Below are 144,179 nucleotides of genomic sequence, written 5' to 3'. Positions count from 1 at the left end.
TGCCATCAAGCACCCATTATGAAGGGTGCCTGCCTGAACATTATGAGGGTATTAGCCCTGGTACAAACTGATTTACACCCTTAAGTGTGTAAAAACTTTTACTGTCTACTGAAGGCTTCGCTTTCCCATTAGTCCCAGTAAGCTTGTGTAAAGTGAAACATATTGTAACTAAATATCGTTGCACTGTCCCTTCACCTAAAGTTACTTCTTTTCTTTTTTTTTTACTGCTGCATTACTGGGGGATCATAATGGTTGGACCACGGACGACGGAAATGGTGGTCGCAACCAGTGTCGTAAGACGTAGTACTCAAAACGTCCAATAAATATTGAGTAACCTTGCAGGAGCTTCGCTTATCATTAATATGTAAAAGTTTTTGGGGTTGAGTTCTCAAACTTGAGCGCCCGAAATTGTTGACAATCGTCTTAGGAACACCAAACTTTTCTGGCAGTCTGCGATAAATTATATATGAAGTGTATAACTACAGCCACTTTCTGCCAGTGACTGGCCGAAAGTCAATGGCCAGTCGCTGGCCAAACGTGAATGGCCAGGGGCTGGTCAAACGTGAATGGCCACTGGCTGGCCAAAAATGACTGGCCAGTGGCTGGCCGAAATCGAATGGCCAGTGGCTGGTCAAAAGTAACTGGCCAGAGGTGAATGGCCAGTGACTGGCCAAACGGGAATGGCCAGGGGCTGGTCAAACGTGAATGGCCACTGGCTGGCCAAAAATGACTGGCCAGTGGCTGGCCGAAATCGAATGGCCAGTGGCTGGTCAAAAGTAACTGGCCAGAGGTGAATGGCCAGCGACTGGCATAAAGTGGATGGCAAGTCACCAGACGAGGACAAAAACACTTCTATTGCCGACCACTTTGGCCAAGCTTGGGCCATCGAAAATCTGGTTGGCCATAGTACACTTGCCAGCGATGGCCCATCCACAACGTGCTGCTTGGGAAGGTTTCTTGATATCTTCACGTTTAAAATGAAAGACCTTTACAGTCCCTGTAACGCCGAATTAGAGCGCAGCTCTTGAGGGAGGGGAAGAAACGGAGAGGAGGGTATGCCCCTCCTCTTTATCCGCACCTTCCTCTCCCGCTCCTCGCCCATTTAGCGGGAAAAGTTTCGCTAAATTTCCTGCTAATGTTAGCGGAAAAATGTTCCCGCTTAATTTAGAGGAAACATTTTTCCGCTAAATTTAGCGGGGAAATTTTTCTGGCAAAATTAGCGGGGAAATTTTCCGGCTAAATTTAGCGGGGAATTTTTTTCGCTAAATTTAGTGGGGAATTTTTTTCTCTCAATTTAGCAGGGACATTTTTCTGCTATATGCTGCGAGGAATTTTTGTTTTTATGCCCCAGCTAGAACAGGACGCGTGCGACTGCCTGGAGGTGCCTATCACCGTGCCGGAAATCAAAGCGGCCATCGATGAGCTCAGAAATGGAAAGATCCCAGGGCCGGATGGCCTTGGTGCCGATTTTTATAAATCTTTTAAGAATACGGTGGCGCCTGCGCTGTATGAGGTTCTGACCGAAGCCTATCAGAAGCTGATGTTGCCCCTATCTCTTCTTAGGACGCACACTCTGCTTATCCCTAAGTACAGTGATCCGGTGAACCTCTTGTCTGTGGAATCGTAAGGGCCGATTACTTTAACAAACGTTGATTATAAAATTTACATGAAGATTTCAGCTGAAAGATTACAAAGGGTTATTAAAGTACACGTAGGGCCGCATCACACGTGCGGCATTAAGGGCCGTACGACTTGCACGAATATACATGTAGCTACAAGCGTTTTAGAATGCTGCGACGCCTTTCAAAGCTGAGTTGCAAAGTTGCAACTCGACTTTGAGCAGGCGTTGGATCGTGTTTCTGACCGAATACTTTTTCGTACTTTGGAACACGCCAATGTACGGTACAATCTGTTAGAAGGTTTGAAAATGGCTTATAAAAATTGCATTACAAGTTTAGTTGTAAATAAGAGAGTTACAGAAAGCATTGAGATACGTTATTCAGTTAGGCAAGGTTGCCCACTTTCGCCTTTCCTTTTTGCTATATTTTTAGAATCGTTTTGTTTGAGACTTCTTCGGAACGATAACGTACGTGGTTTTAAACTAAACACGAATGAAGTAAAAGTCCTGTTATATGCGGATGATCTTGCGGTTCTTTGCGTGGATCAAGAAAGTATTCGCGAAATCGTCTAGGTTGCCTTTTTTTGTGCGAAAACCGGGAGTGTCATTAATTGGGACAAAGCGGTAGGGCTTTGGCACGGTGAGTGGGATAATAAACCAAATGTTTTTGTTTTTAAATGTTAGGTGGGAGAGTTTACCCACCAAGTATCTAGGTGTGCCGTTAGTGCATTATCGTGACAGTACTTCATACTGGAATGAAGAAACTGAGAACGTTAGACCAAAGGCGGAAGGGTGGAGGGGGAAGGATTTCTCTATTTTCAGGCGTTCCACTGTGTGTAATGTCTTTTTTATTGCGAAGATCTGGTATCTCTCACAGGTACTCTGTATGTCTCGGGCCAATGTGCAGAAGTTCCATAAAGTTCTTGCTGTTTCCATATGGAACTCGAATTGGGAGCGCCGTACACGCACACATCTCTTTTGTTCACTGCGAAGTGGCGGACTAGGGCTAGCTCATTTATTTATGAGGCAAATTGTTTTGAGATTTATGTTTCTTAGGCATCAAAACGACCCCTTCTTACGTACTGTAATTCAAGTTCGCCTGCAAAGTCTTCTGTCTGAATTTGTTGTGTCATCCGGCGTTGTAATAGGCGCAGGTGTTCGTGGGTACATGAGAGAAGTTTTATTGTCTTTCCGCATGTCGAAGGTTCGTTTTTCTATGGAATATTTGGCTACAGTTTCGAAAAATATATTTTTTCTAGGTTTTAGTCGACGTTTTGTTTCGAATACCATTGTATCGATCATTATACTGTAGCGGCAGTGGTTTAGACGTACTAAAAGTAGTGAAAAGAATGCCGGACAGGCCAAGTGTTAAAACATTTTTCTTTCAATTACTTTGTGGCGTTCTTTCGGTGAAAACTTGGCTGTAGGAAAAAGGTTTATTCGTCCCTTGGTCCACCAATTGCTTATTGTGTAAAAAAACCGAAACCGCAGAAGACGTGTTTATCGAATGTTGGGACGCTGTGTTCCACTGGGACATCCTCCAGCGCACCCTCGAAGAAGATTTACTTGTCAACCCACGCGGTATTCGTTATCTGGCTGTGAAAATGTAGATGAAATTCCGTATGATATGATTATACTATTGGGTCTCCACAGTTTGTGGCAGACGAGAATGAGTTTACGACACGCAGACGTGAATGTTCGCACTGTGCGTGAAAACTTTATTGAAAATATTGAAGTTGCCACGGTCTTCGTATGGTTGAAGTGTTTTATCTTTTCCTTTTTTTTCTATTGTAAAAAATCTGTCTAAGCAGGCAATAAAAAAAAAAAAGCCTCGGTGGGTTCGAGGTGAGAGCGCCGGCCTACGGATCTCCGTGTGGCGGGTTCGAATCCCAGCCGACGTGCCCGCAATTTGACGGAGGCTAGATGCGGAGAAGGCACCGTGTAACCGAGCTTTCGATTGCACGTCAAAAGATCCCCAGGTGGTCAAAATTAATCCTCAGTCCTCCGCTGGGGCGTGCCAGATGCCCGTCGTTGGTTTGGCCCGTAAAACTCCCGAATTTGACTTTGCTGATATTCAATAATTTGAGCCGTGGAATAAAAAAAAAAAAAAAATGAAAGCCGTTTACAATAAAGTCCCTCTATACTGGAAAAGTAGCGACAACCTTTGATCACGCCGCCGAGCTCAGCGGTAGGCCGGTGTGTGGCACGTGACCTTCTCCTAGCGCTCCGCCCCTTTGGCAGCCATGAAGGATCCAGCCAGCAAATTCTCCCGTGTCTCGTGTGTCCCGTCGCCAGCCGCGCCGCAAGCTACGCCGGACTCCGTTGCGTCGGACAGATCCGGACTTGCTTAGACGTTCGGGCCAGTTTTGCTGTTGCCGTTGGTCGTGTAGCTTTTCGTTTCTTTTTGTAGCTGGACGTCCGTTTCGCGTTTCGCCACGGATTGCGTTGTAGGACGGCCGGGGAAGGACGGGAGGCACTCACTTGATCGAATGACGTTTTAGCGAACGTCCACGTTTAGTCGAATAGTCGGACGCCGCGAAACGGCGTTTTCGGGTGGGCCAAATGGGTTCACATTTTTGGAATGAGTTGCCGTATTGGGGAGGAGGACAGACCGTTACGCGCCAAGCGGTTAACTTATCAACTACACGGATGGGGACAACAAATACAATGACGCAGCGCTCGGCCGACATAACCGAACGCGGCGTCAGCGTTCGGCTGGAGTTCGTGTTCTCCGGCGAGGGGGAGGAGGGGCTCTTTTGTTTCCACGACGGCCTGCATGAACAATGCAGCATGCACGATCCCAGCTTAGCACAAAAGCCGAAGTGGGTCAAGCTCGCATTCTCAGAAGATAGATCCGGCACTTAACGTCGCTTCGTCGATTGTTAGTATTTTTTACATTAAACTGTGCCCCGCGCTCTATTGTAGAAGATGACATGGCCATGCCCATAAGGCCTGTCGGCATGTGTACAGGCCTTGTGTTGAGTAAACACCGAGCGTGGGGAAAACAAACGGGTCAGAGCGCCCCCTATAGTTCGATCTCCTGCCGAATACATTAGTGTTGTATAGATAAATTTCAGATGAGGCTTTTTTGTAATATTACTTCTGTGTACTGTCTTTGTTGTTAAAACTGGCTAGTGTGAGACCTTTTTTATAATTTTATGTTTTGCCTGATAGATTTGTGTAGTGACTCCTTTTAATAATGTTTCATCTATTGTCTTTGTTGTAAAAAGTATATCTGAGCATGTGTATAACTGCTTCCATTCACTGCTGTCTTGGCTATGGTAGTCTGTGGTAATTTGAAAATAAATATATGCCACATATTTTAATCTCGAGTCAGTTGCCTTTTCTCTGCAATTTTTTTTCCTCATTCTGGTAATGACCAAAACCAAAGTTGGATATTTTTACTTTTAGTAAATATAAAGGAGGCAAAACTTGTAAACTGTGATGCTATGTAATACATCATATGAATATCCTTGTCACGATCTTTTTTTTTTACGTAGCTTGTGCAGATTATGTTTATTTCTGGCAAATAACTGTGAAATTCATTAAACTTAAAAAAGTGCTTGAAGTTACGGTACAATCGAAGGAACACTAGTTTCCAACGGTATTGCAGTAGTATGGCCAGCCGACACCGCCGATTCGTAAGTACGGAAGGGCTTTACAGATCGGAATACAGTAGCACTGCATCAACGTCAACCGTACCCCCTCCCTTCCCCCAACCCCCCTCAAAAAAAAAAAAAGGTAAACGAATATGAGGAGCGACGAGTGACAAACTAGCCCTGCTATACATGCAGTCACCCGAATTTCGTAAGGCCCCGGTCGAAACCAGATCGACAGTAATGATCGCAATAGTCCGGCGTCCTTGGTAGCTCATGCATGTTTATCTATGGTATGATTGCCATAGCGTTTCAAGCTCTTTTTAGCGCGGAGGCAGCAGCAATCGCAATTCGCGCTTGTAGTCGTTAAGCTCGTGGAAGACTGCAGGATCTAGAAATTTTCGCGATTATGTGGGGCCGAATATTATGAAGGCATTCTTACGGATTTAATCACTGACAATGACAGTGCTTACAACAATCGTGAGAACCATATGGTTGCATTGTTACTCGTGGAAATAAAGCTGTGTTCTATTTTCTATGTACTCAGTTCTGTGAGCTTTATCCGAAGGTTGAAAACGTTGCCGTCACGTTTAACTCATTCTTTCTTGGTGTTTAACACTTGCTTGGCACTATGCAATGTAAGAATGAATCAGAAACCTGCACTTTCAAATACGCAACGCGAAAGATTGTGCGCTCTGAATGCGCAGAGGGGACACGGCCGTCGTCTGCTAGTTCTCCTTCTTGGTACCCCCTAGGCGGCGCGCGCAGCGCCAAAAGGAGAGAAAGAGAGAAACGTAAAGGGTGAGGAGGAGAGATGGCGCTACCTTTCCAGTATAGAGGGACCTTAGTTTACAACTCCCTGTAACGCCGAATTAGAGCGCAGCTCTTGAGGAGAAGGAGGGAAGGGTACTGGTGGGGGGGGGGGGGGTCAAGTGACCTCGGGGGGCGGGAAGTCACGTGACCTTGGGGGTCACGTGACCTTGTGGGAGTGACGTGACCGTGGGGCGTCACGTGACGTCGGGGGGTCAAGTGACCTGGGGCCACGTGACGATGCCGATGACGTGATCAGTGACGTCACTGATGACGCCATCACTGATGATGACGATGCGGATGCCGGTGACGTCATCAGTGACGTCACTGATGACGTCATCAGTGATGATGACGATGACGATGCGGATGCCGGTGACGTCATCAGTGACGTCACTGATGACGTCATCAGTGGCTATGACGTCAACGGGGGGTCACGTGACCTCGGGGGGCATCCCCAGGTCACGTGACCCCCCCTCGGGGTCACGTGACCTGGGTAACCATCGTGACTCTCGTGAGGGTAACCCTTGTGAGGGCAACTCTCGTGACCCTCGTGAGGGTAACCCTCGTGACCCTCGTGAGGGTAACTCTCGTGACCCTCGTGAGGGTAACTCTCGTGACCCTCGTGAGGGTAACTCTCATAACCCTCGTGACCCTCGTGAGGGTAACCCTCGTGAAGGTAACACTTTTGAGGGTAACTAACCCTCGTAACCCTCGTGAGGGATACGAGGGTAAGTAACCCTCGTGGAGGGTAACCCTCGTGAAGGTAACCCTTTTGAGGGTAACTAACCCTCGTAACCCTCGTGAGGGTTACGAGGGTAAGTAACCCTCGTGAAGGTAACCCTTTTGAGGGTAACTAACCCTCGTAAACCTCGTGAGGGTTACGAGGGTAAGTAACCCTCGTGGCCCTCGTGATCCTCGTGAAGGTAACCCTCATGAGATTAACCCTCGTAACCCTCGTAACCCTCACGAGGGTTACGAGAGTTGCGGTTACGCCAACGCCGACGCCGACGCCGCTCAAGCCGGGAACGGGCCCCTAAGAGCTGCGCTCTAAAATTGAACACGTGCTCAGCACACGAGGCAAGTCAAGGTTGAGGAACATGCAACCAGTCTAAATTAGGGGCCCACATGGCCTAGTACAGCTGATCACATCACGACCGGTTGTTATCGGGCTAACTTTATTGGCGCTGCCTAGAACTTTTCCTTTTCTATGAGTGGAGATATTGGCCCCTATAAAATGCAGCCAGTTGCTAATGATAATGAAGCTTATCATCATCATTCCTTAATCAGAAGGATTACTCCTCTGATAAACGAACATTCTTTCTTTTTGCCAGTGCCGTCAGCTCCGGCCTCAAGCAGGCTGCCTCCCTGTCCGATAAGGAGAGAGATGGCGACGATATGTTCTGGTTCATATGGTGGAAGTTTGGCCGAGTTGGTTGTGCATGTTAACGAAAAATTAAAACAGCGGGGAAAAAAACGGACAAGAAGACAAAGTGTATAAAAAAAAAACACTGACCCTCAACTAATTCATTGGAAGAAAACAGAAATCGGCAAGCATCACGGATCCTCAAAAATCATCAAGTCAAAGCTCCCCGCCCGTGTGAAACCTGATCAAGAAGGGCATCTGTGCCAAATAATGCGATAGGAGGCGACGTGACAAACAATGTGATAGGTGCGCTAGCAAACCCGTTCTTGATAAAAAAAAAATGGAAGGATGGATGGATGGTAATGGCTATACCCTTTGTAACGGGCGGCCGCTTGCGCCACCTAGCCGAACGTTTCGTCATCCCTTCCTTTTTTAAATTTGTATAAATTTTGTTCTAAGACAACCATTTCACCCTTCTAAAGTGGTTCCATTGCTTTTTTTTATCTGTATTTTTACCCCTCCCTAGCTCTTTTCCACGAATCTTTCAATCTCCTCTTAATTACCGCAATACGTTTCCTACCCATTCGTCCATTCATGTCTGCGAATTCCTGTGCCCCCTCCAAATCCATAGACATTAGCCCAAGAGGGTGGGACGAAGCCCCGTGCAACCTAAAATTGCATGTTGTGTAGTTTCCATTTTGCGGTTGCGTATGTCGCATGGAGTGTCTATTTCCTGGAATTTACCGCTGTTTGTTTTCGTTTCTAGCAACCCCCTTCTAACTTGCAACAGTAATGAGCTATCATACAACTGTTCCTTCTTATTTCTTTTTTTTTGTGCCCTATATTGTTAAAGCTGATCTGCCCTGAAGGCTTAACACGAGTGGGGGCGGTGACTTGATGAATTTTTGATGATACCTGATGCTTGTCATTTTGTGGTTTCTTCCAATCAATCAGTTGAGTGTCAGCGCTCTGTTAGTACACTTCGTCGTCTTGTCATCCATCACCTTTAACGCTGTTTTACTTTTCCGTTAAACATGTTCTGAGTCAGTGACGTCACTAGGTTCATCAACCCCCACCCGTGGCGGTGGCAAGCGGTGATGCCCGCCCCCTTGCCCCCCCCCCCCCCCCCCCCCCGCTTTTGTTACGCCACTGTTCTGAGTCGCCTGTTCTGTGGCGTAGGCCCCCATTACCTCGCGCCCGTCCCGTTCTTTGTTGTCTCCCAGAAGGCGGGATGAAGAAAAGTCGGGGGCGCAGGGCGAACACGCTCTTAAATGTACTTTCATCGGGCGCTGTGACGTTGCGTCTCCCTTTGCGACTTCCCTCTCGTGATCGCGCAAACGATCGTTGATGCAGCGCTTTGTTTGGCCGATATAACTGCTCCGCACGAGAGGGACACATGCTGGACCCGTCCTGTCGCGCAGGGGACAAAGGCTCCGAGTGCTTCGTTGCAGACTAGTCTTGGTTTGCATAGGTGTGTTCCCTTGACGACACATCGCGCTCAACTTGAGCGGGCACGAGGACACCACGTTTTGGTACATTACAATCTCTCGAGCTCCCTGCTCTTTCGTTTCCCCTCAGCCGTGACCTGTACCTCGCGCTCCTCAAATGACGAGCAAGCTCACGGCACACTTCCCACGGAACGATAAGCATACCCCCAAGTGCGAGCGTCTTACGTATCTTAATCGATATTCTGCTTTTTCGCCGGAACGTCGACACCTCGGCATTGTGTCGTATCACATCGCATCGCCGACAATCGAACAGCTCGTAAATATAGGTTTGTCACAGAATCGCATCCCTCTAATATTCTCAACTTTCTACCGTACAATCATACTTATCAAGTCCTGCTGGCGCAATCGTTTTCGTGACTGTGACAATAACGCTAACGCAAACATTGAAATTGAAGTGTTGCGAGTGACCACGGAGCAAACTTCTTCAGGGCACTCAGCGCATAACACTTCTCCGGATCAGATGCACCCCGTCACTTTCACACGGAGCCAACGAACGGGTTCGCTCGGCGAACACTCCACCGGCTCCAGGAGCCAAATCAACAAGCCCCACAGAGAGAGATCGCTAGCATTTTCCGAGAGCTACAGTGACTGTGAGTAGGCGATGTAGTTAAGGAAGCAGAGGCAATCCTGGGTGTAGGCTCATAGGCCAGTTTGTCGGGCATCTGCTGGCAGAGCGCGCGCCGAACGCTCGATATCTGCCAAGAGGGGCGGTTCGTTGATAATTCGTATAGTTTCGGAATCGCGCCGAGGAGCCCGCAATGACATCAAGTTAGTTGGCATGCATGCCCAAGAAGCAGTTAGTAAAATGTGAAGGGCCATAAATGCCTGTGAAGCACGTATGAAACCGGTTCAGTGCTCAAAATGTAAACGCCTTACCTTTGGCGCGAAGACGGCCGTCGTTTTTGAACTACGATCCAGCACACGTGGAGTCACCCTTTCGAATGTGCATTGGGATAGGGAGGCGGAACCGCGGAGCCACCAGCTGGCGCTGGCGCCGGGAAGTGAGTGGTGAGCCCCCGAGCCGTTAGCTGCTGTGCATCTGGGAGTACGTCGCCGCGGGTGGTTCGTGAGAGCGTGGCTTTATTTTCGTTTCGTCGAAACTCGTTCTTGTCTTTATTTACGGCTTCACCACACAAGCTGCTGTGCAAAGTAGCAGAACAATTGCTGCCGAAAGCCGGGACTCAAATGGTTTCGAGGTTTCGAGTTATAGACGAGAGGTACGCTGTTTTTTTGTTCTCAACTGGCTTTAGTTTCCGATCAAATGTTTGTGACTACAAAACCTAACTGTTGCAGTGGTAGTGAATAATAATAGTTTTTATTTTTCTGGCAATAGCTGCGATGGTTTAAAGTTCGAAACCAAATGCTATCATTTTCAAATGTTCAAATCACTCGCCGCAAGAAATACCGGTCATTGTCAAATAATTGAGACTTCTATATAATATCGATATTGAGCAGATGTTTACTTCAAAGGATGGTGAACTTGTTGCAGTGAATTACGGCTGTTTATTTCGGATTGGTGTCAGCGATTTACGGGACTGGTAGTGAGAAGTGAAAATGAGCTTATATTTTATTTTCCGGTGAACTGAAGATGGGCGAGGAGCTATCCGTACTGTTTTCCCATTTCGTTTAGCATTCACGCACTCTTACTTCTAGGTCATAAGATTAAACACTAATACAGGTTCATAATGAACCAATGCCATTGAGTTGAGCTTAGGTCTTCTGAGCTTACTGTTTAGTTTCCTCCAATTGCAAGACACCATCGTGGGTCTTTACTTATTCTTACATACTATAAAATCGCATACAAAATTACTGTTAATTTAGCGCCCACGTTTCATCATATTGCATATCATCACCTCCGGGCACCCACTCAAGAGGAGAAAAAAGCAGAGACACACGAGGTTTTAATGTCGCAGTGTTGAACTTGAGGTAACGTTCTTTGAAAGGATCGATACAGCATTATATGCTAGCTATTTTCATACTATCATTTCACGCATATAGAAGGCAGAGCCGTATATTGGGACAGTCTGGCCCACTGGGTGTGGTGACGAATGTTAAAATGTTACAATGTTAAAATATCCTGCCCACCTTGGGCTGGTGGCGAGGTTAAAATATTTTCAAATTCTATAAAGGTTCAACACGCGGAATCCACTCAGCCACACTTCAACGATGCAAGCTATACACTCGCGAAAATATTCCAGCGCATCCATGTCAGCATGGCGCGTGGCCATCCGTGATCTCCTAATAGTATGCAGGCCCAATAACATCATCATATCCAAAGGTGCGCCGCCGTCATTTTCGACGAGAAGATACCCAATTCCGCGCATGCCTAAAGGCAGGTTCTTTTTGAGGGTGCGTTGGAGTATGTACCAAAATAAAATGCTGTCCCAAGATTCTAGAAATACGTGCTCAATTTTGTCTGGTTTCGGACATAAAAAAAAATTGCTCAACCCACGGAACGAACGTTCCCTCCTTTTCCATCCACGCCTCTACGGTTAAAGTTTCAGTGTGCAATTAAAAATATGCTTAACACCAGGTGCAATTCGAATACTTTTAACTCGTTTTAAAACGTCTTGCCCATGACCTGCGCAATACACTCATCTATACAAAGGAACGAGAAAAACAACATCGCAAAGATTGCTACGGAATATTTTACACCACACCACGGTCAAATATTCTAAACAGAACCGGGCTGTCCAAAATCGACATGACATCACCGCTTCTTTGAGGTGGTGATGAATACCTCCTAGCACACTTGCTGAAGAAACCAGAAACTTAGGCGGGGAGTTACCCAGCCTCACTTGGCACAAAGTACGTACAAACGTGGCACTGACATAACAAAGATAAATAAAACAATTACATTTTGGCGCAAAAATACATGAGACAATCCAAGTCCGCCTTCACGAACGCGCCGGAACACGTTGATACGACTGGTTCTTTCCCGGGACAAGTCTCACCAAACACGGCAAGAATAAAACGATACGTTTCCGTCTGGATCCAGATAGTAACTTGAAGGGCAGTGAGGTGAGTCAGCAAAGGGGGTTTGCTTTTCTTATATCCGGCATGGATTTCACGAGGGGCTCATTTCAAAGAGCAAGCGTCTCGACCGGATGGAGAGCGCCGGCGGTGCCTTGAGTAAAGAATACATCTTTTATCAGATATATTACAATAACTCCAATTGAAGCCTATTGAAAAAGGATGAAGACACTGCAGGAAACAACTTGTATATAACATAAACGATACAAAAGCCAAAATTTAAACTGGAGAATAAAATAATAGAAAGGAATCTTTAAAATGCGGTGCAAGTTTTTTTTTAAGCGATGTCGTAAGTGATGGTATTCAATATTATCATTTAGTTGATATGAATGGTGAGGATATACTTGGTACAGTTATATGAGGAAGACTGGGTTAAATATATTTACCTCCAAAAGAATATCAACTATAGAAAGCCGTTTTAAAGTAGCACCTTAGTATTTGCATACATATTCGTACGAGAGGTACATATTAAGGACAGAACACGGACAGCATATGTTCCGACTTTCAACACATGTATATTTATTTGCAGCAGACCTCCGAATTTGCGGCCAGGATGTGGAAAGGATGTAAACGGGGGAGAGGAATGCAGAAAGTCGAAACCATGATCTTGGCCAAAAAAAAATTGTGTGTGTGTGGGTGGGGGGCCCCCCCCCCCCCCCCCCCCACCCACACAAGGAGACACCTTGCAGCAGCGGAACAGAGCGCGGCAAGTGCCGGGAAACGGAAAAGAGAGGGGGAGGGGGGGGGAGACGGAAGAAGGGGCGAATATAACCCTATCATAAACAAACATTGTTCCTGTTGCCAAGGCCATCAGCTCTGGCCTCAGGAAGGCTGCCTCCCTCTCCGCAAAGGAGAGGTATGGCGAAGATACGTCCTGAGCAGACTTGTACATAATTCAACTACTCTACTCAAGTTACTGTAGTTTAACTACATAGTATTTAGTCATTTTCAATTACATTTTATTCCGGTGATTAGTAGTTTACTTAAATTACTTTTTCCGAGCAACTTTTACTCATTGGCAAAGCACTTTTGAATTTTTAGTGGTAGGTTTGCTGGTCAACAAATATTCCTGCACAAAATAGATAGGGTGTTGGAACATCATCTGATATTTGCAAAGAGGGGAAGCATGTGGTATGGGCAGGGGGGGTGGTTTGGGAGGTCCGACACCCTCTAAATTTTACAAGCCCCCCCCCCCCCCCCCCCCAGCAACAACCCTGCTACGAGGCCCGGGGAACGGACAGACACGCCGCAAGTGAGGCCCAGTAAATGAGGGATTAGCGCCGAAGACTGTCATTATTTGTGTCCCGAAGCCCAAAAAGACGACGTATTTATAGGAAGGGTTTGTCTCGCTTCTCCACAACGAAGGAACTGTCGCCCACTACAGGAGGTGCACACAATGCAGCCTCACTCGTAGGAGTCATCAAAATGCAGCACCCGCTCTGAAGCTCAGCAGGTGCTTCCATAGTCTGTGCTGTACTTCAAAGATCGCGTGCTAAAGAACGAGGCAAATGCCTCTTTGCGTTGCCTTTCCTCACGAAATTCAGCATATACAGGCCTTCCAAGATTCGAAGATCGTTCGATAAGCTTAATAAGACCCCCAATGTTTCTACAAAAAAAAAAGAATCTGAATTGGGAAGTTCTTGAAGACACGGTACCTAAAGTACTATTTTAAGGAGGAATTGAAAAATTATTTTCACTTGAAGGAAAATCTCTGAGCACCTACCTGAATTTTACTAAAGTGTGTTCTGGCATATGGCATATCGTCATGTGAACACGGGCTGTTGTCTTTCGAGACGTCATCTGGTCGTTTCTCTGAGTTAAGTAATGGCGGCAATAAGACTGATACAAAGAAGTGCCTTTTAAGTGTATTGCGATAAATAGTTCATCAGCGAGAGTGCAACAACTACTTTGCGGCGACTTGACTTTATCCAATATTTTCCGCAATTTCCGAAAAAAACTGATGCTCCTCTGAGTACCCCTAGAGCAAACCATACCAGTTAAATGAAAGTAAAAAAGAAGGTATGAAAGGGCCTCATGAAAGTTTGTGTTAAAAGTATTTGTACTTTACTTTAAATTTATGTGGTATTTATAGTACTTTACTTCACGTACGTTGCACCCGGTATACTTACTATACCTGAAGCAGTTCACCTCTAATTGTCTTCGTGCTTTACGTCGAGTAATTTTTAGATGTACTTAGCGCAACACTGTAAACAAGCAAACACTGTCTGAAAAGTCAAGCTCAGGCAGTACTAAACATCAAATTAGAAGTTATACATCCTCAGTGCGTTTATGACCAGAAAACAAGAATTACAAAACAATTAATCGCACAGAAGCAGAACCAGCTAATAAAGCATTAATGTGAAAATACACGCTGCTTTATAATTGGCTGGCTGAATTTCGCTCAGGGATACAAATATTTATGTACTTTCTTGTTACTATAAAAATATAAAAGTAACTTCAAAAGTAATTCGCTACTTTGTTACGGTAGTAAGTAATTTACTCAATTACATTCCATTTGAGTAAATCCTACTCTACTCAAATTACTTTTGACGCCAAAACTGTAACTTAAGTCAATTAGTTTCTTTAAGTATGTCATACATGCCTAGTCCTGAGTCGCCTCTTCTATGGCGTAGGAATCTATAACCTCGCGCCCGTACCGTACCATCCTTTGTTGTCTCCCAAAAGACGGGCTGACGAAAAGGCGGGGCGCAGGGCGAACACGGTCTTATATGTACAGTCATCGGATGCTGCGATGCTGCGTCTCCCTTCGCGACTTCCCTCTCGTGTTCACGCAAACGATCGTTGATGCAGCGCCCTGTTTGGCCGATATACTCCACTCCGCACGAGAGGGACACAGACTGGACCCATCCGGTCGTGCAGGGGACGAAGGCTCCAAGTGCGTCTTTGCATACTACTCTTGGTTTGCGTAGGTGTGTTCCATTGAAGACACATCACGCTCCACTTCAGCGGGCACGAGAACACCACGTCTGTGTAGAAGGGGCAAGCTGCTGCCTTTACACGGTGGGCGGTGTTACGATAGTATAAGATTGTGGCGAAATTCTTTGATGACCTCTCCCCCCTTAATGATGACAAAACTCGTTGTCAGGTGCCCAGTATCACAGACGAGCCTCCATCGTGTACCTTTCGGTATATTGGAATATCTCGAGCTCCCCCCTCTTTTGTCCCCCCTCCCGTTGCCGTCTACTTCGCGCTCCTCTAATGACGAGCAAGCTCACGGCACACTTCCCACGGATTAATAAGCATACCCCCAAGTGAGAGAAACTTCTTACCTATCTCGACTGTTTCGCAGGAACGTCGATACCTCGGCACCGTGTCGTATCGCATCACCGACAATCGAACGGCTCGTAACTATAGGCTTGTCACAGCATCGCATCCCTCTAATATTCTCATAACCCCCTACCCTATCTACCATATTTATCAAGTACTGCTGGCGCAATCGTTTTTGTGACTGCGACAGCGCTTAAGCAACTATTGACATTGGAGTGTTGCGAGTGACTACGGATCAAACTTCTCCAGATCATACGCGTCACGCGTCCCGTCACTTTCACACGGAGCCAATCGACTGGTTCGCTCGGCGAGCGCCCTACTGGCTCCAGGAGCCAGATCAACAAGCCGCACCATAGAGAGATCGCCCGCATTCCCCGAGAAGTACTGTGTTTGTGCGTAGGCAGTGTAGTTACAAAATGAAGCAGAGGCAATCGTGGGTGTCGGCTCATAGGCCAGTCTGTCAGGAATCGGCTCGCCGAGTGCGCGCCGAAAGCTCGATATCTGCCAAGAGGGGCGTTTCGTTGACAATTCGTATAGTTTCTTAATCGCGCCGGGGAGCCCGCCAAGACCGCAAAGACCTCAAGTCAGCTCACGTGCATGCCCATGAAGCACGTAATAAAATGTTAATGCCTATAAAGCACGCATGAAGCCAGTTAAATGGCCAAAATGTGAACGCCTTACTTTTCGCGTAAAGATGGCCGTGAGTTTTGAACGAAGATCCAGCAAGCGTGGAGTAGACCACAGGGAAATCTTATTCACAGCACGACCAACTTTTTACATATATACGACCATGCCACCCGAAGCGCTTTTATGGCGAACGCTGTCCCCAGAGCTGACGATTTAGATTCGCGGCGTCCCATATGATGGCGCTACAACACAGATGTTCAAGGGGTGCTAGAAAGGCTTGAGGTAATGGTCTAGTACTCGCCCGCCGCGGTGGCAAATTGTTTATGAATAGTTCGCTTTCAACCCATTATTTAACACGAATTCACCGTTTGAACGACACTACAATCAAAGCACCTCTTAAGATGAATGGAAATAAGAACAGCACAAACTGAGCTATGTTTCACTCTACATGGTGTCGTAAAAAAATCGCATAAATATGCCAATGAACGGGGTGACATGAAATTTTTCACGAGGGGGCCTCTATGTGGTGCCTTTATGATACTACCATTTTTTGAGTGTTGGTGGTTGGTAAAAAGTTAAAGAAAAACACAGCAGCTCCGACTGTGGGTTGCCAAATTACGGTGAAACAGAGTATAGACCGTTTTATCGTGGGTAGCGCCATTTTGAGAGCGAGAGAGAAAAGGGGAAAGGGCTGCCGGCGCTTCCCCCCTTTTTGATTGTGTAGAAAGAGTGAAAGTCCCGGATGAGAGGCTTGGCCGGTGTTGGGCGTCTGCACTGTGCCCCAACTTCGTTCGCGCTTTCTTCTACGTTTCAAACTCCCAAACTTAATTAAAGTCATGGTCTTCGATGAGGACAGTCCCCCGGTCATCGGGACACCATCGCTGGGTGATAGGGTGCACGAATAACGACAGAAAGCGTCGAATACTGTCCGAGGACCTATGTAGCTTGCATGGAATCCGGCAAGGCAAGTACGACTGGAATGTTTTTAAGCTACATTGCTTTCCGCATGACTGGAAATGATGAACCATTCATACATTTTTGCTTGCAATGGGCCTATTTCAACGTAGTCGCTTTTAGTTGTAATCAACAAGCGATACACGAAACGGGAACCTCAATTAACTTTGTAAACGCCCGGAGCTGCTACATATCGTCTTGCTGTGCTGTTTTTATCTTCGTGTCCCTCTTCTTATATCTCCTTGTAAATGAACGACGAAGACGCTCTAGATGTAGTTTTATCTAACCGCAGAAAGCCTCGAAGCAGCCACGAATTATTTTACTATTTGATGCAATATTTTGAGTATTCACATCCAATTTCTATCGCTGGCACGTTCGCTGCCGCTGCTCCCCCCGTCGCCACACTGGCGGATGCCATGACTGAAACAAAGAAACGTGCACACTGGGCTCGAAAACGCAGATCGCAACACACGAGACATTCCTGCAGCGACCATCAAGCGCCTCAAAGCACCTTAGTCAACGGAAACAACCCACCAGTGGCGCTTCAAGGAGCGCTTTTGCCGGCTTTCTGGTATCGCGCAGGAGTGTGAACGGTAAATCGTCACGCAAACATATTCTCACAAGCTGCAAATATTTATTTGGCTTAGCAAGTAGAATATACTAACGGCATGTGATTATTGTATACAAGATACCATTTCTCGGCTCTTCGAGACCATTTCCTTAGTCTGAACGGTCGCGCTACGGGCCGCGTCTAGCCGTGCCCTCGATAGACTACGGAGCTGCGTTGTGTCGTCTGCTACTGTACCGCCAACAGGAGAGCGATAGCTCTCTGTGCTCCACAGATGCGTGTTGCGGTATAACTCTGTACGTCTGTCCTGGAGGAAGGCAAAAAGATAGACTCTGTGACCGCTTATGGTCAGAACATCGATTGGGTCAGAACATCCATCGAGTCAAAACATCCAAGAGGTCACGTGACACCAGAGTCAGAACATCCAACAGGTCAAGACATCCATCGAGTCAGACATCCATCCGAGCCTAAACATCCATCGAGTCAAAATGTCTATCGAGTCAGAACATCCATCAGAGTCAAAACATCCATCTGAGTCAAAACATCCATTGAGTAAGAACATCCACCCGAGTCAAAGCATCCATCGGATTCAAAACTATTATTTGAATTGAAAAGAAAATAAAACAATACATATGCATTTTTTTCCAGCTCGAGACTGCGAATTTGGCCAAGTGCCAGTTTCGGGCATACATCTGACCATTTACCTTGGTCAGTGCCCTGGATGTAGGGTCCCTCGTGTTCGTGTCTTATTGTGGTCACATCTCCATAACTATCTAGACAGAACTGGAATCCTTGTAGTTCTTCCATAGAATGAACTGAACAGCACGCATGGGCCAGTTTCCCTGAATAAAACTATTTGAATGCCTCACGATGTCTTGGTGTCTTATTCAACCAAATGACTTTTTGCGAACGATATGCACTACGTTGTGTCTGGTAGAAGTAATCGTGACAAAAATTAGTGTAGAGACACTACGTAGGGTACAAATACCTAAAAAGTTGTAATACATGAAAAAACAAGACTGTAAAAATTGTTCCAATAGTGCTTTCATAATTTAAAAACTACTATTTATATACAATTGAGAAAATCCATGTAGAGTGCTTTGTCCGAGAGTGAGACTAACTTTAAAAAAACAGGAACTAAAGCTACGATTCTCTCGGAATAACGTTACTGATCATGGCAAACGTCTGGGACAAGAGCGTCTTGAAACAGTTTAGAGGCTCAACAGAAAAATGGAAGCAATTGATTGTCGTGGTGAAATTAATTTTTCTGAAGGGCTTACGCTGCATAATTCAGCGACAACAGTATTTTGGTCCCTCGAGCAATCGCGCAGACTCGGAGCCAGCCTATCGCGCGCTCTGCTGCTCCACCCAATACGTAAAAAAAAAGTAAAAAAAAAAAAAAGTTGTTTTAGTTAATGCGGCGAAGCAATATACTTTCAAAACAGAGCCATTCTGTTTTCAAAACTGTTTCACTATCACAAGCTTGAGAGTGCTCTAACTTTTCATGCGAATAATAATATCGGTCTTTCCATTTGGATGATTTTTATCACGTAGCTTTTGGATGAATTGCTAAAATTTGTTACCCCACATGCCTGGAAAAAATAGTCTTTTCTTTCCGAACCTCTTAGGAACGCATTGACATACACCAAGCTAAAATTAAAGAATGGCTGTCACACTGGTTTCTTTAAAGGCGATCTAAATACCTATCATATTTATATGGATTCAAAAGGCCTTGTCTATTGTCTGTGGGTCACGTTGCTGCCACGAATCGCAGAGTAGCGTGCTCTCGAGCTGCACGGGTCAAACGACTGCAATTAAAACTCCACCAAAATGGCGAAGCAGCGTATTTTACCGGTAATGCAAGTAAATTACAATCTTAAACCACGTCGCGTGATCACGTGACATTACCGATCGCCGCTTTCGAGAGCCATTGCCACTGCGCCGTCGTGTCCCACCTGATTTTATTAAGGAGTGGACCAACAAATCACTTTCTTATTTTACGCTCCGTTACGCTACAAGAAAGACACAGGGTCACTGACGAGCGTACACCCCCTGATACGTGGTAAAACAAAAGATAAATTATTTAGGTCCCTTTACATGCCCCTAACGATATTAACTTTTATATTTTGTTTATTTATTTAGAAATAAAAACAACAGACCATGAGTGGTTCAAGCAGGGACCAAAAAAACCACAGCAATCATCTTGCAAAAAAAAGTAATTAACACTGGTAGAGGAAAATTGAAGAAATCGAGATCACAAAATACATATACCCAGGTTTATTGAATAGCCTAAATAACTGACAAGGTCTCAATAAGATAATAAAATCGTAAAGGCAGTTCACAGCTCAAATAATAGTAAAGAAATAAGAACATATTCTCTCCACTTCCGTCAAATACCGAACTCAATTTCGTCCTTCATAAATTATTAACTTTAATCTAGGAGCGTATGCAAACGGTCATTGCTTACCATAACGTCAAAAGTCGTTTACACAACAGCTCTCTCCTTTCAGGCAAAAAACGATAGAATATTCAATTCGTCAAAATATTCATGACAGCCATCCGAGTCAAAACATCCATCGACTCAAAACATCCATCGAGTCAAAACATCCATCCCAGTCTAAACATCCCTGGGGTCAACACATCTATCGAGTCAGAACATCCATCCGAGCCTAAACATCCCTGGGATCAAAACAACCATCGAGTCAGAACATCCATCCGAGTCAAAACATCAGTCGAGTCAGAACATCCACCGAGACAAAACATCCACAAATGGATGTTTTCACTCGATGGATGTTCTGACGCGTTGGATGTTCTCACTCGGAATCCTCTGTGACCCCCTGCTAAGCTAGCAAAAACAAACAGAAGTATACACTCGTTTAAACTGAAAGGATTCCAAAATAGTGGCCAGACATTGGAAAAGCATATGTCACAGAACTTGGTTTGTGAAATGCCATTATTTTTTCGAGCAAGAAATCACCTGCTCAACACTGGGACGACGAAATCGTCACGATTTATTGCGTCAGGCGTATTTGCGCTCAAGAAGAAAAATCTGAACACATCCTTCTCCCAAAGTCCTATGTCGAATAACAAACACTTTTTTAAACATGTATGCACAAATAACTGATTTATTGCAACACTTGTATATACACGTGAATTAAACTACGTCAAACCTCATTTGTGATTAAATCTTGATGTCTACACCAACTACATTCATATTTTTAGGGCTTTATTGAACGATAACTTCAACAATAGTTAATGGAACACGATGGCTCGATCTCACCAAAAACCTCAACGTGCGAAGCTTCCACAGACGGTCGCTTGCGAGTATTCTCAATGTGAGACTTCAGAAGCTTTCGCTTGCCATAGGGAGCTTGCCTTCGTCTACAACACTGCACGGGCCCGGGAAGCGCGGAGCGCGCCGCTGTGGGGAGAGGTTGACTTACAAGATGACGTGTTACGTGATCACGTAAGATGACGCGTAGCGCGATCACGTACGATGACGTGATTTCGTGTAACGAGATCATGTAAGATGACGTGTTTGTGTCACGTGATAACGTAAGATGACGTCAGTTCGTATGAAGGGATCGCGTAAGATGATATTTTCGTGTCACGTTATCACGTAGGTTTACATTATTTCGTGTTACGTGACACGAAGGGGGTGAGGAAGAACCAACGCTCACGCATTTCCATCGGATGAATCCCATTGATCGCTCGACACCAATTTTTTTTTCGTTTTTTGTGTGTTTTTGATTTTGATTACGCGGTTGGGAGCGATTGAAGGCTGATGGTTCACACATTTTCGTTTGACTGCGACTGCAACCCCTTACCACTTACGCCGGCTTACAACCTGAGGTTGCTATGGCTACAGTTACGTCGAGCATAGACATGCCTGAGCTTGAAAGGCACGCGTCGTACTCGAGCGGAACCAAACGCAACTGCGTGTACCAGCCTATAGAGTCCGTTTTGCATTATATTGTGAAGCAGCGCTACACGCTGATTCAAGATTTCGGGCAGCGACGTAAACATGTGTTGGTACCCAAACTGTGTCCAAGGGGCACAGTGGCGATTTATTGTGAAATCGTATTGAAGGCGCGCGAACGTTGGCTGGAAGATGCTCGCATTAGACTCACTTTCGATTTTAATCATTTTGGCAATGACTTTCATTTGTTTCAACACATGAAATGGTGGACTCATAAGCTTAGGTGGACTGAAACTACAGAGTGCACGGTCTTTAGATTACATATGCTTTGTGCATGTGTTTAAATAACTGTTGCCTCTTTTTTATTTGACGCCGTAACAACCGTAATGCGAAAATAAACATATGAACGAGGAAACCTTAGGATACGAGGTGGCACGATGTTATGGAAGTAACGAATATACGACGGATGCCATTTTTCACTTGTCGGACGTTTTACAAGTGGAACGTCGTGTTTATATGCGGTTCAATATAATACAACATGGACAAGGCTTCTACATCTATTGAAGGAGCTTTTTCAGAAGAACTGATGCTACCGCAAAAGCACGAAATTTTCCACTTTGTTTGTGGCGTTTGACGAGCTCGGTGGTTTTACAGAGCTAGGCGGGAGACAAAAGTAGGACCTTGCATTGGCGGCTCTTACGAGCATCGCGATGGTCTACATCGAACATAGAGATCATATAATAATATAGAGGGAACGGCCCAGCATTTTCCCATGCTTTGCAGTCGCCTCGAAATGGCAATGCACGGAAGCAGACATCGTCGGTCCCGGTGAGACAAAATAGCAAGTTTTCCCTGTCATAAACGCAAAAGCTGGTCAAACATCATTCGCAATGATAATACTTAGTGTCCTTTTGTTTTATTTCCGCAGAAACAAGCGGCGCAACTCACTGTATCAGAAAGAACTCACCCTGACGAACAGTTGTACAAAGGCAAAACGTAGATGCAAACCGAGCGCGTTTCGCCTCGTTCTGTATCTCGGGGCCGACGATGTCAGCGCCCGCAATTCCCCACTCTCCGCTGCTGTCTTGGCCCCGCTGACCTCGAACTAGACGCGGTAACCGAAGTCACATTTTTCCCTCACTGCAGGGCAGCCTTCCAAATACATCACGGCTGGAGAATTGCGGTGGGTCGCTAACTCCGCAAAACAAATTTATCACTATACAAAAACATAAATCTCGGGACGCATTGCAATATCCTGAGTCATTACCCACCTTACCAAGCGTTCGACGCATGCGCAATGCAGCGATAACTTTAGTTGACAGGAGGTGATCCTCAGTGCACGAGACTGTTCGTACCCTGCACGCGCAGAGCTCTAGCGAGGCTGTCGCACGCGCAAAAAGACTAAAGTTCCCTCGATGCATTGCGGCAGCGGTGGCGTAGTCAAACTGGCTGGTGAGATCGGCCTATTTCTGGGTTTCTGCTCTCAGCTAACGTTCAAAATTGAGAGTGAAGTCGCACCTGTCGCCATAACAACCATAATGCGCAAAAAGAAATATGCACCAGGAAACGATAAAGTACAAGGTACCATGGTGTTGTGAAAGTAACGAACGTAAAAATTATGTTACGGAATATTTTTGTTTTGCCTCAAGAGAGCGATCCCTTGTGCTTCGCTGGTGTTTTTCGATTAGCTCCGCGGTCCTACGAGGCCATATATATATAGACCATTCCATTTAGCGCTCTCAGGGCGGCGCCATTTTGTTAGACAGCAGCGCCCTCTCCACACATCCGGGAAGTTCGGCAGGTTCGGCGGAGTAAAGCGAGAGAGAGGGCACGCGCCAGACTCTGCTAGCAGACGACAAACCTGGAGGTCGCCGTTCTCGACCATTGGGCTGTACCGGCGGGCTGTACCGAACTTCGAACTCTAGCTCGTGGCTACCGTTATGAAGTGGTTTGCGTTCTTAGAATATTTCTGGCTGGGCCCTAAAATCAGCCTTTAGCGCTCTGTTGTTTTATTTCAGTAAATGATCAAATAGCCTATCTTTGTTCCGTTACTTCAATAGCAGTGGAGTCAGCCGGCAACTCAACCACTGCGTCTATGGCGCCAGGGGAGAGCACGTTTTTATTTATTATTCCACTCATTGTCGCTAAAGGCCTACACCAGTACAAACTTCCTATAGTAAAATAGCTATAGCAACCGGATTTACTTTTCACCGGAGCGACCGGCCACTGTTGCATAGTTTTTTCTTTCTTTTTTTTCATTTGCACGCAAGTAACATTACAATTAGACTCGGTTAGTCTTTTTAAAGAGCATAGCAGTACACATTAAACATCAAAGTCCGCGCATTCGCGCTCGAAATTTCCAAAATGACGCGATTTTAAACCGAGTTTAACGCCAGCCGGATGCTAGGTACAGCCCACTTGGCGGAGCAGACGACGTACGGGGTGAGGGGGGGGGAGGGCATTTTTTCTCTCTTCGCTCTTCCTAGTGAAACGAGGTAGAAATCTGTAACGACTCTTGTTATAAAAAGGGTTGGGTGTGTAACTCAAGTATAAGCAAAAATGTTCAGGAGTTTCTTTTTTTTTTCTCGTTTTCAAAACAGGACCAAGACCCCAGGATTAGTAGGCCACTTCACTAAGCGAAGCTATCGAATGTTTAGGGTGCTTCGTTTTCTGTTCGGCACAAAATGACTCCCCACTTTGAACTTCTTTGTGCTAACTTCGGGAAACTTATAATCCGCAGTGCGAACAAAAACGCCTTATCGGGGTTCCCAAGACATCGCTTTTGACCGCGTTGTAGATTATCATTTGCGTATGTCAGGGTTTGAAAGGAACCGCGATCGTCGAGGCATTTGCTATGCGTCACTGCAAACATAACATATGCACCACCTTCATGAGCGTATCTCGAAAGGGGGTTGATTTGCTACGCCCGGAACGTTTGGCCGCCGTTTCCTCTGCGTGACGTTACCAATCAGCTTTGGAGATAGCGTTCAAGTTCATAGTTCAAGGTCTCGTGGCGGATGACGCAGAGCTAAACTGGCGCTTAGCGGGTTGCGGAAACGATCTGCTGAAACTCCCTATTCTCCTCACTCTATTCTTCAGAACTACCTTTCCCTTCCTGTCCTTTCCATTCTCCCTTCTTTCTTGCCCTAGTCCAGTTTCCCTTACAGAAATGCGTTTCGAAGTCGAAGTAAATAAAAATTGTTGCAGTTCAGGGTCGCCTTCTGGCACTTTGGCTTTTTAGCAACTTCATTATCCGGTATTCAGCATTTCGATGTTTCTTATTTTGATAATACGAATTTTTGAACTCAACAAATCACCTCTATTTACCAAGAGAAAAAAACAAAACATAATTTTCAGGACAAACTTTAATATTCCGAGTTGATAAACATCCGCCGGCGACGAAAATACTAAATTGGTTACAACCGAAAAACTCCGGTGGTTGGAAATATTCGGCCTGGGTAAAACCAAAACACTCCAGTCGGTGACTGTTCCCGCCCTAGCGACTGCTAGTTTCTTTGAAACGCCTCCTCTGTAGAAGTTTGTGAAACATTTTATCTCGTCGATCCTCCATCCTTCCAGTGCCTATTCAGAGGTGGGTGTGGTTCTTGGAAGACAACGCCAACAACATTAGTGTCGTCCGGAACCATTGACCTTAGAAACGCGCCTCTTCGCTTGGGGAACTGAGATGCGTTGATTGTTATTTGATTCTTTTGCCTACTACAGACCATTCAAAAAGTCGTCTTCTGGGTGCCACCAACTTCGTCTACTGGTCTGTGAAACGCGTTCGAGCGTGCACAATACCTCTCTAGGCCGAAAGATTGTACACTGCGTATGCGTTCACAGCTCAAAGACTGAGGCATGTTTCGTCGGTATAGATGCTTCCACGAGAAGAGCGTATGAGATTTGTGGATAGAATTGGAAATTTGAAATGTTCTTGCCCAATCGAATTTTTCTTCCTTGGTTATGAACGCTTTTTAGCGTCATCACGAGACGTTCAACCATAATACACTGGTATTTAAAAAATAAGCACCGAAAATCATGCACCGATTTTTGCTCAAAAATAAACGCCGGAAAAAAACGTACCCTAATCATTACCCATGTCACCTTTTTGGGCAATATGTGAATTTCCAGAAGAACAGCGAGTTATCACCCTCCCCTTACAGAGCAGGCGACCCGTTTTTTCCCGCGTTAGATTGCGGTGACCGCGAACCGTACGGAGGTCACAGGATGTCCGTGAAAAATGTAAAGGAGGCAAAGAATGATCTACTCTGTGCACGCTTCATCCCCAATTTCCACGACCCCAAGTCCGAAGGACGTTTGTGTGAAAGATGACGATAAAATAAAACTTTGCGTCAAAAAAAAAAAAAAAGTTTTTAAAAGAAAGAAAAGTAAAAGCATGCACAACGCATTGACGGACCGCGAGGTTGTGGAACATCTCCCGGTCCGCTTGCGACAGGACGGTTGTCTTCGACCCAAAGCTCCAACGTGAATTTGCCACGTGCGAAAACACGGATACCTGCCCACCGAGAACCAGGAAAGAGAGACACGCACACTGACGCCTCGGCGTGCAGAATGAAACAGGGTGGGGGCTCGGAATAGGGCCGCGGAAGAACACCTTGCACAGTGCCGATCCGGCCGATCTCCGAACGGACGATTTCGCATTTCGTGGACAGCGAGCGCCACCTCACGGGAGAGAGAAGTACCTTAAAAACAACGAAAACAAGCACCGACACCTTGGTTCTTTATATGCGCTGTATTTACGGAACAGATCGACTTACATGAATAATTTTGATATTATTTGATTTCGAAAGAAATTTAAGACATTAAGTGAAATACGTTTTCTGTTTGGATTTAGATAATTTTGGGAATTCGCTCCGAACGCAAGAGCGCCGAATTAGCTGATTTTGAACATTTTCATGATTTTTTAAAAAATACAATTAAATTTATAATAAAACATTTGTTCTACTTAATGTCTCGATAAGGACTCAATGTCTTTAAAGCAAAATGTTCAAGAAGATCCGTGAAGCCGTTATTATGTGAGAAGTTTTCTAAGTTGGAGAAAAACCTCATCTATTCTCTATGGGGTTCTGAGGAGCGCCCCCTCTTAAGCGTCCTCGAGGATTATTGTTTGTTAAGGAAAGCGAAGCACTATTTTACAATCTACTCGATATGGCAGCTACGTAATTGGACACTTTCTGACGGTTTGCGTGCGTAATCGTCATAGTTCCGCCGCGTGCCCCTGTTTACTTCGTTTTTGTCCAGCCCACAGGCACATAAAAGGAATGTTCACCACGTAAAAGAGGCAATAACAGATTTCTATATGTTTAAGAAGTTATATGTGTCAGGATCACATAGTTATTTAAATTAGCTTCAAAATTAGAAATATGTGCAAGGCTATCCCGTATCACTTACAACGTGCCTGTCGAGGACAAAAACGCCGCAAAAGATTGCCAGAACACCTTTCAGATATTTTGGGGGGCACTGCTTTAGGGTGGTCGGCGCTTTATTTATGTTGTGAAATATTAAATTAGTATAATCAAATATATTTCTATAATGATCAATAAATTTTACTTTATAAAGTTCACATAACCGCTTGAGACCGACGCGGAAGGACGATACTTGAAACCACACGAGCTGTGGAGTCTGCGTAAAAGGGTTTTTCTGTTTGTCTGATTGGCAGTGTGAAACATCGGGTTGCAGGGTACGCCAAAAAGGACTCTGTGCTTACATGATAGATTGAAAGTCAAATGCAAGAAATGTTCAAAAAGAGAGAGATAATTAATGTTATTTTTCTAAATAATCCTTTACAGAACGCCTTACTGCAAAAAGAGATGCATAAAGATGCACGCAATGAAATTTATAATTTTACATAAATAGCGCGAAGGACAGGCGTAGATTCCTAAAATCTTTGTATAAATCACATTTCGTCAGCTTGCATGAGCTTCAAACTTCGCTAAATACTGCCTCGGGAGGCTAATGTGATATTCGGTTTCACCTACACTTGCTTTGGGCCCTCACTTTACAGCACTATGCTTGAATAGTCATGCGCTCTAACATTTCTCTAGGCTGCCATATATCATCGCGAGACTGCTATAAATACTGCACAACTTTACAATTAGGACATCTATGGCTAGTGTTGCGAACATCACATTTCACCAGAAAGCTGAATTGTTTAACATGGTATGCACTTGACGTCATCACACTATAGGCTGGTGGTCATTGTGATTTCTACTTGCTGAGAAAATGGAATTCGATGGTGCAAAATGCACGCTGCAGGAAGTTCAAGCTCAGTGAAATTCAAGATTTGAAAGGCACGTCATATTATTCTTAGTGCATCGTCGTGAGGAACGGCGCGAGCGTCTGGCACGACAAAAACGTGTTTTTTGGCAAGAGTGTTTTTTCAAAGTAGTTTCCGGGTTAACGCTTTTTGGTCTGCCACAAAGATGCGGGGAAGAGGAACTTTTACATTCCAGTATGTTTTTAAAACTACCCCCCCCCCCCCACACACACACACACAGACACGCGCACACACACTTTTTTTAGAGGGGAGCTGTTAAAGGATAATTTCCACAGTATCGTGTCCGTCAACAAACAAATAATGACACTAAACTCTGGACAGCTACCGCCCTCTATAAGTGACGACAGCAACCAGACAACCGGCTGGCCGGTTGTCTGGTTGCCGCCGTCACTCATAGATGGCGGCAACCTTTCTAGCCTTTCCACTCTGTCTTGCCGACTTACGGCCGGCCATTCCTTCATACCCACCATAGTACAGCTTCGCTAGTCTTCCTTCTTCATCAGAGTGGGAAGGCTGAACGTATTCCTGAAGAATCGCCTCCTCCGTTTGTGTGTGCTAATTCGACAATTTTATTTGTCACTTGTTAACAGCAACCCTTCATTGCTTTTCTTTTGGACCCCGTGAAGTTTAAAGGGGTCCTAAAACGATATCGGGTTGGAATCTTCATGACTTTTCCGAGGCGTACTGATCCTAGTCTGGTCCAAGTATACTCGCACAGGCCGCCACTGATTCAGACGCTTCTTTGTCACGGTGGAATTGCGAGGGTTAAACGAGACTACTTCTTTTAGTCTTGCCTTCGCAAAGATTCATGTCGTCATTGTGGGACCAAACCCGCCCGCCTGACGACAGTTGAGGGCGGCTCATGGATTGGACAGGAGAACTGCGTGAGCACTGTACATCGGCTCGTAACTATCAATACCTCTGCGGATATACTTGGGTAGTGGCTCGTGTCCAACCACTGCGGTGATGAGAATGGCCGAATTCTTTTAACGTTAATTGGCGGCATAAGATGGGCCCCAGGCCACGTGGCCGCTTCTGGCTCTAAATCGAGGGGATGAAGGATGCTCACATTTCTCTATTTTTTTGTCGACTGCCATTGCGTAGAAAAAAGAGCAAAGCCAAGTTCAATCAGTTATTAACATTAGGGAGTGATCCTGAGTAGTATTTAGTGATGCATGGAAATCTTTTTATAGCTCCTCTAAGCAAAATACAGAGGGGGTCGAAACTTGGGCAGTAACTTGAGAAAGGCGCTTGTGTGAGACTTACAGCGACTGCCAACGTTCGGCTGTCCCTTGTGGGCTTTGCGGCCCGTCACCGCGCAAAAGAACTCGCGCTCCGCGCCCGGCCAGCAACGTGCGCGCGAGCCACGGTCGAGTCTCGGGGCTCGGGAGTCGGTTGACTGCCACCAGAAAGTAAAGGTGTGTTTTTTCGGAGATCTGCCTCGTTGGTCCTTCTCGCGGGTGAGCAGTAGCACCGAACCCTACATCATTTGGCACTCCACGCGAGGCCTACTGCTCGCCCGCGGGTTGGACCGCAGGCTTTTAGCCCGTTTTAGGCGTGTTAGCCTGGGTTTTCTTGCTTTTGCCATCCCCGATAGGCCTACGTGGTCGTTCGACTAGGCCTCGGCCACCGGACGCCATCTTTGCCATCGTGGCTTGGACATTGTGAATAGTGTGCATACTGTAGCATATTAAGTGTTTTTTTTCGTTCTTTTGTGTTCTGTTTTGTTCTGTTTTTGTGTTCGCCTGTTTTTCTGCGGTTGCTTCTGCGATGCAGATCCGCCAAGGAGCCGCCGCAGACCAAGGCGAGACCGGAGGGGTGCCGGACCCGACGTCCATGGACCTGATGGCTCGGGTGGCCAACCTGTGCGACACGGTCGCGCAACGCCTGGTCCTGGCTGACCACGGACCCCAAGGGCAAGGGCCACGACCCCAAGTGCCGGTCCCGTTGTACACGGGTTACGACGACCGGAAGTCCGTGGCCGACTTCCTGGCCGAGCTGGCGGCCTATAAGCTCGCCACGGGAGCCTCGGACGAGTACGTCCTTGCACGGGTTCTGCCCGTGGCGTTCCAAACGAGCGCCGCGCGCTGGTGGCGCATCGTGGCCCCTTTCCTCACCTGGGAAGACTTTCGGCGGAAGTTTCAAGAAGAATTTTTTCCACCTGGGTACCAGTCTCGAGTCCAGCGAGAACTGGAGCGCCGGACCCAGCACCCGGACGAGACCCTCGTCGAATATGTACGGGTGATGCAGGAGCTCTATGACAGAGCCTGCCCAACGACGTCGGAGTCGGACAGGGTTGCTCGGGTGATGCAGCAGAGCCACCCATGATTCCGGCCCTACCTGCATGGCCGCACGTATTCCACCCTGGAGCAACTGGCCCGGGACGCTCACGGCATACAAGAGACGCTCCTGGCCGAGCTGCAGTATCGGCCCCCGCCACCGCCTGAAGAAGCTCTTGAGCCGTCCTGTGCCTGGCGAGCTCCCGGGCCCAGAAGAGGTCCGACTCAGCGCCAAACCCTGGATGGCGCGGTCTGTCCCCCCCGTGCGCTGTACTCCTACGCCTTCGGGCAATGGGAGCGCGGGAGACCACTCGATGGTTCGGACCCCCGGCTACGTGCCCGGCCGGCTGGATCGAGACTACGGCAGGGTGAAAGCCGTTTAAGGTCCTTCCCCCGCAATGCCAACCGGGGCGCCGATCGCTGGTCCAACGAGGGACACCAAGAAGGGCCGCAACGACAAGCGCAGGCAAGCCCAACGCACGGCCCTGACCAGCGCAACTCCGTGCGGTGCTTCGGCTGCGGTCGCCATGGCCACTTCCGGCGTGACTGTCCCGACCTACTGCGCAACAGCCCTGCAGCTTCGGGAAACGAGTACGGCCGGTGGTGTTGACCCCTGAACGCCTGCCGGCCGCGATGACCATGGACAACTCGGCAAAACTTCCATCGGTATGTTGAATTCAGCCTGACCTTGAGCTAATTGAGCCTCGTATGACAGTTACAGTGCTCGGAATAGCTGTGGCAGCGCTGATTGATACCGGTGCGAGTCTGTCGCTTATTGGGGACTACCTGATTGAACGCTGCAAAGAGCAGAAAGCTAACCTGCGCGAGACTAACGTGCGCTTACAGCTAGCGTCAGGACCAGAAATGCTCGCGAGTCAAGCCGTGAGGTTACAGATCGGGTTCAACGAGAAAAAACGGCGTCAGCGCTTCGTTTGCTTACCTGGTCTCACGGTACCGATTATTTTGGGGCGAGATTTCATTTTCGGGGAGAACCTGGTTCTGGACTTTCCGAACAAAGGCTACCGGTTGGGTAGTGACGCGCAACTGATCCCATTTACTAGACGAGAGGATTGTGTCGTCAGTGTCGATAACGTTGGCGCTAGAACGCCTGCTCTGCGACTCCCATGTGCGGTAAGCGATTCTTTGCAGAAGTGTCCTGCTACGGACCAGCAAAAGCGGCGTCTCCAAAGACTCCTTGAGGAGTTTTCGCCGATGTTCACGGAGAACCCCGGCAGAACCGGTGTCCTAAAGCATTCAATTGACACCGGGAATACACGGCCTCTACGCTGCAACCCTCGACCTATCAGCGTACACAAGCAAGCCCTGCTGGACAAGGCGCTCCAAGAGATGATCGACACGGGTGCAGTACGTGAGTCACAGAGCCCTTGGGCCTTCCCGATCGTCCTTGCCCCAAAGAAGGATGGAACGGCTCGGCTTTGCGTCGACTACCGGCGCCTGAATGCGGTAACCGTTCGTGACGCCTACCCGTACCCCTCGATTGAGTCGATCATGTACAACTTGGGAAACGCGAGTTTTTTCACGACTCTTGACTGCAGTCGCGGTTTCCTCCAGATAGAGGTCGAGCCCGCTGACATTGAGAAAACAGCATTCACATGCTACAGAGGGTTGTACGAGTTTGTGCGCATTTCGGCTTGAGCAACTCTCCTGCCACATTCCAGCGTCTTATGGACATTGTGCTTGGAGACGCACGGCACAACTACGCCATGGCATATATGGATGACGTAGTAGTCTTTTCACGCACGTTTGAAGAACATCTTGTGCACCTTCGGACTATTCTCGAACGCATGCGGAATGCTGGTTTGACAGTTCACCCGGGAAAAATGCAACTGGCAACATCTAAGATTAACCTGCTCGGTTTTGTAATCGACGATGGATCGCTTCGCCCTAATGAGGACAAGCTGAGGGCCATAACTGAGTTTCCTCCCCCACATGATGCAAAGAGTTTGCAGAGATTTCTCGGCATGGTTGGATTCTACCGCCAGTTTATTCCCCACTGTGCAGAGATAACGCGGCCTCTGAACGAACTGCTGCGCAAAGGCGTCAAATGGCGTTGGACGGAGGCACAGCAAAATGCTTTCCTTCAACTGTCTAGAGCTATTGCCGAGACAGCATCGTTGAAGCTCCCAGACCTCAACCGTCCGTTTGGGCTGCAAACCGATGCGAGCGGCTACGGTTTAGGTGCTGTGCTGCTTCAAGACTTTGATGGTGTCTTACGACCCGTAGCGTCTGCTAGCCATACGTTGACAGCAGCTCAGCGGAATTACAACGTTTGCGAGCTTGAGTGCCTATAGCCATCATATTCGCCCTGCAGAAATTCAACATGTATCTTGATGGCGCGCGCTTTGTGATCCAGTCGGATAATGCCGCCTTGTCTTGGCTTCAGCGGCTGGAAAATCCGGCAGGACGATTAGCACGCTGGGCACTAACGCTTCAGAAATATGACTACACTATTGTGCACAAACCAGGCTCACAAAACAAAGTTGCAGACGCTTTGTCGCGCGCTCCGCTCGGCGAAGAGCGCGTGCACGAGGATGCCAATGTTGTGGCTACGATAGATGCTGGCTCGCGCTGGGGTACTTTGATTAGCCGAGATGAGCTTCGTGCTGCACAGCAGAACGATGGACTTTGTCGCAGGGTCTCTGAGTGGTTATCTTCACGTGACCGACGTGGCAACAGAGACGCTGACATGGGTTTTGACTCGTACTTGCTGGCCGAAGACGGTCTGCTTCTCCGGTACATACCTCAGATCGACGACGAGGAGGGTGGCTCCACAGACACTCCATTTCGAGCCGTGATACCTCGCCGACTTCGCACGTCCTTCATTAGATACTACCATGACTCTGCTTCGGCTGGTCACAGTAGTGGCTGCAAGACTTTCGAAAAGTTAAGCCGTACTGCAACTTGGCCAGGAATTCGTCAGGACGTGCTGAGGTACGCTCGTTCATGCCCGGTTTGTCAGAAAGCCAAACCGCGCGGTGGTAAGCCCCCTGGTCTAATGCAGCCAGTCGTGAGTCGGTCCCCATGGGAATGCGTTGCTGTCGACGTCATGGGCCCTTTCCCACGCAGTCCGCGTGGCAACCAGTACTTGTTGGTTGTCTCGGATCACTTTAACAAGTGGGTGGAGCTATTTGCATTACGGTCGCTGACGTCCAAAAGAATCTGGTCGTGTCTGATGGAGACGTTCACACGCTTCGGATTTCCGGCGAAATTGATTAGCGACAACGCTACTTACTTTGCCAGCGAAGTGTTCCGAGACTCATGTGCCGCATTGGGCATACAACACAAGCGGACGTCTCCCTATCACCCACAGGCAAACATCACAGAGCGGGTGAACCGAAACCTGAAATCAATGTTAATAGCTCACACCGAACGTCACCCTGACTGGGACGCAACGCTCTCAGAGCTCGCGTTCGCAACACGCACAACCGTTAACCGGTCTACAGGTTTTACGCCAGCTTGCCTTAATTTCGGAAGAGAGCTGACTTTCCCGCTGGAAAACACTTGCACGACCAACAACCGTGGCGCTGCTCGCTCATACGGTCAGTTTGCAGGAAGCCTACGACGCAGACTCAGGGACATCGTTCGTGATGCCCGGGAGAGCTTGGACGCCGCACGGCTTCAGCAGGCTGAGCAGTACAATCGTGACCACCGGGACGTGCAATTCGAAGTTGGTGATCTTGTACTCCGGCGGACACACCCACTTAGTGACGCCTCCAGAGGTTTCACAGCTTCCCTGGCAAACAGGTGGGATGTTCCGTATCGAGTGCGAGACAAGGTCTCACGCCTCACGTACACGCTTGTCCATTGTGAGTCTGGACGACTCGCTGGACCCGTTCATGTCACCAACCTCAAACGGTATTATGAATCGGATGACGAACTTCTCTCGCAGGTGGAGAGTGATGCCGATCTGGGTTATAATTAAAAATAAACTTAATTCTGCGAGGACTCTTTTTGATGTTGGTGACGAAGACGAAGACGAAGACTTAGAAAATGCGCGTTGGATTAGGCTTTGACGAGAACTAGTTTCCGCACCATACAGATTGTGCGCGTAGTTCTGTGCGATATACACCGACAGTGCGCTCGCAAATTTAGCCAGTCTATTGCCGCGCCCAACGTACCGACGCTTTCTTGTAGAAGCCTCTCCAGAAGACAACTGTTGATTCTTTTTTTTTCCTTTCGTTTTTTTCGAACCTTCGACATGTCTCGCTACCGCCTCAACCGTTGCCGGAGGTTCTCTCAACCCCTTCGATGAGCCACGTGGGTTCGGGGACTACGGCAACGCAGTGGGCGGCCGAGGACCCTCTACCGGCCCTAGCTACGCCGCAAGATCAGCAGCCCCGGCTGCGGCTACAACGACGGCTACGGGGCGCAGACCAACGGAGACCAGGACAACAACGAAGGTCCTGCTGACCGTTACGTTGCCAGTCACGGCCCCGGGAATACCCACTCGTCCTCAAGCGGCGGGTCCACACCGCGGGTCTCTGCTAATTGTGTGCGGCCTCAACTTTAACAAGGTGAACGCCGAGAAGCTCTTTGACCTGCTCTGCCTGTACGGCAACGTCGTCAAGATCACTAAAGAACATGAACGGCTGTGTCATGATGCAGATCGGGACTTCATTGGCAACTGCAACAACCGCATCACCAATCCGGAGGCGGCCTCCACGAACCGCATCCGGCCGCCTGCACCGTCACAACCCCCTCCCCATCTACCACCAACAACCAGAGAGGACAGCCACGGAGCCAGAGGACAGAGAAGGGGGGAGGGGGGGGGGAGAGTTTGTGGGCTTTGCGGCCCGTCACCGCGCAAAAGAACTCGCGCTCCGCGCCCGGCCAGCAACGTGCGCGCGAGCCACGGTCGAGTCTCGGGGCTCGGCAGTCGGTTGACTGCCACCAGAAAGTAAAGGTGTGTTTTTTCGGAGATCTGCCTCGTTGGTCCTTCTCGCGGGTGAGCAGTAGCACCGAACCCTACACCCTCTAAGGTCACTAAATTATCGTTTTTTCTAGTTATTCCTTCCGTACACACGTGTAGCTCTATGTAACGTCATATTAATAAGTCGCATTTAGTCATTTCAATACTTCTATTCTCGGGGACATCTTTCGGATGCAGTTCAGCAACAACGAAAGAATGTTTCGGTGCCTCATTAATGTAAAATTGGTCTTGCAACATTTTTTTTGTACTTTCAATAGATACTGTTAAGAAGTAACCCCTCACGCTGATAGCTTGCGAAAACATCCATTAGTTTTCCCCTCCGCGCAATAGCAGATGCAGAAAAAAAAAAAAAAAGAGACGGCTGTCGATCCCCTCCTCAACTCGCCATTTGAACAAGCGGCCACGTGATCTGACGCTAATTTTATGCTGTCAGTGTTCATCATAGTTATGCCCTAGGCGGCTAGGGTTTGGAAAGCAAAAGCTTGGGTTGAGCTTCAGATATTGTTAGAGTAGGGCTATTATATTTAATTGACATGAGCCGTTATCCGAATATTTGGCGATGCTGATTGTCATAGACCCGAGCACTCGACTAAAGGTTGTGAAAATCTTTTACTTCATGGTGTCACTTGACTTTCGGTACAAAATCGTGATGTCATGTTACGTCATGCTGTCAACAAGGTTAATACATCTAGTGACTTCCTCAAACTACATCGAGTTGACGCGGTAAGTCACGTGGCGTCACGAGGTCACGTGACATTACTTGACAACATGGATTGACGCCATGCCGTCACGTGAAAACGTGACACATGGTTAATCAAAGTGCCAATACAAAAGCGCCACGAAAACCCCCATTTACCATACATTGCAATGCTGTATATGACGATTTGATCGATACATAGAGGTATAGCCGCCTGTTTTTTATTTCCATATGTTCATTTTGTGATACTAAAAAAAAAAAAGAAATTACTTTGAACCGTTTTGAACTGGATACCGTTGTATTTTTTCAGTTCGGTTCCGGTTCAGTTCAAAGACGGCGGCGAAGATTTCGGTTCAGTTGAGTTCAGGTTCGGCTAAAATAACGGTTGTGTTCCGGTTTTCGGTTCGGTTCGGTTCCGGTTCGACACCCTTACTGAAGCGTTTGCTTTTTGATGTGGAGTGTGAGTTCAGTCTAAATGTTTGCAGATAGCATTCACTAAATGTTTGCAGATAGCATTCTGTATGTCATGGAATGGCATGTGTTGCATTTTTCATTTGTCTCTTACGGTTCAATAAATGTTCAATTTAACACATTCTAATTGATATAATGAGCTTCACTTAATTAAATACTACTGTGGTTCAGTCCCAAGGCTAGACCACCCCCACTACCACGCTTTTAATTAGGAAACAGATGCGCATAAGGGGACAAATGACAAGCGAAGCGTGTTTCCTGCAATCCTCTGAAACAAACAAAACATGTCACGTGTTATCCAACCAGGAAAGCTCCACGTACTTCGTTTGTGGCAGCCCGTGATGCTTACAATGGTTCAGCCGTGAAGTGCGATGTTTGGGACCACTGCTCGCTCTCTTAGAGTTCGAGAAAGGGGGGTTATGATGTGGCTTGCAAGAAGCTCTTTTGTAATACTTCTTCATAAAGTGAGTTCTGTTCAGTGTGACTCATTATTTATTTATCACGTGCCTCTTATGTGGTGAAGTTGCAATCCCCCTAAGTGAAAAAAGTGTAAATGTGTTCAGTAAACATCAGCTGTAAATCGTATAACAATAATATAAGAATATGAATACCTTTTTATGATTTTTGTACAATTTACAAGTTCTGATATATGTATAGGACACATTCTTATTAAATTTTCAACGGGGCTTGTACTTCATTTCACCTTTCGTCCGAGCGCGGTGGAATCTACCAGCCATCCCAGCCAATCCAGCGTCGAGAGAGCATCTTCACTTTATTTCCATAAAGACCCCTTCGGGAGGGGTATTACATAAGGGGTGGGAGAATATAAAAAAACAATAACTTGAACAATAGGTTGTTACGTTGGATTGATGGTTGACACAGCTTCAGCAAACCTTAATGGGCAGGTGATCGTATAAGCAACATCGCCGGGAAGGCCGTTCAAGTCTGTTGCAGTACGGGGGAAGAAGGAATTGAAAAAAGTGGCAGTTCGAGTGCGGTGACGGGTGACCTGCAATGGGTGACCTGTTCGGAGAGAGACGCGGGCGTGGGGTACAATGTAGGGCGCGTGATGGAGCGGAGAATAGAAAAACTTGGGAAATAGACATAAGCTAGCAGTTTGGCGACGAGAAGAGAGGTCTAAAAGGCCCGATTCAGCTTTTAAGGATGAGATACTAACTTTGTACGAGTAAGATGAGTGGATGAATCTGGTGGCGCGGTTCTGAACCTGTTCGAGTGCATAACTGAGATAGGCTTGGTGCGGGCTCCAGATGGGGGATGCGTATTCCAGCTTTGACCTTACGAGTGATTTGTATGCTATCAGTTTTATGCTTTGAGGAGCGGTACGTAGATGGCGTTTTAGAAATCCTAAACTTTTATTTGCTGATGAGATAATGTTAGTGACATGTGCGCGCCATGATAGGTCGCTACCTAAGGTGACACCAAGATATTTATAGGACTGTACTAGTTCGACGGGAGTGTTAGCAATTGAATAGGGGAAAAGGAAAGGGTTGGTTCGGCGATGAAAGGACATGAGTTTGCATTTTCTAGGATTAAGTGACATGAGCCAGTGGTCGCACCATTCCTGGATGCGGTTGAGGTTTTCCTGTAGATTGATTTGGTCAGAAATGTTAGTAACTGGTTGGTAAATAACGCAGTCATCGGCAAACATACGGATTTGGCAAGTAACGTGTAAGGGTAAATCGTTAATATATATGAGGAAGAGCAGTGGGCCCAAGACGGAGCCCTGGGGAACACCTGATGATACTGGTAGGCAGTTGGAGGACTGGTTATTAACGAGGACGGACTGAGAGCGATTAGTCAAAAATTCCTGTATCCATTTCAAGACGTCAGGGTCTAATCCTAGCCGAGAAAGTTTTAGTAGCAAGCGTCTATGAGGTACTTTGTCGAAGGCTTTTGCAAAGTCCAGGAAGATAGCGTCAGTTTGGCAGTTAGAGTCGAGATAGGTATGCAAGTCGTGGAGAAAGAGAGCTAGTTGAGTTTCGCAGGAGAAGTTCCTGCGAAACCCGTGCTGAGAAGAGTGAAAGAATTGGTTAGAGTCCAGGAAATTCATAACGTGGGTATAAATGACGTGTTCCATGATTTTGCAGGGTACGCTTGTTAAGGAAATGGGTCGATAATTTAATGGAGAGTCCTTGTTGCCTGATTTGAAAACGGGAACGACCTTCCCCGCCTTCCAGTCATCTGGAATGCCGCCTGTGAAAAGTGACTGCGAGAACATAAGTGGGAAAAATGATGAACATACACGGTTACAATTCTTCAAAAATTTCGAGGTGATTTCGTCGACGCCCGCTGATGATGACAACTTGATGTTATCAATAATAGACGAAATACCGGCAGTGGAAAATGAGATGGGGTGCATTTCCGATTCAATAGTTACGATTACGGGTGGGAGTGGTGCGTCGGGCTCTTGAGTAAACACTGATGAGAACGCGATATTAAACATGTTAGCGCACTCACTGTCGCTAAGCACATTCCCCGATTCATCGGCAAGAGTTAAACCGGGAGTCTGCTGAGGGTTTATGACCTGCCAGAACTTTCTTGGGTTATTGATTAATATGTTTGGTTAGTCAATAAGGAAAAATGAGCGCTTGGCTTCAATGATCGCGTTTAAATATGTTTCTTCGGCCTCGTAGTACCTTTCCCACGCGCATGGGTTTGGTTTTGACTTCGCAGAGCGAAAAACACGCTTTTTTTATTTTCCAGCCTCTTAAGGGTTTTAGTGAACCATGGCTTCTGTCGGCTAACACAAAAACTGATTTTAGGAATAAATGTATTTATTAATTCGTTAAACTTGTTCTTGAGTAGTACCCAATTTTCATGGATGGATCGACTTTGATAAGCAGCCTCAAAGTCAGTAAAAAAATTGGTTAAATGATTATTTATCGCTTCACAATTTCCTTTGTTGTAGAGGCGAATTATTTTATATTGAGAAGGGGGCAACGTCGGCGAAAACATAATATCAGCGTGAATGACCTTATGGTCACTAATTTCCCGTAGGTAAGTAATTGACGACATATTGTCAGGACGGTTGGTTATTATCAGGTCCAAGAGACTTGCAGTCTCTTGCGTGACACGTGTTGGCTCAGTTAATATTTGGGACAGGTTAAAATTGAGGCAAACATCGATAAATTCTCTCGTTTCTGCGTCGCTCGTTGTTGTAGGCGCCAGGTTAACCCAATCGACATATGGGTAATTAAAATCGCCAAAAAGAAGTATGTGGGCATTGGGATGTTTTGCATTGAGGTGGCACAGCATATCGTTTAGCTGCCCCGGAAAATCGGGACTATTATGCGGCGGCCTGTAACAGACACCCAACAGCACTGTTTCAGGAGCGGCATGACAGATGAGCCAGAGTATTTCCAGATCGGATGAAGTGTTAATAGTAGTGCATGGTATTTTATAGTTTACGGCAATGAGAACACCTCCCCCGCGAGTACCTTTGCGATCATTACGAAAGAGACGGAAATTTGGCAGGTACGCTAAAACTTCGGAGTCAGTAACATCACTGGTTAGCCAAGTTTCAGTGAGCACAAGTACATTGCATTCAGAAGATAATACAACGCCAGATACGAGTTCGCGCTTCGGAAGAAAGCTGCGTATGTTAGTAAAGATCACCGAAAAAGAAAGATTAGTTCGAGGGGCACGTTGGGGGCGTGTTGTAATTTTCTGTTGACGGTGCGATTGCTATGAGATTTCTTTGACTGATTGGCATGATTCATCGAAAACGTAACGTTTTGAGCCGATGAGCAGTGTTTTGTAGCGCAAAGAAAAGGGAGCAGATTTGCTTCCAGCAAAGGCAAGGAGGTGCTTCCGTGCGTTGCGAACTGAGCGGGAAAAATCTTCGCCCATGCTGAAGTTAGTACCTTTTAGTTTACGGCCATTCGAAAGGATGGCTTCTTTAGTTTTGAAAAAGGAGAAGTTCACTATTATTGGTCGTGGACGCTCGACCGAATGACGCCCGAGGCGGTGGGCACGTTCTATTTCTTTCGAGTCTAATGTTACCTCAAAAAGTTCAGAGCAAAGGCGAATGATTCTTTGTTCGGACTGGGCAAAAGTCTCTGTAGGTGAGGGATCGGGCACACCATAAAATATTAGATTCTTTCGTCGGGATCGATTTTCAGTGTCGTCCACACGGGTCCCAAGGTCAGAGACCTGACGAGCCGCGTGGGCGGCCCTGGTCACCGTGGCCTCCACCTCAGCACGTAGCGTGGAAAGGCCTTGGTAATGACCCTCCAGGTCAGTCATCCGCCTGCCTAGGTCCGATATGGTCCTATCGGTTATCTGCAGCTGACTTTTTAGGCCCTTTACCTCCTCGATGAGTTTAGTTTGACCTGCAAACAGCTTCTGCAATTCGCTTAAAATTTCACTTGAGGTAACAGGACCCGGATTAGTCTCTACATCTCCAGACAACATCAGTAAGCGGCGGATGACTTGAGCACATTCTCTAGCAACGGCAATGCAACACTGCAGGCTCGGCAGCTGTACTAAAAGATAGTTGCTCGATTTCTTAGACGAGCTAACGTATGACAGACTAACCTGCATGGTGTAGGACAGCGGGTTAATGGACCGTGTTGTGGCACAGCCACCGAGCCCACATAGTGCAGTCGCCGGATGTTGTTCTTTTATGACTGGCGCGTCTGTTGACGTCGATGACGATGGTGCTTCCCACGATGAACTGGGGATCCACGGATCAGATGACAGCGCCACAAGGTTTAGCGGCGCGTTTGCTGTTGATGACTGCCAATCTCTCGAGCCGTGCGCGTGGCGAAGGGGCGTACTTTCCGTGGTGATAATCCAGGTATCATTCAGGAAGGCTGGAACCATGACGAGGGTGATGAACGAGGTAAGGACCTGCATGGTGTAGGACAGCGGGTTAATGGACCGTGTTGTGGCACAGCCACCGAGCCCACAGAGTGCAGTCGCCGGATGTTGTTCTTTTATGACTGGCGCATCTGTTGACGTCGATGACGATGGTGCTTCCCACGATGAACTGGGGATCCACGGATCAGATGACAGCGCCACAAGGTTTAGCGGCGTGTTTGCTGTTGATGACTGCCAATCTCTCGAGCCGTGCGCGTGGCGAAGGGGCGTACTTTCCGTGGCGATAATCCAAGTATCATTCAGGAAGGCTGGAACCATGACGAGGGTGATGAACGAGGTAAGGACCTGCATGGTGTAGGACAGCGGGTTAATGGACCGTGTTGTGGCACAGCCACCGAGCCCACCATCATGTGACCTTGGACAACCAAAACGTCGCGTGATACTCCCCCGGCGCTGGATTGGCTGGGGTAGCCCAGCATCCACTGGGCCACCACAGCGGGCGCCCTTTCCTTGCCAAGCACCCTTTGCCAATGGTGCTGGGTAAGCACCCACTATTAAGGGTGCTTGTCTGAGCACCCTAAGGGTGTTAGCTCTGGGACAAACTGATTTAAACCTTTAAGGGTGTAAAAACTTTTAATGTGTACATGTCATATCGTGCAATATTATATACATTTCATGTCAATTTGCAAGACCGCACTCGTTCACATAACGCTACACAAGCTATCAATGTACCTAATCAAGAAAAGAACACTTCTTTTACACACTCATAGACAGAAATGAGAAATCTAATATAATTCAAGTAAACATTTCTCGAATAAGGCTAATGGTTCACAATTCACAACACTTTCGGGAAGCTCGTTCAATCTTTCAACTGTTCTAACAAAAATACATACATTTATGTACCATTATTAATTCGCGGAGCTTGCATAGCCCTATTGTGTGCCTTCTTACTGGTGTAGTAACATATGGTTGTAAAAAATGAAATGGGTCCACATTTAGTCAATATTTTGAAAACATATAGAGAAGCTTGTGGGTCGCTACCTGATCGACGCCCGATCGGGACGTGCCTCGCTCGCTCCCCAAGAAGTCACCCACACAGTGCGTGTTCAAAAGAGTTTACTCAAACTCAGGTCGTTGAAGAGCCGCTCGTCGCTGTCGTCCCGATGACCTCCCTGACCGGTCCCTTTCGAAGTCGCCAGCCAAAGACCCGTTCCTTTGTCTCCGTTCCCCTTTTAAGACCTTCCCAAGTCCTTGTCCCGCCGACCGTCCAATCGGGAACCTTGCTGTGAGCCGACCCTCCGACGTCAGCGCTGGGTGAGGGGGCGCTTGCCCCGTTCCTCCCGGAGAGCTCGGACGTTCCGCGACAGGACGGCGACGGAAAACGGGAAGGTCACGGGGAACGAAGGAGCGCCCGACAGTACGGCGGCGGGGACCGGCAAGGTCACGGAGCGCGGAGGAGCCAGGGAGAAGGTCCCCACAAGCTTTAGCCTTGATATCTCCCGGCAGGTGTGAAGAGTTTGGAGACTGAGGTGTTCGAGCATGCTAGTAACGGCGACCCTTCGGCGGTATCTCGAAAGAATGCAGCGAGCAACCTGTCTTTGTATTTTTTTTTTCAATTTTTCGATCCGCTTTTGTCGTTACGGAATCCCCACACCGCGCAGGCATATTCTAGGGTAGGCCGTATAAACGTTGTGTAGGCAGTCATTTTCACCTGACTTGTGGTATGGCCTAGGTTCGCTTTAAAAATCCCAAATTTGTTCGAGCCGTAGTGCACATATTGTCGACGTGGCGATTCCATGTGATAAGGTGGTTAGTTCGGCTAGTTGGTGATGATTATGCAGAGTAAAAATTGCGCACAAATAGAAAAGAACAGTGGAGAGAGAAGAGAGAAGATACAAGCGCCAACTCACAACTCGATGTATTGAAGGAAGAAAAAAGAAAAGCCCGCCGTATAAGCTCGAGCCGAGGCCGCACTGCGGATACCATAGCTCCTAAATACTTAAAGTGATCAACTAGAGCTATGTGATTGTTTCCAACTCGATATGTGTAGAAGAGGATGTTCATTTTGTTGCTAGTGATTCTGGCGGATACACTTTTATCTGGATTAATTTCCATACCCCACTTTTCACACCATTTCTTAAAAGAGTTGACAGACGAGTTTAGGTTTTCTTAATCCGTGGGGTTGCGTACATTAGTATAAAGCAAGAGGTCGTTCGCAAACACTTTACCAGTAAACTGTAAAGTAGTTGCAAACCAGGCCTAAATTCTTCGAAGCTTTTAAGAAAGGCCAAATATAAAATGAAAATAGAAATTATTGAGGCGTTCCACATAAAAAAAAGAAGAGACAAGGCAATGGAGTCAGTGCACCGCCTGTCTGTCTGCTTTAAAGTGAAATGGCGTTTTTGGATTACTGTTTTTAAATGTGCTATCGGCTGGGATGCGGGTTGGGCAATAATGTCTGTTTTTATGCCCCCTGTCGAAAATAGCGGCCAGGCTCTTTAAATTGACCGCAGAAATCGGTTTCTTAACCTATTGCGTTCCGATTTTGTACAGCGTTGGCCACAGATGGTGCATTTTTTGTCTTATTTTTTTAGCGCTCCACCACGCGTTATTGGGTTTTGTATTTGTCGCCCAAAACTAGCCTTTTGTTTACCCGCCAAACATCTATCGCTAGCCTCGCCCAGTGGCGTCACAAGGGGGGTGCGAGGAGGGGGGGGGATCGCCCCGGTTGGAGCGCTCCTGGGGTGTCGCGGCGGGCCACGAGAGGCGGGGCGGGGGGGGGGGGGGGGGCAGAGGGGGGCTTGGGGATTGCGGCGGGCGACGAGCGGGGGAAGGTAGAGGCGGGCATCGAGCGAGGGGGGGGGGGGGGGGTTGGCCACGGGCCACCGCCCCGGGTGCCGCTGACCTTAGAGACGCCACTGGCCTCGTCCCCATTGCGTCGTCATGATAATGTGCCGCCGCACAATGTGGCCGCGAAACGGCGAGAACGAGTGTGGTCGGTTTAGTTAACACGCGTCCCAGTGAGCCTTTTGTTTACCACCAAATATTTACCGTCGGCCGCGTTGCTCGTGTCGCCTTGAAATGAATGTGCCACGCAGGCTGTCGCCACCAAGCGGCGTGAACGAGGGACGTCGGGTGGTGGAACACGCGCCCCAGTGACACAACACCAGGCCGTCCGCCACTGCAGCTCCGAAAAGGGCCGACCCCGCCGCCGTCCTCGGTGAGCGCGGTCGTCTTATCTCGACACCAAACAAAGGCTGGAAAGGGTCACTCTCGGCTTCCGTTTGCGAAAGAGAGGGACGTTCAAATATGCCAATCAGGGACCTGAATGTGCTCCATGGTTTTACTCCGTGAGCAAATAACATTACGCTGTCGCGAGGTTTCAGCGTATCCACTCATACCTCGGCTATGTGGAACTTCGCGGCTTCACACGCAGGAGACGGTCACAATGCCCACTCAAGGGCCAACAAAAGAAATGAGCGGCGGCTATGTTAGCAACGCCATTTTAATACGTTTCACTCTGGTACTAGATTGTTATAGTGGTTATAGTTACCTACAGCTTAAGAGGATGTATCATCAAAACTAAAATAAAATTGGGTGGAATCTTGCCCCACCTATCACGCTTGCTGAAAACTACAAACGAAGGGAAGATTTGCACTCTTGGAAAGTGTAGCACTTTATGGAAGCGCAAAGGGGGACAGCGGGTGTATCTGGGTCGCATGTTAATCCACCCGGCGCCCCCTCTTACGACGCTTCGCGGTGACAGTCTGGATGGCTCACTAAAAATATCAACCGACCTCGCCCACCCGTACACGCCGCTTTACGGCGGTCCGCCGGTATTTTATTTAGAGAAAGCTGAATGCAATGAATAACGTAATTTACCGAGTTTGATTTTCAATTTTATATTACAAGGCTTTATCTTGCTAATAAAATAAAATATTCAGAAAACAACTTTTTAAAGTTTGTTTTAAATGAAAAACTGTAAAAGCAGTCTTCAGTTGCTCTATCTTATAAGTACTTTAGAAAAAAGCAATCTATTGGGAAAGAGGTTTTGTAATCTCAAATTTGCATCCTTTCACTTTTGACAGTTACTTTGTGCTTGTTTGCGAATTGTACCCTGACAAATTAAAACACTATTGTTTAAAAAGTAACGAAAAATCTAATTCATAGCTTAATTAAATTTACATTGGTTTGATAAAGTACAATTTCAAACGTGAAAGTTTGGAATGTCACATTCATAATTACAAGTGAGCAGTAATGCTTCTGAAGGTTTCCAGCTCAACGTAGGCTGTAAAACGAAGGGGAGTAAAAGAGATACACACTAGTGCACTATCAACCATTTACTATAAATCCTTTTCGTCTACACTCATCAATTAAAACGCTGCTTTCACAGGGGTAACTTCTTCGGTGTGATCCCCGAGGGAGAACGTTCACTTGCCCCGCAGGGGGCTCCTGTGAAAGCAGGTGCTTGGTGAGTGATGCCACCACGGACCCCGAGCCCTGCGGGTTCTCCCGCCTACGCCTAGCGCTGAGTGGCTTCCTCGTGTCAGGGAAAAAGGACATCCTGGTGGTTGAGCCGAGCCCGGGGTGGGTTTGGACCCTTCGGGGGCCCCCGGATGAGGCAATAGACCACCTCGGCCCCCGCCTTCTCGTAGACGGGCGCCCTGGCTTGGCCCGAACATAATAATTCAGTCAGTCGCGTTTCCTCTCCTACCCTACCCTTATTCTTCTTTTTCTTATCCTCTTATTTTCTATTTCTCCTTCTTTGGCGGCAAGGGCTAAGCTTGGGTGCCGACATAACTTCCTCTTGATCGACACTTAGTTATAGCATCCTGGCAGCACTGGTAGAGTAACATACTCAGACAAGCTAGACCTAGCTGTTACGACAGGTTACCTATCCCATTGTCGGGTTGCGTGGTGGGTAATGCGCTACGGATGTCGAAGTGTCTGCCCTTCATATGCGTTCAAAGCAAAAGACCTTCCTCGATGAGCCCGTGAAAAGGGTCCGCACCGAAGTACAAGCTACAATGCAGACACCACCTACACGTGTTAGATTTCCAAAGTTTTTGGTTCTTGACTCTGAAATTGATAAAAAGCTCTAGAAATTATCTCCATTCCTTGTCGCAAAAATACTCGAAGGTGTTGTAGGTAAAGGATTTAAACCTAACAAACTGCCATCTGGTGACCTACTTGTAGAAATTGAACTGAGCGAGCTGAGTGCTGGTCTTCTTGCCTTGAATGCTGTAGCTGATCATGAAGTCACGGTCACACCTCACCGCAACCTGAACACAATCCAAGTAGTTATTTCCGAGGATGACCTTATCGATACCTCAGACAGTGAAATAGTTGAAAGCCTTTCTCAGCAAGGAGTCATAGCTGCAAAGTGCATCACCTTGCGTCGTGACGGCCGGGAGAGCAAAACTAACCATGTAGTGTTAAGTTTTCAATCCACCATACTTCTCTAGGCAGTAAAGGCTGGGTACCTGCACTGCAGGGTGCGGCCTTATATACATAACCTTCGGAGGTGCTGCAACTGCAAGAGGTTTCTTCCAGCTCTCGGAGCTGCCGTGGCAAAGTCACGTGTTCCAAGTGTGGTAAGAGTGTCCACTTAACAGACCCTTGCTCTTATGAAGCCCACTGTGTCAAGTGTGATGATCTGCACCCGGCATATACGTCGTGCAAATTCGTCTGCTGCTTGCGCATCTCCTGCGTTTGTTTACCCCTCAAATGCGCCCACGTGCGTTTGCTTCCCCCTACCTCGACCAATAACGGGGTGAGCTTGGCTGCCTCGTCATCGCGCCATGCCTACGCGTTCTCTATGTTGTCCTCTGATTGCGTGCCCCTCTTTGTCGTACGATGCGCAAAAGACGCATTTTAGAACACTTGCTCGCCGTATTGCTGCGTGAATGATTCTACGTTCATCTAGAAAGTTCGCATACACTCTTACCCCGAGCGTAAAAGGCAAGGAGACCAGAATAACCTTGCCTAGTTAGTCTCGCCCTAGCTCTTCCCCGAACATTCTAGGGCGAATATTCGAGATGACGAGAGCATAGTAGGTATTGTCACGAATGAAGGTGACGAGAGGATGCACAGAAAACTAAAAATAAAGGTCTATGCCAAACAAAATAAAGAATAAACGTCGAGGCAGCAGAAAAGCGGGCGGGGATTTGGCGGCGTAACAGCAAGCGAGAGCAAGACTGACACGGCAAGGCCAGGGCCAGATCGCTGCGTAGTCTGCGTCGGCATCGCAAAAATTCGGCCCAGAAAGTTCGAGTATCGAGCGTTCGGGGTGAGAATGAACAGGCACTTTCGAAAATATGAATATAAGACAAAATGGTAAAAGTTACGCCCGAGTAGGAATATACACAAATCTTCTAGAATTTCGCGATCGGGCACTGCTTGCTCGGCTCTGCGCGCGTCATTATCTCCACCCCCTTGAAAAGTCCATTGTCCCGGTTCAACGCGCAAAGAAAAACAAATGGCTAAGCAAATAAGGTGAGACGTAATTAACATGCAGCGTCACAATCCAAACGCTGGTAGGACGGCTTGAGTCAAACTACTTGGACCACTTCGAGTCGTGGCTGGCAGAGTCCTGGCGATCGGAGTCCATAGTAGAGCTCCTCGTAGTTCAAGCCCCCAAAGCGACGAATTACCCTGTAGGGCCCAAAGTAAGGTTTTAAGAATTTCTCTCTGAGGCCGCGGCGGCGAATGGGCGTCCACTCGCATGCCCTGTCTCCGGGCTGATGGCACAGAGACCTGTGGCACAGCAGAATATACATCGAGCGGAATTGAACACTTCCCGCCAATTTACAAATAAAAAAAAATGCACGTGCGCACTTGGATAGGCTTTTATCTGGATGCAAGTTTGTGATCATTACCTGTAGCCTGAAGCTCATGAGTTAACTTACTGTGAAGCACCCTATTGAAGATCTTCGATAAATGAATAAAAACTGCATCTATTTGACCTATATTGTTAATCACTTCCGCGAAATCATGCACTATATCACTCAGCTGTGGGACCGTAAAAACAGAAGCTCTAGACCCATGCTGATGACAAAAAACATAGGTTATTTTCTTCCATGTAAGTTTTTATGTCTTTACTTAAAGGGACGGTGCAACAATTTTATGATTAAAAGAATTTGCATCTCGTCATTTTTACGTTGTTTATCGTTTCCCGGAGAATAGAAAAAACACCTCCTTCATTAAAAATGCCGCGATTTCGCTGCATAATCGCAAAGCAAAAGTCGAGCTTTTTCTCCCAACTGCAGCCCCAAGTGGCAACCGAAGGAACTACGGCGAAAAGATTACGTGACCTCGCTCGGCTCTAAGCTGCAGCCTAACGCCCGCTAATGTCAGCAGACAGAGGGAGAGGAAGCGTCCTCCGGGATAGCACACGGGTACCTACACGGCACTCCGAAAGACGTCACTAGGAGGGGGATCAGGTGTGACCCTGAAGGCTGGGGGTGAGTTGAGGGGTGCCCGAAATGCCAATATTTATCTTTTTTTTACGCAGCAACTAGGCCACGCAGGCGAAATCGGCTTTCTGTTCTTTACTTCAGAAGTGTCAGAGGGCAACTTCCAGGAATCTTTGACCGAAGTCCGGAAATCGTTGCACCCCCCCTTTAATACGTGTTTCAATAGTTTACAGCATGTCGAGGTAAGCGAAATAGGACGACAGTTGTTCAAATGTGGCTTGTTTTCAGCTTTTGGATGTTGGAATAACTTTGGCAACTAGCCAGTCCGTCGGCACTTGACAGTGCAGAAGAGATAGAAATATTTTGTGATCCATTCTGCGAATCTTTTTTGAGAAAACAGTTACTTATCCTAACCGGCCCTGGTGCTTTTTTAGTATAATTTATTAAATGCCCGCTCCAGTTGGAAAGGGTGCACCGACAGAACTGCGACGAGCTGGCGGTTCTGCGCGTCCGTCGCTGCTCGAGAACGCCTTTTGTGTGCTGGAACACTTAGTTGACCTTCATCCCTTCAGGCATGAGTTATGCAATTCATAGTCGCTAACGACCTTCTCCACTATTGCCATCAGCCAATGCACTTTAATGGTCAGATGTGTGGCTTACTTCTGTCGGCATTTTTGACGGTTTTTAATGTGTCTCTGGCTAATGCAGAGAGATACCTGTATTTGAGACACTCAACTGTGGACTGATCCCTGCGTGATGAGAGGTGGGGGCACCGTAAAATTGTTTCCAGAAAGTTTGCTGTAGATTTATAGGCATGTCATATTGTCACGAATGACAAGTGATGAGGCGATAATAACTGACGAAACTAAACGTTTAATGAGGGCGAACTTGTGCCAAAAATGAAAGGGTACAGAAGATAATACCAAAGCGTCGCGGGCGTCGAAGTTGGCGTAACAGCAGAGTCGAACGCTGGGGCGGAGCAGCTTTTGTACACGCGTGGGCTTATGGAGCATCTGGCGTAGAACGTTCGGCGCGTAGAACATTCTAACCTCGAATCAACAAGACGGTTCTCGAATTTACCGGAACATCACATTCTAGTGTCAACAAAAATGTGTAGCCGCGGCCAGGAATCCAACCCTGGCCTTCTGCGTGAAAGGCAAGCGCGATAATCGTTAGGCCACGGGCGCGCTGCCTATTAGATCAGCTGCGCTCGCGGCAATATATTGGTTTTGAAGGTCCATTAAGCAAATAGATATTGCCTTTACTTCCTCAATAGCAGATGACACATAGGTCGACGACCGCAGAAGAGAGCTTCTCTTGGTCACTTCGGGCATCGCAGTTTTCAGAAGAAATATGACACACGGCTTTGATACTTCCCCGAACCGCACATCATGGCATTTCAGCTCATATTGGCCGCAATAATGATGACCAGGAAATGCCCGCGCTGACTAAGCTGAGGTTGTATGTGCCTACGAGCAGACACAGCTTCTAACTTTCCCGTCATACGGTCTCTGCTTGTCCTCTTGTGGCCCAGACGACCTCTTGAGTTTTTTCACTTGATCCCCTGGCTGCTGACCGCCCTTGTCTTGGTTGTGAAGCCCTATAAGCTTGCCTTCACTCATGGGTGGCTCTCAGTTGTCTCTTTACTTCTTTGAGGAACCATCATGCTGGAACAAGGAAGTAATAACATACAGTGAGTGTACAAAGTTGCATGTACCTTTCACTTATAGAATACACAAGTAATAATTGTGTACCTTACTGTGCGCCATGTTTGGCAGAGATAGACGACGTCTAGGGTTGGACCCATATTGAACGGCGGGTTTCGAGACGTTTCCGTGCTCACAAGGAATTCTGACATGACATGAACTGTGTGAATATCAGAAACTGACATATATATACGATACGCTATTTCTAGAGGTGACTCTGCGTTCAATTTCTTCAACGGTACACCGGGCTCTAGATCCATTCAGATATGTGTACCTTGTCAACTTCTTTGCTTGCATGTAAATATAATAACTGATAAATTGACTTTTTAGAGCGGCGCCGACTTAATTTTGTTTTTCTAAGTGTGCAATTTGTTGCTAGCTTTCTTTTATTATTATTTTGCAGAAGTGCAAGACGCAAGTTCGTTCGTGTGCAACCGGATTTGCCACGGAACTTTTTATTTTCCGAGTAAAGCGGTGTGAATCTTTTGTTCCGTGTAAGTTACCCGGATATTATGAAGCGTGAACAAGTAATCACGTTCGAGTCGCGTCTTCCAGTCATGTCGTATAGCGCACGGACGCACGTAACGCGCACTAGCCAATAACGTTAATCTTGCTACGCCTGTGCACTCCATTGGAGAAAAACACATTCGTGTCTGGTGTTGCACGGAGGGTATACCATGAACACAATAAATTATGTATGCGGCTACCTGTAATGAACTTGGAACAGATTCCCAATCAGGTCAAATAAATGGATTGGTCGGTTTCTGCCCAAGGAGGCCCCTCTGGGACAATTTTGCATCGCGATTCGGAAACGCACGTCAAATTAAAACACCAAGCGAGGCTAACTGAAAGGGAAATAAATGCCCCTTAGAAATAGATATTCGCCTAGCGATCACCGACAACGGAACCGCTGAACTCTAAAAACATGGCTTCGGAGAAGCGGGCCGCAGGGCAGTGAACTCTTGAAGGCCAATTGAGCTAATGGGCCTAACGGTGGTTAACGGCCACTGCTATTTTTGTCTTACTATACAAAACCATGATGGTTCCGCGCGGTTACGAATGTTTTCTAAAACTAATAACGTAAGTATAAGGAATTCGTACAATTGGGACATTTTAAATAAATCAAATAACAAAGAAAAAAAAAGGAGCTATAGTTCCCCATACTGCTCTCGGGCGCTGTCAACGCCCGATCACCGGAAGTGGCCTTGAGTGGGACCACCGTATACCATTTTACTGTAAGTGGGACTAGAGTGGTCATGGAGAGCCACCATGAAAGGGTGGGAAGAGACATAAAAGCTACGGAAAGGCCAGAGCCTCGGAAGGCTTATGAAACGATGGGAAGGCTTACATGGCCTGGCACGTGGGACACGAAGCAGGCGGCCCGGGACCGAGCGGGCACACCGAATAGAGGAAGACGCGTCAGACCATCTCGGAGTTGGAATGATACTGGTTCTTTTCACAATATCTACACGCATTCATGGCACACCTGGATAATAATTTAATTACAGTAGCTCAATTACTGTTATTTAATTACTTTATAATTTGTAATGGTAACTTACTACGTTCGGCTAAAAGGAATTGTAATTGTAATTTATTTACCTTCTAGCGTCAGTAATGGAAAAATTTCAAGCGCAATGACAATTACTTTTGCAAGACTGCCGCGCCGACGGAACGTCTCTGAAAGCCTCAGCACTCGCACAAGCGTCCTAGCGCTTGACGACACACTCGCGCACACAGACATGTACTCACACACACGCACAAGAAGAATAGTGTTGCGTTTGTTGTTTTGCTGCTCATACCTGCGGGCTAAGGAACAATCCTCTTTCGAGCCTACCTCATCGGCGCCGCTTGGCGCCGTCTGTAGTGTGAGCAGAAAACAATAGCTTAAACATGCCAAAATATAGAAAGAAACAAAATTGAGCTTCAGCTTTTAGCCGAGGTTGGGGATTTTAGTTGTCTACGAAGTTATTTTTCTTCTTTTAAGTTTTTTACGTCCCTCTTGCATTTCTGTCGCATATCTGTTTTGTTGTATTATTCTAAAGTTTATTTCCTGTTGGTTTTACTTCGGGTATTAGTTGCATAAGTATTTTTGAGATTGACCTCGCATCTGTGAATATACTCACCATTGATTCGGCAGCCCCAATTCAGTTCTTGTATATTTCTGAGCCAATATAATTTCCACTCAATGTAAATAATTTACACTAACACAAAACGTTTACTTGTCAAATGTGGGTCAAGCCAGTTTTATTTTAGCGATCTGGCGTTTTCGAGCATATAAACTAATTCATTATTTATTGAAAATGTAAGAGCCTAGAACTGCATTACCCCATACGGTCAAGTTCTATCAATAATTTAACAAAATTCACAAGAGAAAAGTACAATACGTGAACAGCGATCGTTGAGCCTCCTCAAACATTGGGCAAGGAATGAACAAATGCGCTGCATTCTAAACATCTCGTTTAAATTTATATTTTCCAGGTCGGGTCGCTCCCAGAAATACGTAATTGCACAGTAATTTGTAGTTGAAATAAATTACCTTTCATGTAGTAGTAATTGTAATAAATCACCTTTCATGTATGAGTAATTGTAATAAAACGACATTTGGAGCAAAGGAATTGTAATTCTAATTAAACTGTATTTTGAAAGTAATTTACCCATATATGAGACACGGCGCGTGCCGCAGAAAGGATCATGGCGCCATCTTGTTTTAACAACACACACTATCCATCAAGGCGCCATCTGATGTACAGATAGCGTACTACAACACTACAGGCGCCACTGGGTGTGATATCATTCTGGTTGACTCCACGCTAGCTGGATCTTCGTTCAAAACCCACGGCCGTCTTCGCGTGAAAGGTAAAGCGTTTACATTTTGACCATTCAAGCGGTTTCATACGTGCTTTATAGGCATTATCATTTTATTACGTGCTTTGCGGGCTCCTCGGCGCGATTCCGAAACTATAAGAATTATCAACGAAACGCCCGTCCTCATGGTAGATATCGTGCTTTCGGCGCGCGCTCTGCGATCGGATTCCCGACAGACTGGCCTATGAGCCTACACCCAGGGTTGCCTCCCCTTCCTTTTCCAACTACGTCGTCTGCACACACACACGCCGTAGCTCTCGAGAAATGCGAACGATCTCTCTGCGTGCGGCGTGTTGATCTGAATCCTGAAGCCGGCGAAGCGCTCGCTGAGCGAACCGGTCCGTTGGCTCCGTGTCAAAAAGACGGGGCGGGTGACACGTCTGATCCGGAGAGCTTTTTTTTATGCGTGCTCCGGAGAAGTTTGATCCCCGTAGTCACTCGCAAAACTTCAATTTCAATGTTTGCGTTAGCCTTGTTGTCACAGTCACGAAAACCATTGCGCCAGCAGTACTTCATAGACATAGATACGGTTGAAAGTTATGGTAATATCAGAGGGATGCGATGCTGTGACTATCGGCCTTGAGTGGGCCGATAAGATTGGACAACTCGGTTAAGTAAGAGTATTAAAGAAGGGAAAGCAAAGGAAGTGTTTCGCGGTCAGTGGCATTGTATCGCACCTTTGCTACCTTGGTTCATTTCATGTTGTAATTTATAGCCGAAAGGGGCAAGGGATAGGCACGTGGCAATGACGCGTACATATATGATAGCTTGTCTGCCTTGATCAGATATGACCCGTCTTCCTCAAAGGTTATTCGCCGCCGAGCTCAGTGGCTCGATACGCCTCGCATGTCGCCTCATTCTCGAGTTCTGCGCATGAGAAAGAAGACGCGAAGGCGGGAGAGGAGGTTATGGACGATTCTGACTAAGCGCCGCCCTCGCACATGTCAGGAGGGGGGCTTGGGGTGAACAAACGTCGGCGCCGGTAATGGCGGCCGTTACGTATGGGCGACCCAGGTTTCGCTGACCCCAGTGACGCCGCTGACTCAGAACATGTTTAGCGAAAAAGTAAAACAGCGCCGAATATAACGGAGGACAAGAAGACTAAGTGTATAAACAGCGCTGACTCTCCACTGGTTGATTGAGAGAAAACACAAATCGACGCGCATCACGGATCCTCAAAAATACATCAAATCACTGTACCTGCACGCGTCAAACCTCCTCAAGAATGCCAAACGCTTTTTTTTTTGCTTCGAAATATAAAAAAAGCTTTTAAAATTTCTGTAGTCATTTGCTGACTGTGTTCTCCGAAAATACTCGTTTTTTTTTTTTTATCAAGAAACGTGCTTGCAACCGCACCTATCACAGTGTACATCAGTTCGCCTTCTATAGCATTATGTGACAGAGTTGGCATTCTCTAGCAGCTAGGTTTAACACGTGCGGGGAGCGGTGACTTGATGATTTTTGAGGATCCGTGATGCTTGTCGATTTGTGTTTCATTCAAATAAATCAGTTCAGAGTCAGTGCTTTTTTTATGCACTTCGTCTTCTTGTTTTGTTTTTTTTTGCGCTGTTTTACTTTTTGGTTAAACGTGTACAACCAACACGCCCAAATTTCCACCATATGACTCACAACATATCGCCGCCGTCTCTCTCCTTATCGGAGAGGGAGGCGGAGCTGACGGCCCTGGCAGCAAGAAGGAGTGTTAGTTTATCGGCGGGTAAACCCCTCTGATAAACGAATGGTAATGATAAACTTCGTTATCTGTAGTAACCGGCTGCATTTTAGAGTGGACAATATCTCCATTTATCGAAAAAGAAAAGTTCCAAGCAGCGGCAATATGGTTCGCCTGATAACAACCGGTCGTACTATCGTGGACAATATGAGCTGAAACAGCGCTCCGGCCTGTGCACGGTACTACCTGCGCCGCCTGTCGCATCGCTCCCGAAACACGGCGGACGCTGAGGCCGAGATAAATTATCACTTGCGCTCACTGCGCCACTGCGCTCTTCCGGCCGTTTGCTAGCCCAATGTTCACGTCTTCAGCTACCATGAATTTCAGTTTAATTCAAGAAATCGCCGAAGTGGAAAATGTGCTGTCACGCTCGTATCTCCTCGAGGAGCGCTGCCTGACGAAGCTGCCTTGGCCCCTAAAAGGAGCCGATCTGAATATCATCGAAAACATTTGGAGGCGCATCAAGGTAGCTATGTCACGGTGTCCCCTCCACCGCGCCACTGCCTACAAATTGTGGAAAGCAATGGGAGGTGAGTGGGAGTGGCTTCGGGGCTGAGCCAGACTTCGTGGCCGCGCTCTATGATTTCTTACCAGACAGGATGAGAGCCGTGGTCCGGAGTCAAGGGAGAATGACGCGGTATTAAATTATTTTGCAAGTTTTACTGCACCTCGGGACCCCTGAACTGGACTTCTGCCGATTGGAACAAAGCTTGATCTTACGGTTGTGGCACCCTGTTTGACGCCGTTAACCACGCATACTTTTGAGGGGTGCCTCCTTCATCCCGATCTTCTTGTATAGTGCAGTTGAACTTCCACGTCGACTATTAATCTTTTGTGTCTGACAATGTCCTCTGCAAATATTTTTTCGATTAAGTTTCAATCTCCTTCTCTTGACAAACATATGACTGTTTTTCCCACCTTATTAAGGCTAAAAATTCGTAAACAAAAAACTGGTGTCTCCTTAGCAACTTGTTTTGCTTGAAACAAACATGTGAGCCCAGTAATGAAGAAATAATATTTTTATACCTTTTCATACTAATCAAGGTTACAAAACCTTCTCAGTAACTTGTATGCTTACCGTTTTTTGAACATATGTGATCAGTGAAAGGGAAAAAAAGAATAAATACATTGGAGCCGGACTAAATCCGGCATACAGATTTTGGCCTCTATTTTACGATGTCCCCTTTGAAGCATGCACCTATAATCAAACAAAAACAGCCTGCAGCGTATTTTGATATGACTTTCAAAAACGGTAATCGCAGTTGAAATTTAGTACACTTCAATATTTTTTCTTCACCAGTCAGCGTTTTTTCTACGGGATTTTACGCGATACAGTAAAGTAAATCAATCCCAAAAGGGGAACGACAAGTGTAATCTTTTGTTCCCCCCGCCGCCCTACTCTACATGCCCGCTGTCGCGCCCACCCTCTCGCTTGCAGACAGCCGGAAGAGCGCAGTGGCGCAGCGAGCGCAAGTGAGAAAATATCCCGGATTCAGGGTGCGCCATGTGTGCGCAGCAAGGCGACAGGCGGCGCAGGTAGTACCGTCCGCCGGCCGGAGCGCTGTTTCAGCTCATATTGTGCGCGATAGTACGTGATCAGCTGTTTTAGGCCATGTGGTCCCCAAATTTAGTCTGGCTGCATTCCTTTCAACCCTGACTTGTGTTGTGTGCTGTGCTTGTGTTCAATGTTTTTTTTTTGTGTTTTTTTTTTATCACACGGGTTATTTTGCCGAATATAAGCACCCAAAGGAACTAAATATTTTCTGGAAGACTGTGTGCATGCCTTTATGTAAATGCATTGTCCTGCATGTTCAGGTGCGAAGTTTAACGTTAATGTAGTTTTTAGGACGGACTTCCGTTTAGACAGGCTTACTCCGTTTTCCTTCAGACGTGAGCGATGTTGCGGGAAAAAACACAGAGATCCCTCAGTCTCCTGTGTCACAGAGGTAGTCTACAAGATCCCCTTTGACTGTGGATTGTGTTATGTTGGTCAGACGGGCCGTTGTTTGAATGACCGACTTGGGGAGCATAAAAGGTGTGTAAAAAATTTGGCGCAGAATTCTGAATTGGTTAATCATGTTAGTTCTTGTAATTTTTGTTCCCCTCTTTGGGAAAAGACTTCTGTGTTGTGTAACGAAAAAGAATTGTTTAGAAGGCTAATTAAGGAGACTTTATGCATTCGCGAGCGGGAGAATTGTGTCAGCCAGCCGTCCTTGGTGATCACTGATCGAATGAAAGAGTTTCTGCTTGTTTGACGGAAGCTTTGCAAACCTTGAAAAAGGCGGGGGGGGGGGGGGGGGGGGGGGGACCGGGAAGCGTTTGCTTCGAGTAAGAAATTTGGGGATTAGGCTTTAGCGGTTTGGAGGTCACCATGTGTGGTGACCGTGGGGTTGTTGTTGTTCGAGTGGTCGGCGCCCTTTCCGGGGTTTGTTGGAGCCGGGGAGTGGCTTAGGCCGTCTGGGGTGAACGCGTTGGCCGTCTTGTTTTTGCTTTTGAGTTTTTGTTGCCCTTTCTCTTTTCCTTTTGTGTAAAAGTCTATTTATTGGTATGCTTCTATCAATAAAACTTCAGCTGCGTTTGAGATTTTGTTGTGTTCGTCCGTTTTTTTATCGTTCCCCATCTCAGGGTTTACAAGATGACGGTTAAATTTAGGTGAAGTTTGATCGAATTGCTACTGGTTTGCATATAATTAGAAAGTACCTTGACCTGACCGTTTCAGGGCTTTTCGATGAACCGTTCAACCAGTCCAACGGATGTTTCATAAGTTGCGACAGATAATGAGTAATACAGGTAGTACCGTGAGTACCACAGCACTGAGAAAAGGATATATTCACGGCGTAAAAGAATTGGGCAATGTTTTCAGTAACATTTGCAGCACACTTCGCGAATTTATTTTTAGATAAATTCATGAAAACGTAGTTGGAAACTGAGGAATTTAGTTTTCCATTCATGAGATGCAGACTTCGAACTTTTAATCGAAACTTTCTCATTTTTCGAACTCGAAAAAATTCGAAATATTTGATTTTCCGAACTTGAATTTGGAATGAATTCAGAATGGGAAACGCAAAGTCGAGTGCTGGCGAAAGCGTGCGATACCCTAGTTACACGGGCGCTCTCAACTGCCATTGAGTGAGCGACAGTTGACTCAATCGCGATCAGCCGGAGTTACATGGCGCCGCCATCTGTCATCGAGCCGCTAATGACAGTCGAGTTGAACTGAGCGTGAGTACCTCAGTTGAATACCCCCATCAATTCAACGGAGCTCCTTCAAGATGGCGATCACAAATTCCGGTGCGAGCACGTCAGCAGCGTCCGCGAGAGGAAACGGCGGCCAAAAGTGCTTGATTTGGATGCGCGATACCAACGCTGACCCTCACATTCCTCTGGGAAGATAACCTCGCCTCTCTTTGCGGAGCGAAGCGAAATGCGGCCATCCTTCGCCCGCATCACCCAATTTCTCAACTCGGCAGTCGCGAGCGCCGACGTTGAGCCAGTCGAGCTTTTCATGGTGAGGCAAGTGAAGCTCAAGTTAGAAAATCTTGGCCAGATCTACCGGTATGTAACACTTCTGACGTGAGCAAGTAAACTAGCGAGCATTTCAGTTCCTGGAAGGGTATTATCAATGTGTTGTTTCGCTGTCTGCGTTTGTTTCGACCTCGTTTGTTTTCAGGTCCACTTTAAAACAAGATTGTTTGGTATTGTTTGCTATGCAAGCTCGCAATTACAACGAAAAAACGTGTTGATACTTTTTCACTTTGTAAAATATTCTTATCTTTCAAAATATCTTTTTCGTTAGTGTTGGTCACGTGACGTGTATCCCAACTGGGTTCGGAAAGCCTGTGAAAGTGTACCGTCGAATAACTCACTCGGGATGAATGTCATTTGAAAAGTTCTGTCATTGACTCACTGACAGTTGAGTGCGCCCGTGTAACTAAGGTATGAGCCATTCAAGAAGCTCACGGTCAGGTCCTTATCTACTACACGCAGGGGGGGAACGGCTGCGCCATTTGCGTTATTTTGCGCCAGACGCTTGTGTCTACGCCATCCTGCGCCATGTTGCAGAAACTGCGCCCCAACCAATACCTCGCGCTATTATGCGCCACATCGCAAAACGTGCGCAAAAAAAAAAAAAAATTATTTTGTCTTGGTTTCGGTTTTTATCGACTCGATGGGCAACAATGAGGGCGTTTAGCCTGGTCGGCCTTGCAATGCTTTGTTGTGTTTATTCCCCCTGTCTATCCCGAGTCGGAAGCGCGCGAAAAAACTCGGATTCTAAGCGTTACACCACCTGCGACTGGATTGTTATTCTTCAACCATAAGCGGTAGGGCAAATCGGCCGAGGTGAGGTCGAGTCGTTAAGCGTCAGATTGCATGAGGCTCTGCGGCCCGGGATCCGGACGTCATCCAGTCGAAAGCAAATGAGTAAAATATTCCTTTTAGTACTTCATCGTTAGGAGCTCGAAGCGCATTCTCGCAAGATAGATCGTGATTTGATAGAACTGAAACGCGGTACGATCCGAAACCTTGCAGGCCAGCAGCACTACTTATCTGCTCGGCGTACTTTAACCTTGCTCCTGCTTATCGCTTCAAATACGATAACTTCGTTAATCGTAGTCTGCGGCTTCGATACGAGTTGCACAATAGGATAAACTCGAAATTTGTTGCCCTGTTTCTTCGTGCAACTACACGTCCGTTGTTTACGCACGTCACGTGGTTCGCACATATAATTACTATGTCGAGCACGTGTGGGTTGTGCGATAAGCAGTGCTAGCTGGTTTGCATCTTGATCATCTGAGAGCCACTCAGAAAATATCAAGGACGCTATCTTCAGAAACATACAGTAGTTGCTTTTTGATTCTTATTAAGGCTCACAAAGTTTCAAGTTTTCGCATCTTTTACACTGCTATCCCATTTACATAGGCCCCTAACCACTCATGTTCATCTTCGCTGCTAAGCAGAATTGAAATTGTTCCCGTGCTTGTCTAAGACACAAGCCGAAGGGCAATGCAAACTGATATGAGCTGCTCCTAACCTGCTCCGGAATGTAGTTTTAGCTGCTCCCAACCTCTTCCAAAACAGCTGAACAGCTGTTTTGGAGTGTGAAATATAAAAAGGCTAGAATGGCCTTGCCTAGTTAGTCTTGCCCTAGCCCACTCCTTAACGTCCTAGGTCGTATATTCGAGCTCCCGCCTGTACAGGGGTGAAACTAATGAAATGTACTTGGGAGCAGCCACTGGAGCAGCTGAAACATTTCAGCTGCCCCCGTGGCTTTGCGCTAAACCACCGAAGGCATCCTTCTCGAAGCGCCGACACCGTGTTCATTACGGCTATTACGCGACAGTAGAAGCGACGGCAGCCAGCCGTCTTTCTTCGTCGACGTTCGCGTAGTGGTTCTGCCAACCTACGGAGCCTCAGGGCGGCTGCATTTTCCCCGAGGCAGGATAATTATCCGAGGCGAACCCTTTCGCGACCACCGAAATAAAAGTCTTCTTGCTTTATTGAACTTAGCCTCTGTTTGCCGTTAGAAACGACGAATCTCTCCGACGCCGACCCGGCCGCGTTTAGTTGCTTCCCCACGCGGATTAAAACCATGGGGCGACTCCGGTGCCCGTGATTGGCCTTTTTTGAGGCACGATACGAATGCGCGCACCGCCGGCATGCTAAACGCACGCCCAGTGTTTCACGCGTACATAAATTCATCCTCGGGTATAGAGATGCCGTCTCGAGAGATTTGCTCGCTCGCTCGCTGGCTGCTTGCTTGTTTGGGCTTGCGGCCCTATCGGGAACCGACGGCGCTATCTTCGCATTTTTACTTCTACACGTGGATTAGACCCGAGGGACTTTTATCGCTCCACCACGCGGGCTGGGTTTTGTTTTCGTCGCCCAAACTAGCTTTTTGTTTACCCGCCAAATATCCATCCCCAGCTACGCCCCTATCGAGTCGCCTTGTAATGTGCCACCATACAGTGTCGCCGCGGCGGCAGTGTGCAGCGGCACATTACAAGGCGTCGCCCTTTGCTGCTGCTTTTTTGACAAGTGTGCTCTTTTTTAATTTCCTGCACAGGTTCGCCCTCCTTTAAATTAGTTCATTCCGTTTTCTCCTTTTTCATCGTCTGTCATTCGTGCCATTTTTGGTGGAGGTACGGGGTAACTCAGCCCATGAAGCGTGCCCCTCCCAGGCCTCGCAGCAGCAAGCGACGGAGTGTAGGTGTAACAGCGGGCTATCGTGAGAGAGAATCAGCTAATGAATCGGCAATGCGACGTTCGGCTCCTTCCCTACTATGCTTGTCATCTCAAATATTCGATCTAGTATGTTCGGGAAAGAGCTAGGGCAAGCTGACTATACTTCGTTTTACCCTAAGTCCAGAAGCAGCAGACGCTACGAGCTGAGGCCATCAACCAGAGAGCGTCAAAAGCGCACCATCATGGTGTTCGTCATAATTCTGTGCGTATTCTATCATCGCTGAGCCAATCATAAAAAGAAAAGGCCCAGTAACTAGCGCTTTCGACGCTCCTTGATTGCTTTCATTACCTCGAAGTATCGGCGGCGTCTGGACTTAAGCTGAAATGAAGTATAGGCAAGGTCATTCTGGCCTCCTTTCCTTTTGCACTAGGGGTAAGAGTGTACGTGAATCTCTCAGACGAACGGAGAAACGTATCTTCTGGATCACGCAGGCGGCAATATCTTGAAATATTGGGTTTTATCTAAAAGGAAGCGCAATGAATATAATTCATTATCGCTTGTATTATCAGAGGTATGAATGTACGTCTTTATTCCTTCTTTATAATTGCAAATATGTTGTTTAAATGTCATACTTTAAACCACCTATATATGTTCAAAAGATCTTCATGTTTTTATATTTCTTCATAACGCTTTATTAAAAATCATTCATAAAAAGTTGGATACATCTTGAACCGTCATTATTGTATAATAATAATAATAGCATTAATAATAATAATAATAATAATCTTTATTTTCGGGTGCCCAAAAAATATCCGGAGGTCTTCAATTTGGTACACAAAAACGAGTAAACGCCAAATTAACACAAAACCAATAAAGCACATCACAGAAAGGTAGCGATCCCTTGCAATGGCTTGTGGTCAATAGAAAAGTCACTGGATATTTCAATACCTGGATTGTCAAAGCGATTGAACAACGATTTCATGCGTGGCAAGGGTGACGATCATAGTAGTGCAAAACTATGAATTATACTCTCGATAGTATCGATAGTCGCCAGAAATCTGACTATCGATTGTAAAAAAACTAATGATAGTACTATCGATAGCCGACTATCGAAAGACAATCGATAGTCAACTGTCAAACAACTGTCGATAGTACTCTCGATAGTTTTGCCACACTATCGATAGTTTTCGAAAAACTATTGATAGTATCGATAGTGAGTTTATCGATAGTTTTGCATGACTAGAAGATATGCAGATGGTATTGACATAGAAATTAGAGTGATTCCCAGTCAAACGGAAGGGTGCATGAGTATTAACATTGTATAAATGCGAATCATTACCTGTAATTCCATTTACTATCTTGGGCAAAAATATCAAGTCGCGTTCTGTTTGCTTGTCAACCAATGTCCTCATCAAGAACTTATCTAGAAGAAAGTTGTAATAAAAGTAAAAGCGGCACTGTAGATGGCGGTCGTAACCGATGCTTATTAAAGGTTTTCGCCCACTTTCAATTTTTGTTGAATGCGCTTCTGAAAAACAGTTCCAAGCTACAAAATCAAATTGAAGCGTTGACCTAACAAGAGAGCAAAACAAACGAATAATACAGGCCGGGTTTTTAAATTGCTTCGTGGTGCGGGATATTAGTTCGAGCATCTTTGTCGCACTGCCAACAATAGACGACACATGCAATCTAAACGTCAGTTCATTATCCGTCCTCACGCCAAGGTCTCTTAGAACAGAGGCGCGCTTGATTGAAATTTATTTGAATACATAATCTTTATGTGATGCATTACGACGTCTGCACAAAGACCAGACATTTGTTTTGAGAGGATTCAGTGACAGGCAATTCACTTTACACCACTGAACCATGCGCGACTCATCATTCTGTAAAGTTTCGCAGTCGACACGAGTATGAACATTCATAGAAAGCTTAATGGCCCCTGCAATCGACAGCTCGGCATTTTCAACATATGACGCTAAAGCATTTACGAAGATAAAAACAAGGGGGCCAAGAATAGACGCTTGGGGAGCGCCTGAATAGGGAAAAATGTTCTTGAGCGACCGGTATTCATTCGAACACGGTCAGGACATGATAGGTAACTTGGAAACCATTTGCACAACTCTATACAACGACCATCAAAATAATTTCTGCAAGAGCAACTCATGCTTTACTTTATAAAATGCGTTTCACATATCAAAATATGAACAATTAATTTGACCTCTGTTTATAACAACAGCGGCAGAGAAGTTAAAAAAATGTGCACAAACTAGTTTCAACTGACCGTCCCTTCAGCAAACCGTGTTGGCAAGATGCACATTTTTGGCGGAAGTAAAAGTTAATTTAGTTATGCATAACGCGTTCAACACCGTAGAAATTTCAGGCAATAAAGATGTGAGGCGATAGTTATTAGTAACAGAAGCGTCGCCACCTTTGAAAATAGGTACAATGAGCGCGTTATTCCAAAGCGATGGAAAAACACCAAAACTAAGAGAGCTTAAAGATGTGCTTCAAAATAGGTAAAATCAATTCGCCACAACCCTTAATAATGAAAGATAGATTGGAATCAGCCCCAGTAGATAATTTTGCTTTTAGTTTCTTTATAGCTTCAGCGATTTCTTCGATATGTACTCCAACGCCAGACAAAGAGTTATGGCAGTTGATTTTAATATTCGTAGGCTGAACTGCTTACCGAACGGTGGAGCAACAGTAAACTAAAGTTATCGGCAAACATATCTGCAACCTCTACAGGGGCGGAAACATATATATTGTCATGTGAGCGGTCGCGTAGGCAAACAATTCGGCTAGTATCGCGAGTGTCCTGGTTAGCAAACCTTCAAGAATCTTCTAGGCTTCGGTTAAAGCTACGCTCTATTCGGTCAACGTTTAAGCGCGTATCTTTCAGGTTCAACCTTTTAGGTACAGCACGATACATGCTAGACTGAGTATACCATAAAGCATTGCGAGTTCGTTTACAGTCTGAAAGTGATCTTTACGCAAGCAATTTTATAAATATTTGGAAAACCATCCGGGATAAATTGAAGGCTTGAAAATCTGCTAAGGCACAAAAGTCTCAGTCGCATCAACGAGGCAGAGGGGCTTAGAGCAATAAACTGGCAGCTGAAAGTGACCCCCAACAGGCCGGCGCCATGTTGCATATTTTTCACCACTAGACGCGTGACCTTATAGTTTTACGTCCATGTTTTAACAAAGCACCGCGATCAGATAATTGGTTATTGATATTTATTATCAGTACTTGACGAGGTAAGTTTCGTTTGTTTTAAGTCCAAATTGTGGTCTTACGACAAAAAACTCGGGCAGCTTCGCAATGGCTCCGCTAGTTGCCGTCAGCCGCGGCGCTGTATTTTGGGTTTCTATCGGAGCTAGACGCTGATCTCTGGGGCTAACAGTATTGAAAAGTTGTTTATCATGTTTTTTTGCAGCGATCGCAATACAAATCTAGGCTCAGTTTTGCGTGAAAGCCTGAGATTTTGGTAAGGTCAGGTGTCTAGTGGTCAAAAGTGTACAACATGGTGGCAGTCAAGGGGGGGTCACTTTTGTCTGGTGAGCGAGATACCAGTTTATCGCTCCGAGCCCATCTACCTCCTTGAATTGTGTATTTAACAATCGACGAAGACGTCTTAGTCACCGTTTCCTTGTCGGTTATTGCAAGAAGCCCACTCCCATGAAAGTGTTTTGAAGTATCTCTACATGCTCAGATAATCTCCTAGGGCATAGTTGTAAGTAGAGTAAGCACGGGATATTAGCTTTTTTCGTGGAAGTAGAAGTTAACCTCCAATTTTGAGCGAAACAAATCTATTCACACTAAGGAATCTCTAACAGGGGTCACAAAATCCACTGATATGTTAGATAAAACAAGGTTGAAAACCTTTCTAGCGCTATTCGTAATTGGGTTAAGTTGATCAGGGCCACCGTAGTTCAGGAACGACAGTCACCATGAAGCCTTATTTGGTGTTATAGGGTTTCAGCAATTAAGAAACCTCATCGGCCAGTCTACTTTTGGAAGATTAAAATCTCCATATAGCTGTACTCCGCGCTATGAAAAAAAGTATTTGTTTACTAAGTTTCTCAAAGAGTTCTATACATGTTACTTCATCGGAAAGTTGTGGAAAATAATAGTTTCCAACTAGATAGTTAAAGTCATCGCCTGCCTAAATCTCTACCGAGACACACTCATAATATGATTCCAGGTCAAAACGAGGGTGTGACGAAAGAAATGTCTCGGTAGCAATTAAAACGCCAACTTCCGGCGATACACTCTGTAGTTAGGCGTAAAATAGTTGGAGTCGGGTATCGCATAACAAAACCAAGTTTCTGCGAGGAGAAAACATCAAACTTCGTTGTCACGATGTTTGGCAGGAACTCGTCGGCCTCCGTTTGCAGGCCCCTCACGTTTTGATAGCAGACACTAAGCGTTGCAGCCATTCTCGCGTGTTACTGTTTCATCATTTCGAACACGCGCATTGTCGAGCCGACCGAAAAACTGGTGGAAGATACTGCCCTCTGGCTAAACTTAGGGTTTGTTGAGAGCTGCAACCACTGTCTCATCGCAAACATATCGGTTTGTTGGCAATTTTTTTTTGTGAAAGCTTAGAGAAACTAAAGTCTCACTGAATATATTCCTCGATTTAAAGGTAACTTTCAACACTTGTTTTTCAAGTGTTTTTCATATTTGAAACTAATTTTATAGATGGCAAATTTCTCAAATTTTTCATTATTTTACCGTATACCACATTTTTCTTAGCTTGAAGAAATCTTTTCCAAATGCATTTTTTTCTTCGTAATTTTGTGTTTAGGTATATATAATTTTTGACCTAAGTTTTGTGTCTGAATCTAAAAATTTTCCATCTTGGTAACATTTACCCAGTTCTATGTACAACATATTTCTCTTTATCTTTTAATATTCATATACGTTTTTTTTGTAGAATTTATTGGAGCTAATGGAAGGTCATTTCGACAATTATGTAGTTGTTTTACATATTTAAAATCAACCTCAAGAGTGTATTTATAATCTTATGCTAAAAATGGGTTATCTGATGAGGATGTTGAGATATGTCACAGTCCATGAATTCGATACGATCATATGGCAATCTTTGAGGTAAAGCACATTTATATAAGTTATTCGCATCGAAGTACATTAAGTAGTTTGAGGGCTTAATTTTCAGAGCTCTATTACATCTGTCATTGCTCCTCTAATTCCTTCTTGTATCATAAAAAATCATCAATATTTGAAATCATTTATGTTTAATATTTGTCGGCTTTAACATGGAACCCAAAACTAATCCTGGAGTTGTAAAGCATCAACGTTCACCTGATTCCTGTTTTCAGTTTTCAAATATATCTGCAAGAAAAAAAACATCTTGCTTAAGATATAGGTCAGAGTATTCTACTAAAGGTTTTCAGTACGTTTTATAAAGCGCTAATCCTCTTATATTTTTATCTATTTTATCTACAGTTATCTTGCTTATAAGTGTATTTTCGTGGGAAATTCAGTTTATTTATATATTTCAAATAAATCAATGTATACATATAGGAATATAACTTTTTGTAGCAGTATGCTATCTCTAAGGTCGTTATTGGTCTTTCTTATGTTATTTCTAAACGAGTTTTAAACAAACCCATTTAAGCATGTGTTCATAAACTGTCTAAAAATGTTATTCAAATTCTTCGACTATTCTAGAGAAGGATATGTATTTTTCTTTGTTTGGAACAAGCTAAAAAAATGGTATCATGTTCGAAGCTCTTTTTTTACAAATAGATGTCACAATCCTAACCAGATAAGTTATGAAAATAAACTGGAATAAATATTGAGGAATTATAATCACATCTGTTATATGCTGGACCTTCTCCAGTGCTATGAACCCAGTTATCTTTGACCTGTCCTAAGCATATATAGCACTTATCAGCATGTCTTACTTGGACTGCGTCAATCATGTAATTCTTCCTTCAGTACGCTATGATTTTTTTGGCAATGCTTTTAATCTTGTCGCGAAACCTTTGCTGCATTTTCATCCTAATAAACATACAGCGGGAAATTTACATTATCGCTGAGACTGACAACGTAAAATTCTAAAACTGGATGGAACTTTCTGTTGATAACCTTTGTATTTTCTCCAGCATTCTCTTGTAGTAGTACTAAAACTGACTCAATGTCAAGATATACTGCACTTAAAAGTCTAAGTTTACGAAAATATTATCGAAATTCAATGCTACGATATTCTTAAAATTCAATTCTGTCTAATAACCTTTTGTTACAAATTTCTTTATGATTATCCAAAATCTTTTGCATTGAAGTTTCATAAAGACATCTTTATTCTGTATATAATTCATTATGACCATGTTTGAGTGTTCAACGGAGACTATATCCTTCATTCAAGAGTATTGAGTTTTTTTTAGCTTCTTCGAAAATAGGTTTGCTTTCTCCTTTTAATAATTATATATGTTAATAATATAAAGAACGCACATATCAATTTTACAATGATCCACAGAATTGTGTTATTCAACTTCAAGCCCATTTAACATTTTCTTATTCAGCCTTTCAAACTGGAATTTTTACACGACACAGGAAATGTGATAGCATCAAATTTTAATTCATTATGATATATCTTATATTTGGAAATTATATACACATCATGGCTAGCTGGATGTAATAGAGATGGTACAGTCCAAATGAACAAAAATTGTCTGTATTTTGAACATTTATAACTTCGTGTTTAGTTGGTGCAGTTTGATAGAAATATGTATGATGCACCCCTTATAGCTTGAAATTTAGTGATTGCCATTTCTATTCCAAATACATTTCGAACGTTCCAACCAGTCTTTTGTAATTCACCGGCTTGTCTTCCTGGAATATATTTGTGAATATTTTCATATCACTCAAAATTTCAATATTTAGGATATTGTCACAGTTGAAGGCAACGAGACGATGAATGATGAACTGAAATGAAGAATTCATAGGCGAACTTGTTCCAAAAAAATAAAGAATGAGCTTCGTGACAGCATAAAAGCGGGCGGCGATTTGGCGGTGTAACAGCAAGCGAGAGCGAGAATGAGTCATCGAGGTCACGCGCAGCTCCCTACCTAGTGTGAGTCGGCATCTCGAAAATTCGGCCCAGAAGGTTCAAATGTTGAGCGCTGGGGGTGAGAATGAGTAGGCACTTTCGAGAACAAGAAAGTAGAACGAAATGATAAAAGTTACTTTTGCGAGTAAGAGTGAGCACGAATCTTCTAAAAATCCGTGACCGAGCGTTGATTGCTCAGCCCCCCGCGCGCGGCATTATCCCACCTTTAAAAGTGCATCGTCTAGATGCAACGCGAAAGGGAACAAAAATGGCTCAGAAAAAAAGGAGGCAGCATCTCCATGTGGTGAGTGATGTTGATTGGTGCGAAGCTCTGGTGGTGCTGATGATACTGATTTTATTGTTCATAAGTAGTGCTGATGGAGCTGATTTTTTTATTGCTCATAGGTAGTGCTGAGTTCCGGGTTCCGTTTCGACTTCATTATTACTGCTTTATGATCGGTGAAATGCAGAGCCAGTGATTCTAGTGGATGAGCTTGGATCCGCTAGAAGCCGTGGGAACGCGTCTCCACCGCTTAAGTCAACGGCCCATGTCAGAACGAAAATGTGTAGTATGGATCGTGGTTATATACGCAGTTGAGTACTTGACCGCAGCGCCCTCTCGTCTATAATCCTTGAGCCAACGCATGCAAGGTTTAACGCGATTATATGCGCATTTGACCGCAGCGCCCTGTCGTGTATAGACGTTGAGCATCTACATGCAACGTTGGAGTGTAGCGTAGTGATGAATACGTCTGCCTCGTAAGCATGCGGTCCTGAGTTTTAACCCCCGTGCGGGCGTACGTTTTTTTTTTTGTTTTTTTTTTTTTAAAGTGGGCCGATCCCGGAGGCAGTGCAATCGATGTGAACACGGACGCAAGACGGATGGACAAGGCTAAATCCTAAGGAGCTTCGCACCTAAAAATACGCTGAGACGAAATAAACGTGCCGCGTCACAGTCGTAACGCGCGGAAAACGGCTTGAGTCGAACGACGTGCACCACTTCGGGTCGTGGCTGACGGCGTCCTGATGGTAAAATTCCGTCAGGGTGCACCTCGTAGTTCATGTCCCCAAGGCGGCGAAGGACCTTGTAGGGTCCGAAATAGCGTTTTAATATTTTTCGCGCTTAGGCTACGGCGGCAAATGGACGTCCACATCCACACAATGTCTCCGGGCTGGAACTGTATAGGTCGCGAGGACGAAGGTTGTATTGGCCAGCTTCGACACGTTGTTGGTCCTTTATCCGAAGGCGGGCTAGCTGGCGTACCCCTTCAGCCCGTTGGGTGACCAGCTGGGCGCCGTTGGTGCAGTCGTTCGTCGGGACTTGGGGCAGCTTGGCGTCGAGCATCGTCGCCACTTTTCTGCCGTGCACCAGCTAAAAACGTGTACACCAGTGGTTTTTTGAAAGGCCGTGTTGTGCGCAAACGTGATGTAGGGCAACCAATCATCCCACGTTTATGTTCCACGCCCACGTACACCAATCTCATGTCGGCGGTGGTCTTGTTTAATTGCTACGTCATCCCGTTGGTCTGGGGGTAGTATGCCGTGGTTCGACTGTGGTCGATGTGGCTCAGACGGAGTATCTCTTGCGTCAGTTGGGCCATGAACGATGTGCCTCGGTCCTTAATCAGGACTTGGAGAACGCCGTGTCGGAAGCCGATGGACTCAAAAAAGAACTTGGCTAGTTTGTCAGCGGTTCCCAAAGGGCTTGCGTTTTTTCATGGCGTACCGGGTGAGACAATCCGTTGCCATGATTATCCAACAGTTTCCCTGCATCAACGGCTAAAAGGTCCAAGTAGATCTATTCCAATTTGCTGGAACGGTGTAGTAGGGGGTGCGATCGGCTTTAGGAGGCCTGCCAGCTTCGTCGGTGGTGTTTTCCGTCGCTGACACCCATGGCATGATCGTGTGTAGAGGTGGACAGTCTTCGGGAGATTGGGGCAGTAGTACTTCTCTCGACTCCTTGCGAGAGACCTGCTAGCTAAGGTTACTAGATGCCGGGTTCTCGCGGCAGGCTTGAATCTTCTTGAAGGCTTGTAGGGATTACCAGAAGGCACGTCGAGTTGCTGTCCTCGAAGTTTTCTTTGTAGAAAATGCCTTGCCGGACGGCGGATTTTGGCAGGTCAGGTGAGAAGGCTCGGAGAAACGTACCCCCTCGTCCCTCCTAAAGGTCGATCAATGCGCGCAGCTCAGGATCGTCCCGTTGGAGCGGTGCCATGCCGTTAACTTACACTGCGCCAAGAAAGCGATCGTGTTGTCTTTAGCGCAGCCGCTAGCTGACTCGACGGGGACTCTGAACAGGCAATCGGCGTCGTTGTGTTTTCGTCCTGACTTGTAGAATACGGTCACCTCGTACCATGGTCACCTCGCAGTCGTATGCTCCATCGTGCGAGGCGTCCCCATGGGAACTTTAGGCTCGCTAACCAGCATAACGAGGCCTCATTCACACAGCCATTTTTGCTCCGTCCCGGCGAGAGCGCCGGGCGGCGTGCCCGCCGGGAAGAGTGTCTTTGGACCGGTTCCATAGAAAAATGGTCAATGGTCAGCTATAGAAAATCCTTTGTATGACCGGCTGTAGAAACTCAAACTCAAACTCTGTATTTCTCTCCGTTTGGAGAGGGGAGACAGAAAAAAAAACCAACTCAGTTGTTGCTTGACGAGCCTCTGCCTCCCCACAGCAGCGAAAGAGGACAGCATCTACATAGAAATATTTTTTCACCATCACACTTATAGCACAAAAATAAACAACGTTAGATGGGGGAGGGGGGAAGGACAAAAATAATCGATTTAGCCAAGTTTACAAATTCCAGTGGCACTCTCTCACAAACATGGAACGTACATTTTTTTTTGGTTTCATTCAAAACTTCTACATTCAACTCACTCAGGCGATCTAAAAAACGAGGTACTATATATTTCAATGTATGATTTCCGTAGTTCGTTCTGGAGTGCAGCGCTAACCGTGCGTCTGCAGACCTAGTTTTATAGGTAACCTCCCTCATCCTAAGGTTGGAAATGGATATGAATATATTTTCTTTTGTGCAAAAATATCTTTTCAATGCAAGAAACAGTTTATAATAATACTGATCAGGAATCTGTACAATATTCAATATAATAAATAATGGACTAGTATGACTATTATACTCAGTTTTACATATAGTACGAACCTCTTTCTTTTGTAGAGTATGCAGCAGTTTTATGCTTGTAGTGGTCGTATTTCCCCATACTAAGAAGCAATAATTATATTTTGAGTAGAAGAGGGAATTATATATAAGAAGCATAACAGAAATCGGGATGATATGGCGATATTTGTACATAATACCTACAACTCTTGATAATTTTTGACATGTCTGTTGTACAGTTTCGTCCCATGACATGTATTGATTAAATATAATTCCTAGAACTTTTACGCTTTCAACTATATCTATACAGTGTGTTCCAAGAGAAAGAATGGACGTATAGAAACAGTTTGTATTTCGTGATCTAAATAATACGGCTTTTGTCTTACTGCCATTTATTTTTTAATGAGTGTGAATTTGTCCAGGCATTTAACTTTTCCAAAAAAAATATTTGCGGCACTTATAATCTGGTCAGTATCATTACCTGAAAAAAATATACTGGTATCATCAGCGTAAATAATGAGACTCACATTTTGATCAATATTTACGATGTCATTGATGTATAGATCAAAAAGAAGTGGTCCCAAAATGCTCCCTTGCGGTACGCCGGCAGTCTGTTTTCTAAGATCCGATTGTTTTTTTATTTATTTCAACACACTGGTACCGATAACTAAGATAACTTCTAATCATATCTAGAGCAACGCCACGAATGCCATAGATATGCAGCTTTTGAAGTGACGTGTCATGATTAATACGGTCGAACGCCTTTGAAAAATCTATGAATACTCCGAGTGTTAATACATTTTTTTCAATATTGTTTAAAATTAATTCCTTTTGTTTTAACAAGGCAAGTTCGGTAGAGAAACCCCTTCTAAATCCGTATTGACAGGGCGTTAAAATAGAAAGCTTTTCGCAGAAACTGTACAGCCTGTGATGTATTATTTTTTCTAGAGCTTTTGAAAATATCGGCAAGACAGAAATTGGTCTATAATTTTCGAGGTTGTTTTTATCTCCAGCTTTATATAGCACAGATGCCTTCGCTACCTGCATTTTTTTGCGGATAAAAGTTCCGTTCTCGATTGCTAGATTAAAAATATATGTTAAACACGGAACAATCCGCCCCAAAACATACTTGATAGGTTTAATTTGAAAATCATGTATATCGGAGCTCTTACTATTTTTTAAGCTTTGGAAAAGAGAAAATACTTCATGTTCGTCAGTTGAAGACAGAAACATGCTATGTGAAACCTTCTGGACATACGTAACGGCATCCGCACAGTGTACACTCTGGAAAAGTGTAGCAAAATGATCACTAAACTATTTGGCCAAAGCAACCCCTTTTACAACGATGCCTTCGATTTTTATTTCCGTTACTTTATCCGCATGCCACCTTTGTTTTGTTAACTCCTTAACTTTCTTCCATACTACCTCGGTTCTCTTGTCATATTTAAATAAATTATTGAAATACACGCGTTTAGCCTGCCTTAAAGTTTTTGTTAATTGATTTCTAAGTTTCTTAAGTGCAACCAAGATGTTAACATCTTTAGTGTGCACGAATCTGTGGTAGAGATTATTTTTCTTATTTATCTTTTTTTTTATTTCGGGTGTAACCCAGGGTTTACGAGTCTTTCGAGGAACCCTATGCAATTCATAAGGAAAGCAGCGGTTATATATTTTAAACCTTTCAAGAAAACAATCAAATGCTTCGTCAGCAGACACGCTAGACAGTCGCACTCCAGACTTCGGAACTTATCTGTTGTTCAAAAAGATCAAGGTTTTTAGCGCTTATATTCCTAAAATAAATCTGATCACATAGTTTTTTTTTAGCTGTAGTCTACATTTGCAAGCATATATATTGGAAGGTGGTCACTAATAGTTTCCCAACCACTCCAGCAATTACGTCCGTTTCTGAAATATTTGTTAAAAATAAATCCAACAACGCCGTATTTCGGGGTGAAATGCGAGTAGGCTGGGATATGATGTTGAAGAGTCCGTATGACTGGTATAAAGTCAGCAGTTCAGTTTTATGTGAGGACGACGCAAGCATATCTATGTTAAAATCACCTCCAAAACAGACAGTCAATTTGTTTGCACCAAGAAACTTAAAATACATGTTGAGAAACTCAAGAAAGGAGGATATATTACCACTTGCCGGGTGATAGACAACAGAAAAAGCGGTTTTTGCATGTTGTAAAGTTAGTATTTTATAATCACTTGTAATAGCTGTAAAGTCACTTATAAGTCTGCACTCAATACCTCTTTTTACATGTATACATACTCCACCTCCTACTTTATTGGTTCTGTTTGCACTAAATATTTCGTAATTCTCAAGCCTATCTACTTCTTCGATATTTTATACCATGTTTCACTGAGCGTAATAACACCAAAAAGAAAATTAAAACCATCCAGAAATATGTTTAAGTCATCAAATTTATTCCGTATCGATTGCACATTTAGGTGAAAGAAAGTGGCGCCTTTGGTTGCTTCTTGAAAACAAATTCGATTTCACTTCTTAAAGAAAGAGTCTTGTCATTCATAGTAAAAGAAAGAAAAAAAAACTACCAGCAGCGAAAAACTACACAAGTGTTTGCAAGTCATCTAGAGTTTTCACTACATGTGTTTGCGCCCCATCCTTTTCCCTTACCAGTACTTTTCCATGTTTGTACCAAACGTATTGGTACCGTCTTGCCTTTGCGCATTCTTTCGTTTCCCAAAGAAGTCTTTTATCCTGGTTTGTTAAGTTTTCCAAGATGTACGCTTTGCTACGAAGTCGCTTTAAGTTCACTCGTTTCTCGAGCCGCAGATCCCGAGTTGCTTGATTTGAAAACCGAACCAAAATTCCGGGTGTCTTATGAGTGCGCGAGGGTAGCCGATGCATGACCATGATTTGATCTGCTGTCAAGTCGGGCACTTCCAGTTGCTTTGCAATGTCATTTATCTTATCGAAAAGGTTTTTCTGTTCGCTTATGGGGATCCTGTGTATTTCAAGGTTTTGCCTGCGGCTCTTACATTCAAGGTCGTGAACTTTTTGTTTGTTGGTTCCGGTGTTGGTTCCGCTTTTTCCATTTGCGTCACCCTTTTCTTTAAGTTTTTTATTCCCCGTCGTGTTCATCCATTTGCTTTAGCACTGCATCATATTTCGCCGACATGTGCTGAAGTGATTGTTCCATGGCATCCACTGTTTCTTTTAAGTTTAATAGGGTGTCTAGTTTGGCGTTCATGCTGACCAGCATTGCAGCTACATCTAGATCTTTGTTTCGTTCGGTGCCCTGACTGCCTCGAGACTTGGCTGTTTTACATGTCTGGGAGCGCCAGGTTTTACGTGAAGCAACACGTGACTCTTCCGGAACGCCAGAACAAGTGCCTATATGGTAAGAGTACTGGCACTCTAAGCATGTGATCTGCGAGCCTTTTTCCGGAAAATTGGCCCAATGGACCTTTTCCGAGAAGCGTTCTGCGCACGGGCGAGCGCCCGATGCCAAGCGGCGGAAGTCGGAACGAAAAATCGAGGAAAATTCGGAAGGAGGCTGTATATCAGCGAGTAGAACACGTAACTGCAGCATATATATAATTGTGTTACACAAAAAAAGCACGTCGACGAAAAGGAAAACACGACGTTTCGGTGGACGCCACGGATGCCCCTCTTTCAAGTTGCGTTGGGCAGGCGCCACTGCTCAGAGAGCGAAGAAACTGGTAGCGTAGCTCCCATTATCGATTGGTAGCGCAGGTAGGTCACTTCCTCGATTTTTAGTTCGTGCAGCCACCGCCTGGTGCCGTCGGTATGTGGAAAAGGTCCATTAGCTGTAGCCGCTTCTATGGCTGTCTACAACCTCTCGTATTGTCTCCCCTATGGCTGTTTATAGCTTTTTTCAATGGAATGCTATAGAATTGTGTATGGTTTACTCTATGAGTCTTTTTAGAAAGGATGCCGTCTATACCCAGGCAGCACCGAGTTCTGGGCCAAAACTTGGCTTGCGTCTGGCAGTTTAGGGCATTAAAAAGCCCGAAGAAGCCAAAGTAGTGCCAAACCTGACCTCCCTTGGCAACAGTCTGGGTATCTTGGCCCTAATTCGCCAAACAAGTGCCAAACTTAGGCTTCGCTGCCGAGTTGTTCGGTTATTATCTGGCATCTTCCGGCCTAAATCGCCTAACAAATGCCAGATTTAGGCTTACTGCCCGTTAGTTCGGCAGATCTTTGGCATTTTTGGGCCAAAATCGCCAAACTAATGCCAAAGTTAGGCTTCACTTTTTGATAGTTCGGCTATCACCTGGCACATTCGGGCCAAAATCGCCACAGATGTGCCAGAGTTAGGCTTACTACCTTGTAGTTCGGCAGAGCTTTGGCATTTTTGGGCCAAAATCGCCAAACTAATACCAAAGTTAGGCTTCACTTTTTGACAGTTCGGCTGTCACCAGGCACATTCGGGCCAAAATCGCCACAGGTGTGCCAGAGTTAGGCTTACTATACCTTGTAGTTCGGCAGAGCTTTGGCATTTTCGGGCCAAAATCGCCAAACTAATGCCAAAGTTAGGCTTCACTTTTTGACAGTTCGGCTGTCACCTAGCACATTCGGGCCAAAATCGCCACAGATGTGCCAGAGTTAGGCTTACTACCTTGTAGTTCGGTTGAGATCTGGCATCTTTGGGCCCAAGTCGCCAAGCGAGTGCCCAAGTTAGGCTTCGCTTCCCGATAGTTTGGCTGTGATCTGGCAGCGACGGGCCAAAGCTGCCAAACAAATGCCAGAAGTAGGCTTACTGCCTTGGAGTTCGGCTGATGAGGTATTTGATGTACGCGGGTGGTCTTCATCTTAATTAAATAGAAATCAAGTTTTATTCGGCTGGCAACTTTATCTTATTTTGGTTGTCTCTTGATTTCTGCAGTCCAAAGGTTGGCTGAATGTTTTGACGCGGCTGGAGCAGGCTTTGCAAACGCAAATTGTGCCAGATGTTTTACTCGCGCGTAGGCACACAAGCCAATATCGGGACGTGCCGTGAGACTGGTTCGACATTATGGCGCGTTCACGCCAGCGACGCGATCTAGTCGCGCCATAACTTTCATCGCAAAAGCGACCATCGCGGGCAAAAAGTGACGGGTTTTGAGCAGTCGCTTGCTGACCCGACGTTTTGCGATGCACTCTAGTCGCGGAGAGGCCGAGCCAACCAACGGCGTTCGGAGCGAGAGTTTTTGAGACGCGACTCGCCAACGAAGGCATTGGACTCGCTCATCGCGCACGCCAAATTGACCAACTAATTACTTTTTTTTTCTTTTTTTTTTTGCGATGCGATTTAGTTGGATCGCGCGACTGCTATCCCCGGTGTGAATCCGCCTTTACAGAAAGTGCTGTGCGCACGTCTCAACAAGATATATCATTATTGAGGGGTGTCCAAACAGGACACTACAAAACGCACGACTCCTACAAATCGTGAAAATTGAAGCGGACGCGCCCGCTTCAAGCCCGCTTCAATTTTCACGATTTGTCGGAGTCGTGTCCTGTTTGGACACCCCTTTAGGCGGCGCATTGCAAAAGCGAGCGTGGCTCTGTGCGTGTCTTGCATCGTGATTGAGCACTGTCAAATCCTAGCGATAACGAAGTGCGGAAACGACCGTGGCTCTATGGCGCGGTTCCCGCATCACACTTGGGGGATGGAAATGAAATCCCGGAAATTGTACTATTTGAGTGTGTTGATACTTTTTAAACATTAAAAAGTGGAGACACAAAAGGGACGATAAAGTCAGGACAATCTTTGAACTTTAAAGGCCGCTGTACAAACGGGACGTTCTGCAGAGAAGAACCTTCTGTCCCGAAGCTGGGGGACGGGGAGGGAAAGGTCAAGCGTTGGATGAAAAGAGGTTTAGAGAATGGGATTAGCCTCGGGGCGAGCCATCCTCTCGAGAGGGAGTGGGGACGGAACAAAGCTGCCGTGGGGTTTCGGCTAAAAGGTGGAAGAAAGTTAAGCTTGTCAAACGGCGACCTCGGATCCGAGGACGGGCACGCCAGAGAATTTGCAAATAGCTGCTTGATTAGCCGGACGACCCAGTGCGGTCTACTGGTTCTAGAAGGTGACTCGGAAGAAGAAAACTCGTTTTGGTCGAAAACTCTAAAAGCATTCTGGACGTGAACTCTTGCCACAAATAAAAATAACACATGCATGAAAAACTGCGAAGGCACCTAAGCTTTCGCCTATGATGTGGGAATGCGTGAGCATTACAGGGAGAGTTATGTTGGCGCAACTTGCAATAAAGAAAGAAAAAAAAAAGTTATGTTGGCGCAACGAATAGCGCGCTAGTTTCACGATCAAGAGGGCCTAGCTTCGAAACCGGGCAGGGGATGGTTTTTTTTCTCGTGTTATTTTTTGTTTTCGTTTTTTTTTTGGTCACGTGACAAGAAAAATCACATGAACAGAATTTTTTTTTGGCCAAGTCACCTGAGGTTTTTTTTCTAATTTCTCCTTTTCTTCAGTCTTTCTTTCTTTCTTTCTTTCTTTTTCCTTTTTTTCGGTTTACGCTTCCTATCGCAAAACACTATGCACCTATTTCGCGTTACATTGGCGTTAGCCAAATCGTTTTATTTATGGCAGGGAATTCTGCCGTACGTATCTTATGTTACTATTACCAACCCTGGATTTCGTCCGGCAACCAGTTTGGGAATGACGACGCCAAATTTGTGTTATAATTTCTTTGAGGTCTAAGGCCTCGTTATCCGTCGGTCTCTAAGATTGGCTCTTCAAGTATCTTTTGGGAAAGGGTTCGCTGCAGAACCCAGGGATCCTGGGTTCGAGCCCCACCCCTGCCCGTTTCGATCTGGATGAGCATCGTACCGGCGTGCGGTCGTGTAGCACTACTGCGTGATGCACGTTAAAGACCCCAGGCTAGCGGCTGTACCGCACTGGCTAAATTTCTCATCTACAGCTGGGAGACTCGTCGCCCCTGTGAGGCAGACCAAGTTCTAGGCTGTATAATCACACACACAACCAAATTTTTTTTGGGAAAGGGTTGACGACAGGCATTTTTAAGGAGCACGTGCGTCGACCAGAGTGAACATTGCTGAAGCGCCTCTAGTGTGATTTTGGCCGTAAATAACTGGAGGCCCCGGGCAAACCAACCCAATGGAGAAAAGTATCTACCTTTCTGGTTTCATAGAGAGTTATGAAAGTCAGAAGGGACGAATCCTACCGGCTTGCAAACGCAATCGTGTTGATAATAGCGCAAAGGAGTTTGTATGACTCTCTCTGGCGGTGCGCAGAGGGTAAAGGCACGGAGGTAATATATGCTTTTGCCCAGTCACCTCGCGAACGGTTGGGTATTGGCTGCAGAGATCCATTTCGCGTTGTTTCATTACGGGATTATATCTTGATTCCTTTGTTCCTAGTTTCACAGACGGAACGAAATCGCTTTTGTCATGTGGTGTCACGGCGGGAAGACAGAAATCAATCACTGTACCGAAATTAGACGCTTGTGCTCGTTCTATAGCGCTTCTAAAAACCGTGCGATCACGGCTGTGTATCGTCAACATTGCATAAACTGCCGTTACTTGTACTCGTATTGCATCGTGAGGGAACGACTATGACTGGGTAAACAGAAATAGGGAGAATGGGTGCGTGTGATTTGTTGAAGTTCGAATCAACAAATCGAGCTTCAACGAATGCGATAGTATTGCATTCACTCAACCAGCTATATGAGTTTTCAGATCCTTCCAAGTATGCGATTCGTGTTCTGCCAGTGGTACCTCAGTTAGATTAAAAAACAAAATCCACGTTAAAAAAAAAAAAAAAAAAAAATTACGGTGACTCGAGTTGCTTCCGCGCCGAATCATGTTTCACGTAAGCGTAATTTTGGGTTCGATGCACGACGAGGGGTCTTCAATTATAAAAATATTTTGATTACGATTATTTGCGGCGCTAAAAATTTGAAAGCCAAGCAGTGAAGACGATGGTGTTCTTATAAATATTATATACATTTTATTTTACACTGTTTGAATACGCTGCCGTCGTTATGTCCTTGAATTATTGGCTAGCTTGTGGCGGACAGCGAAGTCTTGCAGGACCATTATGATAGGACCTACACTAAACCTGCCGCGCTTCGAAAAATGTTAGTCCAATGCATACCAGCTTGTTCAAGGCGGGCGAAGCGTTACGCATCCGGCAAAGCGCATTAAATCGCTGCCCGCGACGTTTTTTCTTTTTTATTTTTATTTATTTATTTATTTATTTATTTATTTATTTATTTTTTTTTTTTTTGTGCAGCGAGATAATCTTTAGTCAAGCAGCACGCCCCCTCTACGGCGGGTTATGCCGGATTAACGGAGGCGTCTCCTAATCCATTCTCCGCGTTGGCCCCTCGGGGGAGGGCGGTGAAGGGAGGAAAGGAGGGCAGGAGAGGAGGAAACGCAAAAAAAAGTGGAAAGAGCGAACTTTATTTTCGGCTTCAACCTCGAAACCCGCCCGCTCCGTGGGAGTACCGGAAAGAGAAATCTTGGCGGAAGGAGAGGAAGCGAAGGAAGTGTACGCGATCCCCCTGTCCTGCGGGACCATGTACATCGGGCAAACGGGGCGATGCCTCAACGACCGACTCCGAGAACATCAAATAAACCCCGAAAGTGCTGCTTCGGAGTCCAAGCACCCGATCGTCATTCACGGGAGAAAATGTCCCGGTTGCGCTCCTAATTTTTGTAATAACAAAAACGGCTTGACATAACAAAAATAACAATTTAATTAAACGTTGCGCCTCCAATGCGGGAGGCATCTTCAGTAGAGCACAGAGCGAGTGAGAGTCGCACAAAAAAGTTCGGCTATTTAGGCATAAAGTTTGTGTACACGTCCGGCAGGGGGCCACGGTTCTTGTTTACCAGCGATGAATCACTTCCGCGTTTGTCGTTCTGGATGAACCAAGATTCCAGCAGCTTCCTCGGTTCCCACCTTTTATCCCCCTCCAAGGTCGATGCCTTGTCAATGTCAAATTGGTGTCCTGACGTCCATGCGGGTCGACGAGTTCGGACTTGAAGCCGAACGCTGACAGGCTAGGCAAGGCGACAAGGTCACCGGCAGAAGCGGCCTTTCCTTTTATGCGTTGTTGATGCCCCTTCGACCTCGCCTTTTGCAAATCCTCCCCACCTGGTTTTGCGTCTTCGTGTGGCTGTCAGCGAGCTCGACAGCCGCTTTAAGCAAATCAAAAGGATGAAGCGAAACGCGTGACTCAGCATGACCTCTCTACATAGGACGCGTAGGACAAAAACGTTTGGACGAAAATTTGTCACGTGACTTTCTCTGTCACGCTGATGGGATCTCCGGGGCTGTCGTTTTCGCCGTTTGCCTAGTTATAGAAATAAGCAGGCCACGTAGGTCCGGTTTTCGAACCGGGCTCTTCAGTGTTCTGTTGCTTTCGTGCGTTGCAGACGCGGCCGTGTTTTTTCGTCGTAAACGGTCGGAATACGTCCATGCCAATTTTTCGGTAACAGTCATTTTTTGCACCGGAGTTCGTGGAATACTTGTGATGTGTTTGTTGGCCACGCTTCGACAAAAACTGCTCTTCGCCGACGACGAGACGTCAGTTGAATGTGCGCAACCTTCTTCCTCGAATGTGTTTGTGGGGTGCCTGAGTTGGATTATGCATCTATCAAGGATTACATGATATCGCTCTTTTATTAGTAAGTGCGCTGCCAGCATGATTCTGATAGTCGTCCTGCTTTCCTTTCATTCTCCGCGGTTTTACGTGTGATGAGTTTTGCTTGGCATGAGGACAGTGTTAATTGTATTTTATAATTTGCTTTTCGTTTTACAGAGAAGTGTGACCTTTGTAAATATGTTGAGAATACACTGTGTGTAATGATAGTTGTTTAATAAACTTCTGGGAGCGATCGAAAAAAATTTGTTTGTCGGTATAAGTGATTGGATATGCAACAAATGACATGCAACGTACACATACTTGCACGACGTTCGGCCAATACGAAGCAGACGCATCGTAGAGTTTTCGACAATATTACTTGAACGCTAGGCCGGGGCGAAACAGCTGTACGGCAATACCTGCCGGGTATCAAACGGTGGTGCAAAACTGGACAGTTGAGCGATATTGGAACCGACTTTCGGCCGGCACTGGCACGATACTGCAAAGTATTGCCGTGCTGCTTGGGAACGGAGGTGATGACATCTTACTATCGTGCTTCCAACGCTTATTTATTTTATTTCTCTTCTGGGACGCGTAAAAGAGCACTTCTGTGACACACCAGAGATATTCGAAACTTGGGCTGGCCTCTCGGTTTTCTTTACCACTTTTGGCACTTACTTGGCACTTCAGTGGGTAGCCAGGAAAGAACCAAACTTCGGCATGCCCCGAATCGACAAATTAAGATTTACTGCGGCAGTTATGGCTCAAGTCTGGCACTTACTTTGGCACAACTGTGGCGGACCAGAGAAACGCCAAACTCGGCGAGGCTGAAATACCGAAATTAGGCGTTGCTTTGGTAGTTATGGCTCAAGTATGGCACACTTCGGCACTCCTGTGGCGTATCAGAGAAACGCCAAATTTTGGCGTGTCCGAAATACCCAAATTAGGCGTTGCTCTGGCAGTTATGGCTGAATTATTGCATCAACTTTGGCGCTCCTCTGGCGGACCAGAGAAACGCCAAACCTTAGCACGTCCCAAATACCGAAATGAGGCGTTGCTCTGGCAGCTATGGCTGAAGTATGGCACCAACTTTGGCGCTCCTCTGACGGACCAGAGAAACGCCAAACCTTGGCATGCCCCGAATTCCCAGTTTAGGTTTTATTATGGCAGTTATGGCTCAAATCTGGCACCAACTTTAGCGCTCCTCTGGCGGACCAGAGCAACGCCGCACTTTGGCATGTCCAAAATACCCAAATTGGGCATCGCTCTGGCAGTTATAGCTCTAGTATTGCACTACTTCGGCAATCCTGTGGCGGACCCGAGAAAAGCCAAACTTTGGCACGTCCCAAATACCGAAATTAGGCGTTGCTCTGGCAGTTATGGCTGAAGTATGGCACCAACTTTGGCGCTCCTCTGGCGGACCAGAGAAACGCCAAACCTTGGCACGACCCAAATACCGAAATTAGGCGTTGCTCTGGCAGTTATGGCTGAAGTATGGCACCAACTTTGGCGCTCCTCTGGCAGACCAGAGAAATGCCAAACCTTGGCACGCCCCGAATTCCCAAATTAGGATTTACTATGGCAGTTATGGCTCAAGTATGGCTCCAACTTTGGCACTCCTCTGGCGTACCGGAGAAGAGCCAAACTTTGGCATGCCATAGGATCGCCCAACTAAGGCTATAGTTAGGCACCGTACTTTGGCACTGATGAATGCCATGGTGCAAAAACCTAACTGCGCCAAAGTTGGGCCCTTATGTTTGCCAGACCTTTGCCCAAGTTGGGCATTCCTCTGGCGTGCTACCTGGGTAGCTTCTTTAGCCGTTTATAGCTTCTTGTAAGGTCTGCCATATAGATCTCTGCGCTTATTCTATGGATCTTTTTAGACACCGTGCTATAACAGTCTATGGATTTTCCTATGGTTTCTTTTGCCATCTACTGCTCCCTCTATGGTTTAATGTAGCTTCTTCTATAGCTCGTCCTATGGGTTTCTTTACCATCGTGCTATAGTTGCTTGTAGTTTTCCTTTTTATCGCAATCGTATGAAATGTGAAATAATTTATATGTTGTCACTGTACATCTTAAAAGAACAACCTTGTATTTAGATATAAACGAAGGTTGGACATATCAAACTCATTTAAGGCGTTTCGAACTGTATCAACCCATTTAAAACATGGAGCAAACCCTTCAACAACAAAAAAGCACTCACCCAGGTGTTTGCAAAAGGGCAGGCAAACAGACACAAAGACGACAACCGTTGCTGATTTCAGGCCCGCGCTATTTCCGGCATGCGGCAGTGCCGTGGCACGTCATCTCAGCTTGCAAATGTCGGAAAGGGCCCGTCTTTCAAGATTTCTAGGGAACGGTTGTCGTCTGCCCAGTTAAGCGAATTCGAAACTAAAGGGTACACAGAGAGCTGGTCAGAAATTGAGTCCGCCGAAACCAGTGGCCGGGATGGTGTAATCGGTGAAGGCGTCGCCCCGGACAGGCAAAGGTTGCGGGTTCAATCCCCGCTCCTGGCCCAATTTTTCGCCAGCTCTCTTTCCCTTTCCCTAACTTTAATGCAAAAAATTCAATAATCACCTTCTCCCCTCTGCGTTCACAATACTACTACGGCTGCACTTGTCGATCTTTACTCATTCCCATTATATATATATATCCGAGGCGGCACGCCAATGGTGGTCCGACATTGGCCTAACATTGCAAAGACACGGCCTCAATATCGGACAATATTCGAAGCGCTACCCTACCTAACGCTGGCCCAGTCATTGGTGCCAATATTGGTCCAATGTTCAGCCATCGTCACTGCCAATGTTGCCCGCATCATTGGTGCCAATGTTGGGCCATTGCTAAACCATGGTTCCAGCCAATGGTGGTCCTACATTGGCAAAGACCGGCGTAATATTGGACAATACTGAAGCACTACCCGATCCAATGTTGGCCGTGATTGGTGCTGATGTTGGGCCATTGTTGCACTCGCCCAGCTGTTTACAAATGCACTCACCAAGCTATTTGCAAAAAGGAAGGCAAAGAGACACAAGGGATTGTTTTGAAATCTCCTAGAAATTTATTACACACAGTTTATTCTGTAGACAAGTACAAACTAAGGAATTTGAAATATGTGAAGAGGTACAACTCAGCTGTTATACAACTGAGAATATTGCAAAGCAAACAATAGCCGATGTAACTCTTGGGTAGTGTCCAGTCTCCCGGCAGTTGGCAGAATTTTTTCCCCGAAGCTCTAACGGTGTAGTCGCCCCTCATTGGCGGCACAATTGGTTCGTCGAACGACGTTTCATCGACAAATCGTTTCATCAACACGCGAGGTTTAATGAAAAAAAGTCAAAATAGCTTCTTTTATTTTTTTGCAGACTCAGCAACTTACGTAGCACGAGAACGTTCTTAGAACATTCCGGAAATGTTCAAAAGAACAAAGGCAACAATCTTGGAATGTTGAAAATTTACACTAGGATATTCTATCAACGTTGTCAGAATGTGGCACATGCACTTATCGCTACATTTGGGGAATGTTTTTTTAGGGGACATTCTTAGAACGTTCTGAGAACGACATAGAACATAACCAGGACATCCAATCAACATTAATATATCCTAAGAAGGTTCTAAGAATGTGCTCAGAACAACCTAAAAACTTCTGCAACTTCCTTGGTGATGAATCCAAGAATGACCAACAACAAATGCAAAAAGGAGCACAGCACGCGCAACACGGAATGCGCATCCGGTGTAATCTATGAAATTCCGCTTTCTTGCGGGCGAGTATACATTGGTGAGACTGGACGTTGTTTCAACCTGAGGGCACGTGAACACTTTCTGTCGATAAAAAACAACACAGGCGGAAATCTGCCAGTTCATTCTTTGAAATGCGGTTGTCATCCTGATTTGCAAAGGACACGTGTTCTCGCAAGACCAAATGGGGCAACGGAGAGAAAATTCGTAGAAGCCTACTTCATTAAAAAGAAAGGTCACGACTGCATAAGCATGCAATCTCTTTCGCTATCACACAAAGAATTTTCTTTTTTGGATGGTCATGTTTAAACCTTATTTCGCCGCAAACTGATTGCTGCTGTTATATATACTGGTGTGCCTGCGCCAAACAAGCAGTTGGAAGTCTGCGCTCCGTGTGTCGTACTCGTTTCTACCTCTGTCCTCGTCCTTTGCGCAGTTCATTTATTTCTACAAATGCTATTATCGCTAGTTGGACTATTTTTCCCGAAGAAAATTGTGATTTTGCGATAAAATAACCGTCTTTCCCGCTCTCTTTGCTGGTACGCAATATCTCTGTCGCCTGTCGCCTGTCGAGTTTTCAGTTACATTTGTTGACCACGAAGATATTTATTTCAAAGGCTGAATACACATGACATATCCCATAAACAAATTCACCTTTCATGGAAGTTTGCTTTTTACTCTTCTTAGTCTGCGAGGAGGCGGCCGTCACTCTAGAAAAAACCTGTAGTACGAACATATATATTACGCGAAAGAAATGGCAAGGCCGTGTTCATTTTGATATGTGATTATATTGTCGAAATTCAACTAATTTTATGTAGTTCGCCCTTTTACTGCAATATTTTCGAGTTGTATTTACTAATGATTTTTACTCTGAACAAGAAAACAAAATATCGATACAATCACTCTTCAGTGTGCCGTTGTTAGAACGACCAATTTTCAGCTCTCTGGGTAGAGCTCAAAGTTCAGAAAAATACCCACCTATTTTTTTTTGCCTACTGCTGTGATGTTCAAGTTCCCTTCACTCGAGATAAATATGCGGTGTTGTAACGTTGTGTCCACATGCGGAAGTATTTGAGTGTATTTTAGAGCTGCAGGGAAAGCGTACAAAAAAGAAGAAAAAGAAAAGCGAGCCAGTCTATAGACCGACACACTGTTTACAAACACGTCCGCGTTTGCCCAGACCAGGTGTGGGCACTGCGCGTGCGCAGAAACCGAATTCGCGTCAAGTGAAGCGTCTGCGCATGCGCAGTGCCGTCTACAGCGCCACCGCAGCTGCGTGACGTCAGGGCCGCGTGTTGGTCCATAGCCCGCCCCCTTCCGAGCTCATATCCAGCGTGCCAGACTAATCCCTGTTGTTTTGGAATGAAGCAGAGAACCATGAAAAGTTCCAAAGGTTGTGTCCGGGTGCCGGTAAGCGCATTAGCACTCGTGCGAGAAGGACGTGAAAAGCAAGGAGGAAAAAAGAGCAGGAAAGGGGAGGAGGAAAAAATGAGAGGAGGCAGAATCTTCTGCCACGCTGAGAAACTTTTCGATCGCCCTTCTTTAAACATTAGTGGAAGTTAATCGGCTCCAGATCACGTGGCCTCTGGTGGCTGCGAGTTGAGAGGGTGAGCGCTGTTGTGTTGATGGTCTAGTCGTTAATGTTCTAGTTGGCGTTGTAAAGGCCCTGTCACACTGAAGCAACACGACGGCAACAGCAACACAACACGTTGTCCAACAGTCGGGCAACTTGTTGCTGGCTCCCCATGTTGTCCGACAAACCCGTCACATCGCGGCAACAGCACGACAACATGGACGACAACTAAAATGTTGCCTCGGTATGACAGCTTTCGGCAACAAAAACAGCAGCAACTTGTGTCGGACAACGTGTGTTGCCCTCATCGCTGGCTGAGCGAATTTTAGGCCGGCAACACGACAACATAGATAGCTTCGATGGTAGAGCTAGTCCCCTATCAATAACGTGTTAGTTAAATAAAGGCTTGGAAAATGTTATTTAACAATAATTACGGCTGGCGTGCAGCTAAAATATTTTCGAGTAATGTTTTTGCTGCGTAGTTACGGAAAGCGATTTTTGAAATGGTCACAGCTAAACGTTCAGACTAGTTTTGAAATTAGTATTGCCGAGAGACCAGCTCACATTACTGATAGTAAAATAAACTGACATGCCTACTCACCCGCTGATGAAGTATGATAAAAATAATCAAGAAAACCAAAGATTAAAAAACCTAAGCATTAAAACGACCATTCTGATCATGATTGTTGATGCTTGGAACTTGGAAACAGCCACTACCAGACCCCTGATTTGTTTTCAAAATACCCGGGACGTTTTGGGGGAACGAAGCGATCATATAGCAGGCGGTAGGCAAGTAGACAGCGTTGAAAAATATTTATTCCACCAATTGTTATGAAGGCCGAATGTGTCGGTGTCGCAGTTTTGAAGCACTGTCAGTTCAGCTCAACACCACGCTACAAAAGACGCTTTGGGGTACTGCCGGCCCTACCTCAATTTTCCAGTAGACATATGAATTGCATGAAAGAACCGGACAAAAACACTTCATATGCTGGCGTAAATCCCGAAAATATATCAGCGATGTCACTTTCCTCAGTTAGGGCTATCTGCTTTGTCAGCGAATGAAGAACATTTTGATAAAATAAAGAGCGGAAAATAATCTCCGCGTCAAGTTTTCTAATCGCAGTCACTGGTTGATGTCGTACCGTGGTAATTCCTGGCCCTTCGAACGCACTTGCACTTTGTAGAGTCATATTTCCAGCGATTCCGCGTCGCACACGAACGTAGGTAAACAATCAAGATGGCGGAGTGTTCCCCGTGTTGTCCTCGCCGTCAGCGCGGTGTGGCAGGGTTGTCGGACAACAAATCTGGCAACACGGTTGCCGGGCGGTAGCAACATGTTGCCCGACTGTTGTTGTTGCCACGACTTTCCCGTTTTGCCGGATAGAGTTGTCCAACTGTTGCCTCAGTGTGACAGGGCCTTAAAGGGCAACTCCGCTTAATTTAAAAAATTTTGAGATAGTGGCCGATTTTGCTTTTTGAAGCACTCAAAAAATCCCCAATCTTTTGTTTCGCGAAAAATAAAATATTTTTCGTGTAATTTTAGTCTAGCCATGATCACAAACTGAAACCGAAACCGTGGCAAAGCCGGACAACATTGTATATTCGGCATCACTAAGCATGTACACCCACGTGATATACAAGGGGAAGAAGGAGCTCTCCTCTTATCAGGATCCTCCTTTGTGCCTCCTGGATTAGCACAGGCGTCGCTATTCTCCTCCCAGAAGGTTATAGAAGATTAACCTGTCACTCAAAATTCTTACAAAAGCAGCTTCCCTCTCCTCCTTTTACTTGGTGTTCAAAAGTATGCGATGTAACACAAGCCGCGCTCAACGAGGCGATCGGCTTATCAGTAGTATCAATAGTCGAGCGCCGGGCCGGCCGAGCGCGTCACTCACGTCTTTCACGGCGCTAGCGCCACCCGTGCTCTCACCAAAAAAGAAAACAAAATTGAAAAAAAAAAAGAAGAAGAAGCTTTACATGTTTGATGACGTCGCGGACGTGCCGGGAGAAGGAATTTGGAGGAAGCGGAAATGCAGCCGGGCAGTGTTGTCTGGCCCGCACGTCTCATCCAAAACCAGCGGATTCGTGCTTGTCAAACTTTGACCGGCGATTTTAATGAACCTCTAGGCGGAATTCCGTCGTAATATTTGCCATGGGGGTTTTGTAGATGATAACAAAGAGAACTGTATAGTTTTGCACTACTGGAAAAGGAGCGGAGTTGCCCTTTAAGGCGCCCGTCGTCGACGTTGCGAAATCATCGAAAAAGATCGCCAGCTGCTCGCAGGGGCCAGCTGCGTGCGAAACACAGACGTTACTGAGCCCCAGCTAGGCCACACAGTTAACAACCCGTTTAATATATGGGGTTTTTGTAGTACGCGATGCCCATTGCAAGCGTCCTCTGGAAGACAAATGGCCTATAACGAAATGTCGTTGTAGCACTGTGGATGCCAAAAGCTCGTGCAGAAAGAAGCGCTTTTACACGCACTGGAGCAGAAAAGAAACACAATCCTTCGAAACTAGGTCAGTTGTCTATTTTGTTCCAAAAAGCTTTTGTTCGTACACCCTACGTTGCATGAACGCGACGCTGATACCCAACGGTTTCGCCGTGACATCGCCGCTATCGCTTTGTATACTGTAAATTTGCACAGAAGTGCGAATTTTTTTTTTTTGCGTATTTTTTTCTGCGATTGCTATTATGTGGAGAAAGAAAATACTACGAGAGCTTTGTAGGTTGTGACTGTCGGGGGATATTTCTAAGCGGTATCTACTGGAAGTACAAAACTTGTTGCATCTCCCCTTTAAACTGCAGCTAAATGCTCGCTTATCTTTTCGCAGCTCTGGTTTTCTAGCTTTTCCAGTGAATCTCACGGCGTCGTTTTTACAGGACGCATATCCTGGTGTGACCACTAGATCACGTGGAACTCGGAGCGCGCATCCGGAGCAATCTGGTTAACGGCACTGCCATGGCGTCCTCTGCGTCCACTTCGACGGCGTCCATCGAGCCTGCTGTGCACACCAACTCGACTGGCGGCAACATGGATAAGTGTTCCGCGGCCGCTTCTCGGTCCCTAACCCATCCAACGGTGAACATCATAAAAATGAGTAATGGCGTCGTCAAGACGACGCATGGTGGATATGGGTTCACGCGTTCCACATATGGTTGCAATGTGGCCACTTTTCGATGCGACCTTCTCGAGTGCGGTGCAACCTTGAAAACATATTACACCAATGGCCGATACCACGTGAAGAATGCCGAGCCTCACGACGAAGAGTTGCACGTGCGGGGTTTTCGTCGTCCTCCTGGAGGCGGTGATCGGACCCCGTCCATTCCGGGAGAAGGTGGAAAACGCAAGGCGCCCTCCTGCGCGGACAAGGTAAAGAGGTGGCGCCTTTCCTGAATGCTCCTTGTAATATACAGGGTGTTTCACGAAAATTGGGCAAATTCGATACTGCGAAAACTACGCGTCGCAACAACAACAAAAAAAAAAGGCTTCTGTCGTTTTGTCCCTGGGCCAGGGGCTTACTTAGGAAAAGTATTAAAGTCCGGGATAATTAGGGTGTTAATTGGTTTTGCGTAATTTATTTTTTAATATTGTGTTTAAGGACATGATTTCAATTAAAAAATTGCTCAGCATCATCAAAAAACACTAAATCAACAAATCACAGAACGATAGAGGGAAGCGAAGCATTTTGGGGCTCTCTGAAAAACCGCACCAATTCGACAGGTTCTTAAGTTTCGGTTTGCAATCGGACCACATCTCGACTCTGAGAGCATCGCGCCCCATGGAGAGATAGTGCAACCTGCCTTTAATGCGCTGCGTGAGGACAGCGCAGCAGAGGTTGATTGCACCATTTCTCCACGGGGCGCGGTGCCATCGGGGTCGAGATGCGCTCCGATTGCAAGCCGAAACTTAAAAACCCGTCGAATTTGTACGGTTTTTCAGAAAGCCGTAAAATGCTTCGCGTGCCTTCTATCGTTCTGCAATTTGTTAATTTAGTGTTTTTCAATGATATGGAGCAGTTTTGTTAATCAAAACCATGTCCTTAATCACAATATTAAAAAATTAATTACGCAAAGATAATTAAGAATCTGTTTATCCTAGACTTTAATAGTTTTCTTAAATAGGCTTCTGGGCCAGGACCAAAACGACACAAGCGTTTTTTTTTGTGACGTGTAGTTTTCGCTATATCAAATATGTCAATTTTTTGTGAAAACACCCTGTAGATCCTTTTTAAGATTCCACAAGGCAGCATTGGCGGTCTCCATTGCTTGGACACGATGCGCGTGATTGGACCCGAGTTGACGCCGAACTCTGAAGTCACCCTCATGTCCAATCTATGCTCAGAGTATGTCAGCAAGCAATGGCAGACAGGCGTTGTCGCCGACTTTGGAGGAGGGTCTAGCGTGGAACAGAAAACATCGCAAAACAAACATTTCTTATTCCAGATACATATGGTTGAAACTTAATATTGTACGGATTATAGTCTTTTGCGTACGCTTCTGCGCAGCACGTTTATATCACTAGAAGAGGGTCTACGAGGGTCTACGAGCGGAATCATAAAACGATTTCTTCACTTCGGTTGTTTGGTCAAAGGAACCCATACAAAAATGGTCTATGGTCGTCTATGAAAAATTGTATGGCAGGCTATCTCCCCCTATGGCCTTCTATGTCGGCCATAGAAATTCATAAATGCAGCTACAGCCAAGTATAGAAAAACCTATCACCCTGTGTCTAAAGCCTGGGAATTATTAATGTTTCTTTACCCGCCTTAAGAAAGTTCTATGGCCCCGTGAACTGTGAACCATTAAAGTTTCTTTACCCCCTATAGAAAATGCTATGGCCCCGAGTCTAAAAACTGGGCCCCAATAAATGTTCTTTACCCGCCTATAGAAAATGCTATGGCCCGAGTCTAAAGGCTGGGAACCAATAAATTATTTTTACCCGTCTATAGAAAATTTTATGGCCCTTACTCTAAAGACTAGAAACCAATCAATTTTCTTTACACGCCTATAGAAAATTATTGCGTGGCGTGTGTCTTGCGAGAATCACGCCGTACGTGCCCACTTCGCTTCGAGATCGCGGTTTTTTTTATGGTGGATGAAACCTTGCTGCTGCGATAAGTACAGGTGGCGATTTATCACTGGCAGGGAAGGTACGACCACTTTCTTCGCGTTGCTTGCTGCATGACAAGTAGACATTGTAATCCTGGAGCGAGGGAACAAAAAAAAAAAAAAAGACAGACACCAAACTATATTTACCCTTCTACCCTGTGGGAACCCTCTCCCTGGCTCCTCCGCTCTCCGTGACCTTGCCGGTCCCCGCCGCCTTTCTGTCGGGCGCTCCTTCGTTCCCTGTGACCTTCCCGTTTCCAGTCGCCGTCCTGTCGCGGAACGTCCGAGCTCTCCGGGAGGAACGGGGCAAGCGCCCCCTCACCCAGCGCTGACGTCGGAGGGTCGGCTCGCAGCAAGGTTCCCGATTGGACGGTCGGCCGGACAAGGACTTGGGAAGGTCTTAAAAGGGGGAACGGAGACAAAGGAAGAGGGCTTGGGCGGCCGACGAGACAAGGGACCGGTCATGGAGGCGAGCTCGGACGGCGCTGGACGCTGGCGCAGGGAGTGCGGGCACTACGTCTAGTGGCGGACTCGACAAACGGACCGGACAGCGACCCTGGACGACGACGTCCCCATGACGCGGTGTGGACGACCACCGCTGGGACTCGGAGAAGCTGCTCGGGCAGCGGACTCTCCCCCGGCCTCGCTGATGACCGTCCCCCGATCCCGAAACCCCCCAAGGCAATGAGTGAGTGAATAAACCCTTTTGTCGAGAGCGAAGCATTGCAGTGTCATATTCATCCGGAGACAGGGTTTGTGGGAATCGGAGCTAGAAGATGCCCGCATAAACTGGCGCCGCAACGTGGGGCCTGATTTTTGATCAGGCACGCATTCCGATTCCTAACCTGTTTCCGGTTGAATTGGGGCACTGTTTCGCGCTCTTTTTGGGGGTCATCTTTGTCGCGGGAGCGCCGCACGAAGATTCGTTGCGGGAGCGCCGCACGGAGGCCCTGACATTATCGCCTGTCTGACTAGGAGGCGCGGTTTTTGACCGCTGTTTTAAGGGATTAACCCTTTTCCCCAGCTTGTCAGTAATTCGCCTATCCCCCGTTACGAGAAGCGCTTTGAGTGTTTGCTGTTCAGCGCACCGTTCGATGCTGGCAGGTTGATCCTGCTACGCAAGAGCGCTGTGTGCGTCGAAATTACCGCACCCCTCGAGGCATGTAGCGTCGGGCGTCACCCGACCTACGCCTCCGGCCGTCCACGTCTGCTGGGAAAGATGCCGGCTCACGCTTCGGGGGATGTGACGCGCCTAACCGCCTTTGTTCGCGTATCAATGTAATGGTTTGTAACGCTTGTTACGGATCGGACGCGTTAAAGAGGCATCGCTTTGGGTGGAGAACGCTCCCATTGCGGATGGCGGTTGCATGGACTGTGTTTGGAAATTATTCCCGCATTGCATTTTGTCCGGGAGGAGACTAGCGTCTCGGTTTGACCGCATGCTAGCTCCCAGTTGGCCTTGCTTGAGCTGTCGGCGCGGTTTTGAGCGTCGTTAGTTGACAGCGTTTTAAGGTACGGATGCGCTCTTGTGGTTCCGACCAAGATCGCTTTGAACGAGTACCTTGTGGCCAGAGGCTACATTTAGGGGCTGAGCCCACTAAATCGTGCCGGGTACGCGATGTCCGGTGCGTAGACATCGGAATCCCGAAAACCACCGAGTTTCCGTTTTCACTTTATCAGTGGCTGTGCGTGTGTAATGCTCCTTGGAGTCCAGTGTGACGCGATGGGCATGACCCGTGCGTATCTGGTTGTAGAGTCGTGAGGTTGATCCCGTTTGATTGTGCGCACAGTTGGTTCCGGATCCTCACACCGCCATATCGATGGTTGAGCCTCGAGGCGGGAGTTACTCTTTATTTCGTTTTCTCCGTCTCCGGAGGAGCGGCGGCCAGCGCGCGCTTTGCGCTGCCGCCGGATACGGCTCTCGGCCGCGGTTGGGTTCGCGTTGGGACGCGAGGGCGTAGAGAGCGTAATTGGTCGTGCAGAGACCTGGGTTAGAGATAAATTATAAATTTAGGGGAGAAAAGACAGCTAGGTGAGGAAAAAGCTGGGCTCGTGCAGTGAAAACCTGCACGAGGCGAGTGGCGGTCTTGCGATGATGTGACGAGTTGTTCATAGTTTTATCCTGTACAGATGCGCGGTTGGCCCGGGAAAACGTACGGTTCACGTCGGCGGGTACGTGCCCGGGAAGCCTAGAAATTATGGCAGCGGCATGGCCGTCGGCGGCCTATAACTGTTGTGCGTTGGGTCAGCCCGTCGCTGTACTAACTGCAGCCTTTGCATGAATGGGTAGCGGGTGTTGGAATGCGGCGGTAAATGCTGTAGACACTTCGACGCTGCGGAAACTGTTTATGCGGAGCAAACATAGTTTATTAGCTCGTCCATTTCCAAGACCGGCCGGTTAGATTATTTCGCATTTCGGTATCGCGCTCGTTGTGTGGAAGTTGAAAGGTGCGTGTGTGGGATACATACATTGTTCGAACCCTGCCTGTCCTCACAGTCGCAAGAAGACTTTTCAGTCATGCGGCGTGTTGACTTGGCTGGGGGCGAGCTTTGTGCGCAACCTACTGCGTTTGTATGCGGACACGTTGCTCGATTCGAGAACGTCGAAGAGTCGCGAGACGCGTGGACGGCGTACCTTTATTGCTCCATCCCGGCCGGCCTTGACATCAGCTGGAAGACTTTTTAGTTATGCGGTGTCGGGGTTCGGCCGGTGGAGAACTCTAACGTGCTTCGATGCGCTTGTCGCGGTTGTCAAGCCCGTGCGGGGTTCGGTGCGGGCCGCCGTTACGCGCTCGTCGCTCCTGTTGGGTGGTCACCTCCGAGCGGTGAAGCGGTAACGTCTGGTAGATGCCCAGACGTTACGGACATAGCTTTGTAAATAGGCTGTCCAATTAGATCTGCTGTTCGCACGATCCAGGTACTGTTCCCTTTGTACTGGTGTAAGTGGCCGGTACCACGGAACAACGGCCTCTCAGTAAGGTGATTACCCCTTCTGATGAAGGCGTGCTGCGCAGCTTGGCTGTAGGGTGTTTGTAGCTCGGGTAGCGTGAACGCCGAGTGCATGAGTGCCCGTCATGGGTTGTTGGCAGCGTGTTTTTTCGAGTCGCACCTCGCGAACGGGACTGGATTTGTGACGGTTTCTGTTTTACGGAAGGTTATTCTTAGTTTTTGAGGTTTTGTGCGTTCTTCGCGAGTGTGTTGGAGATTAATATTGTTGTCAGAGGTGTGCGGTTCTGACGCTCTGGTAGATTGCTTACTGTTTTAAAAGAATGCGGTTGAGTTTGATAGGAGCAAATGTTGTATAGTTGGCGTATGTACGATTTGAGCATACAATGAGTGCTCATACTTTTTAGTTAAGGAATAGTTTTCCTCTTATGTACCCCTTGAACGTGTAGCGTGACGTTCTTGATGATTGCCTGCCCGTTAGTATTGAAACGAAAAGTTTTGTTTTTATTTGGTGGCATGTCCAACGATCGAAAGATTTTGGTTTCGTCGCGCTGTCTGATATAGCGTGCCGGTATTCGTTTTTGCGCGATTCGCTGTCTGCTACATTAGGGACGGAAGCGAACTTTAAGAGCCGGCGTGTTATGTGTGCCTGAGTGCCCGTCCGTGTTGTGAGCTGTGGTGCTCCGGACCAGTTCGTGGACCGTGCTCCGTCGGTGACGAGCTTCCCAGTGAATGGACGTTCACCGCTGACCTGCTTGGTTTGATGCCATCATCATCATCGAGGGTGCTCGTCGTCATCGGTGACACTCAGCTGAACGAGCTCCCTGCCAAGGGTCCTGGGGACCACGCATCCTCAAGCCCCCCGGGGTCCGAGCCTTGAGGGAGGGGAGGTGTGGGAACCCTCTCCCTGGCTCCTCCGCTCTCCGTGACCTTGCCGGTCCCCGCCGCCTTTCTGTCGGGCGCTCCTTCGTTCCCTGTGACCTTCCCGTTTCCAGTCGCCGTCCTGTCGCGGAACGTCCGAGCTCTCCGGGAGGAACGGGGCAAGCGCCCCCTCACCCAGCGCTGACGTCGGAGGGTCGGCTCGCAGCAAGGTTCCCGATTGGACGGTCGGCGGGACAAGGACTTGGGAAGGTCTTAAGAGGGGGACGGAGACAAAGGAAGAGAGCTTGGGCGGCCGACGAAACAAGGGACCGGTCATGGAGGCGAGCTCGGACGGCGCTGGACGCTGGCGCAGGGAGTGCGGGCACTACGTCGAGTGGCGGACTCGACAAACGGACCGGACAGCGACCCTGGACGACGACGTCCCCATGACGCGGTGTGGACGACCACCGCTGGGACTCGGAGAAGCTGCTCGGGCAGCGGACTCTCCCCCGGCCTCGCTGATGACCGTCCCCCGATCCCGAAACCCCCCAAGGCAATGAGTGAGTGAATAAACCCTTTTGTCGAGAGCGAAGCATTGCAGTGTCATATTCATCCGGAGACAGGGTTTGTGGGAATCGGAGCTAGAAGATGCCCGCAACCCTTAACCAGCTCGCCTGCTTACTTGCTTTAACTTTAATGACAAGTAGGGCGCACGGAAAATGCATCGTCGTAATCTTGTTTTTTTTTTTTTTTTTTTGCGGGATTATTTAGCTGTTAAGATCGCGGCTTTCTTCGGGTCAACCCTTTCTTTAGGTTCCTGCCCCCGTCACCTCCGCGAGAAACGTATACTCTTGAATTAAAGAGCACGTACTATGAAACGAAAGATAATCCGTGCGGCGTTTATTTAAGTTCTGACTAAAGCAGAACAGCATATCCAGTCGAAAAGAGAGCACTGAAAGGCGACGAGCGACTGCTTCCGACACACGTTTTCGTCCGCCAACATCGAGACTCCTACCGGCTTGCGGGAACACGCGTTTATCAAGAAACATGGCCCCGCACAGGAAATGACACCGAAATGACGATTCAGCGAAGGAACGAAGCAATCGATCCGGAAAACAAGGTCAACTGTTCATTCCGGAAGAGTCCACTTTGAAGAAAGGGTCGTACAGACATCCCATTCTGGATTGAACCATGGTTAAAATCGCTAAAAAGACGTACGCAAGATGGAAGACAAACACGGGCGCTTCTATCTTGAATACGTCTTTTTAGCGCTTTTAACCATGGTTCAATATAGTCAACACCAACTAGCCCAACAACAAGCTCTTTTACATTCCATTCTGGTTGCGGGGCGAAGTGGGGGAGGGAGGGCGGATCCGAGGGCTTCAAGGAACCGATGATTCACTACAGCCGACGGTTCACCGCTGTTTTTTTAGCTTGCGCTGCGCTGTATCTCCTGCCACATATCAAATAGTGCAATCCCCCCCTCCCCCCCCCCCCCCTCAAAAAAAAAAACAAAAAAAACTGGCATTTTTTTGGCAGCCGAGTTGCTCTTTTATCGCGCGGTTCCTCTTGCGTCGCGATACGAGCGCGGCTGTAGTGCGTGACCAAGCCAACCCGACGTGAACAACATGGATCTCAAGTCTACTCGTCGCAAACGTACTGGACATACTGCTGCAACGGAAAAAAAGTAGCACACGTGGCCGATGACCGGAGCGGCAAAATCGAGACGCGCGGCGCTATTGTTCCTGAGCTCGCCGATACCGAGAGTGCCGGTCACGTTGCATGTTTCAACGCGGTGGTGGTCGCCAGAAAATGGAGGGATAAGATAGCTGTTAAAAGGCGGGCTTAGGATGGGCTGCTTTGTGCCCCGCGTTGAAATATGCAACGTGACTGACACTCTCGGTATCGGCGAGCTCAGGAACAACAGCGCCGCTTGTCGCAGTTTTGTCGCTCCGGTCGCCGGTCACTTCTGCTACTGTTTCCCCCTTGCAGCTCTGCTTATAAAAGAAGCAAAGATGAACATAAGCACTGGATAATAAATTGAAATTTTATCTATAGAGCGACATGAGTAGAAGATCAATAACAACTGCTATGCAAGCCTTTAAATTTAGCTTGAAAGTGTCGCGTTGGGTAAGCTCTCGCAGCGCTATATTCTAGACCGGGTTGCAAACATTCTACTAAAACATAAAAACGTAGTTCCCCTACAATATATAGTTTTTTTACTTAACTGATTTGTTTAAAAAGAAGCCGTGAAAGTTACACGAATGCCGATTGTAGAGGTGAGTTATACCGCCAGGGGGACATAGTATTGAGGGTTACTCGTAACGATCAGTCGGCGAATAATTTATAAATCGTTAATCAACTTTTATATTATTACAAATAGATATATGGTTCCAAATATAAACTTGCTCAGCGTCATCGAAAACCATTAAATCAACTCTTTTTAGACGGATATAGCGCAGGGGCAGCATATTACGACGTTCCGTAAAAACACTGAATTTGAACGCGTTTCTAGGTTTCGATTTCTTATCAGAGCGCATCTCTGCGCCCGCGGTCCTGCTCCCCAGTGGCTGAGACGCGCAACACACGTGCGCCTAACTTTTCTCCATTCTACGAGGAAGGCGAGGGGGTGGCTTCGCGCCGCGACCACCGGGGGGCAGGAGCGCGGGAGCGAAGATGCGCTCCGATAAGAAAGCGAAGCCTAGAAACACGTCAAAACTGAGCGCCTTTTAGAGCGCCGTAAAATGCTACCCCCTCGTTATATCATCCTAAAAATAGTTGATTTAGTGGTGTTATGATGAAGCTGAGCAAGTTTCTAATTGGAACGATATGTCTATTTTTATTAATGAAAAACCTAATTAACGATTTTTAATCAATTAGTTGACGGATGGTTACGATTAGCCCCCTATACTTTGTGTTCCCAGCCGTATAACTCAACTGCAGAAACCGCTTTAGTATAACTTCACCGCGTTTTTTAAACAAATCTGTGAATTAAAAAAAAACTGTATAGCGGAGGCCATAACGGATTGCGTATGGAGTTGCGGGAGTGACTACACGATCTACTAAGCGAGTGGGACAAGATTGTCCCGGTGAGAATCGTCCCAGTCAAAATGGTCCCGTACAAAATGGTCCGGGACATAATCGTACCAAGCGCCAACCCGGACAAAATGGTCCAAGGTGAATTAATCGAGATTTTTGAGCGCTCATAATAGGACAAAATGGTTTGGTACTTTGAAATTTATTTCGACAAATGTTCGAGGATAATATCAACATTTTCAATATAATGATTTGAACAAAGTTTAAATCCCTTTTATTTATACCATGTAGCTCCGTTTCTCAAAGGTTCTTGATTCCTACCGATCATTACACGTGTGTAATCAAAATAATTCTATCGTCAGAGCCTGTTTTCAAATTAGCGCTATCGAGCTTCAAAACGATATCCGGAATGAAAATCATTATCATACAAGTACTACAGGTTCTTGACGTGGTTTTCTAAAAATGAACCTGTCGTACCACCGCGATCTATTTTTCAGAAACAACATAGCTCTGTCGGAACAATGTATATTAAAGAAATCAAAAATTTATTTAACAAGTAGGAGCGTATTTATTGCATAGACCGCTTAAAAGACAAGAAGATGACGCTGCTGAAGCGGAGGCGTAATAGAAAAATGTATTCACATAACCCACACCCCTAAAAACGTCGTTCAAGGGACGGAGCCCATGCACCTACTGTATGCACAGAGTTACAAGCCGCTGCTGCATCTCTTTGTAAATTCTTTTTATCCTCTTCTTTGGTGGATGTCCGGCCATTTCCTGTGTCACAACCGTAGCGACAGGGGCTTGTTGAGACTGCAGAGCGTCGATCGCCCTCCAAATGGTGGGACGGCAGTACCCAGCCATGCTTGAAAACTTCCTGTTCCACGCTTCCGCGAGGTTGTTTGTCCTGGGGTCGCCGGTCATCTTTGCAACGTGCATGTTCCAAATCCTCGGAGGAAATATAGGTGCACATCTTCGGAGTCTCACAGTTCCATTCCTAGTGAGAACTCTGCGAAACGTACCGGTGACATAGGTACTATCGAAGTAATTAAGCGAATCTTCCGCTTCTGGAGGAGCTTTATTTCGCAAAAAACCAATGCCACGCGCGTTGTCGTCCAAAGGGAGGAATGGCATTCCATTCATCATGCCAACAAACAGGCGAAAGACGTCGCTCTCCTTATAAAGGAACACTAGAGACAGCTCTTGAATTTTTCGCCATGTGCTTTGGCGAAAATGAAAATAGCACCCTCTTGTGGTGACGTCTTCTCCGAACACAGCACTTGCAAAGTTCATAGCAGCAGTTTTGATGTCGGCGATGACAAGACCTGGATTTGGTAATGATCCAGTAGGGGCTTTTGAAGCGGCAACCACGGCGTTCAGTAGTTCCTCGTATGAGTCTTGGGTTTTGTTGTTCATAAAAGCGTAAATCACTGGCACTGCGGTTTCTCCCAAAGCGACGTGTCGAACTTAGAGCTGCAGGCACAACCTCGGAGCCATGGCGAAATTCCTATTCATAAGCAAAGTATTGCTTTGACAAAACAACCGTAAGCACTCCGCTGTGGCAAAAGCGACGATCCTCGAACGAGCTTGGGGTCCGTTATCGTAGATCACGGATGGCTCAGGTGGCAATCCTGATGTTGTCTTGCACACACCACCAAGGACTAGGTCGTTGAGGCTGGCTGGTGTTGACGGATACACAGAACTCCTCTGGCGACGGATGTCTCTCTTCCGGATTTCTTCGGATGGCTCTTGCGGACTCTTGCGGATGCCTGGGCGCAGATTGGACTTCGAGGCCCGTTCGTCTCTATTGCAGTTTTTTTCAAGGCTGCCCGAAACTCCGCTATTTCCGTCAGCGCTGGATCTGGAGGGTGCGCATGAGGAACAGAGAGTCGTGGATCTTGATTGCTTCCGTCTGTGATGCAGCCTTTCGTTCGTTCCACGCAGCGCCATGGAATGCCGGAGGAGACCGCCTTTTGTCTCGTGTACTCAAATCCCTCTAAAAGCAGCTTCGAGCCCTTCTTATTGGTGTCGCCGAGCTCTATACCTAGGGAAAAAAAAGAGAATATTTAAAGCGCAATTAAAAACCAGACTCATAACCACCTCTGTGTCAAAATTATTAGGGCGGACAGGACGACGTTTCAAAACCAGGAATGATAAAGCACAAAGTGCACCTTGAAAACAACGAAAGCGTTCTTTGAAACAATCTTAATGAACATCCATTGTGTTATTTTGTCTATCAAGTTTAAAAACACTGGACACAAAAAGCCAAAACTTTTTGTGTCCAGTGTTTAAGGCTTTATAAATGTTTAGCAAATTCAGTAACGTTTTACTGTTGATAGTATTTTCTGCATTGCGCCCGGAATGTTCGTCGAAATCGAAAAAGTAAATATTTTGCGATTTTTGTGGCGCAATTAAAAAAATATATATAATCATTCTCGATTTTCTTTGAATTTCACCCGATCGGCCCTTAATGCAGCAGGTAATTACAAATCTGCAAGAACATATTGCATTATTTTGTTAAAAAAAAAAAAAAGTGTAACCAGGTTGTGGCCGCATCAGTTACCGCTGGGGTGTTTCTGTCTTAACGACTAGTGGTACACGAACGACGCATACGACAGTATCCGTACTTGGTCATATTAATGCTCAGGTGCCATGAAGCACTCTAGAAATAACACACGAGCTTGTTTTCATCGCTAATGTGGCTGATACTGCCAATGAGTACTGAACTTTACGGCGCGTCCGATAGTTATTAGGGTGTTATACTTGGCTGGTTAGATACTCATCTTGCTACCTTTTCAGATTAGTACTTTAATGTGAGTACTTGACTGACAAAATATGATCCGTCGTTCTATGAACCGCTAGTACCGAGCGATGTTACGGAAGTCTTTGGTCCGACTGATATAGGGCGCGGCTTGAACGGAAGGTTAAGCTGGTGGTATAATATTGCATTGTAACGCATTGCGTAGCTGGACTCCAAGCCGGAGCATAATTGAAGACGGCGGAGGAAAACGGGTGTTCCTTGATGCAGACTTACCGACAAAAAAAGCTCGAGGTACACCTAAGCACTTCTTATGAGTTGTGAATGCGAAAGGATGCAAGCCGCTCATCCGCTCGCTTTTTCGCCTGCTGCGTCTTTTCGTCGCCGGTCAGCGCGCGTGCTCCCGTGGGCACGCTGAGCTTGGATGCTCCGTGTTAACGGCGCGCTGATGGATACGCAGCGCCATGAGGTGAGCGGTCGTGGAAACTGTCGAGCGCAGCGGCCTATGGGAGTCCCCGTCGACGCGCGCCAGCCAATGGAACCGAAGGCGAAATCCATCAGCTTAACTCTGCTCCTATTGGCATCGCTGAAACTATAGTCAGTTGCAAGCTAAGAAAAAACCGGAAATGCCTCTCAGAGGAAAATGTAATCCTACGCCGAGAAACGCCAGCCAATCGTTTTCATGACGTCACGATTCCGTGGACCAATCGCGATCCTTTTGAAAAAAAAAAAAAAAAAGCTCAACATGGCTGCTGGCCTTAGCAACGCGACGCTAGTTTCTCGTGACAATTATTCTGCTTTTTTGCACCGTGTTTTACGTGCCGGAGGTTACGCCACGAAATCTTAATGGTATCGGCTTGCGTTTGCAGCAGTTTTTTCGCGACAACGTGAGAATCCAGCGACGCTATCGCCAACGAAAATTTCGAAGCGGGAGCGAGGTTAGCGCTGCTGAGAGATGAGTAGACGGTATGTTAGACAGTATCTTGGACAGAAAATGAATTGGGAAAACGGTACATTGGACATTACTTTCTTTCTTTACTAAACAGCTATTTCGTTGACAAAAACGTGTTCTAACTTATTTAAATGTCCTGAATGAATTAAATAAATATTGTAGTAGTTTAAGACACGTTTCCTGAAGGAAGAAAAAGCAACGATGCTAGCGAACTACTTTCTCGACGGCGGAGGCACTTCAGATGGGCGCAATGCGCTTGTGGGTGGAGCTAAAAGATTGTTCTCAGGTTGCATCCGACTATAGGAGCCGTTTTCGCGCATGAAACTGATGATGTCGGCTCACTCCGCGGGACAGTTAATGCTCGCATTCATAAGTGGTAGCGCCCCCCCCCCCCCCCCCTCACCCCAAGTGAGGCCGAAGGTTATATCCCAGCGCGCAACTGCGATCGTATTTCACTGACTCGAGGCGGCGATGCGCGACACCGGCGGCGTCCCCTTCGCGGTGTAAACATCACCGGCAGGGCGTATGGCGTTGGTAAACAAACACCAGAGTCATTCCTCCCGCGGCGGTGCAACAGCCCCACCCCACAGAAGAACAAATACGGAGAACGGAGGAGGCGAGGCGTGGTAGATGCAAGGTTTGTGAAGAGCATGTTAGTGCAGTGCTTGCATACTCCAAAACGGGCAAGCTGGATTGCTCTAGGCAAAGCCCGAATGAGGAAGATGTGCGCGTGAAATTCAATGGAGAGACCAAACGGGTTCCAACACGCTTCATGACCCGGTCCCTGCGCGAAACCAAGTTCTACGGCCTTGACTTGAGGTGGTGCTGGTCCTCCCCCTCCATCTCCCCTCTCTCTCAACCTACCTCTAACTCCTTACATTTTCCTCTCTCCCTCTTCCCATCCCCTTCCATTCTTCTACGGAGTCCTCCCTCCCTCTTCCTCCTTGGTCATGTGACACAGCAATTCAGTTTCCTCGCAAAATTGAGCGGCGAATTATACTCCCTGTAACATCGATTCCCTCTCCCATTTTTTCTCTTTTCTTAACCCTCCCCCTTTACGAAATCTCCTCGCCCTTCTAGAGTGTCCTTTCCACCTCTTCATCTGCCTCCCATTCCCATCCATCCCTCTCCCCTCCACTATACCTTTTCCCCCTATAGTGCCCTTCCTCCCCCCTGTCTCCCCACTTGCCGTTCTTCCCCACCCCTGCTCACCTGACACATTAATTCAGTTTCCTCAAACTTTTAGAAAGTAAGTTCTTTACTACCGTAACGACTTTCCAAACATATGAGACAATCGCTCCTAGAAACAGCATTCCATGGAGTATAGGACTTTAAATGTTAATCGCTGCCAATTTCTTGTTCGTCTTAACATTGCGTAAAGTCAATGCTTTGCCTAACGGCACGAGATTCCAGCTTAGCGAGAGATAATTTCCGGAGTCGGACTTTTCGGGAATTGGAGACGGACGGGTTGCCAGCCTCGGGAGGTAGCAATAAATGTAAATGACAGCCATCCGCGTAAAGCTGAGGATCTAGCACCAGAACTTCGTAAGGAGTGAACGCTATGGCCGCCTCGGGGTATCCACAGCATAGCCTTTGGTATTGGAGGCAGTTACCAAAATCACGAAAGAAAGGCAGCCATGCAGATATGCGTTCTGCCCAAAACAAGCGCCATATTGCAGGATTCTTTGGTGTCAACTCTATCACTAAAGAAAAAACGTCCCCCAGGACGAACATTGTCGGTACCTATTTTTGCGTGCATTTTGTCTTAACGACTTGTTTTAGTAACGAAAATATTGAGTACAAAAAGTAAAAAGAAAAAAAAAGAACACGATAAATTTGCACGATGTCAAATGTTCCGACGGGTGGACGCATGTTTGGTTGCCCTTAATTTCTAGTTCGCAGACAACTTCCCAGACGGTGCTCGTTACTGGAAAAATGACAAACTCTTGATTAGAAAGAGATGGGAACGGGAATTAGATTCTTCGGTATAAAGCCTTGAAAAATGCCCGTAGAACAGGGACACATAGGGCTGTCCTTTCAGAAAACGATTCACTATAACTTCTGTTGTGAACGATCCCGCTTTGCGTGCGTGCCTATATTGAAAGAATTGAAAAAGAAACGCCGGAAATTATGTGTACAGACCACCGTGGTACAGACAGAACCGGTTGTAGCAGACGACGGAGAATGTCCAGAGCGCTACTTTGCCTCTTTCGAAAACTTCACTGTCAAGGCTCGCTCACACTTGCGGAAAGCTCTCTTGCGGTCGACCGACGTAGTTCGAGGAAAAAAGTGACCGCCTTTTACACTTGTTGCCGCCCGCCGTTTTCCCGCGGAACCGGTGTCTTGTGGATACCAGAGAAGGAAGCCTCGAGCGGCGTGCGAAAAACCGCTTTCGCAGCCAGCATTTCATCGCTGCGCGTTATAATATAGCTAACAACCCACAGTGCCCAGAGGGAAGTGCCCAACATTCTCTCGGCGATACGAGAATGCCATAATAAAATATTGCGCAAACCGGAGATAGCGCGGGTACGTACCGCTAGCGCCAATTTTACTCCAGAGATCCACTTTGTGGGCACTGGTTTCGTTCTTCAGATGCGTTCTCTCGAAGAGCGTTGAATAATTCTGTAATACTGCTTAGTATTTCTTCCGACACAACCTTAAAACGAGATGGCGCCACTTGCACGATTTGGGAACTCCGACAATTTTTGCGGCAACCCGGACAACTAGGGCAATTCTGCTAGGATGTGACGTCAGTAAACGTAATTTTCTTCTCGCGTTCCGATTGGCTGCAGTGGCACGGGAACCAGTTCCGCGCGGGAAAAATCGGTCCCGTACCAATAGAGCCGTCGAATATTCCATCAGCGGCGAGCCTATTTCGCCGCTCGGCGTCTAATTCTCCGTGGGTTCGCCCGCGGATCCGCAAGTGTGAACGAGCCATCACGCGGTCGATGCCACGGTGACAGGGAGGAGCGTAGAAGACATTGCGCGTAGCCTTTTATACACCATATGAAAAATGGGGTGCCATCTAGCGTGCGTGTGATTAATTATAGAGTTTGCGCCATATTAGGGGTCCCCGGAAGAGCCCTTCGCAAGGCGTCTTCGATAAATGCCGTGCGATTACCTGGATAGCCCGTTTGTTTGCTTCAGGAACGGGTCTTGGCAACATCGTTGCTGGGAATTCCTTTTCCACAATCTTGTCACCATCTTTCTTTTCTCCGTTGTACCAAAGCTAAATAGAAATTCATTGAATGCACAAATACATTGTCCTAAAATCGGGAAAACAGAGTTGATTGCAGATTTTCTGCGTCCACAGATGGCAGAATTCCTCCAATATGGCGACTCCGTATGGCACGATGATGGTAGCTTGCAGGAATATTATGTACAGCCTATTACGTTGGGCTTCGTGGCATAGCGCGGAGATCGCATTAGTGGCCCTCCGTTAACCTTTAATTAAAATTCGGTGTGTTTTTGTGTGCCAACTGGCCTTCATTTTTGCCGCCTATCCTCCTGTCCAGCCCCGGAAGACCATCAAGGGCGGCGCACAGGTCCCGGCGAAGAAGTCCACAGGCCGCCCCCTATGCGTAGGCAGCGCGTTCAGCCACAGGCCGCACAAGCAAGGCACGCCGCCAGGGAAGGCTGAAGGCGCAGCGGGCGACAACAGCAAGTGAGCCGCCCCTTCGTTTCGTTCTGACTGTTGTTGCTGTCTCTAATCCTCTCGAGAATATAACTCGCCGGGGAGTAAAACTCGTGGCAGCTCCAAATATGTGAACCGACCTCGCTCACTCAGCTGAAATGTGTCCCAGTTGACGCTGCGATCCGATGTAGCGAATCAAGCAGCGACAAAAGTGCATCGGCACGGCACTCCTACTCCCTGGGGGGGAAATATACTGTCATCGGCTAAAAGGGAATGCGTCTGATCGCTGCCCACGTCGGAAGGTGGCGCCACAAGCTAATGGCGTCGCTAACTTGGTCGTCTGCAAATACGCCCAAAGTTGACTTGGCAAGATTTTTACTCTCATTTTCGTTTTGCAGGAGTACACACCTTGAAGTTTTACGAGGTAAAACTGGCTTGCTCGGTGCACTTTCATTGTTAGTTTGGGGTTTCTATGTCCATTTGCCAAATTTTCCGTGACGTTTTTATACGTCGGCTCGGCTGTAGCCACCCTATAGTAACAGTGAGCTTCAGTAGATCGTTTTGCCATTTACGCTACGCTATCCGCACTCCACTAGGACCTCCGCTAAATCTACCTTAGCGGAGCAACGTTTTCGTTTTAGTAGCGCATTTGCATGCAATCTTCGCAACTCGCTACCGGACTATAACGTTTCGAGAGCTAAAGCAACGCCACTCGCGACTTTTTGAGACTCTAAAGCTTTCGTAAAGTAAAATTTTGTCGAGAAATTTGTAGTAGTCGCCTACTAATATGTCACTATATATATACCTCGTGTCCCAAATAGCGGGCAGGCTTTTTAGATCGACCGCGAAAATCGCTTTCTTAATCCATCGCGTTGCGATTTTGTACACCGTTGGCCACAGGTGGTGCATTTTTTCTATGGAATTCGCAAAGAGCGAGCTTACCCGAGGAAAAAAGTAAAAAAAGAAAAAGTCTTAACTCCTATGGAGACGCAGCGAAGCCACCGGTCTTCAAACCGTAGGGCGCCCTGTGTTTTGAAGACCGGTGGCTTCGCTGCGTTTCCATAGGAGTTAAGACTTTTTCTTCTTTTACTTTTTCCTCCGGTAAGCTCGCTCTTTGCGAATTTTATAGAAACAATGCACCACCTGTGGCCAACGCTGTACAAAATCGGAACGCGATAGGTTAAGAAAGCGATGTTTGCGGTCGATTTAAAAAGCCTGGCCGCTATTTGGGGCACAGTGTAATATTTATTCTTTGGTTGATTAAAGTGGTAATCTTTGCTTCTTTTAGAATTAGACCTAACTGATAGTCTAGCTCAGGGGTGGCCGAGCTAAGGCTCGCGAGCCGCATGCGGCTCTTCGCGTGTTAAAGTGCGGCTCGCCGCTCCCTCCCCCCTCCCCCCCTCCTCCCCCTCCCCTCCCGGTCACACGAGCACTTCCCCCAAAAGAGAAATGGAACGCGTTTTAAATCGAAAGACAGGTTGCAGTTTGGTTGTTTCGTGCTACTGCTACCTTACGTACTTTTAACTCGGATGCATTGAAAGTACTTCAATATTCATTTTTTGCTCGAAACAAGTTTACCCGCTTGCCCCCCCCCTCCCCTTACACCCCCCCCCCCCCCCGCGGCTCTTGGAAGTTTCGTGGTTTCGTTTGCGGCTCTCAGGCCGGGTCAGTCTGGCCACCCCTGGTCTAGCTGGTCAAGGCACTTCTTTATTTATTCTTTATTCCGAGATTACCCCGCAGTGCCCGAGGGCGTTACAGCAGGGGGGGGGGGGGGGTGTTACGTTTCTTCGTTAAGATGATTAAATGTAGCGAGTTCGTTAAGAAGGAAGGGTTTATGTACAATATTTACATGTTCGTTTCAGTTGCTGCCGGAGTCACCATCGATTCCTCCGTTCTTGTCGTCGTCGTCTATATTTTTGTCGTTACATCTTCTTCTTTTTGCAATAATTATACAACAAACTCCCCCGAAAATGAGCACAAGCTCATTCTTACAGTTCCAGGGGATATAATAACTGTATCGGCTGGCAAAGTTCACGACCACTGGGTGTAATTATTCTGCAAGACCGCACCTTGCCGTCCCTTCCTGGGAATGTCTCGTTGACCCTGCAGAGTTTCCACATGTGTCGCGGTAGTCTATTGTCGTTGAGAAGGACCAGGTCACCGGTTTGTATACATCTTGAATTGCTTTGTTTAGCGATGTGGGCTGACCTCAGTTCTAGCAAATATTCTGATCTCCATCTTCTCCAAAATTGATTCATAACTGTGTTTCGATATTTCCAACCTCGCGCCAAGTTTTCGGGGCTTGCTTGATCTTCTTCTGGCATTTGATGGGGGGGAAGGCTGGTCAATTTGTGTCCCACCAGAAAGTGTGCTGGAGTGAGAGCCTCTCGTTCTTTTGCATCGGTGGAAATGAAAGTCACCGGGCGGGAGTTGACTACGGCTTCTACCTCCGTGAGGACAGTTGTCAGTTCTTCGAAATTCAGACTACTGCGGCCTAGAACCTTACGCAGCGAAACCTTGACTGACCTCACTAGTCTCTCCCAAACCCACCCCACCCGGCAGCTCTCGCTATGATCGTTTTCCATTTAATTCTATGGTTTGCAAAGTACGTTTGCATTTCCTCCCCTTCTATCGATTCAAACAATCTCTGGATGTCTTTGGCTGCTCTTTTGAACGTTGAGGCATTGTCGGAATAAATCGTTTTTGGGATACCTCTGCGTGCCACGAATCGTGTGAATGCCAATAAAAAGGCTGTTGTCGTTAGGTCGCTCACCAGTTCGAGGTACACAGCACGTGTCACGGCACAGGTAAACAGGACGATGTAAACCTTGTAGCTTCCGCAGTCACGTCGACAGATGAGCGGCCCAGCAAAATCCACCCCTGTTTTTTCAAACGGTTCGCACCTTAATACTCGGTCAGCCGGTAGTGGAGCTACAGGCTCGGAGGCTGGTGCACAAGTTTGCCTTTGGCAAGTTATACAGCGACGTATGACCTTTCTTACGGCTTGCCTTCCCCTTAGAACCCAATAGGTTTCACGTATTTGCGTCAACCTGTCTTCAACTCCGGCGTGCAGTAGTCAACGATGTTCTTCAGCGATGAGAAGGAAGGTGAATCGGTGGTCTGCAGGTAAAATAATTGGATGTTTCACTTCTTCTTCGTTGTCGCTAAATTGCAATCGGCCACCAACTCTTACTATCCCATCACAGTCTATATTTGGGTTAAGCATCTTGATTTTTGAAGTCTTCTCAACTTGTCGTTGGTCCCGCAAGAGTTTGATTTCCATTGAAAAGGTGTCATTCTGTGTTGTTTTTATCCAGAATTTTTCAGCTTCTATAATTTCCTCGCTCGTTAGGAGACCACTTCGTTGGCCTTGTTGTTTTACGTTGTTTATAAACCGTTTTATCCACGCCGTCACCCGAATCAACTTGATAAATGAACTGTAGTCTTCCAAGCTCACCAGTTGATTATCTTGAGGTACTGTGAGTTGTATAATAGTCTCTTTCTTTTCTTCCGCGAGGTATTCATTGCCTTCTGGTTTGCCCTGAATTTGACTCGGCCATGATGTTTCGGAGCGATGCAACCAGATTGGTCCATTCCACCATGTCTTGCTCTGTACTAGAGACTTTGACATAAGTCCCCGTGTTAGGAGGTCTGCTGGATTTTCTGTACCAGGGCAATGCCTCCAGTTCCTTGGTTCCGTCAGAGCTTGGATTTCCGTGACTCGATTTGCTACGAATAGCTTCCACCGGGTTGTTGAACCACGAATCCAATACAGGACAATCGTAGAGTCCGTCCACAGATATACTGGAAGTCCTTCTAGCTTCAACTTGCTCGTGAGGAACTGCGTTAGTCGAGCGCCTATTAATGCCCCCATGAGCACTAGTCGCGGAAAGGTCAACCGTTTGAGGGGTGCCACTCTCGATTTTGCCATTATTAGAGCCACCCTCTTCCCATTTTGTTCTTTCGATGTCAGGTATGCTACAGCTCCATATGCTCTTGTACTTGCGTCACAGAAGACATGTAACGCCTTTTCTGTTTTGTCCTTGGAGAAGTCGAGAGCAATGAGTCTTGGGACCGCGATGTTTTTTAGTGCAGTGAGGTCTTTACACCATGCGTCCCACTCTTCGTAAAGGTCAGCAGGTAATGTCTCATCCCAATCAACTCCTCGCTCCCATAGCTGCTGAAATAAAATTTTTACTGCGATTATTGCAGGAGCCAGTAGTCCCATTGGATCGAAAATGCGAGATGACGCTTGCAACACAAAGCGTTTGCTGTCCTCTCTTGAGCACAGAAAGTTGATGAGAGAAGTGAGATCGACTTTGATCATGTCCGTCCGTGTTTCCCAACCGACACCTAAAACTTTCGTTGGACCAACCAGTTCGATTAGTTCCTCTTGGGCGGAACTTTCTTTCGTCAATTCCTCTAATAATATTGGACTATTTGACTTCCACTTCCGAAGCTTCATTCCTGCCCTCTGCATTATTTCCCTTGCTTCTCTGCAGAGGACTTCTGCTTCTTTCAAATTTTCCGCGCCCGTTATCAAGTCATCAACATATAGGTCGTCCTTTAAAATCTTCGTGGTTTGAGGAAATTCTTCTTCCATTAGATTTAAATGGTGTCTCAGCGTGGCCGCGAGGAGAAACGTACTTGATGTTGCTCCAAAGGGAACTCTGGTCATTCTCCACGTTACTACCTGTGGTAGTTGATGTCCTTGTTTGGGTGTACTGTCATACCACAAGAAACGTAATGCGTCTCTGTCTTGCTCCGCCAAGGTGACTTGCAAAAATTCCTTCTCGATGTCAGCTGTTACTGCGATGTTGTGTGTACGAAACGCGATCAGTACATCGATCAAGTCAGGGTTTAAGTTTGTTCCGCTGGACAAGACGTCGTTCAGAGAAAGTTCCCCAGCGGTGCTAGAAGACGCGTCAAACACAACCCTTAACTTTGTTGTTTGTCGATCTTGTCGTACAACCGCTTGATGTGGCATGTAATATACGGGATTTTCGGCTTCCTTTGTATTTACGACCTTTTCTGCGAAGCCATTTACAAAGTATTCCCGAATGGTGGTGTCGTAGTCCATCATAAACGCTCTGTTTTTCATGAGGCGTGCGGTTAACGACCTAAGTCTTCTTTTTGCATTCTCCTTGTTGTCGTTCAGCTCTTCAACTTGATCATTCCATGGCAGAGGAACTTCATAACGTCCTTCTTTATATTTTACTTTGCTCTCAAATTCTTCGAACTGTAGATTTCCTTTGGTCGGCGACTCTTTTGCAGTTATCCCAATGTGTTCCAGTTCCCAGAATGACCGCAGCTGTGCAGATATGTCAGTTATGTCAGCTGTAGTCACTTTCAATACTCCTGTAATCGATGAGTATATAGCAGTAGACGAAGTTGAAGGCACGGGACCTTGTAGAGTCCAGCCAAAGATAGTGTCGACGGCCATCAGCCCTTTTTCCAAGCGCTTTACACTTCCACTTACTACTTCCCAGTAATAGTCAGCTCCGATTAGAAGGCTGATGCCTTTCTCACATTCGTTGTTGCTGAAAGCGCTATCCGCAATGAGCATGTCTTCAGGTATGCTCAGCGCTACCTCTGGTGGTGCGGCAATGATGTCGGCACAAATCTGTGGGACCTCTAAAGCTTCAATGCGTACGTCTTTTCTGCTGTATTGATTGCGCAGCCATAGTTCAACTCTTCGACATGTTCTTGGAGCAGTTGCTGCGCCTTCTCCAAAGGTAAATATGTTCAAGTCTTCTTCTCCGAGAACCTTCAGGTGAAGTTTCTCCGCGATGTCCTTTCTAACAAAAGTGCGTTGACTTCCACCGTCAATCAGGAGCCGAACGAACGCACGGTCTCTTTCTCCTTCGGCCCACGCTTTTGCTGTTTGTAGAAGCACTTGGCAAGGCCCTCTGTTTTCCTTATCAGTTGCTTTTGAAGAGGACTGGAGCACATTTCCGGTAGGGACTGCTTTGTTACTTCTTATTAAAGGCTTGTTCAGAGTTTGCTTTTCCAATGCATTGTAAAGGGCCACCCACACTAGCGAGAAAACGCGCGTGGCACGCCGATCGCGGCAAGTAACAAAATGTCGCCGAAGCACAGTCAGCGCCACGAGCGCGTGCAGAGACACGCCCTTTATCTTGCCGCTTAACCGATTTATCGGCGCGCCGGGCGCGTTTTCTCGCTAGTGTGGGTGGCCCTTAATTCGGGTCGCACATCGTTGTTGCATGTCTTCTGGAACAATTATCACACTTTAGCCACCTTGCGCTTTTGCAATTCTTCGCACAATGGTTAGGTTTAGTGCATCGAAAGCAACGATTGTTATCTTTCAGGACTTCTTTTTTTCGGTCCAGGGGCATGCGCACCGAACAGTTGGCAGTTATATGGTCAGCTGATCCGCAGAACAGGCACTGGTTTTCGTTGGTGTTCGTTCCTGTCGCGAACATAGCTGTCGAAGGTGGATATCGTCTCGGTCGTTCGTTCCTCCCAGTTGAAGAACTGGCCATACTGACAGTTGGTTGGACTCTTTGGTTTCCATGCTGAGCCCGCTCTCGACTTTCGATTTCGCTTTTCAAGAAGTTCAAAAACTGTTTTAGTTCGTTGCCTTCGTTTGTCGCTTCCGGTGTTGTTTCTCGATGATATTCTAGTTCGAGGTCTGATGGCACAGCCTTTCGCAGGACTGTTAGTAGGAGTGTCCCGTAGGTGTTTGAAGAGACACCAAGCGCCTCAAGGCTTCGGACTCCTGTCTCAACTTCGTCATACAACAACCTGAGCTTCTCCACGTTGTGAGAGTTACTGACTGTTCTCACTGCCAGTAATCGTGACATGTGTTCTTCTGCGATGAGCTCTTTTTTCCCGAATCTTGTTTTCAGGAGGTCCAGTGCAACGGTGTAGTTTTCACCTGTCAGTTGTAACCCCTCGATTGCTGTAGCAGCTTCAGCTGTAAGGTAACTTTTCAGGTACTTAAACTTGTCAATTTCAGACAGAGAGACGTTTTGGTTGATTGTAGCGTCAAACTGGTCCCAGAAACCTTGCCATGACCGTATGTCACCCGTAAATTTTGCAATTTCCAGCTTTGGAAGTTTGACCGTTGCGTGTTCTTGACTGATAGGCCGTGGTGGTCTTGAACTTGCGCCTGGCATTGAGGTGTCCAACGTCATGTTAGTCATTCGTTCATGCTCTTTTAGTTTCCGTAGGACTTTTGTTTTCGTTGAGCTAATTCTTTCGGCGTAGCCTTCTGCGTTTACCATCTCCTGTTCCAGCGTGTCATCGATGATGGCTCTCTCAATCTGGTCGTCGATTTCTTTTAACGCAGATTCTTTGAGTGTCAAGATGTTAAGCCTTTCTTCCAGCTCCCCGATGGACGTTGGTTCCATGCCTAGAAGAGTGACGATTTCGGAAATGATCCTGGTGGTCGCCGATCGAATCACAGTTCGTCTTCTTTTAAGTTGTTCGATGGCGGCTGGCGTTAGTTGAACCATTTTCGTTGAGGTAAGTCCACTCGGGTGAATCGTTGGGTTTTACGATGGATGTTCCAAGTCTTTTTTTGCCTTTCCTTGACTCGGCTATTCCCGGGTTTCGGCACCAAATTTATGTTACGTTTCTTCGTTAAGAGGATTAAATGTAGCGAGTTCGTTAAGAAGGAAGGGTTTATGTACAATATTTACATGTTCGTTCCAGTTGCTGCCGGAGTCACCATCGATTCCTCCGTTCTCGTCTCGTCGTCTATATTTTTTTCGTTACATCTTCTTCTTTTTGCAATAATTATACAACAGGGGGTTACAATGCTGAAAAAAAACTCATCTTAATTTTCACTGCACACTTGCAGCTCCGACAGCCCATTCCACTCTCGTATCGTTTTAACAAAAAAGAGTTGGCGTACATGCTCGTCCTGGCGTGGTGCTCTCTAATTTTGAAAGCATGATCGTTCCGTTTAGAAATATAATATGGTTCTTTTAAGTAACTTTCACTGCTAATTCCAGTTTTATTTTTAAATATGAAAAACAGAAACTTTAAACACAATTTTTGACGGCGGGCTGAGAGAGGTTCCAAACTCAGTTCGGTCTTCATTTGAGTACAGCTGTCTCGCCGCCCGTACAGTCCCAAAACAAACCTTGCAGCTCTGTGTTGTATTTTTTCAAGTTTGTCTATTAATATTTTTCGTTCCGGGTCCCAGATGGCACAGGCATATTCGAAAATCGGCCTAAAACATGTTAAATACGCGGTTTCTTTTAAGTTAGGGAGTGAACATTTTAGGCTTTGGTGAATAATGGCTTCGTTGAATAAATCCAAGTAGAGACAGTCGCGTGAAGTAGCCATCTCTCAGACGCCCCCGGCGTGTTGTGTTCGTGCTTCTCGCTGAATCACGATGTGCCAACTGCCGGAGAGATGGTTGCTCTGACTCGCCGCACTCGACAGTTCGACACTCTGGCTTCCGACGCGTCGTTCCGCTCAGCTCCGCCCAGTTCTGGGTATCCTTCTACTGGATGGACGTATGAATTCTAATGGCGGTATATATAACGGGCGATAGCTTGCGCCACCTAGACTATAAACCAAAAAAATACTATTCCTCCCCTCGCCCTTTGTGGCTTTTCGGACCTAAAATATATTATATTGCATTAAAATATATGTATGTCTGAACATTCTACGTGACGTTACTTCTTTACTCAACATGAGTTAATCACGATGGACCGCATCGGACCTTAGGAGCCATCCCAGCGAGTCGAAACACTGCGTACAAATCACGGGACTGCGCACCCTGCGGAAGGCTGCATTTCTTCAGAATTTCACGTGACATTCACACGGCATTAAGATGGCTCGAAGCGTCCGCTGATGTCCATCGTGAGGTACAAAGGAGTATATTCGTGTCTCAACGGTCTCGATAGGCCCCAGAAGGCCTAGTTGCTATGGACGCGTGAAATCAGCATCTCGTTTTGTGCTCTCGGAAAAACTCGATGGCGTCCCTTTCCTTCACAACGACGTGCGGCGTGACGCGTCGAGCACCGCCACATCCGCTTCCCCGGGCCACGTAGCACCTCCTCTCCCGATCGCTCCGAAAGGCACGTGACAACGTGACGTTCGCCCTGTCTATGCTGCCATTGGCTGCAGTTCTCTGAAAGTCGGACAGCAGTGTGGCGAATATCTGGCAGGTTTGTAGCATGCCGTTGCCGGACAAAACCAACATCACCTAGACAGAAGGCCTACGCACCGTCATCACAGTCAGATCGGTCGAGGGATGAGATAGGGCACGAGTGTTGTGTCAGTGTTCGTCTGGGGCTCGTGTTCAATCAGAGTGTGGAAGGTCGGACTCGGGCCCAAAAGCCGAGTTAGCGCCATCCGACTCTGTTTCTAGGTGGGGCTGACAGAGCCCCGTCCGACGCTCCACTGCTACTAAAAAAAACTCGCCTCCGAACGACGTTCCGACAGTTCGCACGTCGGATCGGACAGTTCTGACACGCGACTTGCCGACATCGTGCCCTACATGGGGGTCTCCAGATGGCGCTTCAAGCGACAGTTGTCAGGTTTAAAGAGACACTGACAGGGTATTAATGCTCGTCGAAGTTTTAATACGAAAGCACTGACTGTCCCAAGGAGCGAAACCGGCGTTGTCTCTAACCTTTGTCTGTAACCGTCTGTAACAGAAAAACGGCACCTAAATTCCCATTTTCAATAAATTATAAAGAAAATCACAGCAACGCAATGCTTCGTCACGGAAGCCGTCGTGAAGCCGGCGTGTGCGCTCAAGGTCAAAGCGGGCGAGCTTCAGAAATAAAACACAAAGAAAAGCACAGCAACGCAATGCTTCGTCACGGAAGCCGTCGCGAAGCCGATAGGGTTCACCGCAGCTGCGCAGTGGGAAAGGGTGATGCCAACGTCGAAAGGGAGACGTGGCACGCTTCTTGGAGGAAATGCGCTTCGTGTAGGAACGTTTTAGGATTCCCACACTTAAACTGTCTTAAATGTCTCTGCCAAAGTTTCTTTTCTTGGTTATTTATTAGAGCCCAACTACGAAAAACAAAATTGGCGGCTCAAAATTTGTTTTCTTTCCACCCGAGAACAGCCGGTCGAGTATTGGCCGTGTTCAGTCGTGCTTTCTTTTTCTTCCACGTAACGTGGCACTTAAACTATCAGTACAAAATATATCTAAAGTTGTGGATCATCTCTGTACATTAAATGACCCCCCCCCCCCCCCACGACATTCAATATCGTAAATAAAAACGAATTAGAAACCCGTTTTTGTGGCCTCCAAGAAACTGCAAATACGGTGATCGAAATAAAAAAAAAAACACGCAGAGATGACAGGAAGTAAATGTACTGCGTCATTCTCTACATGGCGAACTACCGCGGGTATGAGGATGCGATGGTGGCGCACGTCGGGCGTACGTTGCCACCAAGTTGGGCCATTACTACGGCACTGTCGTTCGTGGCACCAGCCATTCGATCTTGAAGCTTAGAACATCGAACGGAAAGCATATTGGTGCGAAACAATTGCACGATTAACGACGGTGCACGCAACTTCGTCGTCGTCTGCTTCACACGGCGGAGTAGCGGAGACAAAGAAAACACCCTCAGGTGTAACCACGTGACTTCCAACAAATAACGCTCTCCTCTACAGTCCTCGCTCCTCGGTAAACATCGTCCATGTGATGCGGCCATGAGCTTCGGTGCTCAGGTTTCAGTTCGGGTTTCGAGCAGTTGAAGTATTTGGCTTTATCTAATATATACGTGACTCTGTAGCCTCCTCGCAACATATTAAATCGTTTTTAAAAACATTGGGGGCGTGTCAGTGTCTCTTCAGGGAAAAAAAACTGGAAAAAGTATACCCCTTCCTCTCCCCTAAGGGAGTTTTACAGCTGAGTTTATCCCATTACACTGTCTGTGGCATAGCGGTCACACCATGTCATTTGTTTTGCCCCTGCAGGATGCAAACGTCGTCTTTTTTTTGTTTTGCAATGGGCGCCAACAGGAGGCGATCAAGTTGTCTCGTGCAACCTGTCTATTCGCAACTCCAATTCACTATAGGTGGCGCCACTCGTTTATATTTTTTTTTAAAATGGCGGTTATGGTAAGGATCGGAGGTGCGTAGAGGTATACCAGTTGCTGAGGCTGTTTAGTGTGCTGGCTGCACTTAGCGACACAAAATATTCCTCTTTGTACGAGAAAGCTGGGGTCTTATGAGAGAAGGTTACCACTTTATTATTAAAACAACAACTGTGTTCAATGTTTTTTTGTGTGTTTGTTTTACGCCAGGAGGCACGTTTTACCTCTGGAACAAAACCGAAGCTAACCTCGGTTTTGGACTTAATTTATCCATATAATTGTTAATTTCGGATCTTTTCATAGCTCGAGAGGTGTCTCACAGAGTAATTATCCAGCTAAAGTAATTGACCGCGGAAATTTTATTTTTTTGACATAAGTGTGCGATCTAGGCGCATAAAATATTTTGGAGTTCAGTGTCCTTTTAAAGACAGCTTCTTTTGCACATGTTACAGGTAACATAGAATGTTATATTTGTTGATTAAATCTGTGCTGGTATTTGTGTGTCCTTGCTGCCTTTTCTCACTCAGATAACTTGCATGTGAAATATTAAACTGCGTGCCTTTTAATGGGTATTGGGGTACTTAGATGATTAATTGCTTTCACATTATTCCCAGCACAAGAAGAACAAAATCAATCCAAATTTTACACAATATCGCCTCCGGTCATGAAGTTAGAATATGTTCTCAAAATGTATAAGTTAGGAAACGCTGGTCTTAATATAAAAACCCAAACACCGAATCCGAGTCAGATTGCAGGAGTGAGTGTGTGTGTGTGAGTGTCTATGTTTTTAAAGCAAGGCGTGACGCATCGATTTTTATATTGCATCCAGTGTTTGACTGTTTGTATATCTTGATAGCGATCTCAGAGTTATGGAGATGCTAAAAGAACAAAAAAATGAGACCGTTCTGGAAATACTTATATGGTTTAATGACGTATTTCTGTTATCGCAGCATTTATTGGGGGTCCGCATTGCCGTTCTTTACATAAATAAGAATATATGAATTTAGTAGTGCTTGAAAAATGCAGTTTCTTAAACTCTAATATAATTTGTTGCAGAGTACCGAATTTCAAACGCGCGAAAAATTATGGCTATCAAAAGTGTCTGCAAACTATCATCACTGGTGCTAATTGCAGCATTTTTAATTCAGAAGTTATGAAGTAAAAATTAATTAAAATCAATATAACGTTTTAGCTAATTTAAGAAATTCATGTAAAATTGCATTAATTATGGGAACAGCACATGATGCTATCAAAGTCGCGATTATGTACAATCGGCAAAACTTACGAAATCACCGCCCATCCTTTCAAACCAACCACCCCCCCTCCCCCCCCCCCCCCCCAAAAAAAAAAGGGTTTTCGTGGTTTTGTTTACTGCAAAACTTTGCAGAACGTTTCGTCTCTTTCATTTTTACGCAAGGTCCTTTAGCCAAGCTGAGCCTTTCCAGTTTAAAGAAACGCCTTCGCGCTTGCACGTCTCCTCACTGCAGCACGCTTCGTTAGTCCTGGAAACCGTTGGAACAAAAGTGACTTTTAGTATTGCGTATAGGAGCGAACGCAAGCACATTGTGTTTGCGGTAGCGTTACGTGTTTCGCACTGCGCGTGCGCGGAGCCCAACATTGCAGTCTTAGATTGACGCTTGGCAACGGCTGGCATGCGGAGCACTCAAGTCTAACGTAAACGTACAGCGATTGCCTTTGCTTATATACGCAATACTAAAACTTTCTAGGAAAGTACAATCCCCTACCGGCTGCAGCGCTACATTGGGACAATGCAAACTGCCGCTTGCATTCAGAAATGTCGTTTCGTTAGCCATGATCGCGAGCAGTTTCGCCGTGCCCGCTGAGAAGGAGAATAGGGCGACCCTCACTAGAGCGCTTCCCGTTTCTGCCGCGGGAGGGTGAGCATCGAGCTGGAGACGCGAATACTACAATAAACTGAAGGAGAGGAAGATAGAGCGTCCAGTGGCGTCAAAGAGCCGATCTCTGATTGAAAGGGCAATGAATGCACGCAAAGTCTAGCTACCTTTCTCTCTGCCCCCTGGCTCCTTCCTATCAGAGCGTCGTCTGCTCGTCGTTCAGGGTTGGATGTTGGAATTCAGGACGTCGGCGTGCGGCGTTTGAAAGCCAGACCTTGCGGAAGAAGCAGACGACGCTCTTGCTACTTCTGATTGGATGGAAATTGGGGGTGGAGACAAAGGCAGTTAGCCTTTTCGTCTACCCACTATACTCGCAATCAGAGCTCGGCACTCGGACGTGTTCACACGCTCTCATCTCCTCCTCTCCTACTGCTTCTCTCCGTATAGCCGACGTTATAAGATCACCTCGGTCGTGGAACTCTCGCGGAAAGGAGTACCAACTCTTTCTCCTGCTCAAGTCCGCCACCCGTCGCTTGAAGCACTATCTTGAGCAGGGCCGTCTGAAACACGCGGCCAACAGGCATCCCGCGGCTACAAGCCCCGTTCACATCTCCGAGTACAGCAAATGGCTTATGCCACAAGAGCCTCATGCTGTCGATTCCTACATTTCCCCTAATTGTTGGTTTGTTTTCAGTTTTCTTTCCACCTGTTTCTTATGTTAATCTCCTGTACGATGATTTCACTACTAGGCTACAAGCACGTGTGTCTTGCGGAAGGACACACCTCGGATGCATAAACTTTTACGCAGCAGGAGTAACTGCCAAACCTCATCAGCTTCAGCATATAACCTTCGCTGCTGCATGCCGTAAGTTAAAATGACGGTTACATAGTGAAAATAGTCTAAATTCAATGAAAACAATTTCGGCTAATGTAAGAAATTAATGTAAGATTGCTTTAATTGTGGGTAAAGCGTATGATACTATCAAAGTCGCGACTTTGGACGATGGGCAATACTTCCAAAGCCGCCGCCAATCCTTCCGGACTGAACCCCACCCCCCCCCCCCCCCCGGCCCCCCTCGCCGCCCATAAAAAAGTCTTTCTTTTTCTATTTTTTTTTATTTCCAGAACGTTTTAGAACATTTGGTTTGTTCTATTTTTACGCGCCGTCGTTGTGCCAAGCTCAGCCTTTCCAGTTCGAAGGAACGCCTGCCCGCTTGTACTTCTCCTCACTGCAGCACGCTTCGATTGTTCGAAACTCGAGGAATTATTTTTAGGTCATGAATAAGAGGCCAGAAAATAGTTTAATCGCGAGCTTTAATCCTTATAATGGTCTTAAAAATTTACAAAATAACAAAATCTTTCGCACAGAGATATTTTTTTTTTCATGACGCTGAACTTGAATAATTTACGAGTGAGGTGAACGACAGGGCAACTCCTCTCGTTCAATTAAAAATACCAGCACGTTCTCCGAGCAGCGCCATTTTAATTTTCCTTGCCTCATCATATATTATCAAAAAGGGTCACATAAACTATTCAAAGCTAAATATGTCACTTGAGAAATGCCGAGTTAACGAGCAGCACACAGTACGAAATCAATTTATGATCCCTGGCGGACAGAAGTTGCTATGCAAGGTGGACCTTCAGGGCTATTGTTCTTTCCTCAAGAATTACCCCCCCCCTCCCCCCCCTCTGTTGTCCCTTTACTTTTCGTGAGTCAGAAGTTTGGCCCAAAAACTCCGAAAAGATGAAGACCCTAGATCTAGAGGCTGCTTTTCAAAACAATACTTTTTGGAGACGCGGCGGCGAAGCGCCATCTAGACGCTGTACTTCAAACCTTGTGTAACATGTTATTACCATAGTGGCCATCCCACCAAAAACGGTGGCGCGTCAAATGACGGGAGGAGGACCGTTAGAGAGAGGGGAGTGCTGCTCGCGGAAGCAGCATCTGTGGGCAGTTTCGCAACTATGTTGACCTAATAACCGATCATGATGTAGAAAACCCGAGACTGTGGTAAAAGCAGAGAAACTTGGTCGAAGAAGAAAGACAGGGAAAAAGTACGTCTCAAACTCAGCTACTGTGTTCATTTCCTCAATGTCTTATATATTGTGAGGGTGATAAAAAGTGATTTAATGGCGTAGATGATTGACTGCCATACACTCAGCAATGCTCTGAGTAGCCACTGAACCGAGCCAAGTGCACGCGCTTGACAATCCAACACTTCCCCCGGCGGTGGAAGGGCCGGCCACCGGCACTGGCGTTTTAGAGGTGGGGTGCATTGTAACGTTTCATTCGTGATATATGAACAATATCACGTGATTTGGTGCGATGATCTCGGGGAGGTGCGATGGGCTCTATTTCGTAGGATGTAGAAGAGATGCGGCGAAGTATACGAAATGGGCCGACGTATTTGTGGAGCAACTTTTCGCATTTTCCTTGCTTACGAATTGGTGTGGCGAGAATAACTTGATCGCCAACTTCGTACGTGGTGTCGTTGTGAGTCTCGTCGTGTCGAAGCTGTTGTTGCTGCTGAGATTGAAGGGTTGTGAGACGCACCACTCGTCTAGCATCGTCGGCACGGCCGGCAACCTCTGAAGGATAAGACGACATCGGAGAATCAGGCACAAAGGGCAATACGGTGTCAAGAGTGGTGGCGGGTTGACGGGCAAAAAGCAGATAAAACGGCGAGAAGCCCGTCGTGGCCTGACGCGCGGTATCGTATGCGAAGGTAATGTATGGAACAATAACGCCCCATTGTGTTTGATTTTCTGCAACGTATATGGACATCATTTGCGACAGCGTGCGGTTGAATCGTTCTGTTAACCCATTCGTTTGCGGGTGATAGGCGCTGGTTAGTTTGTGAACTGTGTTGCATAGGCGGAGGAGCTCGTCGAGAAGTTTAGCAATAAATGGGGTGCCCCGATCACTTATTATTGCCTGAGGAGCTCCATGTCGTAGGAGGATCTGGTGGAGAAAAAAGTTCGCAGCCTCTTGAGCTGTGGCGGCTGGGACACAAGCTGTCTCGGCGTACCGGGTTAAGCAATCCACGGCGACAATTATCTACCGCTTATTGGTTGCAGACATGGGGAAGGGACCCAAGAAGTCAATTCCAATTTTTTTGGAATGGTCGATCGGGCGGTGTAATGGACTGAAGAGGGCCGGATGACTGCGTGGTGCGTGTCTTGTGCATCTGACAGGGGTGGCATGTCCGAATGTACTTATTGATGGTGCGAAACATGCCTTGCCAAAAGTAGCTGGCACGCACCCGGAAGTAGGTTTTTTCAAAGCCGAGGTGTCCTGCAATAGGGTCGTCGTGGTGAGCTCACACAATGTCTTGTTGGAGGTTTCGAGGGACAACAAGCAGCCAGGTCCGTCCATGTGGCTCGTAGTTTCTACTGTATAGGATCCCATCGCGAAGAGTGAAAAGGCGAGCTCGGTGTTGTGTACGCTTTGCGGCGGAACAAGGGATCCCCATCAAGCAATCAATTAAAGGTTTCAAAGTGGTATCGGATGCTTGGGCAGATCCGATGTCGATAGTATCCAATACAGTGATGGGAGACACGGGGCCAGTAGGGGCTTCAGGTGAGGGGTCGCAGGGCAACGGACAACGTGAAAGGCCATCTGCATCAAGGTGCCGCTTTCCGGATTTGTATAAAACAGTGGAACTGTAATCCTGAAGCTTCAGGGACCAGCGTCCAAGGCGGCCAGTCGACCGCCTTGGACGCTGGTCCCTGAAGTCCAAGGACGCTGGTCCTTGGACTTCAGGGACCAGCGTCCTTGGAAAATTCCAAGGACGCTGGTCCTTGGAATTTTAAAGTGTGTACCATATAGGTATGGTCTAAATTTCAAGATCGCCCAAATGAGCGCTAGGCATTCACGTTCTGTGATACTGTAATTTCGCTCACACTTGCTGAGAGTTCGGCTGGCGTACGCAATAACGCGAGGACTGCCATTTACATTCTGGGCGAGGACAGCTCCGATTCCATATCCACTAGCGTCCGTTCGGATTTCTGTCTCTGCCCCCTGTATAAAATGACCAAGAATCGGAACCGATATCAAGGCATGTTTGAGAGCCTGGAATGCTGCTGCTTGTGTTGAGCCCCATCGAAATGTGACGCCGTTCTTCAGCAGCAAGTTAAGTGGTTCGGCGAGATCGGAGAAACGGGGTATAAATTTGCGAAAGTAGGTGCAAAGTCCTAGAAAAGCGCGGATATCTGTCTGGTTTTTGGGTATGGGGAAGTCGGAGACAGCTTGAACTTTGCCTGGGTCTGGGCGGATCCCTTCGGAACTGACGAGGTGGCCCAGCACTTTGAGTTCCTGAGCTGCAAACTTGCACTTTTTAGAGTTCAATTGCAAATTAGCGGCACGGAAGCAGTTTGAAACCTGGCGAAGACGGCGTAGGTGGTCTGAGAACGTTGCGGAAAAAACGATGACGTCGTCGAGATAACAGAGGCAGGTGTTCCAGGTTAGGCCGCGGAGTATGGTGTCCATCATTCTTTCGAACGTCGCTGGAGCATTACATAGTCCGAAAGGCATCACGTTAAATTGGAAAAGACCGTCCGGGGTGACAAATGCTGTCTTCGGTTTATCCGTTTCAGCTACCGGGATTTGCCAATAACCGCTACGTAGGTCTAATGAAGAAAAGAAGGACGAGCCTTGAAGTGCATCCAGCATATTATCGATGCGAGGGAGGGGATAAACGTCCTTTTTGGTGACCTTGTTCAGGCGCCGGTAGTCAATACAGAAACGCCATGAACCGTTTTTTTTTTTCACCAAAACCACAGGAGACGACCAAGGGCTTGTTGAGGGTTGTATAATGTCGCTCTTTAGCATATCGGTCACGTGGTCTTGGATCACTTTACGTTCTGTAAGGGATATACGATATGGACGGCTCTTTATAGGAGTTGCCTGGCCTGTGTCGATCTGATGGTGCACTTCCGATGTCTTTGAAAGCGGTGATCGGTTGAAATCAAATAAATCACTATATGTCTGCAGGAGATCGTCCAGAGCGTTCCGTTGGTCTGTATGCAAAATGGTGTCAATCATCCGCGTCGTTAGGGCGGTGGAGCACACATTCTTTGAACTTGATGGCGGTATAGGAATGGAATTGTCATTTAACAAAGTACTGTAAATTTCGTGCTGGTAAGTTCGAATGATCGCGATTGCAGTTCCTCTAGGTAAAATAATTGGAATGGCTGAGGCATTTGTAAGGTACAAATTAACATTGTTTCCAATGACGGCTACGGTGGAGTAGGGTACAAGCAAGCCTTTCTGCGTGAAGCTGGTAGGCAGCGGCTCAACAAGTCCGTAAGTGTCTTGAAAATGCATATTTGACGTGAGTGTTACGGCACGAGCAGTCAATGGAGGCAGGTTTATATCAGTTGTAGTTCGGAGGAGAACGGGATGCGAGTCAGGATTATCTTCGATATCAGAACAGTTCAAATGGAGTTGGCGCTCGCCGCAGTCGATTACGGCATCCGTTGATGCCAAGAAGTCCCAGCCTAGTATTACATCGGCAACGCAGCTGGAGAGAACTGTAAAGACGACAATGTAACGATTTTCACCAATGATCACGGAGAAGGTTGAACATCCGAGAGGTTGAACCAAGTCTCCATTCCCCATACGTATATAGCGTCCGGGTGCTGGCGTCATCACTTTTCGCAAACGTCGGCGAAAACTCTCAGAAATACATGATTTGGCGGCACCAGTGTCGACAAGGGCTATCAGGTTTTGTCCATGAATTTCAACGGCAACAGTAGTGGGGCCATCAGTCGGAGGGTTTATATAGCAATTTGTTACTGCAGCCTGACCTCCTGGGGCGACGCAGGCTGCTGGCTTCAGTTTGACGTCTGGTGGGTTGGAGCGGCGACGTTGAGGGGCGACACCGAACGCGGTCGTCTAAGATACGGAGACGGAGATCGGCTTCGGCGGCTGTCGCGATGTGAGAAGGGGGCTTGACTTTGAGGCTGGTTGTCAAAAGGGCGAGCGTCGTCATCAGTAAAGTAGCGTGGGCGAGGTTCAGGGAAGCGTCTATACTCGTTGGCATTCGATTGTCGGCGGCAATATCGGGCGATATGACCGGGTGTGCAACAGTAGAAACAAATGGGTCTGTGGTCTTCAGTCCTCCAAATGTCGCACTTTCGGCGAGGGGTCTGTGGTCTCGACGTGAGGGGGGATTGATGCTGTAGGTAAAAGTGTTGCGGGTCGTGTGGCATTGAGCATACCAGTGCAGGTGCGGGCGGCGCAGCGGTGCATGTCGGGGTCGCTGGTGTAAATGAACTCAACGCAGCGCGGAGTTCGTCGTGCACAACTTTCTGCACGCTGTGCGTTTGGGGACGAGGTTGGGGAGTGTCGGCAGACGCACGGAACTGGTCTAAAAATGATCGCAATTCTTCGCGAATAATATTGCGAATCAGCGTCGGTAGATCCAGATTAGAAACAGAGGCAATAGAGACTTCTGGTAGGCGATCAAGGGGAAGCTTTGAGATGCGGGCGCTCTGTAGTTCCTCATATGTCTTGCACTCGGTGATGAGTTGTTGAACCGTTGTAGGCGATTTGGGAGCGACGATGGCGAAGAGGTCGTGTGAGAGCCCCTTTAACAAGTGCCGGATGCGATCTTCCTCTGTCATTTGAGGATCGACTCTACCGCAGAGACGGAGAACGTCCTCGATGTAGCAGGTGGAAGACTCTGCAGTGGACTGAAATCGGTGAGCGAGTTTAGCTTTCGCCTGCTGCTTGTGGTGTTCAGGTTTTCCAAATGCGTCTGAGAAGGCGGCTGTGAAAGCGTCCCACGAGTTCATTTGATCTTCATGATTGTCAAACCACTGCAATGCAGTGCCCGTCAAATAAAACACTGCATTGGCCAGTTTGAAGCTGTCATCCCAGTGATTGTGATGACTGGCCCTTTCGTAACTCTTGAGCCAATCAGTTACGTCCATGTCGGGTGAGCCACTGAAAAGAGGAGGGTCCCTTTGTCGGTTCTTGATGCGCGGTGCTGACGGTGTTGAACCAGCAGATAGTTGCCCGTTGGAACCACTGGCAGATGGTTGGCCGTTGGAATTGCCTCTCTCTTGGGACATGGCCGGAAGAAGGTGTCTATTTCGCAACTCCAGGATGGGGTTATGGAGCGGAGAGGTCGAGGAACTTAAAGCACCTCCACCACCTGTGAGGGTGATAAAAAGTGATTTAATGGCGTAGATGATTGACTGCCATACACTGAGCAATGCTCTGAGTAGCCACTAAACCGAGCCAAGTGCACGCGCTTGACAATCTTCTCTCGGCCCCTCGTCGTCTTCTATCCAACAATATCCAGAACCTAACTACCGACCACCGACGTCACAACGGTGGTTAGGTTGTGGATATATAAGACATTGAGGAAATAAACACAGTAGCTGAGTTTAAGACGTGCTTTTCCGCTATCTTCCTTCTTCGACCAAGTTTCTCTGCTTTTACCACAGTCTCGGGTTTTCTACATCATGATCAATATTAACCAGCTCGCCTGTGCACTCACTCTTTTTTCATTGACCTAACAACGTTGATATAACCCTGATATTGTTTCTTATTTTGCCTTCGTGATTTTCGTTGTTCCAGGATGAAAAGTGCCAAAGGGAGTGGCGCAGGCAACCTGGTCGATAGTCGGGCAGCGGCGGTTCGGCAAAGTCCCGTCCACTTCCAGCATCCCAGGGGCTTGAACGAACCAGGGACTTCTCGTTACTCATCCGATGACGAATGGGCCGAAGAAAATATTCTCCCGCCACCTACTCCACCTGCGATGCCTGACCACGCCGACACTGTCCAAAATGACGCCGATGACGGAGCCCACAGTTGTTGTATTTCGTCCGACAACTCCATGAACGGGGACGTCGGAGGGAAGCCCATTGCCGCCAAACACGAACCAGGCGACGTGAATTCTTGGGACGCGAAGGCAGGCGGCAAGGAATCACTCGATCCTCCAATACGTATTGCTTCGTACGAGAGCATAAGAAACGATAGGAGCGCCGCCGACGATTCGGTTGGAATGGGTTTGGGCCGCACGCAAATCGTCTTGAATATGAAGCTGGAAACTGGGGATCTGCCCGACAAAGAACTGAAGGAAAGCGTGTGTCTTCTGCTACAGGCCGAGGCCAAATTGGTGGCTTTGCAACAACAGAGTGAAGCTTTGCGAACTGAGCTTTTAAGAAAGGAGCTTAATTTTAACACGGCCGAGAACAAAATCAGTGAGGGTGCAGCCTTCGGTGATTTTAGTAGTACTTAGTAGGTTTGTACTGTTCCCTTTGCGGAGGCTTTTTTCGAACAGCCCTTGCAAACGGAAGTAACACTTTCTCCTCTCAGCATCTCCCAGCGGTTGCACGGTGTCACTTTCGAGCCAAGGTTTTTCCACGAGCCAGCAGCCGCCGGTGTGCGCGAGCACGCACAACGAAATTGAAGACAAGATCGAGCATTTAAAGATGACAATGAAATGTATCGGCTCCGTAGAACAGGATAATAAAGAAAGGCTTTTCATCTCCACAACAGAGATCTATGTACTTCTTGGACAAATTAATCGCCTACCTTTTACTCTAGACCCCAGTGTGAAGATGAAAAGCCTTTCTTTATTTTCCTTTTGGACGAAGCCCTCACATTTTGCTGCCATCTTAAGCGTGAATGGTGGACCATGGCGTCAATTTCGTTGCGTGTGTTCGTACACACCGGCGGCTCCTGTCTCGCATAAAAACCGTGTTGCACCTAAAATGGACACTGAAATATTTAGTTCAGCATCCCTTTGATAAGCGATGCTTCAAAATATCGATACTTGAGCCATATTGCTGCTTAAAGAATTGTTGTCAGTTAACAGGGGGTCAGTTGCCTTTACACGTGGCGAATTGTTGTTGCCGTCCTAACTTTAGCAACGTTCAAATCAATACACCAATCTCACCGGCCAGTTTGACTACGCTACCGCTGCCGGAATGCATCGAGGGAACTTTAGTCCTTCTGCGCGTGCGACAACCTCGCTGGAGCTCTGCGCGTACAGGGCACGAGCAGTCTCGTGCACTGCCGATTGCCCCCTGTGAACTAAAGTTATGGCTGCCTCGCGCATGCGTGGAACGCTTGGTGAGATCGGTCTATTGGGGGAACCGATAAAACAGCACGCGAATCGCTCTAGGGTTTTGAAATAAACTTCTCTAGCACATCATCTACAAGCATCTTATCAGTTTCCTGGTTTCTTGTGATTATTTCAACCACACACAGCACGCCTTCCGCAAGCAACTTTCATGTGAGACCCAGCTGCTGTTTCTTACTAATGACCTTTTTCAAAATCTCGACTCCGGCTTTCTTACTAATGCTGTCTTCCCTGATTTCGCCAAGGCTGTCGACAAGGTCCCTCACACTCGCCTTCTGTTCAAACTCTCTTCCTTAAAATTAGATCCTCTCGTTCTAAAATGGATCGAATATTTTTTTAGCTACCATTCTCAATTTGTTTTCGCTAACGACTCGCCCTCCTCCTTAGCTCCAGTATCCTCCGGCGTCCCGCAAGGCTCTGTACTTGGCCTTTTACTCTTTCTAATATATTAATGACCTTCAACTTTCTTTTGCAGTTCGCCCTTTTGCTCATTATTGCGTTATATATAGACTAATACAATCTCCCGACGACAACCTGCCACTGCAGAGCGACATTAACGAAATTTCCGACTGCTGCCGTACTTGGCAAATGTCCCTAAATATTAATAAATGCATGCATGTATGTTTTACGCACTCGTCCTCCCCCCACGTAACAACATTAACACTAAATGACTCTGACCTCCAGGCCACTACCGAATATAACTATCTTGGTCTTTATTTAACTAATAATTTATCCTTGAATAATCATGTTAATAAGATCATATCCTCAGCTAATCGCTCTCGTGGTTATATTCGGCGTAATTTCAAGACGACCCTTTCTAACCTCAAAGGACTTCTCTATATTACTTTCGTTCGCCCTGAACTAGAATAAGCTTCATCTATCTGGCATCCCCACCTTTCATTTCTCACCAATGCAATAGAAGCAGTCCAAAACCGTGCAGCTCGTTTCATTCTTTCCGATTACTCCCGTTTTTCCAGTGTCACTGAAATGAAATCTCAACCCTCCCTAAACTTTCTCTTCGCCGCAAAATTTCCAGCCTTTCCATCCTGCATAAAGAATATTACTTTCTCTTTTTAAATCAGTCTCTCCTTAGCCCACCCAACTATGTTTCTTCAAGACTGGACCACATATGCAAGATTGCCCGACCCAAGACCAAATCTACAGCCCACCAGCATTCATTTCTACCCGAAACTATTGTGGACTGGAATGGCCTTCCCGATAACATCGTCACCATCGCAGATAACACCAAGTTTCGCCTCGAACTTAACCACCACTCCCCTCTGTAATGCCCCTCGGGGCCCTGAGGGTATTTGTAAATAAATAAATAAATAAGTAGATTGATCATACGGGCGGGCAGGTTGGTTATACTGCTGAACGAAGTTTCGAACCTATTAACCGGTGTAGTTTAACATGCACTCGTATGAACCTACTCAAATTTCAAACTTTTATTTGTTATTACGAGGGGCCCACATATCTTTATATGTTTCCCTATTGGCGTAATTATTTTTGGTATCTGATTTTTAGAGGGCAGCTCTTAGGCGCCCGCTTCCGGCTTGAGCGGCGTCGGCGTCGGCGTAACCGCAAGACTCCCCCCCCCCCCCCCCCCCGAGGACCTCGGGTTCCTTCGGGAAGACCTCAGGAGGACCTCGGGAGGACCTCGAGTACCTTCGACGACCTCGGGAAGACCTCGGGTTCCTTCGAGAGGACCTCGGGTACCTTCGGCGACCTCGGAGATGGGGGGGGGTCACGTGACCCCCTTCCCCCCGAGGTCACGTGACCCCCCCCCCCGCCCTCGAGGTTACGTGAACCCCCGCCCCCCAAGGTCACGTGCCCCCCCCTCGAGGTTACGTCACCCCCCCCCCCGAGGTCACGTGACCCCCCAAGTCAAGTGAGCCCCCTCCCAAGGAAGCTTGGCCGGCTTCGAACCAGAGACCTTTCGTGTAGTAGCCTGACGCGGTACTTGTCCGCCAAAGTTAAATAATTATTTAATTAATTAAGAGGGGGACGAGGGTAGAGGATGAGGAGATGAGGGGAGGAGGTTGAAGGATGAGGGCAGGAGGAGGAGGTGAAGGAGAAGGACGGGGAGAGGAGGAGGTCGAAGGATGAGGGGAGGAGGAGGGGTATACCCTCCCCTCAGTACCCTTCCCTCCTCCTCCTTAAGAGCTGCGCTCTAATTCGGCGTTACGGGGAGTTGTAAGCGGCTTTTACCTTTTTTTCTTTCCATTTATTTTCTCCTCTGCACTAGGCCGTCTTTTCGTGCACTTCAGGGAAGCAATAAAGTTCGGTGCGCCAGCGACATCCGGGCTTCGAGCTACACAACAAACTGCCGATATTAATCTTAGAGCATCGACTCTACTAGTACTGCTCATTATGCACCCATGCCACGGTGTAAGTCTGAGAACTAATTACTAGGACTGATCAATGCGCGAATTCAAGAGTCGGTGATGAGCTATATCACCAAGGCAGCCTCATTGATGCGCCGGCCATATTTTGAGCTTACCTACTAGTTCTCTAAAAAAAATCGCGATTTGGAGCCAACGGATGCATCACCATCGGAATGTATGACTGCCAGCATCGAGATGTTGATCATTCAACAGACGCCATCATGCACACCTGATTCTTCTGTGCAATCCGTCTCTGCCCAGCGCCTTCCAGTTTCTGCTGCGACTCACCCAAATGACTTGGGGATCTACGTTGGAAAGTCGGTAAGTGTAACTAATGTTTTTTTTTTTCTTTTTTGTTTACAGCCGGCTGTTACAGGCAGGCGCTAGAGCCGGGCGTTAAAGCTGGCGTTTACAGTCCAACTTTACAAAATTTAATTAAAGTCTATTTAAAACACGTTTTCTGTTCCTGAAGAATTCTATTAGGTCAGCAGTTTTAAACCTATTCGGGAGTGTGAACCAGATAGCCCACCCCCGAAGGGTTGAGGGCCCACACGGGTCAGAGGGAGGGAGAGGTATTTTTCAGAAAAAAACTCGCATTAGCAGCGACCTATACATTTGAAGCTTTATGATGCGTGAATTGCAGTACCTATATTGAAGCAGCGTCCACGGGGCCCACCAGGATTTCTAATACGTTTAGAAAACTTCAAAAATGTTTAAAATATTCTTTATTCAATCGAATCTAGTCTTGTGCTCTCTAAAACATGGTTGGATATGTTCTTCGAAGTTTTCTAGAGGTCCTTACTTAGCCTTCAAGAATTCATATAGTGTGTAAGAGATCCGTTATTGTCTTATGAGAAACCTGGTGGGCCTGTCTCAACCCTTTCTGTGAAACCACAGCGCCCACTAAAATAATTTTAATGGGTGTGTGAGACAGATCACGTGACCCTTCATGTTATATGCGTCGAGGAATCGTTTGATCATTTAGTATTTAACGGCGGCAACAAGTTTTTGAACTGAGATGTTCTCCTTTCCCAATTTTGTCCTGGCCTTGGTTTGCGCGGCCCCATCGTTGTTTTTGTGTGTTATATTCATGAGTTTCACGGGCTAGACTAGAAACGCTCAAGGACGCCAAGTTCTCGCTCACGAGGGATAGAGCTAGGGTACGTGGGGAAAATGGGAGGGGTTGTTTTTGCTGCTTCTTTGAAGAGAACCTGTTTCAGTCAGCCGAATAACACCCTTCTTCAAAGCTGGTCGCCATGTTTGTTCTCCTTCAATGGGCGCTAGCTAAATGCGCAACAACGAGCTGACGAGCCGACGCTCAGTGTCAGCTTGTTGGCCCATGCTTGGGACTTATCTTCCAGAGCGTCTGGGTGTGCAGATCAAGAAAACGGTCTCGTTTTGATGCACATTTCTAGTCCACTCATTGACAACCTTTCCTTGCTTCATCAATGACCAAGTATGCGAGGCACTGAGTGACTGCTCGCATATGTTAGTGACAGTGGTATCCGAAACTTCAGTATTGTCGCTGCAGATAGTCCTCACCCTCACACCAAAGCAGTTTGTGGTTTGCGTTACCATGGAATGGTTTGGTGTATTGCAATTCCCTAGAAATGCCAATATTTAGTTTGGTGCGCTTTGCGGCTAAAGAAGATATGTGAAGTGTCATGTATTGATAAACACGCTACCCTGACGTCAGCAACATGACGTCATCGCCCTGATAGCAGCGGCTATATAAAGAGAGTACGTAACGAATAAACCTTCTTCTTGGTCGATTCGCTACGACATGAGTCTGGTCTCCGTATCTCGGCCACGATAGAACAACTGGCGACCAAGATGGGATTTCACGGCGGCATCGGCGGCAGCTCGGCACAGCGGCCAGTCAAGTAACAACGCAGCATCGCGGAAGCCAGGAGCAAGCGTCACGGAAACGACGGAGGACGGAGAGGGCAAGATCAACAGAACAGATAAGTGCACTGTTTCGACCGACATTATGTCAACGCCTCATCCTCAGCAACGCCTAGGAGGCATGTCTGAGTTCAACCCAAAGAGCGACAACATTAGGTCGTACTTCGAGAGGTTTGAACATCTTGTTGACATTAACGAAGTACCCGCGGCGAAAAAGCTGAAGTTGTTCTTGAACGTGGTGGGTGGTCAGGCTTACGAGGAGCTCAAGAAAATTCTGGTTCCACAGAAGCCCACCGACAAAACTTTTGAGCAAGTGCGGGAGTTGCTAGAAGACCACTTTAGTCCGGAGTATTCCGTAATTGCCGAACGCTGCAAATTCAACATGCGAATGCAACAGGAAGGTGAAAGCGTGAAGGATTTTATGACAGAATTGAAGCACCTAGCACGCAACTGTGAATTCAAGGCATTTCTGAATGAAGCTTTGAGAGACCGCCTGGTAGCAGGCTTACGCGACGAAGAGACTCGGAGAATATTGTTTGCTACGGAGGGTGTGACTTTTGAAGGCGCATGTAAACTAGCTCTTGAAAAGGAACTCGCATCGCGGCAAACCAGCGAGCTGCGTACAGCAGAAGCGAGACCGACAGAAGTTCACGCTATCAGCGGCAGCACATACGGGAAAACGCGCGTCACGATCAAAGAACAAAGAAAAAGAAAACAAGCAGGAAACGCACACGTCACGATTAAAGAAGAAAGGCGCATCAAAGACGAATCGCGGTTGTTATCGCTGTGGGAAATCCCACGCGCCTGACCGATGCTGGTATCGAAATACGAAATGCCGGGCGTGCGCAAAGACGGGACATTTGGAAGCAATGTGCCAGAAAAAAGAACCGGCGTCTGATAAACTATGTTGATACGTCAGACGATGACTCCGAAACATCGCAAGTTTATCACGTCGTGCTCTGTGCAGCAAGCGACAAGCGTGGGTACAAGGTTTCTGTAAACATTGAAGGGAAGCCGATCTCTATGGTGCTGGACACGGGCGCAGCAGTTACGCTGATTCCTGAAAGCATCTTCGAGGCGAACTTCGCGGAAGTCGCATGTACTAAAGGTTTATTCGTAACGGCTGCGAGTACTCCATGGTCTTAGAAACACAACAAAGTGGCGACGAGGAATCAACCTAGACCTGATCTACCAGGGCAAGAATCGACCGAACCAGGTACTGTGCATCATGGACGACCTATCGCGTTCGATTGGACCTTATGAGGAAGGAACAAGCTGGGACGAGTACGAGGAACGCCTTCAAGAGTATTTCGAGTTGCAAAAAGAAAACATCAAGACCAATCGGATGAAAGTTTCTGTTTTGATCACTGCCATCGGACAGAAGACTTACTCCAGACTTCGGGATCTTTCGTCTCCTGAGCAACCGAGCAAGAGGACTTATGAAGAGCTCGTACAACTCCTAAGTCGATTCTACTCGCCTAAGCGGTTAGTGATAGCCGAGCGCTTCAAATTTGGAAAGCGGGATCAAAGATCAGGTGAACCTTTAACCACGTATTTGGCAGAACTAAGACGGCTGGCGGAGACCTGTCAATTTGGAGACAAACTCGAGGAGCAACTGCGCGACCGATTTGTTTGTGGTCTCAATCACACGATGGCCCAGAAGCAGTGCTTGACAATTGAAAATCTGACTCTGACACGAGCTGTGGAATTAGTAGCGGGATTGGAAGCGGCTGAGCATCAAATGAAAATTCTCAAGGATGCGCGCGCCACCGCTGAAGACGAGGTGAAACAACTAGCAAGTACAAGCGCTGCCTGCTGGCGTTGTCTCAAAACCAACCACACTCCTCAAGATTGCCGCTACAAGGGCTACGACTGTGACGCATGTGGACAAAAGGGTCACCTGCGGAAAGCCTGCAAAAACAGCAGCGTGCAACAAAGAGGGAAAACGTCAAATCAGCGTGGAAAAGGCAAACGCAAGGGACCAGCCAAGAAAGGAAAAGGAGCGGTGCAACAGTTGAAAAAGGAAGAGAGAGCGGACGAATATTTAGTCCTGCGAACAAACGCGGAAATACTGACTGTACCACCCCTCAAGAAAAGCGTCTTTATTAATGAAGTGACTCTGGAGATGGAGGTGGACACCGGAGCTACGGTGACAGTGATTCCAAAGCGGCTGCAAGGAAAACTGAAGATTCGCACGCTGGAGCCTTTCAGGACCAAGCTTCGCACTTGCTCAGGACAAAGCTTGAACGTCTGTGGTACTGCGGATGTCCAGGTCACAAGCAATCAGAAGACCTGGACGCTGCCACTAGTCGTGATTAATGCAGAGGTGCCACCACTGTTGGGAAGAAATTGGATACAAGTCCTGGACGAGACATGGATGCCAGCACTCCAGGTGAATACTGTGAAAGATGCGCATTGCTTAGAAGGCATCCTGGCCGAGTGTCAAGAACTTTTCAAAGAGGAACTAGGGTGCTTCAAAGGAGTTGAAGTCAATCTGCAGCTGAAGCCAGACGCCCAACCAAAGTTCATGAAAAGCCGGAAAGTTCCCTATGCACTCCAGCATCTGATCGAAACACAGTTAGATGACATGGTAAAAAGAGACGTCATCGAGCCAATAAACTACAGTGAATGGGCAACGCCTACAGTCAACATCCCAAAAGGAGAAAAAGAGGTCCGGATCTGTGGCGACTACAAGCTCACGGTAAATCCACAACTTGAAGTGGACCAGTACACTCTGCCAACAGCCAGTGACTTGTTCACGACTTTGAACGGTGGGCAGAAGTTCACTAAGTTGGATTTAAGACACGCCTACGAGCAACTGGTGTTGAATGAGAAGTCTCGCCAGTACGTCACCATACACACGCATAAGGGACTCTACAGATACAAGCGTCTACCTTATGGAATCGCCTCCGCCCCTGCTATCTTCCAGAAACAAATGGAGATACTATTGGGAGGGATTCCAGGTGTCTGCGTGTTCCTGGACGACGTTTTGGTAACCGCAGAGGACGATACAACGCACTTAGAGAGACTGCACGAAGTACTAACGCGCATGAAGGATCGTGGACTTCGGCTAGCGAAAAAGAAGTGCCTGTTCATGAAAGACAAGGTGGACTACCTGGGACATACAGTTAGCGGTTCTGGAATAAGCACAATGAGGAAAAAGGTCCAGGCTGTACAGGAAGCACCGGTTCCCAAGAATGTGAGCGAGCTACGATCGTTCTTGGGACTTGTAAACTACTACGGACGTTTCGTGCCCAAGTTGTCTACGATTCTAAAGCCGCTGACGCTTCTGCTGCATGAAGACATGCCGTGGAACTGGTCACCAGAGTGCGACAGGAGATTCCAGGAACTCAAGGGAATCTTGAGCAGAGCCCCAGTGTTGGCTCACTATGATCCAGAGCTACCACTGATTTTGTCTTGCGACGCTTCCCCAGTAGGAGTTGGAGCCGTGTTAGCGCACGTGTATCCGGACAAGACAGAGCGTCCTATTGCTTATGCATCAAGGACACTTGCTCGAGCAGAGGAAAATTATGCTCAACTGGAGAAGGAAGCTCTAGCGATCGTCTTTGGAGTGAAGAGATTCCATGACTACATATATGGACGTAACTTCATCTTGGTAACCGACAACAAGCCGTTGGCAACCATCCTTGGACCCAAGAAAGGCATTCCAACAATAGCAGCTGCAAGATTGCAACGTTGGGCAATGCTTTTGTCAGCATACCAATATACAATGGTCTGCAAGAAATCAGAAGACAATCTCAACGCCGATGCCCTATCTCGCCTGCCAATTGATGGACAAGAAGAAAAGGTGAACGACTATGCCACAAGTTTTTACATGGGACAGCTAGACCTGTGTCCAGTAGACACGAAGACCCTGCAGGAGGCAGGAGAGAAAGACCAACAGTACACCAAGGCACTGAAATTCACTCAAACCGGATGGCCTGAGAACGTAAGTCCAGATATGGAAGTATACTTCAAGAGGAAGTTGGAACTTACGGTGGAGGAAGAATGCTTATTGTGGGGGCGAAGAGTTGTTATTCCAGAGGCATGCCGAGAAAGAGTACTGCACGAGCTTCATGCGGTACATGACGGCATTGTGCGCATGAAGAGTCTGGCAAGACTGCATGCTTGGTGGCCCAACATAGACAATGACATTGTCAGAACAGTCGAAGAGTGTTCTCTGTGTCAGAAGTTTCGGAACCAACCAGTTCAGGAGTATTTCCACTGGCCGACACCCGAACAACCCTGGGAAAGACTGCATATTGATTTTGCTGGCCCGTTCCTAGGGGAAAGGTTTCTAGTTGTCACCGACGCCTTTTCTAAGTGGCTAGAAGTGGAAATAATGTCAGCACGATTGCGGAGAAAGTCGTGGAAGCTTTGCGGAAGTTGTTCGCACTGCATGGACTACCGCGAACTATTGTCTCGGACAATGGACCACCCTTTCATTCTGAGGTTTTCGAAGAATTTTTGAGGGGAAATGGAATCCAACACAAGTTTTGTGCTCCGTTTCATCCCGCAACGAATGGTGCAGCCGAACGAGCAGTACAAGTGCTCAAGCAAGGACTGCGGAAACAGACCGAAGGGTCATTACAAACGAAGCTTTCCCGAGTTCTGATGGCTTATCGTTGCACACCACACACATCCACTGGTTTCGCACCATCAGAACTGTTGTTCAAGCGGAGATTTAGAACGAGATTGGATCTACTTCACCCAGAGAAGTTATCGGAGTTTCAAGCTCAGAAAGAACCGAAAAGGAAGTTTGAAGAGGGAGACGGGGTTTCGGTGCGAGACTACCGAAAGGCAAAGAGAAGTTGGATTCCAGGCACGATTCTGAAGTGTCTTGGGAGAGCGCACTACAAGGTCAAGGTGCCCAACGGAGTTTGGAAACGACACGTCAACCAACTTCTTCGCCGACCAAGCCAAGTTGCAGGCACCGGGGAATCCGAGTCAGATACTCTGTTCAATCCCGAACCGGAGGAAAGTACATCAGCGAAACGTGGGAAAGCAGATTTAGAAGCAACTGTCCCTTCTCCGGGTGCCCGAACAACGTCTGAAAGCGCTGAACGCCGATACCCCTCGAGAGCACGCAAGCCGGTGTCTCGGTACGGACTGTGATTAGTCTGAGGGAGTGTTGTGTCCAGAAGTAGACACACGGAACGACGAGGAAGAACTGAGCTCGAGCGACCGACGCGAGCCAGCGAGCCAGCCGAACGCTGCCGTCTGCCGATACCGGAATCACCTTGATTGTAAATAGTTGTTCTATATGTACTAAAGGTTTATTCGTAACGGCTGCGAGTACTCCATGGTCTTAGAAACACAACACAAACCAACAAAGGTTTCTTTGAGAACATACACTGGAGAACCTTTGAAGATAAAAGGAAAGGCAGCTGTCAACGTAGAGCACAACGGACGCAGCGCAACGCTTCCTCTTTTCGTGGTAGGACTGGTTAGAAGAGTTGCAACTTGATTGGAAGGCCGTCTGTGCAGTAACAGAGGAAGACAAAGTCAAGTCTCTAAAGGAGAAGTTTCCAGAAGTCTTCCGTAGCACACCTGGAGTTGTGTCCAACTACGAGGCAAAGGTCGTCCTAAAAGCGAACAGCACACCAGTGTAGTGCAAAGCGAGGCCTATACCATTCGCAACCAAAGAAGCCGTTGCGGCAGAGCTACGCAGGTTAGAAAACGACGGCATCGTGAAACGAGTGACCCACAGTGACTGGGCGACTCCTGTAGTCGTTCCCAAGCGCGGCGGAGGAATAAGGCTCTGCAGAGACTATAAGGTGACCATAAACCAAGTACTAAAGACTGATTGCTACCCGCTACCGCTGCCGGAAGACCTCTACTCCATGCTTGCTGGTGGCAAGGTCTTTTGCGTTTTGGACTTGTCCTCCGCTTTCCAGCAGGTGCCACTAAATGCAGAAGCCAAGCCTCTGCTCACGATTAACACGCACTTGGGACTCTTTGAATATCAGAGACTTCCGTTTGGAATCTCCAGTGCACCCGCAATCTTCCAGGCACTGATGGACAAGGTCCTGGAAAGCATCCCTAACGTAGGATGCTACATAGACGACGTTATAGTCACGGGCGGTAGCAAGCAAGACTGCTACAACACAGTGACAAAAGTTTTGCGACGGCTAAAAGACTATAACATCACGCTCAAGGAAGAAAAGTGTGAATTCTTTCGCGACTCAGTTGTTTACTTGGGTCACAAGGTTTCGGCCGAAGGCATCTATCGGACATCGACAAAAATCAAGGCAATCCGAGACGCACCCGCGCCAACAAACATCACAGAACTGAGAGCCTATCTGGGACTTTTGAAATTCTACGCCAAGTTCTCAAGAAAATTTGCAACGGTGGTCGAGCCCCTCTACTCACTGCTGAAGGAAAAGCAAAAATGGCACTGGTCAAAACAGTGCAGGAAAGCTTTCGAAGCCACGAAAGACGTGATCATCAACAGCGATGCGCTCACATTCTTTGACGCAACCAAGCCCATCGGTCTCAGCTGTGATTCATCTGCGTACGGTCTGGGAGCTGTGATTTTTCATGAAACGCAGGACGGAAGTGAAAGGCCGATAGCGTTTGCCTCCCGCACTCTCACAAGCAGTGAACGTAACTATGCGCAAGGAAAGAAGGAAGCGCTTGCTATTATTTTTGGTCTGAAACGATTTCACCGGTATTTGTATGGACGTAGCTTCAGTCTGTACACTGATCACCAACCTCTGGTTGGCATTCTAGGACAGGGCAAACCAATTCCGACACTAGCAGCCGCTAGAATCCAAAGATATGCTGTAACACTTTCCGCATATCAGTACAAGCTCAAGTTCCGGAACGGCCACAACATGCAAGTTGCGGATGCGTTATCACGGCTACCAATAGCGGCGAAAGACAAGGATGACGATCCAGAATGTCTAGCTGTTTTCGACGCAATGCCGCTCACCGCCCAACAAGTGGCGAGGGAAACAAAGCGTGATTTGGTCCTCACGGCAGTTATCAACTACACGCCCTCGGGGTGGCCAAGAAAGTATCCCGAAGAAATGCATGCCTTCTTCGTGCGTAGGGACGAGCTGTCAGTGGAAGGAGGATGTTTGACTTGGGGACATCGGGTCATCATTCCCAAGACCTTGCAAGCACACGTGCTCACTCTACTACACGAAGTCCGCCCAGGTAGACTCGGATGAAAATGTTAGCCCGGTCTTACGTTTGGTGGCCTCTTTTCGACAAGGAAGTGGAAGACATGGTTCGCCTTTGTCGTATTTGCCAAAGCGTCCTCCCAGCGAAAACTCCCGGTCCACTGCAGCTGTGGCCCTATCCGACCAGAGTGTGGCAACGCGTTCACGCGGACTACGCAGTAAAAGATGGAGTTAACCTGCTCGTACTGGTCGACGCTTACTCCAAGTGGATCGAAGTTTTTTTGCATGAGTAAAACGACAAGTGCGCAGACAGCCCAGAAATTAGACACACTCTTTGCAGCCTACGGCTATCCGGAGGAACTTATCAATCAATCAATCAATCAGTTTATTAAGTCACAAACAATTACATTTGGGATAGGGGGCTGGAAAAAAGCTGCGTACTCGCAGCTTGACAAAGTCCAGCGCCCCCCAAAACCAAGCAGCAGTGATGGGGGCACAGCTAGGTTACAGAAATTCTAAATATACAACTCTTATACAATAACCACAGAAGAAGAAACACAAGAAAAACAGTTCGATATTATAATATTCTTTGACTTGTCTGATAGTTTATGGAGCGTATGTCAATATCTCAGGATGCCAGCTTATTTAACATAACCGCCAATCTGTAGTTAAATCTCTGCAATCCAAAATTGGTCCTGGAAGGGGGAACACGCCAATGAGGAGGGTCACGTAATGAATATGTTACTTCGTTTCTCACCAGGTTTCCAAGATTTAAAATAACTTTGATGTTTTGTTTTACTGATCGTTGATACATGTAAATTAGTCTCCAGGGATACAAGTAGGAAATGTCGACGACCTGATGTTTCAAAAACAGGGGAAGGGTATGATAATCACGAGGAACATTTTCGATAGCTCTAAGCGCCTTTTTCTGCAACAGTCGCAGCTTATTGACATTTCGCATAGTGGTCGCATAACTGACAACGGCCCACAGTTTACCTCGGACGAGTTTCATGAGTTCCTGCAACACCGTGGTATCAGGCATACGAGGACACCTCCCTACCACGCTGCATCGAACGGAGCCGCTGAAAGACTGGTGCGAACCACAAAGACAGCGCTGCTCAAGCAAGTCTTTTTGCGACAACTCAGCAGGAGTGAAGCGCACAACACAACAGCGCCTTAACGATTTCTTGTTGTCGTACAGGTGCACGCCAAACTCAGTGACGGCAAAGACTCCAGCGGAGCTCTTCCTAAAGCGAGTGCCTCGCATAAAGTTGTCTCTGCTCAAGCCATGATTCGCAGGTGATATGGCAGACCGTCAACAAAGGAGCGCCGACCAACTCAACCAGCAAAGAGGGCCAGCGGAGTTCTTCTGCGTCAATGAGAAGGTTTACGTCAAAACAACGCGAGGCGAAGCCGAATCATGGCAGGAGGGAATCGTCGAACAAGTCGTCAGCCCCGCCACGTACCTCGTCAGAGTAAAAGACGACGTGCGATTCACCCATGCTGACCATTTGCGGAAAGGATGGTGTATTGCACCGAGACCACCTTTTACACCAGGTCAACACGTTACAGCGATCCCGGACAGCCGACCCGATGATCAACGCAACCCTTGGAAGAACAGCCAGCCAACAGAGGCCAGTTCTGCAGTGGAAGAGCTGCACGACCGTGCCCTATCATCAGCACAAGAACCCCAACTTCTCAACAAGGGATCACCGTACTCCGATGGCCAAGCCGAAAGCAAGAGGAGGTCATCACCAGCAACCTCATTTCAAGGCGTTGCAGACTCCGATGGGGCTCAGGAAACCGCTCCAGGAAACGCCGGAGAAGCGACGTCCACCGCCGGAAGGGTTCAAGTGAAGCACCGGCACCGCGGCGAAGCAACCGCACCCGGCGACCTCCCGACAAGTACCAAGCCGATGATTACAGAGCGAAGGCCAAGTAGCCTAGATTAATTTGCAAACCTTTGTTTTGTTAAGGGGGGAAGAGTCTCATGTATTGATAAACACGCTACCCTGGCGTCAGCAACATGACGTCATCGCCCTGATAGCAGCGGCTATTTAAAGAGAGTACGTAACGAATAAACCTTCTTCTTGTTCGATTCGCTACGACATGAGTCTGGTCTCCGTATCTCGGCCACGATAGACGATGTCTCGTCTTTTTCCTGAAGGTAGTACCATGTAAGCTGCTTTGCATGAGCCACTTGGAAACTGTTTCGACTCTTCTGAAGCACTTGTAATTGACCTTACCTGTTGTGTCCCGTCTAATGCTGAGATGTAATAAGTCCACTGAACCAAGTTTTACTAATGATCAAAGACATTCGGTGGAAAGTTTGAATGGCTTTATTTGTTTCCTCGAAATATACTATGTTTCATACATAATATATGATGCTGGCAAAGTTACTTTCACCAGTAGGCAACTTAGTCTACACTCCGTTTCACGATAACTGGGCGAACTGTGAAGGCCACGGCTCCTGCGACCCAGGAAGAACGTGGGAGCGAGGCATGTGGTAGCACTCCACGGGAGCGTTCTTGTCACCGTGCCAAATGCAAGGACCAGCCGCCAGAACCGTCTGGTTCTTGCATTTGGTCCTTGCAACTCCTTTGATGTGCAACTGTTTGTGAATAATGCGAAATGTACAAAGACGACGTATCTCACTCCACCGAGCGCCAAGGCGCGGTTCTGCGGGGGCCAACGCTGCGGGAGATCGGCCTTTGAAAGCTCGACAGCCCGCTCAGCTCGCCGAAGAGGGCTGTAGCTGATCTTCGATGCTTCACGGAAACATTGAGACACTTGCTAGCGAAAAGGGGTCTCCGTCAAGAGGTATAAAGGCTCACTCGCGTCGCACATCACCGTGCTGACGTTGGAGGGGCTTACGTCAAGATACGATCGCCGGAGACCGGGATGCATATTAGTGCTTTGTATACTCCCAGGGTAAATTCGTTTGCGTCAAACGAAGTAACGCACACATTAAAGTATTTCCTGCTCTTTTTTTTTTTTTTTTTGTATGCTGTTTTTTGTTGAAGCACTAGCAGTAGATTTTCGAGCGCCAAAGAAAGGCTTTCCGCAATGGCCGCGGAGAAAGGACGACACCGCTTTATTTACCCCCGTCAGTTCTCGAGCTCCCGCCTGAAACCATCCTCTAATCAGAGCACGGCGAAGTGACTTCACGGCACCGGCCTGCGCGAAAGAGCAGACGGCTTTCCCTCCGTATAAAAGCGCGTTATGAAATAAATTGTGTTAGCCGAGTTTGAACAGCTGGTCTTCTGGCACCTTTCGTTAATAACTTCTAATGCTTCTTCAAGTTTCTGTCCTTGTCTCAGGGATTAAAAACCGCGATTAACCTGTGTCAGGTTTCTAGTGTTTTCGCGTTTCGTAGTAACCACTATATGTGAACGGCGCAAATGATAGGGGGATATTTTCCCGCTCGTATACTTTACTAAATACCTTGCACACGACAGCCTTCACTTTTGTAACCGCCTTGTAGGACACCGAACAAAGGTCACCTAGTTCAGGTGCTTCCCCACAGTTTAAAGTCGTGTAAATCCTACTAGTCTTTTCCCACAGTGATTTCGGCTTCTACATTTTTTGCTGTGTTATGATCTAAATATTGGAATAACAACACAAAATCACTCATAAACATATATATATTCACAGGTTCATAATAAAAAAAACTGCTATATTAATCGGAGGAAGCGCGTTTTATTTCTGCGCGGTCCCTTGTAATAACACCGACACGTTCAATTTTCAGTGTTTTGTAACGGCTAGCGTGCCCTTTCTTTCCCCGCCGTGGGCTTTCTTAGTAGACGCTTGGCACAGTAACATGTTTCGCGCTGGTGTCCGTGCCAGCGCACCGTGACATCGCTCCTTATCTAAAATTCCAGTAGCGCTTTCGAAGAGTATAGTTTTAAAAACGCCGTGCGGGCATTTTTTTCGCCTATCTTAATTGTAGGATTGTTTCGAAACTCTTCGCAGGCCTTTCTTCACAATTATGACTCGCATTTCCTCGTTTTATTTTTTTCATCTTTACTTCCTCTCTAAACAAATCGCTCTTTGAGGAGTAATTATTGCCACTCTGTTTCCCTAGCACTTGTAAGCTACTCTTGAGTGCGTCCTTCGATACAACCTCACTCAAAAACATTGTGTTCTGTTCCACATCTACCAACAAACTTTTCTTTTCACTTTGAGTCTTCCAAGAGTACAATCCCGTAAGCAGCCTCGTCAAGCTGCATTTCTGCAGCTTTTTTCTCCGGCCTTCCATTCACCACATCTACTTGGGGTGAAGAATGAATGTTCGTATCGTATCGTATAACATCGTTATATCGGATGTCTTTTCTGTGACGTGTTGTTTACGCCTCGAGTTCATCGCCCACGCGTTTCGACTGACGTGTACGTTCTTAAGCCCCTGCGCATTCTCGACAGAGCTGTATATGCGAGAGTCACGTATGGACGATACCCCCGGTTTCGGATCTCTCTTGTGTTCGCAGTTGGAGGCTACCTGTTGGCGTCCCCTCAATAAAGGGTGTGGCCACCTAAATGGGTTTGGTGCTTGCATATGACAGTGGTCCCCAAAAGACATAAGCGTGACATGATAGTTACAGCATAAGAAAAATACCTCAAAAGGAACATTAAACCGATCTAAACGTGCATGGCTGGGCCCTGGAAATAATTATAGTTAATAGATTTAGTGCATTTCATTTCGTCGCCAACGTCTTCCAACCCATACTCCAAAACATTCCATTCAAAATAACCGTACCGGCACCGCCGATAGGCGTCATATTTCGTATCGCCCGCGCAGTTTGTACAAAACTAAAGTCTCGAAGGAATATAACCAACCCATCTGTGAAAAAATATGAGCGAACATCTTGAAAAAAACATTTCGTCTTTCAGCAGTTAGTATGCGGATAAATGCAGTCACCTGCTAGTCTGTGAAAAAAATTACAGAAAGTCATCAACCTATCAAGACTGGCCGTAACAGCCTGAACCACCGTCCCCCAACTCCGCCGTACTGACAAAGAATGTCCAGCCATAGTCCCGAACGCGTGACCATTACAAAATTCATACAGCGTTCTAAACATGCTCTTTACCGTATCAATTACGCTCGGTCTGCTCCTAAACTATTGAGCTTGGTATTCTACAACACAAAACTGTCGAGGTCTTGCTGCTCGATGTCATGGCCATGAAATTGCCCTTGCCTTCTTCGATCCGCAACCCCTTGTACACTAAGGGATGCTACTTGCACAGGCCTTTCAAGGGAGACCATAGCCTAGCAGTACCAGAAGATGCATATTCGCTTACCTTCGTGCTTTCCATCCTACTGGGCGGCATGTTCACATACGAGCTGACTGGAACTATATTTCGGTTTGCAGATGCAGCACAGCCTGTGGCTGGTTGGTAACGCGACTTGTCCCCGCGCCCACCTTCAATGCCCGCTCGAGTTTGCGCGGCCGTCATGATTGATAAGCTTCCGTGGAGTCGTCGTGCCGGAGTTTCACTGAGCTCCACTCGGTGTCAATCGCTGTTGCGGCGAGGTTTTTGTCAGGCGCCAGATTCACACTTTCTCGAAACTTCCATTTCCGACCTCGGCGGGCGCTCAACTGCGAAATCAGGAGGTGCAGAAGACTGCGCCGTCGGTGCAGGGGAGC

The 144,179-nt window shown here is 46.9% G+C and overlaps 3 protein-coding genes across 4 annotated transcripts; 2 read left to right on the top strand and 1 right to left on the bottom strand.

The window, feature by feature from the left end:
• Positions 1-39,422: 39,422 nt before the first annotated feature.
• On the bottom strand, positions 39,423-40,998 carry LOC121835391. Its single transcript, XM_042289580.1, has 2 exons — positions 40,853-40,998; positions 39,423-40,537 (listed from the first exon to the last, which is right to left on the bottom strand). The coding sequence occupies exons 1-2, from the start codon at positions 40,856-40,858 to the stop codon at positions 39,686-39,688; spliced, it is 858 nt and encodes a 285-aa protein (XP_042145514.1). The 5' UTR covers positions 40,859-40,998; the 3' UTR covers positions 39,423-39,685.
• An 11,707-nt stretch (positions 40,999-52,705) lies between these two features.
• LOC115329331 lies at positions 52,706-127,193 on the top strand. 2 transcript variants are annotated; one of them, XM_029990892.4, is made up of 4 exons: positions 52,706-52,799; positions 88,715-89,204; positions 105,012-105,160; positions 125,612-127,193. In XM_029990892.4, exons 2-4 carry the CDS (start codon positions 88,794-88,796, stop codon positions 126,273-126,275), a joined length of 1,224 nt encoding a protein of 407 aa, XP_029846752.3. In that variant the 5' UTR covers positions 52,706-52,799; positions 88,715-88,793; the 3' UTR covers positions 126,276-127,193. The 2 variants fall into 2 exon arrangements, with proteins under 2 accessions (XP_029846752.3, XP_042145513.1); XM_042289579.1 differs by lacking the exon at positions 52,706-52,799 and adding an exon at positions 58,076-58,095.
• A 4,105-nt stretch (positions 127,194-131,298) lies between these two features.
• LOC115329333 lies at positions 131,299-132,444 on the top strand. The gene is made up of 2 exons (XM_040504165.2): positions 131,299-132,095; positions 132,133-132,444. The coding sequence occupies exons 1-2, from the start codon at positions 131,496-131,498 to the stop codon at positions 132,319-132,321; spliced, it is 789 nt and encodes a 262-aa protein (XP_040360099.2). The 5' UTR covers positions 131,299-131,495; the 3' UTR covers positions 132,322-132,444.
• Positions 132,445-144,179: the final 11,735 nt, after the last annotated feature.

The sequence above is a fragment of the Ixodes scapularis genome, unplaced genomic scaffold (assembly GCF_016920785.2).
Source record: "Ixodes scapularis isolate PalLabHiFi unplaced genomic scaffold, ASM1692078v2 PGA_scaffold12__126_contigs__length_90152505, whole genome shotgun sequence".
Lineage (NCBI taxonomy): Eukaryota > Metazoa > Arthropoda > Arachnida > Ixodida > Ixodidae > Ixodes > Ixodes scapularis.
Note: the sequence above shows the minus strand (reverse complement) of the source record. Positions and strands in the feature narration are given on the sequence as shown.

What these genes read in the sequence shown, in the direction of transcription:
- LOC115329331 (XM_029990892.4), top strand. Translation starts at nt 88,794, where the DNA reads ATGGCGTCCTCTGCGTCCACTTCGACGGCGTCCATCGAGCCTGCTGTG. An exon ending in CGCCCTCCTGCGCGGACAAG is followed by an intron (nt 89,205 to 105,011) that starts GTAAAGAGGTGG and finishes CCTCCTGTCCAG; the next exon opens with CCCCGGAAGACCATCAAGGG. An exon ending in GCAGCGGGCGACAACAGCAA is followed by an intron (nt 105,161 to 125,611) that starts GTGAGCCGCCCC and finishes TCGTTGTTCCAG; the next exon opens with GATGAAAAGTGCCAAAGGGA.
- LOC115329333 (XM_040504165.2), top strand. Translation starts at nt 131,496, where the DNA reads ATGTCAACGCCTCATCCTCAGCAACGCCTAGGAGGCATGTCTGAGTTC. An exon ending in GCACATACGGGAAAACGCGC is followed by an intron (nt 132,096 to 132,132) that starts GTCACGATCAAA and finishes GAAAACAAGCAG; the next exon opens with GAAACGCACACGTCACGATT.